The following is a 113,584-nucleotide window of genomic DNA, read 5'->3' on the forward strand; positions in this document are numbered from 1 at the left end:
GTGTTATGCTGGAGTGAGCTTATATACCTGGAGAGTACTCACTCTTGCATTAAAACATGCAAATACAATGCAGAAAGGCCCCATCTGGGATTCAGGCTCAGCACTTATTGGGCTTCAGTGCTAGTGACTGCACCACCATGAAGCCCTGCAACTCTAACTTTTGTTCTAAAACATTAGGAATAGATTATTGTTGGTACTAGACTATAGTACCATAGGACAAAAAAATATTTTTGAGATATAAATAAACTTCAACACCAATATTACTTAAATTATTAAGTCACGACAAATTCACTTTAAGATTATTTTAAGAATTAAATACCGAATGTCTAAGAAAAAGAAAAGGAAAAGCTGGTCAATAGTTTTATCTTCAGTCAACTTGATTACTCTAATAGTGGATTTAATGCTCTGCCTAAAAATCAATCAAAACCAGTTATAAAACCAGGAAAATAGATTGTATGTGCCTGGTTCTGTGGTAGCTGATTTCCTGTCCATCAGGTAACAATTCTGGAAACAATTCGGACTTTTAAAAATCTGATGACAGCTCAGAATTTCCAGAGTTCAAACAATCTAATTCCAAGAAGACATAAAACTAAATCCTTTGTTACAGACTGTTTCACTCGCACAGTGCCTTCTATGTTTTTACAATGTGTTGAGAGTCTTTTCTCCTTCATAAAGCAGCTGTAAAAAATTTTATTCAGATCTTTTTGAACATCATTTATTTACTTTTTTACTCATGGTTTTATTTTCAGACTGTTTTTGTGAAGCACTTTACCAGAGAAAACTTTGGTCAAAAGTAGATATTTACAGACACTGTATAAAAAGACATATATCCCTTTTTTTTTTTTTGTGTGTGTTTTTTTCCATTGTTGGAAAACATTTTATTGCCTTTTACGTTTAGCTTGATGGACTAGGAAATATTTCAGTTTACTAATTGCTGGAATAATGAGATCAAAGATTTTGGGGGAAATATTTTAAATTGCATTCTTCAAATACAGAAGCTTACTATGCCTATGCCCTTAACACAATTTGGGAAAGCTCAGATGATGATGTCAGAGCCTTTTTTGTTGTGGCTTAGTGTGCAACATTTGAGATAAATAGAGACACACCTGTGGACGTATTTTAAAATACCTGCTTCTTTGTGTGACCTTATGGAAAAATCATAAAGAATCATTGACGATGTCAGGAAGTGAACTGTGAACCTCCACAAATCTACTTCATTGTTAAATATTATTTCCAGATGCGTGAAGATGCCACATTCATCTGTTCAAGCTATTATAAGCAAATATAAGCAACTCGGGAATGTCCAGGCTTCATAATGCTCAAAAAGAAGAGGTAAACATGTCCAAGAGGTAAACATGTTTTGGTGTGAAATATCAACCCTTCTACAAACACTGATAAGAAAGATTCATTATTCAGTTGTGTACAGAAATGTAAGCAAAATGCCACTCAGCGAAGGAGACATTAGCCCATGGATCTACAAACTGTGGCTATGGAGCCGCAGTGACTCTTTGGACCTTTGACAATGGGCCTTCATAGCCTCTGCTAAAATGTTAAAGGAACCAGCTGATGTTTTAAATATCAAATCGAATCTATTTTTATTTGTTTAACACCTTTCAGACCCAAGGCATTTCAAAGTGCTTTACATCATAAAAACACAAAGTCATAGAATGCACAGTCAACAACTTTTTGCACAAATATAGATATAATAACAAATGCAGATTTTTAAGAAATTTTCTTGTTGTCCTGCAATATTTGTGTTGAATTTCAACTAAGAATGACACTAAAAGTGCCAGCAATAGACTTTTGCCTCTGATTTTCTTGTCATGAGGTTAGCAGAACTGAAAGGTCTGTGAGATTAAAGAGATCTATAAACTTGATCCAGTTACTACACCAGTTCTGTAAGAAAGCACGAGGAAAAAAGATAAAAGAATAGAAAAGCAAAACGAATCGACAATTTTCACCAAACGCGAAGGGAATTAAAGATGTGAATCTCCCCTCAAAAAAATTTAAAATTATTTTGCTCATTATTTTGGCATTTTGCAAATAGAAATACTGGTGGTTATCCTAAAGAAATAAACTAAAACAAAAAGAGTTTATTTCAATTTCATACCAGATAGAAATGAATAAAGGTTCTCATTTCACTTGATGTAAATATATGGTTTCAACTCAATATTTACAAAATATAACTTAATGCAGAAAATCTTTCATATCAGTTGTGTAGAGTGTCACTGATGTGGACGGAAATTTTTAAATTACCAACATCAACTGCACTACAATTTACCCTTTCATTGTTATTTAATGCATTTTGCATTACTTAAAGTAAATCTATACATTTTTTCTAGATGTGTATTTTAGTAAAACAGAACATCAACACATTTACAGGAGTTTGACAGGAATGAGTGGCATATTTTTTGCATCAAGGTGAAATAGAATTAAAACAGACTATTTCTTACACAAATATGCTTCACTCAACTTCCAGAACACAGTATTGCATAAAAACTGTATTTTAAATTCCAGTGTGCCACTGAGGTTCAGCTGCTGCATTTAAACCTGGGCTGAAATAAAGCAACATGTGTTTTATTTTAGCCAGGCAGATGTACGAGAAGTTATAAAATGTCTCCATCTAGTGGTTGAACACATTCAAAACATTTGTATTCTCATTTTTAATAAGGCTCGTTTTCACCTCTCATTAAGGTGCAGGAGTCATGCATAAGAATGGTCACATCTCAGTGTGACAGTCATCTATTTTTTCAAAGATTTCCCACCATTTGTGTCCGAAAAGTGTGGTGGAAATTTGCATCTATCGTCAGAGAGAAATCACTGAACTCCCTTCTGTCTCTCCATCTGCATACAATTACACGCTATAAAATATTCCACAGAATGCAGAGATATTTCCCAGAGGAAACATTACTCTAGACCATACTGAGCTACATGTTGATCATATAACTTTAGAAGTTAATAAGTATGGTTTATTCTCTATTGTGAAACACCCTAGCTGTGTCTATAAACATAAAAGCTTTGAAAACATTTATTTTCCCTGTGAGGAAAATAACCAAATGTCACAGACAAATTTAATCTCTGACTTTGAGTGAAGTGCTGTTAAATGCCAAAATGGTTTCTTGGAAAACTCTCTCAGCACCTAATTTAGCAGAACTCTCACCCCATCGCTCCTTGGGTAGCTCTCCCATTTTCACCACCTGAGGGAAGCAGTAAGGACAAGGATCGGTTCAATGGCAGGTCACCTTCTAATTGCTCAGCAAAAGATGTTTCACTCGTTGTTCCCATCTAGATGGAACAGACACACAATGCGATGAGAACATATTTACAGATTTCTCTTTCTTTGTTGCTTTATTACACTTAGACATTTCAGATTGTCATAAAAAGTAAATATGAAGAAATGTAATGTGTGATTGCTAAATATATCATTTTTAAGGGAAAAATGAAGATATCCAACCTCACCCCTGAGAAAAAAGCATTGTAAACCAATAATCAATCAGGTTTTTAAAAGTAATATATCTCTTAGTCTAGAAAAGAGTAACAAAGTAGTTTCTCAGATTTGAGACTCCAGCAAACAATGGAAATATTACCTACATACAGAGGAAATGTGAAACAGTGGTGGACCTTTCTAGGAGTGGCCCAAGGAGTATCAGAACAACTCAAACAGGAGGTCAGGAGAAAAAACATTGAAAGCGTGATAGGATTCATGTATCTCAATTGAGGTGAATTCCTGTTTATGACTCAATAAACAGGAGTCAATAATAAAAGACTGGATCAAAATAGCATCTTTAGTAAAGTTTCAAGGCCAAAACAAGTTATTACCAAGAAGAACACAAAGTCTCATCTCACATTTGCCAAAAAATAAATTGACAACCCCAATTTGTTCCTCCAAAAGGTGATGTTCATCCACCTTTTGGAGGTGTTCATCCCATTATGTCAGCCATAAGCTAGCAGTATTTCAGGAAAAAGAACATTGGTCAGACATGGTGAAGGTCTGGGACTTTGTTTCTGGATGACTTGCAATAGTTCATGTAACCATGAATTTAGCTCTCTATCAGTTTGCTATAGAGGAGATTCATGAAATTACATAGGAGTAAAGAAGAATGTCTGTATTAGTTTGTGATTTTAAATTGAGCAAACACAGCATTTTTTTCTCAATTTTACTGAAGGAAACAATTCACATTCTTGGGATATTGTGAAGACCTGATTGCATACACAATGCTATGAGAATAAATAAGTGTTGTTTTATAAGAGCAGTAATGTGAATATAAGCTAATCACTTCAAACCTTTTAATCTTGTTTGCTTAGGGTGAACATTGTGTATTTAGATGGCATGAACTGAAACATTTAAATTAACACAGTGCTTAATTTTGAACAAAAAATATTTTTTAAGTGTACAGGTGGTGAGAGGAGTGCAGCGTTGACGCCTGGGTTTAGGTTCATAGTTTTAATTACAAATCTGTGCAGAATGATGAAAGACTTGTGGGACTTTTCTCATTTCAAGCCCTCAGTTTGAAATATGAGCTTGTCTCACGGATGCAGCGAGTATATTTGCAAACACAGCGCTATTCCAAAGACCGCTTAAACCGAGGTTTAAAGTCGAAATGTAATTTACAGCAAACAGCAAAACTAATTAAACCACAATGTCATTTTTAGTTGAATTTAACAAAATTCCTAGAAGAATGAATTCAATAGGAAGGAGATTTATGAGTATTTGACTACAAATCAGCTAAAGCTGTAATGAAAAGTCCACAATCAATAGAAATCAGTAATGCATGAAGAACTTCTTTGAATTCTCGTTATTTCAAATCACCAGGGCATTGATAATTTCTTATACAGCAGAAAAGAAGGAGTGATCTGTTTTATTGAGACCTCAGACCTGGTTTGCACTTTTTGCCTCTTTGACAACTCTTGTATTCTCAGTTTTACTTCACCCTAGACTCCATTCACTAACTCTTCACTTGCCCTGTTTCCAACTATTACTGTCACTGTCATTGCTCACCTCATTGTCTCTGCTGTGCACATATCACATTGTACATTAAGCTCCCTGACAGAATGTCTTAGTGCATCAACTATTGGAGTTTTGACTCTATATCTCGCCGTCATAAACTCTCCTTGCCAAGATCCTTTAGATTATGTGAGATTTTCATTTGAAGTCTCTAAAGGTGTTGTAGTTCAGAAGAATAATAGCTTTTATCACTCTTAAAAATACAGAATCACCTGTTGCTATACAATATATGATTATTTGTTTTTATTTTTTATTACTCTAAGGAAGTGGATTCCATGTATTTGTTTGGGCTAACAACTCCCTACAGTTATAGAAATGCTTATAACTGCCTATATTAGGTATTTTATGCATTTACCTAATGCATAAAATACCTTAATATTCATTAGGTTCTAAAATTCTAGTGTAGTGATAAAGTTGTTTAAAAAAGAGTCTAAAGAATTAGAAACTATATTTTATTTACAACATCCAATAACACAGGCATTTTTTATGCAATGATCCAGGTTTTTTCAAAAAAAAAAAAAAAAGCTCTAATCTTGGTTGTGTTTTCGCATTTGCGTTTTAAAAGATGTCTTAAATTCTATTGCGTGGTGGGAAGGAAAAAAACATCAAGTAAAATAAAAATGTAGAGGAAACATAAAGCATGGTTTTCGGTTAGGCTAAATATTACAAGCAGAGAATGTAAAAATAAATAAATAAATAAAAAATACAGTTAGATTTACAAACCAGTATTTTTAGCATGAATTGTGGTTCATAGAGTAAAGTGTTATAATACTGCTTTGCTTCAGTTTAATCTTAACATTTACGACGGTACCTGAACGCATCACTTTCTCCAGCACGGCTGTCATGGCGCTGACGAGGCCGAGGACTTCTGCGGCGTCAAACTTTAATTTCGGCTCGATTTGGAATATCAGCTCTTATATTTGCTCTCTAAAATCTTCTTTCCTCGACGAGTGCACGCTTTGGTGAGTTACCTAACAACATGACTGCCCCGTTTAGTTATTTGGCCGACTGTTTGATTTTAGCTTGAACGTTGTGCCTAACCGAAAGGTCTGCTTAATTTAGCTAAAATACTTTTATGCTGCCTGTTGGTGTCGGACTGGTGAAGTGCGGGGTTTTACTTTGTTGATAAACAGCTTTATATGGATGCGTATTAATAACAAAACTATGATGAAATAAGAATCAACAGATTAAAGCAGAGTGCCACATGTTTAGCTTTCGTGTAACTTATTTTGTTTGTTATCTTTTCTTGACACATCTGCAGATAGTTCCTAACTCGGAGCTGTACACAGTGCAGTTTAATCGGATGTTTCACATTTAAATATTAGACTATATGTGGGTTATTGCTCTGTCCATTGTTCACATGCTGAATATTGGAAGAGTTATTTGGTTCCTTCTGATTTCTCCTCTTCTTATTGGAGTAAACTGCTATTTTTTAGTATTCGTTCAGTGCCTGTGGTTGGTAAAAATCAGCTTAACTAAAAAAATTCACAAACAGAAATCACACATTGTCACAAGTCACATCTTCTAAGTAAGAGTTAGTGTGGACGGTGATGCTGTAGACAGTAAGAATCTCCAGTAGCAGTCAGTCTTGCAACAAATCTAAAACGGCCTCTGACTACAAACACTGTTTCTCTATGAACGTTTCAAGACTGACATATGCTTAGAGATCAATACCCGGGCAATAAAGATGATATTCCTCAGAAACATGTTTTAGATAAAACTGCCAGCTAATCCACATCATTTGCTTTTGCCACTCCTGTCATTCCGGTTGTTATTGTGATTTGATATGTTGTGGAATTCCATTTAAGTGGATCCTACTGAAAGATGTATAGCATTTCTGCAGAGCACAATGAAGCATCAGGCAATGTGATTTGATATGTCAGTACAAATGTGGACATTATTGTTATAAGTAGCATACTTGTAATGCATCCTTATAGCTTTTTTCTTTTTGTAACTATTAAGGAGAGAGAAACAGTGTTTGTCTGTAAAACTCTTCAAAGCAATTGAAAAGCCCCAGAATTAAATAACTAGAAGAACCATATTATCAAGGGATCGATTACATGACTGCGTAATATAATGGGTTAAAATAAAACCACGCTTTTTAGATCGATAATCACGACTCCGACAAAATATCAAGATCACATCTGGTCTGTTGTTGTCTCACTGTTATGTCTGTTAGGTTTGTGTTGGCCTTCCACAGATGAGAGATGGGAATGAGGTGCGTGTGTTAGGTTGCCTTTTTAAGGGCAGGAGAGGCTCAGCTGGGGAGGACTGTGGGTTCATGTGTCTCCACTTGGATGGTTACATTGGGCTCAGCAGCTGTCTTCACTCTCACAATCCTTAATCAAAAAGCACTGATGCAGAATGAGTTGATTGCCATAGAGCTCCTTTTTCCCAGACAGGAGGAAGGTGGGGGGATAGGGTTGTAGTGAAATCAGTTCACTTCCTAAGGAAGATGTTTGCACTAGTTTCTGTTCAGATCAGGAGTGTCCAAGCTCAAAATAAAAGAATTGGTGAAAACAATGTACTCTTTTACTTCGAGTTCAAAATAGTAGTTATGAAAATCTCATTAGAATGTTAGGGCTGGACCTGAACAGGAAACTTGTTATTGTGACACCATTTCTGAATATTCTGATGATTACATCAATGATCCTACATTGTTCTGATTCTTCTTCTTTTTTTCCTTCTTCTAAATGATCCTAATTGCAATTGGATCTTTGGAATTTCACAATTTTCTGTCAGCTTCAGCATCTCAGCCACTAAAATTCGACATATAGTGAGCAGCTTGTCCATACATTTAGCCAAATAAATTGGCTTACAGAATGTGTTGCATCCATGTAATTTTATGCAGTTGCGATATTACAGATATCAAGGCTAGCTTAGCAATATGGGTGACATCTACTAACTCACTCACTCTTTGGTTTTCTAACAACAAATTGTTGTGTAACAGGTGCATCAATAGTTTCAGGTTTCACTATTGTCCCTCTTATCTGCTTAAAAGTAATAATAATAATAAAAAAAACAATTTTGTGGAGTGAAGGGAGAAAATAAGTATAACAGCTGATGGGGAAACTGGATAAAAGAATGGTCACATCACTTGTTTGTCAGTATTTCAGATAACAAGAACAACAACAAAAAAAATGTTACCTCCATTGGGGAAAAATGGTCTCATCCAAATATTTATGTAGAATATATTTGTTTGTCATTACAAAGTTATGCCAGCAGGGGGAAGACACGGTACTTAAATCTTCACATACATTGAGTCTGTTTTTGACATTGAGTCTGTTTTTGATTTACTATGTGCACATCCACACAGCAGCTTCCATATAAACATTCCCCACATCCTCCCACCTCTCTGATGAATCAGACTCCTGAAGGACACAAAGTTCCAGGAAGCATTGTGCTTATTTAAATTTTCTAGAAAAGGTGATGCGGCACGTTTTGTGTCCAAGTTTCAGAGCTGATTCAGATGTGTTCTGTACTTAATGTTGTACAACATCAGACCATAACAGACTGAAGTAAAATAATAATTTAACACATTCAGATTATAGTTGGTGATGTTTTCAAGTTGTTCCTGGAGAAATTGTCAGGCAAGTTTATTTGTATGGCACATTTCAGCTACAAGGCAATTCAAATTTTTTTACATTATGAAAATATAATTTATTAACTAAGTATGAAACAGCAAAAAACATTACATTTTGTCAGATGGCATCAACAAAATTATCAAGCAAATATGTATCAAATATATAGATCGATGTTCCAGTTATTGCTGGATTTCAGATGACGTAGCACTGATACCCAATGCAGATGGAGGGCAGGAAGTAAATGGAGCCTATTTATTTTTGTTGATCCAAAACCAAAATGCCTAAAGTCTGTGTCCTGTACAGATGTTCCAACCATTCTAATAGAGAGAAAGATAAACATTATTTTTGTGTTTCGAAGTTAGTCGGTCACAAGGGAGTTAATTTAAAAAAAAAAACTTGCTGAAAAAAGAGGAGAAAAGTGGATCAACAATCTACAGCTTAAAACAGGAGGTGCGGAAACTAACAATGCCAGAGTTTGCAGCGCTCATTTTCTAACATGTAACGATGGCAATGTTTAAATTGTATTTTCAGATGTTTCATTGGACAGTTTCTTAGAAAGCTGGCTCAGTGCCGAGTCCTGGACAGAAAATATGTTAATCAATGGGATTTTCATGCTAAAAAAAAGCTAAATAAATATAACCCACACACAGTCATTGTGAGCAGTGACTTTCCCATGTCTTTTATCTTCCTAGTTTTTGGTAGAAGCTTTCATAACATTGTCCTCTGAGTAGATATTACCTTTTATCCTTTTGAAGAATATTAATATTTGGGTTTTCCATTTATTTGTATCTCCTCTTTGGGTTATTGGGCTCTGTTTACCTTCAGGAGAGAAGATTGATCCCCTGCACAGATCTTTGGACTGCTGCATTGTTGAACCCTGGTGTGGAATGTGCGCTGTCGTTCAGCCAGAGGACGGTGGGCTTTACAACAACCTTCATACAAATCTCTGTAAACAGACACTTGTGTATTTTAAGAAGTTATCTTCTCCTAAGATGACTCAGAGAAGGTTGTCATCAGTAGTTTTGTTGAAGTGATTTGACTTAGCTGAAATGTGAATGTCAGAATAAAATGTGTTTCTCATAAGGCTGACAGTTTGAATTTCATGGTTGTCAAATGAAGTCTGGAGTGACTCTATTGTTCCTAGAAGAACCTGGTTTTTGTTTTCATATAAAACCAAAGCTGGTGATCGTGTTGCCTTACTTGTAAGTTCAGAGCAAATGTATGTTTTGCTAAGAGATTGCTGAAAATTCAAACAGGAAGCAAACCCACAGGTGGTGAGGAGGCCAAGGCTCTACTGGCAATTCCCATAGAAACTCCTTACTCACTCTGAGTGACCACAGAGACATACCAGAGGTTGTGGTGGGGGGTGTCTGACTGTGAGGTGTTCTTCCTAAAATCCAACCCCCACTCCCGTCTGGAAATGGATACTGTGGGCGTATTTATAGCTGCAGACCACAAGCGAGCTCTTTCTTAAACACGTCGAAGGAGCTGGTCGCATTCGTCAGAGACGGACTGAGCTTCGCTGTTGTGTTCTCTTGACGGTTTTACTTTTTCACTTGTGTAACCAGCCTGAAAGGGCTTATCAGGTAGGAAAACAAACTGAAAAAGTTTTTAACTATTGTTACTATGGCTTTCATAGTTTTGTCTGTTTTGCCATTACATCAAGACAATTAAAAATGCTTTACCGAAGTAATTTTTTCTTCATGTAAAAATTCATACGTTCTTAATGAATAATTTTAAATGTAATAGCATTTGATGAAAAATGTTTGACACAGCCTATGAAAAAATGCTACTTTGACTCTGCAATAATGATCCTTTCAGGGTTCATACTTCAACCACCACTCATCTTTGATTTGTAACTACAGTTAGAAACTTTTTGTTTTAATTTGAAAGCAACTGTTAAAATCCTTTTTGGTTTAGTAATCTTGTTTGGCAAGTTTTTATGGTTTAATTATTACATAAGGAAACATTTTGGAACTTGACTGATGAGGTAGGAATTTGTAGCAGAATTACTGTTCAGCTCACCTGATGCTTAGCAAGTACTTTTGATGTCTATTCCAGATGAAATCCTCATTCTGAACTTGACCACCAGTGAGACACAGTGAGAGGAAAGATGGAGAAACCAGTTCTCCAGACGCAGCCGTCCACCCTACCTTTTTTTGACTCTTCGCACGCCTTCAACCTCCTGAGAGGAATCCATGAGCTTCGAGCTGAGCGGAAGTTTTTCGATGTGACTTTATGTGCCGAGGGGCGGGAGTTCCACTGCCACCGCACTGTGTTGGCTGCTGCCAGCACCTACTTCCGTGCCATGTTCACCGGGACGTTGAGGGAAAGCGTAATGGACAGAGTGGTTCTACACGAGGTGTCAGCTGAGCTTCTCGGCTTACTGGTGGACTTTTGCTACACGGGTCGGGTCACGGTCACTCAGGACAACGTGGACCTTCTGCTGAAGACGGCCGATTTGTTCCAGTTCCCCTCGGTGAAAGAGGCCTGCTGTGCGTTTCTGGAGCAGCGTCTGGATGTCTCCAACTGCTTAGAAATACAAGACTTTGCAGAGGCTTACGCTTGCAGGGAGCTGGCGACTAGTGCACGCCGCTTTGTCCTAAAAAACATAATGGAGTTGGCGAAAGGAACAGACTTTGAGCGGTTGCCATGGAAGCGTCTATTAGAGTTTGTGTCTGACGACGAGCTTTGCGTGGATAAGGAGGAGACGGTCTACCAAATCGCAGTGCGTTGGGTAAAGGCTGATCTGCAGCGACGGCTGCATTACTGGCCCGAACTCCTCCAGCAGGTCCGCCTCCCATTCGTCAGGCGGTTCTTCCTCCTGGCCCACGTGGAAAGTGACCCGCTTGTCTACCTGTCACCCACCTGCCTCCGCATGGTGAACGAAGCCCGCAGCTTCCAGTCCTGTGAATACGACCGCCACGACAGGTCGTGCCACCGCATGCGGCCTCGCCCCTCTACGGGATTGGCGGAAATCCTGGTGGTGGTCGGAGGCTGTGACCAGGACTGCGATGAACTGGTCACTGTGGACTGTTACAATCCTCAGACTGGACAGTGGCGCTACCTGGCCGAATTCCCCGACCACCTTGGAGGAGGTTACAGCATAGCAGCCCTCGGAAATGATATGTATGTCACAGGTAAGAAACCCAAACGAACCTTCAGCAGAGAGCTCTGATCTAGTTCTGACTGTGTTATGTTAAGGGCTCATTTTTTTAAATCCCTGGGTAAATTAAGCAAATATTTCAGTTCTCAGTTAAATCCAATATCCCACATATTTGATATGTATTTTGGTGTGCATTCACACCAGCCATGGTTAGTCTGTTTCAGTCTCTCAAGTTTGTTTCCAGAGATTATTTAATGCAAAAACGCAAAACCTAAAAACCTAGGTCTCAGTTTGGTTGGAATGCAAATGTAAACGCAGTGCGAACCGGAGACTGCTCCAAAAGTAGGAAGTGGAATAGCGCAGGGCATTCTGGGTAAATACAACCAAAAGCATAAATGGAAGAAATAAATTGTGATCTTTTACCAAAGACAAAAAAGAATCCTACAACCACTGAAATCTGACCCTACTCCATTTTTGTTTATATTTGGTGAAGAAGGAAGTTGCGTTCCTGGTCTTCTTCAGAGGTTTTTGTGTCTTTTCCTTTAGTGATTTTTGGTACAGCGCCACCACAAAGGAAAAAGTGGGGGAACACGTTTTTCAAAGGTTTTGCTTCTTTTGAGACAGAAAATGTAACAATTGTTGCAATTTTTGTCCTCAGTTGATCTGAGTCTACTGGACTATCAGGTGATTTCCATTTCTGTTCCTTCATTTTTTCAAAAGGCCTCTAGAATATAAATTATCAACATCCTCCTTTACTATTCTGTGCCTGAGGAGGGCAAGTGAGGCAATGCAGATGCTATCAGGACAGCTGGGCTATCCTTGTCATCGTTATTAGCACTATAAAGGGTTCTCTATGCCGTATGTTTGATACGACACAGAGAAGTTAACTGTGTATATTAGAGATCTGGTGTCAGATATTCTACTCTGATCTCCTGGCTCCTGAAGAGGATTTATGATGATGCACTGATTAAGCAGCATTAGCTTATAACATCATTTATAGAAATAACAGCAACGCATGATTAGATAACATTGACGTGCCCAGTTTTATTACATTTGGTTCTTTCTTACAGATGTACACTGGTGCTCAAAATTTAACACTCTTCTGTTTTTATGAGGTAAAATGATTACAAATCATTTCCCAGATTTAATTTCATGCAGATTCTATAGAATCGGAGTGAAAAGCAAACCAATTTATTAAACAAAAATGTACCAGATCTTGGGTATACATCTACCATTTGCTGCAGGGAATCAGAAATAATAAGCTTTTTGATGATTGAGTATGATTTTTGATGATTATGATTATTCTGATTGCCATTACCATGTACTGATATTACTATTTAAAGCCATTACATTTTCAAATTATTTGATGACTTATTTTCAGTCAGATTCTATTTTTACAACATATTTTTGTCTGTTTTACAGACATAGAAGTGCACTTCATGAATCTATTCAACTGCCACATCAGTCACTTAAATACAGCTCATGAATTTAACTAACGCCTCTTTCATCTGAACTGGTTTAAATGGACAGTCAAACATACTCACTGACTTTTTCTGAATAAAACTGAAATTAAATAGCTGCTGAACTGGTTAAAAATGTTTTTAATGTCCAGAAAAGTATGGAAAAAAGAATAAGGCTATGTCTACGGAAGGACTTAATGTCTAATACACAACATGCAGTTACAGTGGCATATCAATATCCTTTTTCTGAATTTGAAGAAAATCCACCTTATTATTCTGGCATTAAGGAGGTAAAAATAATTTTAGTAAATCCTAATGGAAAAGAAGACACTTTGGAAAAAAAATGTCTTTTAGTAGAGAAAATTATTTCAACTGTACAGAGGTGGACTAGACAAGAGATTTACAAACTACTCATTTAAAATCTGCATCTGTGTAATATGTCTTCACATAACTCAATTAAAAACACATTTTGAAAGAAGGTTGACAAAGAATTTATTGCCTCTGTAGAGAAACACATTAAAGTCCATCTGTAGAGCTGTTTTAGTTGCAGCTGAGTATTGTGGCTTTTTAAGTTAGTGGAGTCTATGTTTAGACTTGTGAAATATGGAATAGGGGGGTGTTGAACAGATGTCTGTCGATCTCATTTGTTCAAGGAGAGATTATGAGTTTACATTTGGTTCATTTTTATTTGTGCTTTGCAATGTCTCTTAAGTTTATGGTGTTATTCTTGTTGAAGACACCAAACTTGTAGAGAATTGTCTGCAAACTGAAGATTCATGTCTGGGTGTGATTTACTCTCTGAGTTCCCAACACTATCAATACAACTTTTGTTGGGTTATCTATTTAGATAAATTATTATTCAGCTCAGGATGTTGGTGAAATTATGAGCTAAAAATGCTCATATTCTTGTCAAGTTTATTTGCATAGGATTATTCATTTCAAAAGTAATTTACAGTAAGCCTGCAATAACCAATTAATTAGTCGCATGATAAATTAAAATAAGGTAAATAATTTCCATTCTGATGATTAATATTTATTTATATGAAGAATTTTGTTTTCAGAGACATTATAATCCATTATATTTATTGTTTTTGGTAATTTCTCTGTAAAATACGTTGATTGATGTTCCATTTACTTACAAGTCGTTTTTTAGCTTTGATTTAAAGAATGTCAGTGTTTCAGCATTTCTGCAGTTATCTGGAAGTTTGTTCCAGATTGTTGGTGCGTGGAAGCTGAAAGCTGCTTCTCCATGTTTCTCCAGGAGGTTCTGACGGCTCCCGCCTGTACGACGGCGTGTGGCGCTACAAGTCCAGTGTAAACGAGTGGACGGAGGTGTCGCCCATGCTGAAGGCCCGCGAGTACCATAGCTCGTGCGTGCTGAAAGGCCAGCTGTACGTGGTGGCGTCAGACAGCACCGAGCGCTACGACCAGGCTCTGGACTGCTGGGAGGCCTTGCCGGGCATGCTGCACGCCATGGACAACTGCTCCACGACGGCGTGCAACGGCCGCCTGTACGCCATAGGTTCTCTGACCGGCGAGGAAACCATGGCCATCCAGAGCTACGACGCCGACACCAACCGCTGGACCATGGTCAACTGTGGACAGCTGCCTCCCTGGTCCTTCACTCCCAAAACAGTGACCCTCAATGGCCTCATTTACTTTGTTAGGTGAGGGATCTCTTACCGTATATTTTGTTACTATGGTAACAATTTAGACAGGCTAGCCTTTGGTTTATTTATTTCACTCAAAAGGTTTTTCTTTCATGTGCTTTTTAAGTGTAAATAAACAGCTCAAGCTATTTGTAAAGATTATTATGAGATGGCAACTTGTTCTTCTGTGACTTTAACTAATTTGCTTCTTGAACATCTATCTCATCACCAATATGGATAAAATCATTAATTTACTGAAAGAACAATGTAGTCAGAGCAATTTTAAGTCAAAACTGTACAAAAAATGTTTTTTGCATTTAAAATATATAAAAATAAACTTTACTTGTAAATCTGTTCACAAGTGGCAGTTTTAGCTTCACCTGTTTCAAATTCTGTAAAAATGTTTCTTATTAAGCACCTTCTGCTTTTTTAATCCCATAATTGTCAACAGATAATCCTTGCATTGTATTGATGTTAACATATTATGGTAGTGTATTTTAGGCAATAGAATATTTTTAAAAATGAAGAAAACTACCTTGATTTACTACTTTGTTAATACTAATGATTGTGATGATACACCATGGTCTAAGTTTAAAGAATGTGAAATCTTTTGTTCATTTTGGCTTGATCTAACAGAAAAAAATCTCAATTTCCTCTAATATTTCCACAGAATTTGGGTGGGGATGTGTTTATGTTTAAAATGGCTGAATATTAATCAATAGAAGATTTACCTTCATCAGAGCTTCTGATATATATGACGCATCGGGTATTTGGCCAGTAACAACCTGTCTCTATTTGCAGGGATGACTCGGCGGAGGTTGATGTTTACAATCCACAAAAGAACGAGTGGGACAAAATTAGCCCCATGAACCAGGTTTGTATTTCACATCAGATGCTTGTGTGCTGCCCTGCTTTAATAATAGTCTTCTGTGACCTCTAGTGTTGTACAGTAAACAGGTTGGACACACAGAACAGAACGAGATCAATAAAAACAAGCAGGAATTGATGCTCCCAGCGGTGCAGTTTGTCTGTAATGGGTTTATTGTCCAAACACAGCAGAAGTTCTATAAATACTGAAGAAAAGGAAACTTTGCAACACATTGGTACACAAAATAAAGACGCCAGCAAGCTGATTCGACTTTGTATTTGTCAGGTCCACGTCGGAGGCAGCGTGGCAGTCCTGGGCGGTAAGCTGTTCGTATCCGGCGGTTACGACAACACGTTCGAGCTGTCGGACGTCGTGGAGGCGTACGACCCGACAAACCGTGCCTGGACGGTGGCCGGACGGCTCCCCCAGCGGACCTTCTGGCACGGCAGCGTCAGCATTTTCCGCCAGTTCATGCCGCTGGTGGCCAGCTCGTTTGAACCCACCGACACACCCGAGTCCAACGCCATACACCTCCACCGACACCAGCGGCACCAAGCGCTCCACAACCTCAACAACAATCTGAACCAGAACCAGGATGTAAACCCAGCGCATTGATGCGGTCATGCATGCTCACCGTGTTCTCTCTTTGCAAAAGTATTAAATCTTAGAGTATTTTGAGTTTAGTTTTTAGTGCAAATATTTTATTACACGTGAAGTAAGACAAAACTAACTTACAAGTATAACCTTTCAGCAAGATATGACTTTTAAGTAAATTATTTCTTAATATTGATGATAGAAATAATCTGCTGGTGGAACTCGTATGTTTTCATCCATAGTAACGAATTGCTGACTAAGCTCTTATTCAAATTAAAGTACACTTTAATAATCCCAAAGGGAAATATTGTAACTCATATAAATTCAAAATTCTTTATAACAGGCTGAAAATTTACTTCCAAGTTAGTTTAGTCAGTGCAAATACCTTAGAATACGAAATCAAAAAGATGTTTCGGAAGTTTACCTCATTGCTGCAAGGATTGGTGGGAAATCTCGATTGGGAATGATGTAATTGCTTGGTATTGATTAGATATGATGTGTTGCTGCTCAATAACTATGAGATGGGTTATAGATTTTGAGCTCTTCTACCGGTACATCTTGCCTCTGACAGAGTGAAGGAACAGCAGAAGGATGATTGTGAAAACAGTTAAAAGCACTTTAACTTTTAACAATCATATTATTTTCTCAATAAGCTCCAAATAATTTTAAACATTTTTCTTGTGAAAGTGCTGAAATAATCTCTGTTATTTAGACCATGGTGTGTGTATCATCACACTCTAAGGTACCTGGAGTTTTTTTTTCTTTTTTCTTGACTCTAATGCATGAAAGAAGACTGCATATAATTTAAAAACATAATCCACATTATTTTCCTTACATGTTTTTTTATTTATCATCACAGTGTGCATCTGCTAGGGAAATAGGTCGAGATTTATAACATTAGCATCATTTGATGTGCAGAAAAGCTTTGAAATGATTGGGTAACATCCAACCTATATGTAGTTTTACCCATTGTTCAAAACTGCTTAATTTTTGTTGATGCATGGTTTCTGGTGATTTTCAGCCCTCTTGTGGATTTTTCTTGTCACTACCTGGGGTTAGAGACAATTAATTTGTGCTGTCTAATATTTTTTACTCTTTTTCTGTGTATTGATAGGCAACTTTGAGTTTTAGATAAGCTGTTTGTATGCCTTTATAAAAGGGTGAAACTCTACTAAAGATACAGATTGGACTTTTTTGTTTTCACTTTGACCTGCAGATATGTTTTCACTGCAGTTCCCAAGTATTCAAGATCACAACTGCATAGAATCACATAAAACTAATGACCTTCATGAAATATATTTGTTGTTTCTGGATATCTCATGTTCCAAAGCATCCATGTGCATTTTAGGATTCTTAGGTTTCTTTTGCATTCAGATGCATTTCCATTTACAGATCAAAAGCTTTAACTCATGTTGTTAAAAAGATCTGGGGACTTTAAGGGTCGGGGTATATTGTGGTTGACGCAGGATTTTGAGATTTGCTGCCGATTCAGTTTGTTTTAAACGCAGTTCTAAATTAGCAGCATTTTTCTACATGGAAATTACAATTAATCCGAAATTTGCTGTTAAATGTTTACATTCCCTAACTGCTCTTAAGTTTCACAACAGACTTGCATTTCTTCTGTTCAGTGTGAGAAATTAGTAATGGTCTGAAGGACTCCAGCTTGCAGTGTTGACTTTTATTTAGATGATCTGATTCTAGTTTCTTGGTTATACATCAATCTTCGAATGTTCAGGTGAATTGTGCATGAAAAACTTTCCTTAACCAAATATATATAAATATATATATTTATAATTCTCTGGTTTCTGTGCTTATTTATGCATCTAGTTGTATTGTGCTGGCTTGTAATGCATTTCCAACAATGTTGACTGGAAGTACAAATGAATCTCAGTTTGAAAAAAATGTTTTTGCTTTTAAGTATGCAGTTTTTGAAGTGTTTTGTGTTGTAAAAGTTTTTAGTTCTCATAGTTTTGTGAAGTTGAACCAGTGTTGTAAATACAGCATATTTTAAAGATATATTGTGTTTGTTTTTGTTACTCCTAAAATTCTAATTTACATTAGGATAAATATCTGTTCTGGTCCAGTTGGATCTATACAGAGAATTTCTCACATGTAGATTATTTACTCTTCAGGTGGCCTATTAAGGAAGCTCTTTGTGGTGGACTTTTAAGGGGTATCAGAACAAAGGTTGAACACAAATGCACACCACACTTCTCATTTTATTTTGAAAAAAAAAAAAAAAACAAATTATCTTCCTTCTGCAGCACAATTATGTTTTACTTTGCATTGAGCTATCACTCAAAAACATTGAAATTGAATCAATACAAAGAAAGGAGTTGTATGTATTTTTCTTTAGATGGATAAGGTGTTCATCAGCAAAAAACATTTTGAAGAATTCTATCAAACAGCTAATTACTAAAATAGTAAAAACCATCTGCCTTGCTGTTACAATAATCTTCAGGGTTTTATTAGAAAAGTTTTCACACAAGTCCATGACAAATTTAAACTAATTAAATTTCAATTTTGCTTTCATGTGGAATTTAATTGTTTCAATGATGTACAAATAACATGTAAAAAACATGTCTGCTCAGCGATACATCCATGATGATTTACATCATTTGTAACTGAAGTCATAATGCTTAAGCCTGAAAATATTGGCCAACAATCTGGTCATGCATGCAGTACTTTAATTTTACTGAACAGATTCTGGTTTGGCTCACATCCCCTTTCACTATATTTTTCATGGTATTTAAACCTTTGCAACACTCAGTCTGGCTGAGTGTGTGTTAACAGACCTATTCCTCCATGTCTATTCTCGACTCAAACGTCTCGCTAACTAGCTGAGTTTGGTGCAGCTCGGTGAAAGTCTCCCTCGTCTCACTGCGCTCCCTCTCCTCATTGGATGTCACCTCTTCCATCACGGTGTCCTGACAGGTCCCGACGCCTGGAGTTGAGTCGTTGGCGGCTTGCTGGCTGGCAGCCGGCTCTGAGCTGCACTCGGTGACATGAGCCTCGGTAGATTGAGTGGCTTTGCTCTCATCAGGATTTCCGTCGGTTTCCTGCACGATGAGGTTTCTGAGCTTCCTCTGTCTGGGATTGTAGTTCTCTGTGCGTTTGTGGATCTGAACGTGTCGTCGTAGATGTGCCTGCAGGATGGGAGATGTTGAACAATTGGTTCAGGAGAAAGAAGTAAGGTGTTTCTTTATCTGGATGCAAGGTAGTGTTTTCTGTATTCAGAGCCTGCCAGGCATTTCCAATTTTGATTTTTCTCTCTCAAATCTTTATTTAGACCCTCGTCAAGTATTTAAAATCCACATTCAGTGTGAAATCTTGCTTTTTACATTGCAGAGAAGAGGTCCTGATAAATCTTTTGCTAAAGTTAGACGTCTGATCAGGAAATAGTAATCTGAATGTTTACAAGTAGTTGCCTACAGGTTAATAATTAATTCTATTAAAGACTATCATTTAATTTTCAGGTTTGTTGTTTTGAGAAGAAATATATTTTTTGAGCATAGATCTCATTTTAATTCTTTTAACATTTTCTATGTTAAAATATCAAACTTTTCTGATATTTCATTGTAAGGAAAGAAAGAACCCAAGGAAGGAAAGAATGAAATAAAGAGAGAAACTACAAGAAAGAAAAAAAAAGAAGGAAAAATAAATCATTTGATATTTCTAAATGGAAGAATATCTGGAAATAAAACAATTTTTTTACATACATGCAGACAGTAGGAAATTTGTGTAAAATTATTGAATGCTACATTAGTTTTTATTCTCAACTAAACAACTAGAAAAACATGTCTTCAAAATATGTTCTGTTGATTAATTTCTCTAGTCCACAGTTCACCACTGTAGTTTTCTTTGTTACTTTTAAATGTAAATCTCCCATCTGTGTCATTATGTCTTTGAGTTAATTTATAAGCCGACCTGACGGGTGAACTTGTACCCGCAGTCAGCGCACTCAAACTTCCTCATGCCTCTGTGGCGCTGCAGGTGGACACGCAGTTGCTGCAGCGCTGAAATAGATGAAAGGAAACAAAACAGTTGCCACTTTTTTAATGAGATTCATTTTATGAACAGTAGCAGACTGATGAGGATGTGTCCTCTTGCCTTTGAATGTTTTGTTACACATGTAACAGCAGTGCGGCCGGCCCTCCTCGTGCTTGCTGGCCTTGTGTCGGAGCAAAGCACCCTTCTCGGTGAAGCGCCAATCGCAGACATCACAGCCGTAGGGTCGCTCACCGGTGTGTGTACGGTGGTGCTTATCCAGACTCGCTGGTATTAAAACACATATTATCAACTGCAGCAACTGGAAGCTCTTCTTGTCATCACTCTAATCTTTAACTCCCTCCAAAGATTGTATGAGAGATTCACAAGTAAAACTCTCTGTAGCTGTATCATGTCTCTGAGCTAATTTCTGACTTTCTGGTAGGAAGAACAATGACTGCTTAGTCATTCCTGTCAATTCTCACTGCATCTGTAGCTTTCAGTAAAGATGGCGTCTGTGTAGCCCTAACCTTGCGTCCTAAAAGTTTTCCCACAGAGGTGACACTGGTAAGGCCTTTCGCCACTGTGCACACGGAGATGCATGCTGAGGTTGTTCTTCTGGGAGAAGGCGTGGCCACATATGTTACACACAAAGGGACGCTCGTTCCTGCAGCAGAACAAGGACCACAGTGAGCTGTGAGTCTCTGTAAAAAATGGATGGCTGGTAAAAGTTGCAGCGTTTCTACCTGTGAATGGCTTTGATGTGCATCTGCAGGCCATTTCGACTGGAAGCTCGATGACCGCACTCCTCACACACAAATGGCTTTTCACCTCGATGCTTGGCTGCTTCGTGGACTCGCAGCTCGGTCCGAGTTAGGAAGGTTTTGGGGCACTGTGGACACTAAACACATCGTTTGTATGTTGTTAGTGTGCTGCTTCTACTCCCTGGACAATTTTGTAAACAACATGCATTTGATGGTATGATTAAGAAAAGAGTTTTTAGGAAAACTTGTAACTGTTGATATTTAGTTAATTATGTCACTTTTAAAGCAAAGTTGGGATCACAGAACTTTCATCTCTCCATTCCAAATACTCAGTTTTACTGTTTCAATTAAATACAAAGTTTACCAGTTTACTGGTTGAAGGTGACGCATCACAAGGTCTATACTCACTGCATGTGGTTTGGGATGCCCATGGACTTTCATCAGGTGCATCGTCAAGTTCTTCTTGTACATGAACTGTTCGTTACATGTCGAACACTTTAAAAAAAGAAAACCATCTTAATATAAATCCTGTTTATCATGTAACTTGTATACGTAAACAGCACCTTGTGTGGCATCTCTCCTGTGTGGGAGACGACATGCACTCGCAGCTCTTCCTTTGTGTTGAAGCTCAAGGAGCATGTGGAGCAGATGTACGTCTGAAATGACAGAATCACAAACAGTGACACAAATACGACCAGAACCACCCTGAAAAGGCTCTCTATGTTCACTCACTGACACTCTAGCGCAGCCTCTGCTCTCGTGCACAGACAAATTCTCCTTCCTGAAATACCTCTTTCCACACTTAGAACAAGCAAAGGGTTTCTCCCCTGTATGTCTCCTGCAGAAAACAAAAGTAAGAGGATATTCACTTGACAAGACTCCCTGGAAAATAACCATATTAACTTTGTACCTGTTGTGGACTTTGAGGTAATATTTGCTTTTAAAGGATTTCATGCAGACAGGGCACTGCGCTGAGCCTTTGTAGGAGCACTCCTCTACGCCATCATTATTCTTGCCGTTGTTTGTTTTACTCTGGAGTTTCCGTTTCTGTGCTGTAGATGCAGGCGGCGTTGCAGAGCCGGACTCAGCCGGAGGAAAATACTCCTCATCTGTGTCATCAACAATACCTTCAAGTTCACCCCCGTCATCATCTCCTGCCTCTCCCACCTCGGCTGCAGTTTCATCTGCTTCCTGGCAACCAGGATCTGTGTTGATCTTCAGTTCTACTACCTGCAATTAACACAATTCAGATACAGCTAAACATGCATGCATGTGATGGATATTTTTTTGGAGTTTGTGGCATGACAGCTGTATTCAATGTATTTAACTGGGATATTATGTGATACAGCAAGTGAAGTGAAAGGAAATGATGCATGGTTTTCAACTTTGTTTGAAAATAAAAAAGTGAATTGTGTGGCCTGGACCAGGTAAGATACTTAGGGAAAATGAGTGGTGTTTGACACCCTTGGTTTAGATCAAAGCATATTCTGGTATTGGAATGGCCAAGTCAAAGTCCAGACCTGTATCTAGTGGAGGTTTACAGATGCAAAGAAGTATGAGCAAATATTAAAGTTTCTAGATGCCCAAAATTGAGAGACACATTTGAGTGCTGCAACTGGTTCTGCTCCAAAATGGGTTCTGCAAAGTTTTGACTGAAGACGGAAAAATACAAACAGAAGACTCACTTTAAAAAAGGTTTTTGTGCAAAAAAAAAAAATTAAAAATTAACCCATGTATCCTTTTCTTCCCACTTCAGAATCATGTGTATGTGTATGCACTGTACCTCAGACTCAGCGGCTGGTTGATCTGATTTTACATTTTCAACACCACCTTCAGACGTCTCCTTCTCCACAGGAGTGAGAACAGCTTTGGGGTCCAATGTGGGGCTGGTATCAGCGGTGACCAGCCTCTTAGGGCCCTTCACTACTCGACCAGAGCGTGTGGTGGTGGTTGTGGGAGCAACAGTAGCATCCACTAATCTAAAACTGCCTGCAGAACTGGACTCTTCTGCCGGGTCCATCAGAGAGTTCTCCTCCTTGGCAGCATCTGTCTGACCTTTTTTGGGTCGACCTCTTTTCCGTTTCAAAGTGACAGAGTTTCCAGAGTTTACTTGGAACTGCTGACAGAGGGTGAGGGCTTCAGGCACACATAGGCTGGTTGCTGCTTGCTGCACTTTCTGCAGGTTGTCTACGTCCAGCTTCAGTTCTCCACTGTAGACGAAGGTCAGAAGCAGCTCTAGGCCATCGCTGGGGCAACCCTGCAGTTCAAACTCTGTGTGTTGAGTGGGATTTGAGACGGACACTTTAAATAGATCACTGAAGCAGGCTAGGACGTTGCAGTGAGCCTGGTAAAGCACCCCATCTCCCAAGTTAAGCACAGCATCACAGAATCTCCCTGCTGCCCTCTGCTGGTTCAGGGAGGAAAGAACGCGATGAGCATGACTGGTTTCTGCACCAGGCATCCTTTCTGCTTCCCTGCAACCACAAGAGGATAAACGTTTAACATATGGTATCATCAGTAAAACATTTGCAATAACTTGTTTGTTTCTTCACTTTTCAATTCACAATGTACACAAATGGCAGTAAAATTTAATTTTTGAGAATATCAGACATACAATCCCTTGTACAAATATTCATAAGCAATGAATTTAGCTTTACAAATCTAATTTTATTGTACATGTAGGTCAAAAGGTTCCAATATTGGTCTGACCAGAGAGCTTTCTTTCACATGATTGCGTTACTGCATGACTTGTGGAAAAAGAGTCATGGTGCTTGTTATGGCTAGATTTGTGGAGTGTACTACTACTATGAATTGTAATGTGGATAGATTCTCCGCAAACGGCACATAAAATGTTTCCATGTCTCCCTTGCATTTATTTAAATGTACCGATATAAATAAAACTGAATACAAAACACTTCTTATACTTTTAATTGTATAAATAATATAAACCATGTTTATTTTTTCTTCTGTGTTGACGTATCACATAAAATCCCAATAAAACACGTTAAAATTTGTGGTAATAATGTGAGAAAATGTGGAAAAGTTCAGGAGCCATGAACATTTTTGGGCTCTGTGCTTTCTGTATTGCTAATACATTTTTCAACCCACTGCATACATTTCCAAATTAATAGATTTGTAAAAATGCACAATGAAAATTATTGTTGTGATTTAACACAAATTTGAATTAGTGATAACTGAACAGTGTCCTACACGTCAAAGCACTCATATAGTCTTTCAATTGGCTCGTATTCAGCAGTTGAGTTGCTTCGGAATAAATAGACACCATTCCCAAACTGCGCACCTCCACGTTTATTTCTAGCACATACCTTTAAAGACGCTCCCTTAGCGCGTAACGCCTCAAACTGCAAGAACCGGACGCCTGCATCTACAGGACGATATTTTTAGCCAGTTTTAGCCTGAAGCCTCTGTTTTGCGGCATATATAATGGGGACAGCTAAGCGAAACAGAAAAACGCAGCTACATTAACCTTCTTTTCTATACTCGCAGGCCCACAAATGAAAAAGGAAGAGGATGTGACGCCGTTTAACTCCGGGAAAGTTTTTTGTTGCTTAGATTACATATTATGAAAAGAAACCTCATCCAAAGGAGTTAATTGCGATTTATGCTTCTATAAAAATGCTCATTTTAGCTCGGGAAAATACGCAATAAATCTATTTTCCAGTTTATCACTTGTTATTTTCAAATGAAAACTCTCCGAGAAATTTTTTAACGGCCATATTCCGACGTTAAATGTTTCGTTGCCTGACAACCAATCGCAACAGCGCGTTGATGCAGTGTGGGATATTCACACATGCAAGTTAGCCAACTAGCGGCGGCTAAATAGCAGAGCTCCTGTCCCTTAGTTTATTTACATTTTTGTTTTATAAACTTTGTCTATTTAGCAGGCGTGAGAGGTGTTTTTGACTTAGCTTGGCATCGTTTTCACCGTAGTTGGTGGTGAGTTAATCTTTTTTTATTTATTTGGAAAGCTTTAGCTTCAAGCTAATGCTTCTGTACACAGGTTGTGCTCCGTCAATGTTAGTAACTATTAATTCACAACAAATTGAAAATATAGGATGTTTAGTGATTGCATAGTTATTTTATTTGAGTTTTTTTATGCTAAAAACTAGCTCAATTACGGTTAAGTGTGTTCATCTTGCCTCCTTAAATGTTTTGCCACTTGAAGCTAGCTGAGGCTAACTTGCTCTGATAGTAAGATTTGTAACAAGGTTGACATCTTTAACATTTCCAGTAACTTCAGGCTCCTTCTGGGATCATTAAAAAAAGGGAGATAAATAAATGCAAGTCAGAATAGGAGCACTCTGAAAATAATAAATGGCACAAAAGTTGTCTCATTTATGGAGATTCACAAACTCAACAGAAATTCGGACGCTCATAAAAACCGGTTTTAGCCGCCCGTAATATATATATATATATATATATATATATATATATATATATATATATATATATATATATATATATATATATATATAAACAACTTTAGAAAGGCTGTATGATAAAACATTCACTTAAAACTGACGAAGTGGTACGAAAACTTAAATTTTGGAGTAACTTGTTTCTCTCCACTTACTGTAAAGTTGTGACAGAAAATAACAAAAATGGCTTAGTTTAAAATATTCTTATTTAATACGTTTCTATTTTTATTACCAAATAACAACTTAAATAATTATTTTATATTCTAAATAAGCTTGTGCTCAATCTGTTTATGTTTGATATTATAAATATATTAAACGTATAAAAAGCCACCTTGGCCAACAGGAGTATGCAAAATATTTTTTTCTTGAATGCCTTATAAAGACTTAGATTTATATAAACAGAATTAGTAATGTTGGGGAAAAATTGTGACTCACTCCAGAAGAATTAGTGCAACAACTGTTTTTTAAAATATTTTTCACTAAATATCTTCTCTATCTCTTTACTTTCAGGTTCCCTGCTTTAATTTCCCTGTGTAAAACATTACTGCATGTTTAGTACAAGATCATGAAGGTGAACAAAAACATCCAGGTAAAAGGTAAACCTCAAAAATGGAAAGATGTGAGGAGCAAACGGTGCAGATCCTCTATCAAGTCTTCAGATCTCAATTCTAGTCCTGTCATGGTTAAGATGGTAAAGGAGCACCAGGAATCTATGAAGAAAAAGCCCTCTGTGAAGAGGCTAAAAAATAAACCAAAAACTGTCTCTGAAAAGAAGAAAAACTCTCCATCTGGATTTAAGAAACCTGAGTCTCAAGCTAATGGGTGCTCAACATTCACCTTGGAAGACGAGATAAAAGACCTTCCAGACTTTACGGCGGGTTCTGAGTTGGTTCATATAAATGGTATGGAAACTTCAGAAGAGTCAGAGGAAGTCCCAGGGAGCAGACTGGAAGGGGAGGCTCTTCATCACTGTGCGCAAAGAGGCCACCGGCAAAACCGTGCAGTATTGGTCATGCAGAAAAATCAGGTATGCTTCACCAAAAATAATCCCAGATTAATTAACAGATACATCTTAACAACTTCTGTATTTAAGCATCCTGTTGACCTTCTTGCAGACACTGTGCTTCCGTGGGAAATGCATTGTGACCTGTTTGTACGGTCGTGTTGAAGTGATGGGATTTACTATTGATGAGGGTCAGAAGTCGTACCCCCTGTTCTCCCCAGCTTCACACTGCCCGCTCACTCTCAGAGCACTGGGACACACTGATTATGTCAGAGACGACAGAACAGAGGCTTCCAACATCCTTGAAGATTATCTTTCAGCAGGTAAAGTGCAGGTCTGTAAGAAGTAGCTAGTGTAATTCTAAGGTTTCAGAAAAACAAAAGATGAACCCGTCAGAATTTCCAATCTCTGGTTTGACCTCAATAAAGAGTTTAAACCAAATTTGACTTCTTCTTTGGAATTACAAAAGAAGATATAACAGGATTGTTTTTTTTTTTGTTTTAAATCTATTAAAGTTACAGCTTTAATAAATAATGTAAAAATAGCTAACTTAGAGTCTTTTTTATCTCACTAGCAAGCATCCAGATTAAACAGTATTATTTTCAGCTCATAGTAGAACTTGTGTATGGTGCATTTGTTGACAGAAACAGTTGGATTTTTGAGCTTCTGGCTTGTCAGACTCAAAATCTGCTGATTCTGGTCAAAAGTAAATTTTCTGAGGCATCTGAAAGTGTGGATTTTCATCATGAGATTCAGCACTGTGTTGATTTTCCTGAAACGGTTGGGCCGTTTAAAGCTGTTTCTCTCTAGGGGAGGCAGGTTTGATTATATAGCAAATTTTCAGCAAGAGGAAAATCAAAAGTACCTTACATGATTATGCCCTAAGCCATTTGAACAGTTTTTTTTTCTTTTTTGCAGCATCACGGAAAAAATTGGTAAAAAAGGTAACACCAACATCATCCATCATCCTCCTGGATCCTTTAGAGACTCCTTTGACACGCTTTCTGTCGAGCTTTACACACCTTACTGAACTGTTCAGTCCCCCTGTGGTAAGCTGGTGGATATTCTTCTTTCTTAATTCATGAGATTGTGTAGACTTTTGGCCACATTAGAAAAATTTTGATATTACTAATTATTTTCTTTGCTGTGGGTTTGTAGAGTGAAATAATGTCGTCTGTTCTTGACACTCCACTGAACGGTCTGGGTGTGATTCCACTTGCCAACAACATCGAGGGACTGAAAATATCCAGGAGCTGCAGAGATGCTCTTGGTACAGTTATCAATGCTTGCAAAGGTGAGCATCTACATGTCTTGTCTCTATTTCTGACCTGGTCCTTTTGGACTTTCAGACACAGAACACAAATGCTCTCTAAGAAATCTGTTAAATTTTGTTGCAGCTGAAAGTTAACATTGTTTGAAAAACTCTTCACACTCATTTTAAAAAGTGATTTTTCTCACCTTAGAGATGCATTTTGTTCAGATTCCTTTGTTGAGCTTTTGCTTAGTTTTTCACTGTATTCTCTTTGTGTTGTCTTGTTTATGCATTTTGCCTCTAACTATATCTCTTTAGATGCAAGAACTTCACAGGTGATGAGTTATAAACACATTGAAATTTTGACAAAAGTTATAATTTTAATGTTATGTGTATTTATCTGATAAATAATGAATGAAGAGCTTCATTATGATAATGTCTTCTTTTTATTTTGGTCTGTTGTTAAGGAGACATAGACGGTTGTGCTGTTATTCTTGTGTGTGGGGTCAAGAATGTGGGTAAATCAACATTTATACGGATCCTCATCAATACGTTACTGAATCAGTGAGTTTACACAACTCGTACTCGACTTTTTACGTGTGATAATTTCTATTTATAGGTTTATTATGTTGATAACATTAAAATTAAAAGATAACTGTTTCATATTATTGTTAACTATAGTACTTCCAATGTGGACTATTTGGAAGGAGATCTTGGTCAAACAGAGTTCACCCCTCCTGGTTGTCTGTCTTTGTCCACTGTCAAAGAGCCACTTCTGGGTAAGATGTTCTTTTCTCCATAATCTCTTTTTGCTTTATTTCATTTTTGGTTATTCTTTGTGTTCCTCTTTACTGATTTTCAACGTTAAACAATTTAATTTAGTGCTAAAAATCTCCTAACCAAAGGACCTAGCAACAAAGCTATTTCAAATGGAGTAAATCAGAGCACTCTGCCTGTGATGCATTTGGCGTCTTAAATTCTGCTGAAGTCCAAAGCAACAGCTTGAGTGAACAGCCAACTTGTCTCCACAAAAAGTGCAGAAAATTTAAGAGATGTATATCTGGATATTTTCTAGTATAAATGGAAGATTCAGGCTCTTTCCCTGTATCAGAACATTTCCAGGGTCCAGTCTCGATGCAGCCATGTTGCAGCATCTTCCTCAGTCTTTCAGATGTGTATTTTGGATCCCATTTTAGGCATTCATGACAAGTCAGGACCTGGGAAATGTTGCTCCGGTTCTAGAATAGAACCCGGTTCTACCACTTAAACTTTGGAAAACATCTAGCTGCTTATCTTCTAAATTTACCACTTACACCTTAGAGGACTTCTGTCACTTTTTGTGATGAATGTTTCACTTTATTATCAGAATTTATTTATTTTTATTTATACATTTTTAAAATATATTTATTTATTTATTGTAAAATGGCTGATCTTACAATTTCAGGAATCATTTTTCAATAAATATGGTAAATTTGCCCATTCTTCATAGAAGTGTTGACTTTTTCCCATTAGAAAATATCCAAGTTATATCTTGTAAATAGGAGAAAAAAAAATAAAAAGAATTTGGTGTTATTGTACTCTTCTGTGACCAGATAATCGTTTATTTACCTTCTTTATTGACTCAGATGAATTTTAAGTTTTTTTTTAAAATATTAATTAATTTATTAAATGTTTTGAAACTTGCCACACACTTGCTGCTCCTGCTGTGAAGTTTCTTGTGATCGCATCCTGAACAATCAGCTGTTGCGTCTGTGTGATTTTTGTCCAGGCAGCTTGATGCACTTTCAAAACCCTAAAATCAAAAGTGAATCAAACCCAATGAACATTTAATCTAGTTCATTAGGACCCAGACTACCAAGGGTTTAAAGATTTGTTTTTTTTTGTCTCATTTGTACTTACAAGTCTGAAAGAAAAGCCACCAATGCAGTCTGGAGCCAACTGAGAAATAAAAACCAGCACATGTGTGAATGAAACTGTTTCCAATTTGGATTAAAAATGTCTGTCCAGTACTAATAATCAAGGAGCGATTTGTGAACTCACCTCCTGCTGCTTTCCAGGTCCTCCATTCACACACCAAGTCACCCCGGACCACATGATCTACTACGGTCAGTCTTCATGCGAGGCAGACTTAGACGGATACCTCGAGTCTCTGAAGTCCTTATGGCGCAGGCGTCCACAGAGCAGAGAAATACCCGTCATCATTAACACCATGGGCTGGGTCAAAGGTCAGTTCAGGTTCTTCACCATAATGAAAACAAAATGCTGTTAAGATCTTTGTCCACATTAAAACCATGTGTTTTTGCAGGATTTGGTTTCCAGCTGCTGGTGGACCTGATCCGCTTCCTGCCCGTCACTCACGTCGTCCAGCTCAGCCATGGAGTCTCCACCCAGTGTTCCTCCCTCACGCCGGATTTTCTGAGGACGGCACAGGGTTATCAAACGCACCCGCCCACTCAGACTGCCCTGGATGAGTTCACGGAGAGCCACTGTCCCCCCAAAACGTACACACACCTCAACGTACTGTCAGAGTTTCAAGGCGTAGCACGCCAAGGGACGGCGTAAGTACAATATAAATTCTATGTGAGGAGACTGGAGGACGTGTCGAGGCAGTTCAGTTACCTCTAGATGTATTTTACAGAACACACCAGAGGTCTAATGAGCAAAGAGAGTTGTTGTTGCTGGGTTACCTGAGTCGGCTGCAATCTGATGACCCTGGACCAGTTAGACCACTACACACCCTCACCCCATACCAGGTAAGTTATTAGAGATGCACCAATCCTTTAATAGCAGTATTGATCTGTTTGATTTTGAACATGAGTTAAGTTTACAATATTTCACAATGTCATAAAGATCAGATCAATTTGTCTTGAGCATTACAATAACAATGAAAGATTCTATTTCCTTTTCACCATTTTTTTGTTTAGATGTTCAACACAGTTGTTGACTCTCCTGCAGGTACCTAACACAGCAGTGGCTTTGGGTGTTATCCACTGTGAGGTGGCACCCTCTCACATGTTTTACGCCGTCAACGCCAGTCTGGTGGGACTCTGCTGCTTGACAGAGAAAGTAACAAGCAAAGGAGGCCCCGTCATCCTGTCCCAGGGGACGCTTTGCCCATGTGTGGGGTTCGGTATGTTTTCTATCTTGACTTTTTACATTCAATGTCATTTGGCCCTTCTGTTTTTGACAAATCGATTGAAGTTGAAGGCTTAGGTTGTGCATTAAATGTCTGTGTCATATCTTCCAGGTGTTCTTCGAGGTATCGACACAGCACGAGGTCTGTACTTCTTGCTGACTCCTGTAGATCCCTCCGTCCTCAGAAAGGTCAACTGCCTCCTCTTGGGGGCGATTTCTTTGCCTTCGTGCATCCTAACTGAACAGGTCTGCGGCGGGTTTAATCAGCATACTTATCAAAGTAATGCATGCGTGTCTGTATTTGTTTTAACTGATACGTGCTTTGCTGTTTCAGCCTGGCTTTGAGGGTGAGATGCCGTATGTCACTGCAGACTACAGCTTCGATCTGACAGGTGCAGGGAAAATACGAGTCTTCAAGGGCCTGATGAGGCCCAGTCTGATGGGAGTGAAGTGACCTGGCAGAATCAGTTTATTAGCCTTTATGTTTCTTGACTTGTCTTGAATCAGACTGGTCGTCGATGAGCTGTGAATGTGCAGAACTGAAGTTAAGTTGCTCTTCAGGAGGCGTTTGCTGCAATCTTTTATAGTGAACGTTATTTCCGGCAAATTCAGGTGCTTGGATGACAACAGACTTACAGTTGTCTACTGTACCTCTGGAAAGGAGATATAAGCTGCTGCGTATCACATGGACACTGATGTATGACATGATACCTTCTTTGAGTTTTTGTTTGTCACATTCCTGATCTAAAAACCTGCCACATAATAAACAACAACAAAAAAATTCTGCTGAGACTTCATCCTTGTTTTTGGATCAGTCATCCAACTTATTAGAAGTGATCAGATTTTATAGTTAAAACCAGATATTTCTGTACAGTGTATAAAAACACACATTTTCTCTGTCCCATAACAAACACAAAATATTTCCTATTTTAAGTCACAGGATTAACAAACAAGTTTGATACCAGAATAATCAGGTTCTTTCCTATTGATGCCATCTATTTTCCAAAGTGTAGCACATCTGCCCCACAACATGATGTTGCCACCTCCATATTTCACAGCTGGAAGTTTTCAGTCTTGCAAGATTTACAAATCACTGAATTTCGCCACGAAAAATGTGCAGGAACTCCCAAGCAAGATGCAGTTATTCTCACTTCTTCCCAAAGGGGGCAGCAGATATTTGGATATGCTGCTTTTAAACTGCAGCATATGTTAACTGACTCAAACTAAGCCTGAAGGGCAGGAAAGCCACAAGAAAAGCAGTTGAGACACCACTGTGAAATATTAATGTAGAATAGTCCTGCATTATCCTTTCAGAGGCAAGCTGAGACTTTTATTTTTTTGTCTTGAGAATAACTCGGATGAAAAAGCACTCACTGCGCAGAATTGCTAATATAAGTGGACTGTTTGAACAGCCCCATCTGCCCACTCGCTTCTCTTTGTTTACTATTCACCGCTCTCATTGAGGATGGGAGAGCACAAATACATTTTGAAGGAGCCTTTGTTTTGGCTTTGCCAGTATCATTTTCCACAAAGATTTTATGCAAACCAGATTGAAAATCCAGCTGCAGGAGTGTCATCAAAAATAAATGAATGCTTATGACAACTACTCATGTGGTCAATTTCCAGGCACAGACTGATTATTGTTTTGAGTACTCAATATTGAAACCAAGGATGTTTTTAAATTCTAGTAACTATTATGTCGGGAATTACAAATTGTTATTGTGAGTCAACTGCAGGTGTTATGATGGAATTAAAATGAACAAGAAAATCATTGAAATTCTACTAACAGAGTTCCATACATTCAGTCATATTTACTCTTTTAATGATGCATTTAAAGCTTTTGTTTTTCCAGGTGAATTTTATTTAAATTTAACAGAAAAAAGACAGTTTAAATACTACTTGTATTTAAACTGTTCATCTTTAATTTTATTTTTATTTTGGAAATCAGTCAAATATTTACAGTGGAATACTTGTTGGGCGATGGGATCTCTAGCCTACCTTTTATTTATGTCTCTTAAATTGGACACGGGTTCCAATCTGATTTAACTAGGACTTCCAGCCAACCAGAGAGGATCGTCATCACCTGTTCCCAATCTGTAGGTCATCAGGCTGCTCCAATTTTCCATCCTCATGAGGCCCAAAGGGGTTTCAATTGATTTCAAATGTGTGAAACGTTGATTTTCACATGACAGTGAACTTCAAAGGTTCACCACTTCCCCATTTCATATTTCATAAGTAATAGTGGGTGCACTTAATCAAATATAACAATGTTCAGAGGGTAAAAGTGTGTAACTTGAATGAACCTCCGCTCTTGGCCACTAGAGCGACAAAGTACAGCGAGTTAATTTGAGAGCCCAGTCAGTGTGAATGAATGGAGGAGAGCCGGATGGTCGATCGGAGACTCCACAGAGCAAACCGGGCTTCATTCTCAGCTGTGCGCGTCGCGTAAAGTTGCGAAAAGGAAATCTTTCCTCTGAGCTGCGGACAAGATTTTCGTCCTCACAATCCCATCATTCCCATACAAACCGAGCTTCACCAGTCGAGCTTTATTGTTTCCCCCAACTACCGACGTCGAGGAGCTCTTTCTGCTCGTCTTTCTGCTCGTCTTTCTGCAACAGGTTATTTGCCGCTGTGCGTCCCGTCCAGCCTGCAGCCCTGATCTCCAGCGCTGGTTAGTTCAGGTAACTTTCTGCTGCTGCGAGCGGGGAGCGATGCTTTTCTTTGCGATCTGAGCTGCATGCAGCATTGTGCTCCACACCGAGCCGATCTGATCCGAACCGCGCAACCCGAGCCCACCCGATCCGTCTAGTGTGGTAGCAGGAGCGAAATGAAAATGGCCCCAACAATGAGACAGCCGAACAAACAGTAGAGTCCGATCCGCGTGGAGCTTCGAAGCGCCGACAAAGACCCGAGAAGTACCTGGTGTTCGGCGGCGGAGGAGGAGGAGAAGGGTTCTGCAAGGAGGGATTGATGGTTCCGAACAAGTGGAGCATGAATTCGGTTCTGCACAAATCGCCTCCAAAGAGCTGGCTTGGGCTCCGGTTAAGACTGAGTGAGTATCCTACGTGTTTGTTGGATGTGTTAGTGTACCAGTGGGTCAGTGGACAGGTCAGCGTGTAAAGGCAAGCTTAAGTTACTTGGAACAGAGCAATTCTCCAGGCTGGGATCCACCAGTTCTGTGTGCCCGGGGTTCCTCTGGGCATCAGGGTTCTTACGAGTTTTCCTGACCAAGAGTTTACCAGACTCTGACAACAAAGTTTTCAATCCAGTTTTAGACATTTTTCCTATAAATGTAGGAGTTGACAGTCTACTGCAGGCATTCTGTCAAGGTCATGCTGTGAATACAAACCTTGCTGTACAGTTTGTAAGATGAATGGATGAGCAAGGAAATGACTGGATAGATGATGAAGAAGATGATGGATAGATGGATGGATGGATGAGCATGGAGATGTGTGGACACTGAAATTGGTGGATGGAACAAGGTGATGGATGTTGGAACGGTGGACAGATTTTGGGATGATAGATGGACAGCTGACAAACAAATGGATGATCAACAAACTTCAAGGTGGATCTCACATTGATTTCCTGACAATGTGATGGGATATTAAGTCTGGAAATAGCTTTTTTTTTTCCTCTTTTTTTCTGTACTTGTCCAAATCTAGAAAATGTTATAGTTATTCCAAACTTTTCTATGCACTTTGCTCAGGAATTCTGAAGCATCAAAGCTAATGGCTGGATTTGGCAACTTTAAGCAGTCATCCAGACTTGTGTAAAGTCAGAAGATGTAGTCCAGGCTGATCCGAAGTCCTGCCGTGGGACAACATTCATATGATGGATCCCCACTCTCTGCAGCCCAATCCCATTGACTGCACCGTTTTTCTACTCCTCTCTTCTTTCACACCTATAGTTTAGATGTATACAGACTTCCCCTTACTGCTTCTGTTTAACATATTGAGGTAGTTAGCAAAATACATGGCACAGGTAGCCAAAGTAGAGTAGCTTTGTACAACGAAGCACAAAAACCTCATAACTCAAAGTTTAGAATCTACAAAAGGACAAGAGACAAAGATTTTCTTTATCTCTTCTTCTTCAAAGTGCTTTGTTCCATCAGCCTGATGGTGTTCATGCGTGATGCACGCAGTTCTGGCAGTTCATGGGTTCACGCAGTAAGTAAAGTAAGCGCAGAGTTTAAAGTTTAGCGGTCTTAATTGGTTGAGTCTGGAACCCCTCAGTGTTCCAGGCCACCGGAGTCTTAAGCTTGTCTTAAACACACAGGTCTAATCTGGGACCAGATGTCTTGTCTGGTCTCTGTTCTCTTCTGAAAAACAAGGAGCCCAGGCCAGAAATGATTCGCTCTGAGGACAATTAAACCTTTTTGCTTTACGAATGATGCTCTGGCAGTTCAAACTGTGTGAACTTGAGTCTGGGAATGATAAATTTACAAGGGTTTAAGTTACTGCATATCTTTAAAGAAGTATGCCAACAAATTTTCTGTTTGTAGTGTAACCTTCATCTCAAAACATTTATTTATATACCTCTGGTAGAGGACCTGAGCTCAGAGGATAAGAACCACCTCCGGTGGGTGAGAAAGAAAATTTTTTATATCTGTATGTGTGGGGGTGGGGAGGAAATGCCTCTTTTCAATATGTTAAAATGCAGTTTTCTATGTCCAATGTATTTTTTTAGAAGTTATTTCAGCCAAACCTCCTTACCTTTAGTTCTTATAACAATTTCCTTGTTTTGCATCGTCTTATTCATTGGAGCCCTGCCAAAGTATTCACATTCCTTAAACATTTTCACATTGCTAACTTAGCTGTATTTTATTTGGATTTTACATGATGGATCAACCCAAACTGTGAAGAGTGTTTGTTTTCAACCCCCGCCCTTTTTATTCCGACGCACCTGAAGAAAATCAAGTGTAGCCGTCTTCATGAAATTTAATCTCAGGATAAAAGAAGCTACTTCTTTGAAGACACCAGAGGTTTGTTGAAATTATTAGTGAACAAACATCACTGAAGAGTAAAGAACATAGCTGTCAAGTCAGGGATAAAGTTGTGAGGAAGTTTAAAGCAGGGTTGGATTAAAACAAAACAACATAGAAATAGGAATATCCTTTAATATCTCTCCATGGGGACAATCAGGTGTAACAGCAGTAGAGTTGAGATTCACACAAAGGTAAACACATTTATACAAATAAGAATAAGACTGCAGAGTAAGGGCAAATTTACAACACAAGATAAATAATAGTGTACAGTTTCTAAACATAGCTACTTGGATTATGTGGATTTTTTTTAAAAAGAGAAAGTATTCATTGTGCATGTATGTTTGTATAGCACATTTCTGCAAAAATGTAATTCAAAGTGCTTTACATGATAAGTGTATGAAACAATGAGCAATAAACATTACATTTTTCAAATGCCATGATCAAGAAACTATACATCAAACGATACACCAAGTATATTTGATGTATACATTGATATGTTTCTCCTAGAACCAGAAGAGTGGATTGTAATCTTACATTTAGGCCTTCTATGGAGTTGAATTAATGCTTTGTGTTGGTTTGTCACAAAAATCATAATGTAAAACTTTGAATCGCATAAAATGCATAGAAACTTACAGCTATAATGTGACAAACTGAAAAAGGTTAAGAACTATAAACGTTTTTGCAAAGCATTGCAGGTTCACCCGGTCATCAGGAAGTCAATTTCCCGAAAGTCTTCTCTCTGTGCTGTATAAAGATGACCTTACTGAGTTAACTCTAAAGATGAGGTCAGTTCTATACTCGGAAACAGTCATTGGCAGAGCGTTTATTGCATTTCATATCCCAATCTTGATCTGGCTTGTGAAGGACCTAAATAGAAGTAGAGATTGGGCCAGCTACAATGATGACAGTAAGGTGGAGAACTGCTGTGAGATGGACACTGAGATTATTCTCTAAGTGGAGTTGCGTGGGACTTAATCTTCACAGGCTCCTCAGTACTGAGGGAACATATGGAGAAGGGTTCAGTCTCTCTGCTGGAGTCTGGCATAACGTGGGCGTGTGTGCCATCATGTGTGTGTTGTATACATGTTAGATTTTTAGCCTGGCACAAGGCCTCTTGGCATTCTAAACTTCTGTGTTTGGACTGTCTCTTCATTGTTTCATTGTAATTTCCTTTCTCTTTCTCCTCTTTGCATTTCTCCTCCTGATGCCATACCAGGTCACAGTTTTTTTGTTTTTTTTTCCCTCCAGCTTTTATAAGTAAAATTCTCAGTCTCATGCTATGCTGCAGCATGTTCTAATATGTATTTTGCACGAACACAATTGTTCTGTGAAAGCCTTGATCTGCCCTCAGTCTCATTAACACCAGTGACCCTGGAGACATTTCTTTTTTAATGTTTTTGTTTGAAATCATCCAGCAGAGTACTTTGCATTTCTCCACAGTTAGAACTGGTCAAAACTGACTCAGTAGTTTTGGTCTCCACCTCTTGGCTAAGTGTAAAGTGTGGTACAGTCTGTAATTAAGTTTATTCATGCACTTACACAGTAATCCTCTCTATTGTGTCCAACAGAAAACATGCTTATTTTGATGGATTTCAGTATTATGGTACTGCTGCATGTGAATTTTACTCTGACAGAGCTTTATGCTGTATTTAGATGTTTATCAAGGAAAAAAAAATTCCCTTTTGGCAAAATTAGGGAGTGTAAACTTGTTTTGATTTTTGAAAATCTTCTAGGGCCTATTGCTTTCACAATAGGAATTCCCCTTTTAATCTTTTCTGTCTTGTCATTTTGATTCCTCTGTCTTATTTTTGATAGTTGTCATGTTAAAGTAGTTAATAACTCCATCTCCTCAACTTAAAACTTTGAAAGGAAATTGAGTTTAGATATTTGCATCAAATTTAGGTCGTCGTTGGTTAACATTGGCAACTAGAATGTTACCAACGTTCCATTTGGAATATTCACTCGTATGAACTGAAGGAAGTCAGTTTATATTAATAGTGTTGAATATAGCAATTTCCCAAATATCACCAAATATCACCAAAATTTCCATTGGTGATATTGTTTTTCCATAACTGCCGTAAGACCAGCACTTTCCCTGAGCTCTGGCGTTTTGGTCACAAAGATCCATTTTAGTTTGGCACTTAAACAACAAATGTGTGCAGAACTTTGTCAATATTCCGCTAATGTTTAGAAAACACAAAATTTGCAATTGTTGTGTTTCCATCAAGTAAGAAACATAACTAAATCTTAGGTGAATAAGTTTGTTCACGTGACAAGTTATTAAAAACATGCTGTGTTATGATCATCCAAGTACTTCCTGTTGTCCTCTTCTTTGTGGCTTGCGCCAGTGCCAACATCCGGCTGTTTTGTGAAATAAATCTATCGTGATATGGCCAAAAATCCACCATATTATAGTACCAACACTTTTTGTCAAAAAATGTTTTCTTTTTTCGAAATTGAAAAAAAAAGTTTCCATGAATTTATTTTTTAATTCTCAAAATGTGCAGTTATTTAGTTAATGAAAATGCAGCAAGTGACAGTTTGTCTCCTGGACAAGTTGTAAAAATATATTGGTAAATAAAGGTTTTGAACTACTACACTGTTCCAAAAGTAACTGAGCAGTTTATTGCACATGCTCTAGTTTTGAATAATATTGATCAAACCAGAAGGATTTTCTGCTAGACAACACTGAGATGTCTTTCTTTGAGTAGATCATGCATAGTCAGGATTCAACCAAATTCTCCATTAGCAATTTCTGTTTGGCTAAAGCTCAAAAGCCTTTGTTTTGCAGACTGAGACCGATTGGTAGTTCAGATACCTGAGATAAGAAGTTTTGCAGACTATAACCAAATTGAACTTGCTATTACAGGAAGTACTTTTTATATCTTTAACTGGTAAGCCCTGATCAACAGGTGAGCTTTTTAATGCAAGATCAATAGTATGTGTTTTTCATAGCTTTTATTTAGAAGGAAATAATTTCTTTGTTTATAAAAGCACAAAAATGAGAAAATTCTTTCAGAGATCTTAAGGCACAGCAGACAAAACAAAGGTCGATATACTGTTTACAAAAAATATGCAAATCTAGAGGTTCGGCTTTTGACGTGGCTCTCCCTGCTCAGCAAAGGTGAATATCATATTACACAGAAACAGGTGTTGCGGGATTTCCACACGTGACTGCAGTTTCAGCCAGTTTGCAGTCAGGGATGAAGTCATTCGCATAAACGTCCCACAGCTGGAGGCTTATTTTTCTTCAGTCTTTCCTCACGCATGTTTTCCTACCATCCGTCTCTCTTACGCCCTCCCAGAACACTTGGCTATTGGAGAACAGAAGCCCAAACTGTTCCTGGTGCCTTAACTTCAACTCCGCTTACCCTTATTGAAAAAAACTGTCATTTGAAGGAACTCTTGGCTATATTTGATTGTGCTGAAGAAGGATTTGTTTGACTGAGCTGTTTTTAATGCACAACTTTAGTCTATTTTTGCTTTTTAAAATCAAGTCAGGCAGTGAACCTGAAACGACTTCAGTTGATCAAAGAGCCTTCCAGCATCTCATTGTGTTAAAAGGCCAATGGTGAGCTGCTTTTCTTTAAAGTAAGCAGTAGATAATTAAAGGGACTATGTTAAGGTCAGACACACACACACTTACACACACCTTCTCTGAGGAGAAAACAGAACTGCAACCATTTATCTCTGAATGTGTCCTTCCACACTTCTAACCTTCACCATGGCTAAATGACTGTTTATGAACATTGCAGCCTTCCACCTGACAATAACTGTACTTTCAGCGAATAAGTGTTTTTGATTCCCATTGACTCTGTTATTGGTCTCTCAAAGGTATAACCTCCACTGCAATTTCAGCCAGATTTTTTCAATTATGGGATTATTTCTGTCAACAAGTTGAAGAGTGATTGTTGGTTCCTCTGAGCTACTGGTTCAGGGATGGACTGTTAAATTATACAGTGCTCTAGGGTGATTCTGTCAGAGAGGATAGTCCCTTTTACTCAGATGGTTCATGTGTTGTCTCTTTGCATTGCAAACTAAACAAAATGTACCTTTTGGGAGTACATTGCAATACTTTCCATGCACTTTTAAAACGGTCTCACTTGGGGGTTTGATTTTTTTTTTGGGCAACGTCTTCAAAAACTTTTCAGTTTTGTTTTTTGGACTAGCCACAGTAGCTATATATCCATCCATAGATTTGTAATTTCTAGACTGTTGAAATTGGGTCAAATTCTTTCACAAGCTTCACACAATAGTTTACTGGAATTTTGGCCCATTCCTCCTTTAGAGAACTGAACTGCGTCAGTTTTTACTGGGAATTCAAATATGTTTTTAATCATATTTTGAAATGTAAACATTAAAAAAAGATAGCAAAGCATGTAAGATTCAAAACAATGTGTTTGCATGTGTGTCTTGGACAAGGCAAATTGTCTTTGTCATCTAGGAAAAATGTGTTTATTTTTTTAATGTCCAGTTTTTTGCACTTTTGAAATGTCAACATGACATTTAGTGGTCTTTTGAGGGAAAAAAAGGCTGCAAAAAGTTTAATAAGTACAAGTAATAGTCTAGCAACAATTTTTTTTGACAATGCATGTTTAATTCAAAGGAATTTGATTTTTCTTTTTCTTGAAGTCCAGTTTTTTTTGCTATTAAAAAAGAAGCATAATAAAGTTGACAATCTGAAATATTTTAGATAAAACTAAGTGTGATTAGGGTGGGGAGTCATTTGGAAAGTTTGGACAGCACTGTTTGGTTGATATTGCTCTCTGTTCCTTGGAACTTCTTAATCAAAGTGAACTTTCTTCACTGTGTTTGTGCGTGTCACTTGATGGGACTCTGCAGGTCACTAAGTTCAGCCTTATCAGATTACCTCTGGAAAACTTATTGGACAAAAAAAGACAAGAAGGGGATTTTAGACTGACGCTAATGCATTTAGCTGAGACAAAAATAACAGAAAACTGAACATTTAAATTTGCTGCTCCACCTTTTGTGGCATAATTGCATAATTAGAACATTGAGATGACGTGAATCAGGTATATATTTTGTTAGTCTCAGGATCTGAATCCTAATTTTCTGGTAAAGGGTTAACTTCAGCCTCTGTGATGTGCTGCTTTTGCTAAATATAACCTTCAACCTTCACTCACATGGCCACGCTGAAGCCTTTAACTACACCATGTATGATGACACTCAGCTTCACACGACTTCTCTTCTTGCCGCAAACACACTCCAAAAGGCCTTGTTTACAGCCCTGTCATATTGCAGCCACTTTCACACGCACTTCTCCTCAGTGCACCATTGATATCTCACTGAGTGGGAATCGACTGGGGATCCAATTCATTGATGATTGACATACAGAAACAGTTTTCTCTTCCTGTTTTTTGTCTAACTGCAATAATTTAGCGGTAGCTTAGTTGCCTATTTTCAAAGAAATTTGTTTGGCTTACAAAAAAATGTCAATGCTTTATTTGGAAAATCAATACCTCCCTCTTCTATGTAGAGGGAAAAAAAAAACAATTCAGTTTCAGTTTATTTTCATTTTAAAAATCTAACAGAGCTGAAAATTGCAGTTCTTTGAGTCTTACTGTCACAGAGATGTCTTCAGGCAGCCAGTAGATGAAATAAAACCGCAACTTGTTTGTTTTACAATCGCTATAAAAAGGCTCCACAGTCTTGTTAAAGTTGTACATTGTTTTGATGTGGAAAAGAAGGCAACAGTTGTCTTGAGAAGTGGAACCAGAATAATTAAAAAAAAATATATATATTTGTTTTTAGTTTTTAAGATTTAGCCTTTGCTCCAGTTGTGATATTCATGAACCACCAGAAACATCAGACAAGTTGGCTTTCTATTTAGCTAATCAGAGGAGAGTTACGAGAAATTAATGACATGTTTTGTACACCAGTCCAACTGTAATCCAGGATAGTGTACAAAGGCAATGAGGTACTACTGGGCGTCACTCCAGAAGTCATAAGGCTGGTCCAGGAAGCTGCCAGGAGGCCTTGGGCAACACTAAAGAAGCTGCAGGAATTTGTTGGCCACATGCGAAAACTGTCTACTGTATTCTTCCTACGTCTGGGCCTCAGGATGGCCTAGACAAATTGACGTTTTTCTCAGAAACTTCACATCCAGACTTGGCTAAATTTTGCCTTTCTATTTACTAAGCGTGTACAAACTCATTGAGGTCAGGAGATGTTGCAGGATTTCAGAAAATATAAAATCACTGATGATCCATGTTGGTTAAATCTCCCCCCAAAATTATCAAACCAAAAAAATATTTGAAGCAGGGTTGGATTTTATTTAGAGAGCAAGCGGTTGCAATACTTTTGCTAAATATTTAAATGACTAAACAAATTGTTATTCACTCACGTTTTCCTGTTTATATCAATTTCTAAATGATGCACCCAACCAATTTTAGGTGTTAAAGTTGCCAGCTTTAACACCTAAACTATGAATGTTAAGGATGGCTAAAGTCGATCCAACAGCCAACATTTTCTGACCTGCAGAATTGGAATTTGTGACAATTACAATATTCTATCCTACAAAATACCACTTTACTTACTCGACAAACTTTACATTTCAGCCTTATTATCAGTCAGTGTAATTTTTCTGTAATACTTTTCTGTGTAAGGCTGACACGACACAAATGGCATAAGAAAAGACTTCATCAGAATTTTAGTTTTTAGTAAAATACACTGGAGGCCTCATTAGGAGGAATACAATAGAGAGGCTGTGGCAGAGGCAAAACATCAGCTGAAATTTTTGACTGAAGGCATATATTTTTTTCTGTTGAGAAGGTTCAGTATGACTTTAAGGTTTTGAATACAAACCTAATCGGCCATAAGAAATGAAGTTTTGTGTAGGGGTGATGGGAACAGATGGTCCTGGTGTTTGTTGAGCAAAAAGTTTACATATCAAGTCATGAAGACTTTGGTATTAAAACAATCCTTACACTTTGGTGAGGCAGGAATAAAACACAGGTATTTTTTTATAATTCAATTCAAATTCTTTGTGGGCCGCAAGAAATCAAAGTGTAATCATTCAATGCTATACAACAGCAATTTCAATCCAAGTAGTAGTAGTTAGACATTGGACAATGTTCCTGCTCAGTCTAACCTTCTGCTAAGAATATGTTTTTCCTCATATGAAGTCTTTATTCAACTGATGTAAGTATGATGCTTTTTATAGTGGTCTACATATTGTTTAAGGAAGAACTGATTAAAATGTTTGTCAGTGTAGGTACTACTGACACAACATACTTGGTATTTTCTGCTCTTCAGATTGCTTACAAAAGGGCCTCTTTATTAAAAACTGATCTTAAGAAGGAAGATAAAAGGCAGGCCGTCCGATTCTTCTGCCCCCTTTCACTCCCCTTCGTCTTCCCGCTTTGTTTCTGTAGTAGGTGGAAATTGGCCCTTGTGTTTGCAGCCGCATTCTCATCCTGCACGACTGCTCTCTTCATTAAAAGGGAAGCAGTGCGCTCAAAGCTGCTTCAGATTATTACCATATGTCTGCAAGGCCCGGAGCTGAGCAGCAAACCAGCTCTCATCCTACCCTCTAATTTCTTATCCCAAAATTGGACATGTGGGTCGCTATGTGTGACAACGTCCCTCCCTTCCCCCGGCCGGTGCAGTACGTTCTCACAGTATTTCTTTTCCAGTTTTAGACTCATAATAGCAGTGCTTGAACATTTCAGCAACACTGGCGGAAAATATTATACTTGACTGGAAACGTCTCTTCATGTTGCTTCAACCCCTTCAGCTGCCCTTCAAAGATATTGAGTTAGTGGAGTGCATTGTCTCAGCTGAGGGTTTTGTAACTAGGCTTTCTGTGGCCCATTCTCATATCCAACAGGACCAATGTGTTCATTGTACCTCCACAGAAATGACTGAGCTCCCTCTGCACAGAGCTGGTGCTTTCATGGAAGGAAATAAATCTTTCAAGACCCATAAAGGGCGAGGGCACTAATCAATGCAGAAAAATGTCAGCCGTTTACAGTCTGAGCAAAACATAAAGAAAATCCCCTCTGGATGTAGGAGGGTGCTCAAAAAGAGATCTTTGTGTCACCCGGTCCAAAAGCCATTGGCCTAGATTGCCCATCCCAGCATGCAACTCACCTCAGCATGAATACAACACTTGTCCGATGGAGTGGGCAGAAAGTCCCCCCCCTTCATCGCCAGGAGATCCTACACATGAGCTGCTTGGCTCTCACAAGAGTTCTGTGCAGTTTGAGGAAACCTTACCATGGATGAAATCAAGGCTCAAAGGCAGCAGCAGGAAAGGAACTGTTACTTACTCCCGGAGATAAGATTGCGACACCTTTTAGCAGCTGGACATCTGTAATTTTAGTCAGAAATAGCCTGCTTAAATGGATTAAAAGAGGACAGCAGTTGGTGCTTGACAGCGCCCAGTGGGTGGCTTTTCAGTGACTGATTAGTGGAAAACCTAAAAAGGTCCATAGGATCAACAGGAAGAGGATCTGAAACAGAACCATAGATGGATATTGGTAATTGCTTTGTTGGTGGCACTGGAGAAGGTGATTTCAGGCTCAGAACCTTGGAGATGTAATCGATTGAATTAGTTTGCTCACTTAATTACACATTTATGACAGGTCAGATTCAGAAAGTTTAAAGCAAGTTTAAGCAAGTGCATATCAGATGAGATAAAGATGCAGGAAATGCAGGCGGTGGTTAAACCGGTTGCCAGGTTTGATTTTCTAATACATTGTATGGATTTAATGTAAAACATTTGGTTTTCCTTGTGTTTTAAGTGAAGATGGTGGTTTATAATTATTGTTTAGTGCAGGTGAAGCTCAGTTTTGAGGTAATGTTTTAAACACACACCTGATATTCATTACTGTATAAAGGAGCCACTCCTTGAAGATGTTTCTGTACTGGAAGAAGCGAGGTGAATATGAGCTGGAGGCGTTGATGCCTCCCATCACACCAATGACAATGGAGCGCTACTCATGGTCGTCATCACTGGATGTCATATATGATCTGTCTGGTAAGCTCATCTCTAAATGGGAAGATCAACTCCTCAGACTTTGTGTATCTGGAAACAGGAAGCTCTATAATGGACACAGCATGAGTATGTGGATTCAGTCAGACGGTACATATGTAGTTACTGAAAGAATTTATTTGTTTTTTGGTGACGCGGCTAATGTTAAATTTCAGAATAAAATATTAGGACTAACATGAAGTTAAAATTGTTTTGAGATTTTCCAGTGTTGTACGCTTCTTGCTTTTCTGCGACGTAATTAAGTCAAAAAATAATTTAACCAAGAAGTCTTTTCCGATTTAAAATATTTTTAAAAAATGGGTCCCTGACCTCTTAAAAGGTAAAAGGAGAATCCATTTTGGAAAAAAACAAACCAAAAATTGTAATGCAAAAAAAAAAAAGTATCCATCCATTTTCTGTACACACTTGTCCCTAGCGGGGTTTGGAATGGTGCTGGTGCCTACCGCCAGCAAACGTTTCAGGCGAGAGGCGAGGTTCACCCTGGACAGGTCGCTAGTCTGTCGCAGGGCAACACGACAATTAAATAATAATTTAATCAGCAAAAATCATCAAATACTTGAGACTCCCAATCAAAAAACTTATGGCTGCCTATTTTAATAGCCAAAAATATGTTCATGCACATTAATATGCTCTGTGGAAACTGTTTTCACTACTGCAGAAACTATCTGCTCATGTCAGTTATTAGCCAATCAGCATGGAGGAACATAAATGCAATTCCTGGATTGGCTGCTCTGCAAATGCCAGAGCAGCAAATCCAAGCTTCCCAAGCTACATTTCTTTCCAATATTTTAGATATGTTCTATGTAAAATTCTGCAACTAGGAGAATTTTCCATGACTAACTTGGTGTTATATTCCTAAAAAAAATCCAAAAATAGATAGGGCTCCATGGTACATCACACGCCAAGTCTGATATCACCTTGTATAAAGTACCGGTAGTTTTTTTTCCTCATTGCTTTATTCTTTAGTAGAGTGAACTCACTAAAGTGGCAGGAAAATAAGGTCATAGCAATATGAAGAAAATTTGGAGTGAGATTAGACACATGAAATATTTACCGGTGAAGAAGTGCATGGCTGAAGCTAAAAGGCTTCCTCGTCTCGTCTCAGACGTTTTTGATGTGGTACAGGGGCACTCACTTCCCGCTATGCTGCCCAGTTCATGCCATTAGGAAAAGGGAAATTACTTTAAAAAAAAAAAAGTTAGACAGGAATGTCCTTCATCCTGTTCTTTTCTGCCAGCTAGTCTTTGTGTTCTAGCTACTGTTTAGAGGAATTCAACAAGAGGAATGGCACATATTAAACTGCAAGCTATCAAACCTCATCCTTTACTTTTTTTTGTCAACTTAATAAAAACATCTCCTAATGCGCCTTTAAGCAACAACAACAACTTCTGTATTAAATATATTTTTGTGATCATTTGGAGCCAAATTCAAAAGTGGATTTATTTGATGGGTTCTGAAATGCTCTTCTTTCCTGTATGCCAGGTCTTATTTGAGAATAAGCCAATTTTCCAACACCTGCCTGTGGAGTTGCTCAAGGTTCCATACTTGGTCCTGTCCTATTCTCATTATGTCTTTATGATTGTTTTGTTTTTTTGGGGTTGTTGGGGGTTGGTTATGTTTAAATAGTTTTTCTCCCACTGCTTTGCAAAACATATCCAAATGTCTACCCACACATAGAAAAACAAACAACTCCTTATATATAGATGAATTAAAATTATAGGTATTTGACAGTGATGAAGCAGAAGCTATTGTATTTGAAATATTAGACTCTCCTCATAGCCTTTTGAAGTTTTTACTTCCTAAGGATGCCCTTTAGCTAAAATCTTGGTATATTTTTTTATATCTCCCTTAAATTGTCTTAGGGAATCTGTTCAGTTGTGAAAACTGAACACATTTTAGTTTTGTTTTTTCTTAAGCACTATGAAAGGCTTATTTATTCTTTTATATTTCCTTTAGATTGGTCAGCTGGATTGTTCCGGGTGGTGCAATATACTTTTTCTTTTTTATTGCTCTTATGAATGTGTTTTCACTGTTATGAGACTGTTTTATTTTAGAGTAGAAGTATCAACAACTCTAGCTTATGACAAAATCCACATTTTTAGGATATCATTTGGAATTTGATGAGACATTTCTTTTTTTTTTTTTTACATGAACAATTTTGCTTGTCTTCCTTCCTGCACCTTGCTATGTTAACTCAAGTGCTTTTAACACTAATTAAAAGCACATTATAACCACGGTGAAGGCACATGCTTGCATATCTTAAGTTGTATTCTCACAAGAAAGAGCAGAACATGGTTATTTTCCTTGAGGTTTGTTACTCATGATGCCTATAAAAAGACTAATCTGTCTCCAAAGGCCATTCTATCAAATAATGTATTATATAAGACCAGCCACTGTACCTTCTAACATAAATACCTCAGAAATTTAAGCAATGCATGAAGCTCTTCATGACTCCTCTTAAATATGAAGAGGGGTTGTTAAGGTCTTGGCTAATACCTGACCTTAGTGTAGGAGTCACTGTCCTTGGATATTTATAGATGTGGAAGAATCTTGCGTTTTCACATCGTCATTAAACAAATTTTAAATGAGTCAGTACTTATCCAGAAATTTGTTTTGCAGTCTGTCTTGTAAACTGTAAATTGTTGAGTGCGCCTCCACCCTTCTTTGGAAGCATCTGCACTTGTTCTGTGGTTTTCAGTCTTAAACGTGGCGACCCCAGGTTTGCTCAGATGTGGTGGACGAGGGAGAAGGATGGATGGAATGAGTAGGAGAGTGGGTGATGCACATATGTGTTTTCACCAACAACATTTTGCTAAATGGGAGGGTGCTGCCCCCCGCTGCCACTGAATACTCAGCATTAAAAAGAGCTGTGTTCAGCTTGATTCCTCCACCTGTGCTGTAGCGGAAAATGTTCCAGGGTCCTGTCTTCACACTAAATGACTTCATCATCCTAAAAAAGGTGCAAAAAGTCAAGTTGTCTGTACAAGATATTCCACAATATTTCCAAGGTTTCCCCCAGTGTATTATTAGCCTGACGGACCACCAGGCTTTTCTTGCACCCCCACCAGGCTAAGTGTTATTGTTATATAGGAGTTTTTGTATACACCAGTAAGAGTGATGGCAAAGACAGGCTAGAGTCTCATTGACACGATTGAAAGTGCAATGGAAACACAGTATGGTCAGTATGTGAACACACAGGGAGGCTGAGGTTAGTTTTTTTTTATTCACCTGAACTTTGTCAGTATTGCCTGTCTTTATTTGTCAACTTCAGCAAATTAAGTGACAAGTCACAGGGGTTTAGCAAGATTTCTGGGGAAAATCATTGGTCGTATTATATTGAAATCAAAATGTAGGAAACATAAAATCACAATGCACAGAAGTCACCAACATTGAAACATCACCTGGTCTTTAGATTAACTCAAGAATTTAATGCAGAATTGTTGAATTTTGAACATGATCAGCTTCAAGAATATTTTGAATTACTTGAAACAACTTGATTTGGAGAAGAAAAGTGTATGGAGAACACTTTTGAAACAAAGTATATGAAGCATTTTTTATGCATTTATCTTCATCTTTGCCATCTTGTTTTCTTACTTCACAGCTTTTCTTGCCACTTTGTGCTGATGTGTTTGTTTCTATGCCAGCACTCTTGACTGCATGCCATCCACCTGCCTCCCATCTGCACCAGCCTTTTCTCTACTATCCCATCGCAGGAAGGTGTATGTTACTTTTTGTTGAGGATTGGGGGTAGGGGAACTGTGTTCAACTAATAGAAACGCTGTGTGAAAATGAGAAGAGTTAAACCCTAACAAAGGCACTCATAAGCTCTGCTCTTCTCCATGTGCCATGACGAGACCTCACTTAACTAAAGTCTGTGCCTCACATTCTTAACATTCCTAGGAAAAAAAGGCTTAAATCTAAATGTGTTCTGTTCAGCCTCCTCTCATTAACATGGAGTTATGAAGTTAAGAGTTCAGGGAATGAGGGAGACGTTTTGCTTTGGCAAAATTCAGACAATGTCTTCATCCAAAAGTGTGCAATTTATTAACCTATGTTTAACTTACCATACTGTGACCACCTTGCTGATGAAGACGAACAGGAATGATGTTCAGCGCCAGCGAACCTTGGGGGGTAGCTTAAAATCCCAAATAAAAGCCAATCTGATTGGATTACGCAGTCTGTTCCTCTACCCTAAAGTAATCCGCTATTGATAAGTAGCTTATTGCCTTTAGTAGTCATCCCCCTTTATACCATAAAGTATAACACTTGGTGAAATTCTTATTCTTTGCAGCTTGTTTGAGTTATTTGTTTTCGTTGTTTAATTTAACATATTTTTGAAAGGGTATTCAAATGTATTAATCATAAGGGAAAAAAATTGTTGATGCAACTCACACAACTTTCTTCTACATCTACCAGTATGTCACTTGATCACATTTTCTCAGATATGGAATGTTACTCAATGGTGGGAGCATTTATTTCTTTGCTGCTAATTTTTTGTTTCCCATAATCTTATCTTCTTTAGTTGCCAGATTCATAAATTTCTCATCTTCCAAGTTTTATGTCCCACAAAATTTGCATACAAATTTAAACGCAGTGTAAGCAGAGCAGTTGGAAAAAGATCTCGAGATGAAATGTAAAACTTCAGTGTTTCATCTCATATTCTCATCACAGGAGCTAACAGGCTCCACAGTGCAGCACAGGAACTGCTGTGGGCTCAGTTTTCCTGAGTGAGTCACAGTAATAACAGATTTTAGGCAGTGCACAGTTGGCAAATGTGATGTTTAAAACGCAATGAAGCTGCAAACCCTGGACTCCAGACATACTTCATGTAGGATATCACAGTAAAATCAGAATGTACATGTTTTATGGATGACTTTAATTACTTTTCTTGACTTTTTGTCTTGTTGCTTAGTGTTTTCCCTAATTAATAAGCTTTTATTATTTAGAATTTGCTGTAAATGTAATTTCCTGGAGCCCCAGGATATTTGGTTCAATGTATCTTTTTACATATAAAAGGGTTTTTCTTAAAGCTGTAGAACATTTGTCACTAAAATTTCAACTTATTATAACTTATGTTTTCCCTTTGTAGGATGCAATCTAATCCCTAATTTGAAGGAAGGATTTCAGATTAAGAGAATGCAAAATAAGGAAATGGAAACGGATAGTGGAATGCTCGACGTGGTTGATTTACCCTGGCCTTGACTGCTGTGGCTTACTTATGGGCACCTAAAGGATCTTTCCCCTGGGCAGTGTCTCTTCGAGCTGATGCAGGCCAGCGCAGGGGCTGTGTGGACGCGACACACAACCGTCTCTTTAGTGTGCAGACTCATTGTCCGCCGTCACGTGTGTTCGTGCGCTGTGTGTGCTTGTGTTTGCTTTTTGGCTTAATCAGCACTGCTGAGTTCAGGGATTCCAGTTCATCAGAGAGAGAAAGTAGGAGAGTCAGCAAGATATGAACAAGTAAGAGAGAAGATGGAGGTTCAGCAGATGGAGCTGTGTTTTACAATGAAACAAGTAATCAGGAGAGGGTTGAGGGAAAGTTGGCACTTAGGGTGGGAAGCTTATTTAGGGATACAATTTACCAATCTGGTTATTATAAAATAAACTGGATTGGACTCTGTCTTCTATTAATTTAGACAAACCTAAAGTTAAATGATCAAGAAATGGAAATGTCTTTTTTTGTCAAAAACAGAGCTTGGTTATGGGGATTTTCTTACAACAGTATTCAATAGTACTTTCACTAACATGCTTATTAAAATGTATTCAGAGGTGATATTTAAATGTTTACCCATATTGCTGTCTTTAAATAAATCAATATTTCATAAATGTAGATATTTTCAACAACTCATGTTGCAAAAACATTTAGTCTAAAATATATATTTTTTAAATTCAGGCTTCTAAACGAGGTTTGAAGAGGTTGACTATCTGTTTGTAGATGTTGTATATTATTTTTTTCTTTTTTGACAAAGCTCCTGTTTCTACGTGGATCTTCATAATAGCTCAACTTCAGTAAAACATGTATAAACAATGTCTTGAAGTCTTGGATGCTAACTTTTTTAAAAGTGGGATTGCACAGAGATTTAGTTAGTGGCTTCCCTGCATTAAATAATTCTCAAAGTCATTTTTTTTCTGAAATGGTTTTGGATAAGATTTGTCTTTAGTTGAGGCTGATACTTAAGAGCAATGCAATGGTGGAGCTCCACTACAACTGCATGGAATTATAAAACCTTGAATTTATTTAGGCTATTATGGAAAACAATGAGGGTTAAATTTTTTAAAATTATATTTTCATTAGTTTCATCAGTTTCAAACTAAATTTTTAATTAGCAAGGTAAATATTCATTCTATCAACCAAATATTTATACCTAAAATAAATATTTAGTAAATGAACAGGATGGAAATGTGAACCCTCCATTTTTTTCTTATTACAGACTAAACACAAATTGCTGTGGATGTTTGACTATGTAGATTTACAAATGGCACCTGTGGGTCACTAGTAACTGGTGTAAAACATAAGCCACAAGTAACCAAAATTTCAGCAATGACACCTGAAATATTAAAAGCATGCCTAATATGGCATCCAAGCATCATTTTGAGTGATTTTGCACATATCATTTGTAGTTCTAAATCTTATGCAGCTCTTATTTCTACAATGTTAACCTACCATAAAATTGGAAAACTAAAAAGCTTTGAGTTGGTAAATTCTTAGAATTTTTGAGTTAAGAACATCACTCCAGCTGTTTTATTTTATTGCACTTATGGTTGAGAAATTTCTGATTAGAGGAAAAACTTCTGCGTCTAGCCATGGTTAGGTTTTGAGTTGATCTGAAACATAGCATGGCCCCTGAACATTTATACTTCACTGTCAGGGTGATAACTTTTCCAGATCGCTGTGATCTGATATGTCACCAGTGAGGCCAAATAGCATTTGTTTCGTGCATAGCTGTGAAGTTTAGCTGTGAAGTTTGGCTGTGAAACTGAAGGGTCTAGATCTTTGGGAAACACTTCATAAAAGCTGGAGGCTCCTTCTACAGCCAGCTGCTTTTGTAAACCCACAGAGAACCATTATCCCTGAAGCCTTCTGGCAGTGACCATAGTCATGACTGAGAGTGCATTTCGGCCTTCTTCCAGCAGAGTGGAGACACTGGAGAGACATTTGCACCCCCCTTACCTCTTCCCAGAAGGTGGTTGAAGTCAGACAAAATAGACTCTGCTTCAGCTGGATTACTGAAAGGTGTTCAAAGAAAGCTTTTAGCTCATATACTGGCAGGGATCTGAGACTAGATCTGCTGCTTGGCCAACTTTCTGTTTAGGTCTCAGCTGCATGATTGCAGTGATTGTCTAAAGGGCTGATGTTCAGGCTCTAATGTCAAACGAGGATGAATCATCTTGTGTACATGACGGTTATTGGGCACAGTTTCCCTGCCACTATTCATCTTCTTTAAGGGTGTTTTAATTCAATTTACTGAATAGTGTCTGAACATTACCATATTAGTATAACAGTGCAAGTAAAAGTATCTGTCCAACGGTCAGGACACATGCCTCATTACTAAAGCATTCATTGTTTCACTCTAGTCTGTTTGAAAAAAAAAGTGTCTATTATTCTTCGTCTGTCTTTTTTTTTTTCTTAAAGTCAGAATGGAGAAAATATTCCAAACGCAAAACTCTCGAACTATCATTGCTGAGAGTCTTGAAATGCATAAAACTAATGTTTTCAGATATATCCCATCTAATTTCACTGCTGTACTCGACAAAACTTGTCAAAATAAAATAAAAATAAAAAACACGTCACACTCTAGCCACTGCATAAAATCTAAATAAATTACACTGACTTTTGTGGTAACAAAATAAAGTTTTTGTTTGTGAAAGTGAGTGATGAGAATGGAACAATAGTTGTAATTGTTGGTGTACAAAAAGTTTCAGTGGATTTGTATTAGAAGGTAACTCATATGCTGTATTTTCACATCAATCATTATTACATAGTCTTGTTTTTACTGTTAGTTAGCATGTTAACATGGAGGCTGGCTGACCCGTTCCTGTGGGGAGGCCAAGGATTGAAAGGTATGCACCAATTACAGGGTTTTTCCATTTTCCCCTGACCGACAAGGGCTGTTAAATCCGACTGCATGACTAAAGGTGACATTTTCCGTTTGCAGCAGCACAGATTTTTGACCATTCACTTCTTGCTGATGCATTATTGTTCTTCTTGGCCTTAAAGATCAGCCACAAAGGGACTTCATTTTCTCGAAGCGCTCCAACTCCATTACAGAAGATCTACTGCTGTTCCATCACTCATATTTCAATGGCCAGCCAGCTTGGCACTCCGGAACGGTTTTTGTCGTAATTTTGGGAAATTTGAGAAGTTTTGCAATTGGCACCTTTACTGCCAGTCCCATGCCAATCTCTACTTCACTTTCCTGCTCTTACTTTCTCCTTTTCCCCTGTTATGTTTTGCTCATTTGGTGGACCAATAAATACCGGTGCACTCAGGGTCTCTATTATGACATTATCTTTTGTGTACGTGCAGAAGACTCAGATGTAAACACTGCCTTTTATCATGGCCTCAATGCAGCCAGTCAAATCGATGTTAGGGGTTTATTTGACAATGGTGATTTGTTGTCCTGCAGTTGAAAGCAGAAAGCTCCCCCATGATGAGGGCACTTTCCTACAACAAGCAGACCGGCCTTCCTCTCATTTTCTCTTTTTGCTTCCTGTCCTTTAGTCATTATTTCTCTTTGATGTTCTTCCAAAAAACATCCTGTCCTTTTTCCTTCTGTTTACCTTTCCATCAAGAAATCTCTTTAGCCAATTTCTTCTACTTTTATACACTCGGCCTCTCCGACTAACTGATGACTTTCTTGTGCTTACAACTGCTCTCAATTTTTCACTAGTCACTTCACCGTCGTATAAACACACACATTTCTACTCTTAAGCTTAGCAATGTATTCTTATATCCCTACCAAGAAAGGTGTGTTGGTGGAAGTTAAGGCTGTTCAGTGACTGATTTTTAGTGTGTTAATATTCATAAAGAAATGTCAGAGTGACCCATGTGTTCTCTTTCAGATGATAAACCAGTCCAGGAGGAAGACTGGGTGGTTTGTCAGCACCCCGAGTGTCCGGACCACCGAAGGGCCTCTAAGGTAAGATTCTAAAATTTCTAGGACATAAATCTACCAAACGTATTTGCATGGCAGTGAGACGTTTGCCATAAACCTTTCACTTGGATGTTGTGGCATTTTTGACTTCAAGATTTTAGATGGAGTGGGAAATTGTTGACTTTGTATGTAATATAGACTGTATCTTTGGTCCGTCTCTCTTCAAACACAGACAAACTGCAGCAGTTTGTCAATGTGAGAGAATGTCTTAATGATTCAAGAAGTCCCTTATCTGGAGCCAATGACTGTCTTCAGGGGTTTTAATCAGGTTGCAGTTTGGACAGTTTAAAAGCAGCTTTTATCAGCTTTTAGTTTTCATGCTAATCTAACACTATGGCCTCAGATTTAACTGAGGCAACACACCTGTTTGTGTTGATGCTGGGCAGATTCTGGGTCCAATGTCTAGAAAGGCAGCAGAAGTAAGTTTAGAGATTTAATTCGATGACTAATAGTGTGTTGTATTCTGTAATTACTGAGTAACTGGTTTGCAATTTAGCTGCGGTTTGAACTTGTGACACTTGCAAATGAACCAAATCTGTTGACTAGCTCTTAAACACATTGGAGACTGAATTGTATTTAGATGTTCCTTTCAATTTTCAACTTTTTTGTGTACATTTGCCTTCACTCGAAAAACCTTGGGAGGAAAATCCTTACCCATGTTAAAGTTGGGCTGCACCGAACACCACAAAATAAATGTTTTTTGAAAAAAGGTAAGCAGTGCCGCTAACGGCAGATAAGACGTGTATTTTTTTAGGTTTAAGAAATGAACAGTTAAATTCTTTATGTATTAATCAGTCCATGACATCCCAGGTTTTCAGTCCTTGATCAAAAACTAATTTTTGGTCAATTTTTTGTCTTCATCTCAAAGTGGTAACACTTTTTGCTGCCATCCATAATACCATTACTGGCCATTGTAATGCAGGTAAACATCAACATGGCTACTAGTAGTAGTACAAATGATCCTTCAAAATAATCTGATGATGCTTGCTTTTACTATTTGAAATCTGTTTTTTATGTCAGTAATTATTTAATATTGATGAAAAAGTACTTTTTCCATTGGCATATTATCTCACTTATAACAACATATTTTTCCCATGAGTGCAATGATCTGCCAATGGAACAAATACTTTTTTCATAAATATCAAGGAATTATTGGCTTAAAACAAGCTCCTCCATATTCCTAAAAGGTTCTTTGTAAAATTTGTTTTTGCCTTACCTCAAACAGACCAATCTTGGTAAGATTTTGTGTTTTTGGCAGTATTTGAGATGTTTAAGTGTTCCAAAAAAATGTGGAATAAATCTTCGAAGGGGTGGGTGGCAGATATTTGAGGATATATTCACTGCCAGAAATACAATACAAAGACGAATCTGAAGGAGTTGTCTGACAAAAATAACTTACAATAGCTACATGACAAATGAGAGGGGGGGAAAGTTGCAGTAAATTTCAATCTTTTATTAAGACTAACTACACATCTTCCTTCATTGTTGTTGAGTAAAGCTTTTGGCTGCAGAAACAGCTTGTGCACACATTTAGTTAGTATAACTTCACATCCGTCTACTGATAAGTTCTGTCTACTCTGGGCAGTTGATGAATGTAAGTTTAGATGATAACAATCTTCCACTTTACCACTAGATGTCGGTAATTGTTGCATATTTTCTGTAATTGTTGCACACTGTTGTTGTAATTAGTGGTTTCCTTGATTAAAAATGGACAAAGTAATGACCAGCTTTTTAAAATCATACCATAACTTTTCCATGACTCCGTTCAAGTCTGCACTGAACCAGACTTTAATGGTAAAACTTGTTTTGGTTTGGATCGAACACTGATTCGGGGTTCGGATAAGAAAAGATGGATGGAGGCAGATGTGATTTGGCCTCTTCGCAGTGTGTTCTATCAGCAGTGAAAAAGGTGAAACAGAGTCCCAACACTGCTTTTGTTCTTTCAGGTGTTTGAAGGGGTGAAAGTCTTGGGGCTCTGTGTCTGGTCACCAGACTGTGAAATGAATTATTCCTTTGAAGCCACTGGTTTCTGAAAACGGGAGACGGGCCAGAAGACCAGGGGAAACCGCCGTAGTGTCTGGTTTGTCCGTCAGTCTGGGTTGTTTTGGTCTGTCTGCTCCGCCTGGACGTCCCCCTCCTGCCATTACGACCGGCGTTGGGAGGATTTTCTCATCGAATCGAGATGTTGTCTCCTGCTGTCTTCTTTACGGGAACAATGGGAAGAGAAGATGACAGAGAAAACATTTTTGAATTGAGACAGCCTGTTGGGAGAGAGAGCTGGCTATATATAGTTTCTCTCCATGGCAACTAAGAATAATAAAAAAGAAAGGGGAGGAAAAAGAAACAAAGTGCTCAGTCTGAACCGCCTGTTTTTCTGCTCTCCACATTAATGACACACTAAAGTCTAGTTTTCCTGAAAGATGAAATCACTTCAGACTCTCCAGCCTCCCCTCTTGACAGATTCCCTGCTTTTTAAAAATTTTTTGTGGAGAGTCGTGAATGAGATGCAGGACATTCGCCTTGGTCTGGGTCAGGGTGGATGTTATTATGTAAGGAGATTAAGGAAAGACATTTTCCTGTGTTGACTGCAGACAGAGGGAAGGGGACGATCGGTGAATGCTGGATCTCATCAGTCGGTATGATGGCGGTTAGACTCCCCTGCTTTTCCTCCCTCCAGGACTCCTGGCGTCTGATCCATCTGCTCTATTTATCTAATTTTTCTTTTCTTATCTGGGCATAAACTATTTAATGAGACACTTGATTTAAAAAAAAAAAAAAAGAACCTCATTTGCAGTGGTACTATTCCTATCCACTGGTAGATGGTAGCAATTTCTTGTTGGCAATTATCACCCAATTTTCATTACATTTGGGTACTCAAAACAATAATTTTCAATAGCTTTCCAGTCTACTATATGCTTGGAAAAGATTTGTTTTCTTGTTCAGATCATGGCCAGTAAAAAACTATTAAAATAAGTTTTACTGGCCGAGTTTGTGCAAACAAGCAAGGAATTTTAATTTGCTTTCATAAGCTTACAGCACATACAGACTTTAGAGATTTAAGAAAAGAACAAGAAATATGTTAAAGGAATAAACAAAGTGCACCAGCACAGAGGGACAGAAATGCAGATTTTCATTTAAGATTAGCCACTGACTACTCTGGCCTTCTGTCCCACACAGTATGTAACTTTTAGTGATTTAGTGATGTAGTGGTAGTATAGCATGAGACAATCAAGTGCTAAACAACCAATCGGAGCCAAGCGGAAGACCTTAGTGCTGTCAATCATGCCTGTCTGCGTGGTGCTCACCACCTTGCTTTTGCTTTGCTAAGATAAATCTTCTTGCTGCAGAATCCGTCATAAATTCTGAGCCTGTTTAGCCTAGTCACCGATGACTGCGGATAAATTGTTTTCCTGTAATGGTGAGTTATTTCTCCGCCATTAGCACATTTAACATCACATCTACAAAGTTGACTGAGACCGCTAAGACCCTCCAACATTGTTAGGTGTTGCAGGAAGCACAGCAATAGTGCCTGACAAGATTGGTAAAAAAACATTGGCCACTGGTTGCCATGGGAGATTCAAAGATTTCAAGACCATTATTCACAAATGAGTCCAGGTTACAGTCCAAAGTATGTTTTTGATGACATTATAACATGATATAACCTCAGATTTGATTTTCTATACTTTCTCTTTAATAAATGGTGAACAAAGCACAAAAAGTAACATATTATTCTCAAATTAAAGCCTGTTTAAGATGGTCTCTAAAGTAAATAAAGACGGAGCAAATGGTTAGAAGATGAGCTGCAGTCATCTTCAAAAACTTAGAAAATATGTTCTGGTGCAGCTCATTTGTCAGGTAGTGAAACTGTTTTTCATTAAAACCATATTTCTGTATTAGAAATGTCATTTTTAGTCAAATTCTGATCATAAATGTTTTATTTAGATGCAAGACTTAAAACAATATAAAATAAGTTTATGTAATGTTTTTCCCTTAGTAAATAAATAAACTTTTCAATTATAATTTACTGAATATGACAATACCTTATCAGTATTATTCTTGTCAGGTTACCATCAACATCAGTAAGATAAAACTTCTACAGATAAGTTTTTTTGTTTTTGCATAATGTGATAGATATCCCTAAAAACATGTATAAAAATATCTACTCGCAATGTTTAAAGTATTAGATATTTTCTATATATTTGATGATTATTGACAAGATGGAGTGTTTGTTAAAAAATTTAAGACAGACTTTCTATGTTGTAAGCTATAAGAGCAGAAGGGAAAACCTAAGTAAAACAGCACTTTAACTTCATCAAAGGGATATTACATTATGTTGCAACTTCATAAAATGTTTGAAATTTTGTTACTTTGATAATAATGAGTTGTAAAAGTTGAGTCAGATTAGTTTTGTTTCCAGTTGATGAAAAATCATTTCCGTTGTGCAATGGCACAAGTTTGTAGATACCAGCTTTCACGTGTACTGTCCGTATCAAGCTTTAAACAGCAGGGGGCGATGTCATGACAAGCCTGACCTACAGGACTCTGCTGTTTACTCTTTCCCTGAACTCCTTTAGTCAACCTTGGCTTGACTCAAGTAAAGGACATAAATATCCCTCGACTTTCACTCACTCCACCCGCTGAACAGATTTAAACACATGGAAGAATTTTAACTCAAAAAATGAAAGGAGAAAAAAAAAACTTTTATATTCTTCTTTTTGGTTCCTTAAGTTTTCCAAAATTTCCCTTTGAAATGTCGGTGCCTTGGCAGCTGCACACAGGCAGACTCTCAGGCCAGTCCTGCACTCCATTTAAACCCTTTTGTTTCCAGTCAGGCCTGCCTGGAGTCTCCTCATACCATATATTAGCTCCCAACAGCACTCTGTGTCTTCCAGTCACAGCATGACTGGCTGTAACCTTGATGAGTTCACCCGCATCATAATTTTGTGAAATCTTCCCAGGTGTCTTCCTCCATATCGCAACCCAGCTTTTAGAAGTGACTAATACGTTTTCAGAAGGTCCAGTGGTGACTTCCTTCAATTCAGGTGTCAGAAAAATGAAGCTTGGTTCTGATTTGCGTTGGGAATGATTTCAGATTACACTGGTTGTCATTCAGGGCAGGTTTGGGCTTGTTTTCTGATTCAAGACTCACACATAGTGGAGCTCATTACCTCCAAGCTTTACACATTGGATCTGAAAGCCACAGCTTTAACAGGACCAGACAGGATAACCAAAAAAAAAGGTGTGGGTCGCTATGGCAATGGACCCCTCCTTATTCCAAACAGCTGGAGGCAAAGGAATGTGGTGAAGAAAGGAAGGATGAGGAAATGTGTCAGTCAGCTGTTTAGCTCTCTCAATGCCATCAGTGCATCTCAATGTAGTTTCTGCCAAAAGACAAAACAGTGGGAGATTCAAAGAAAGATTTCTATTTATCTCAGGTGAAAAGGTTCTTGTGTGTCACAGAAACACTGAGAATGTTATGGAAATGCATCCAAACCAGAATAACTGAATTACTTAGAAAATATATTACTTTATTTAATGTCTTATAATTATTTTCTTCTTCCATTTTTTCTTTACATCCCTATGCAGAGTTGAAGTCTGGAAAAGTGTGGCAATTCTTTTATTATTCAAGGACAAATAAAAATACATTTTACCAAGATAATATTAGCTTTTTAGTCAAGTTTTCTGCTTGGACAGAAAGCCCAGCTTGTAGTCAATTGTTTAACATAAACTACTGACTTGCAACTTAGAGTTGTAAAGCAGGGTTTTGCTAATTGGATGCTTTTGGTGCTTCAGTTTGAGATTTCTTAGGTTATCATCTGGGATTTTATTTTCAACAAAATTATTAATAATGCTTGAAATATATTTTCATTTTGTCTTTTAACATTGTGCTGGTTCAGAGCTAGTTGACTTTCCATTTTATTAGACAACCTCTACACACTATGCAACTATGTTTGCCCTAAGGTTCTTCCAGCATCTGTTCCAGATCTTTTCATTTGACAAGTCTGCCTTGTGAAAACTCACAGGGACATGCTGAAGCTGCGATGTAAACATGATATCCCTCTTTCTGCATTTGTCAAAGGCTCAGGAATTTAGTGTGTTGGTTGCTGTATCTTGGCAGAGACGGATTGTTTTATGTGCCAAACAGTTTACTGAGATGCAGTTGCTCCTGACCTCCTTAAAGAGATTACCTGCCCATGTACTTACTGTCTGAAAAGTAACCAATGTGGACTTTAAGTGGGAGTACAACAACTAATCCCCAAGAATAACTACATTGGGAGATAGATTTTGGTTCTTCACATCTTGTTTTTTTTTTCTGATTGCCCGCATGTTCTATTCTTCTCATTCAGCAATATTCTGAATGCAGAGGAGTCTCATCAGTCCTGCTGATAAACAAAATCCACTCCAGAACATTTTTTTTGAGATTACAAAATCATTATCATTGCTTGATGTGTTTTGCTCTCTCAAGTCTCTAACCACCTTGTGAAAACCCCTTTTTTTATTATTATTATTTTACTTGGCAGCTTCTAGCAATAAACATGCATCTTTTCACTTTTGTAACTTCTACTGGGTCTGTTAATGGATTTTGCAGCAAAATCCATTAACAGATTTTTACCAATCCATTCATAGACTATTGTGAACTTGAAATTCTGCACCTTTTTATAGTAATGGAGACTGTGTGGTGAACATTGTAATCTGGAAACTTTGCATTTATTTGGAGATTACATATGTCACTTTATTGCACTGATCTTCACTGTCAAAATAACTCCTTAGAGTTAACTTGTCTGAATGTGAAATCACTGCATATTTAAGTAGATGGTTTATGGTGTGACTCCCTGCAGGGAATCTAAGGTAATAGTTGTAATATTTCTGAATGTATACACATTCATGGTTATTTTTTCACAATTATGGAATTAGGAAATGAGAGCAAGTGACATTTGAAAGAAAAATCACTGCTCAGTTAGCCCCTCAATGGGAGAATCTGGTGGCTATTAAACTTTTCCGAAGGTTATGATAGAAATAACCTTTTTGTTAATCCTGATGTGGCACCTGTGGGGTTGCAAAGGTCAATGAGCATAAAAATAGTTAAAATCTTTTGGTAATCACAGTCTGCTGATCTCAGTAACAGCTGTGCCCCAAATTATTCATAATATTGCCAAGTTTAAAGTAATCATTTAATTTTACTAACAGGTTTCTGCTGACACAAAGCAATAATGATGGTTTGAAATGGTCCAGCCAGAATGCTGATTTGAATCTGATGGGGAATCTGTGGAAAAGCTAAAGATAAATTGGATTGATGGCAATTAGACCTTCCAACCTCAAGGACTTGGTGGTCCTCATCAAAATAATAGAAACAAGTTAAAAGTAGTTTTTTTTCTCAGAAAAACGGTTCAGTTGCTTTAAGATCAATACATTTTAGCTTTACTGTAAGTGTAGCACTGTTGGTTGGTTGAGAAATTTCAGACCAACTTTTTTTTGGCTGCTCTCTTTCAACCATCATAAAAAGATCAATGCATGTATTAAACCAGAATGGCAGCTTTGGCGTATTTAATGTGTTCTTGTGTTCCACTTGTTACTCACTTGTATATAAACTCTTCTAAGTCAGATTTATTCCTACAACAGCTAAACATTCTTTGTTAGGTTTTACTTATGCTAAAAATGTTTATCTGAACATTTTTCTCCAGTGGAGGAGGAAGTTATGATGTGGATTCCTGCCACTGCTACAGGCTTCAGCAGCTCATTCTTGTGTAGACACACACAAGGATCTGATCCGGTGTGGTGAAACTGGGAGGTCTTCTTCCTGGATCTCTAGGTTTTTTTCACTGCTAACATGACATACCAAAAAGAGAAACTGATTACTTTCACCCAGTGACTCATTTTATATCAGGCTACTGTCACGAAACTGTGAAGGGAGCCAAGCCAGTGAGGATACTGGATTCCAAATGAAAGGGTGAGCCATGATCTGTTATGTAATTTGGGAAAATCTCCTTCATCATTTAGTGCTTCAACTGTAGGAGTACTGTAAGCTAGCTGAACAACACCTGAAAACCACTTTTGGAGTTATGTGTCTTGGTCAGATCTGAGCAATAGTTGGAAATACAGCTATATTTCATGTCCGGAGTCTTTTTCCAGAAGGCAGGTGTATATGTCAGAATGTCCTTTAATCACTTTTCTACAATGCAACAATACTGTCTTGGTGTGTTCTGTCTTGGATGACCAAATTGTGCCATTTTCTGAGTTTCCCATTAGTTTTCGCTCATTTATCCATAAAAAGTTTTCTTCTTTCGCATGAACCTTTTGGGCAGGTGTAATTATACTCATCCTTTTCAGAAGATTTTACTAAGATGAATCTTTATAGCAAAATCAAAGTCAGTTTAATTTTTAAGTCATTGAGAAAGTAGAAACTCTTTTTTTATATATATAGTTCTTAAACTTGTATCAGCAGATCATCTTGGGCTGGTTTGCTTTTTATTTCAAATTATATTTCACTCTTACAACATTTACAAAATATTTCAGGATTTCTTGAATCCAAATCTCATTAAAATTACCTTTCACAGACAAAAAAACAAAGCTTTAAAACCATAAAATGAACCCAGTACTCAGTAAATAAGGCTGAAATGTGGACCGGCTGCATCTGTCCGTCAAATACAGTGGAAAGAAAATTGTTTCAGGTCATTCAGAAATAACAAACAAGCTTGTCACAGCTTCTTTTTTTTTAAATTCTCACCAGGAAATGTAAACATTGAAAGGGGATGAGCTGGTGATGGCAGGCGAACCCCCAGGAGCGTTTCAGTCAGGAAGCGGCAGACAGCAGAATAACAGGAAGAGGGTACCTCACTGACACTGCAGTGGGAACGGCTATATTTCAGCTGCTCTGAGTGAATTTCAATGAGTGAAGAAGAGACCTCCACTCTGCTCACTTTCACTCGTATTTTACTTCTCTACATCCAGAGTTCTGTCATGGGAAATCCCAACATCTAGCTGTATAATCTCTTGGAGAAGCTTTCGCGGCTTATCCTAATTGTTTTGATTGTTCGGAACTGAAAAAGGTTCAGAATGTACAGGACTTCAAATTACATCACTAGTGCATTCTAGTTGTAACTCTTTACTTTTGTCACACTTCTGAGCCTTCAGTTTTTATTTGATCTTAAGTCCTATTGTTTCCTCTTGGTCTCACCTTTATTTAAAACACTCCCTTCACGAATTGGAGCTTATCATTCTCAAGGAGTTAATGCTAAGTTCAGGCAGGGAGAGTCACTCAGTTTATTCGTCTTTTACTTCCTTACTCCCCCTTATCTTTGATTTAACAATGGCAGCTCCATTTTCATTGAATCTTGCAGGGTGAAAGCGCCACTGATGTCCACCCTTTTGATATATGGCCTCCCCTAATTAATTCTGGCAGTGGGGGGTTGTGGGGCAGACAGGGATTCAACAGGTTGCCTTGGTGGTTTTTGAGCATCAAATGCCCCCCGTTCTTCAGTCCTTTGCCTCGGGGGTCTGAATAGTTTTTTTTCTTTATCTAGCTAATTGCGGAGGATTTAAAGATGGCTCATCTTGGATTAACCGGAATGACTAAAGAAGTCTGAGGGTTGATATCCAACCCACAAACCATAACATCATTTGACTATTTTTAGACTCTGAATGCGCCTGAAAAATCCCAGCAGAGTCCAAAGTAGTGACTCTACAAAAACTGTCAGTACAACATGTAAACTGTTTATGGATGACGACATCACTTGATGGGTTCTTGTGGGTCTCTTATAATCAGATTAATACTATAATCAAAAAAAGATCAAGCCGAACATGTGTAATCAGAGTGATCTGGTTTGGCACTTATATCAGACTTGTAAATCAGAGGTGTATTCTAGTCATTTTCAAAATTTACAATAAAGCAGTTACAAGTCAGCAATGTCTAGAGGTCACTGCTGACTTCGAAGTAGGAAATCGAGTTTCTTTGTTGAGAACCCCAGACAGTAAGGTGAGCCCAAAACATCTGTGTAACTCATTAGTAATGATGCTTATCCACAAGTCCATGTTCAGTCTCCATGGTACTCTGCTCTTCTTCATCGTTTCTCCACAGGATGATGTTATTTTGCAGTGGACAAAAATGATATTTTCTCTGTGTAAAATACAATTATAATTCCTTCTCGCCTGTCTTGACTTTGAAATTAAAATTCACAAACATCTGATGTGGATCAAGATTTTATCAGAATAATCCCCTTTATTTTATGGAAGATTCAGGAGTCAGGATTTAGTGTAAACAAATGAAAGTTGATTTTCTGTAAATTAAGCATCTCTGTTCAATAAAACTTACTGTTTCAGTGGTTCATCTTGCTCGGCTATATTGAAAGCAGTCTTGGTTTTCACATTAAATCTAGCTTTCACAACTTTTAAGTGGTCTGCTTTGTAGCTAAATACTGTGGTTTTGTGATGTTTGTTAAAATTAGAACTTTAACTGGGCTCTTTAGATGTAATTTTATTGTGAGCCATCAGCTAAGAAGCAATCTGTTTGGATGAGCTCTCAGTTTACCACATATTGCTCTAAGCAAGTAGTCAGCTCAGTTAAGCTGAGGGCGTTGCTTGGGTTGGAGCTTAAAAAGTCTGCAGTTATAACTGTGACCTTCTTGTGTCTGGACAAAACGAGGCGAGGGGGAAATGTGATCATCTATTGTCTGGGTAGAAAAAGAACTTGATGTTGCACAAAATCCTTTCAGTTTCCTCACTGCTAGACGGGTCTAACTTGCACTTTTCAGTACACTACCATAAATGGGAAGATGAAAAATGGTGAGACCAAGATGAATAAACAAACTTGCAATTTACAAATGGGAAGTAAAAGCAGGAAGGAAATAAAAGGTAATGTGCTTGTTCTCATTAGCTGAATTGACCCAAAGCCACCGTGTTTTTTATTTTAATCTATAGGTGTTAGTTAATTTTTTTTTTAAATTTAGTGCTACTTTCTTACCCTCACCCCCTCAACATAGTATTGAATATGCTCAGTATATAATTGAGGGGATGCATTTTTGAGTTGAGAGATCTGATATTTTTTTGTGTTTTTGCATTAAAATCTTAATAATCATAGTGAAAGAATCAAATAGATTCCCATCTAACCAATCCTCAATTCTATTAATGACGTTTTTGGATGATTTCTTTGAAAACTACCACATAAAAAAAAGACAATTTTAGTTTTGCAGTGTAAGACACTATTTAAGATCTGGTTCAGACTGAACAGAAGGTGCTATAAATGTAGTTTCATTATTCTGTGAAAGGCAATGTTGACAGATTTATTTCATCACTGTTTCCCCAGTCAGTAATGGTTCATCCGACCTTAGCTCCCAGCAGGGTTAAAGTTCAAATGAAGCACTGAATCAGCCAAAGGCTGAAATCAGACTTGTAGAGGAAGCCATTTCTCGTTTGCCCAGTGAAACAGAGTTGCAGCTTGATTAAGCTGTTTTGAAGTTGGTGGACAACCTCAAACATTCTTCAGGAGGAGGGAAGGAAAAAAAAAAAAAGGATCCGTTTCTGTTGCGCGTTGCATGAGTCAGCCGCGCTGTGTGAGCCTGTGAGGCTTGAGCATGGAGGCGGGGTCCTTTATTTCTGTTCGCTTCTGAGTCTACCTCATCAGTAGATCGCTGTGGTAAACACGGTGAACGTCTTTCTATATGACAGTCTGCCTCGTTGACTGCCTCTGGTGTTCTCACACAGAAGCTCAGGATTACTTAAAGCTGAGATTCAGAAATTAAAGAGAAAGTTTGATTCAGCCTGGGACCAGGAAACCTTCACCACCTGCTGCCAGTTTGACCCTGGAAACATTGATTGGTTCTTTCCCCTGAAAGTCAGAGACGTCTCCAATCCTGGGACGCTATTTTCTATGGCAAGTAATTGAACTAAATTACTATATCTTGATGTTTTATCTTTATCTGAGGATCTATATTATGCTACCAATTGAACTTAATCAGTTATTTTTGTAACATATTCAATTTGCCCAAAACTCATTGTGGTGAAACAATGAACATTTTGGGAGTCTGTAAATGTCCAGCTTTTTTTTCTTCTTAGAAATAAATGACAACTCTGATTTATTTAGGTGAATAATTCATTATCATAATACACAACCTCTCACAGATTGTTATGGTTTCCAGTCTGGCTGTCTGAGACTCTAAAGGGAACACACATCTACAACTGAGCAGACCGGCACTTTTACACTTTTTTTTCCCCTTCCCTCTTTTCTGCGTCTGGATATTTCACATCTGCTTCTTATATCAACAGACCAGTGTGGCACCCGCCACTGCTTCCTTTCTCTCTCTTTCTCCTTTTCCATATTCTTTGGAGCAAATTGGAAGTAGGTTTCCAAATCAATTTTCAACTAACAATGGGAACAACTTAAGTAAAAATCGACTTCAGTTGTAAGGTCTAATTTGACCTGGAATATACACTTATGTTCCTTTCACTTCCTCCTTTTTTGGCCTTTTTCCTGTCTATCCCTCCTTCTTCTGCCCTAAAGCTATGGATAGGAAAGCGGGTTGTGTCACAGTCCAGCCAGACAGTGTTGCCTCAAACAGCCATCGATACACTTGACATTGTAGAAGTAGAGGGAGTGAAAGAAAAAAGCAGATATGGGTGAGTGCTTGCTTGCATAGTTGTTAATTAATCTTAAACAAACCAGATTTTCATTCATGTTTGTTGGAATTTGTTGCTTTCTTGGAGATATTGTGACTGTGTCCTAGGTAGGCATCATATAAGTATTAGACATTCAAGACATTCAGAGACTTTCTTTCAAACTTGTTCAATCTGTGATGACACAAAGTTTTCTTTTTGGCTTAGAGTTCACTGGAAAAGGAGGTGGGGTTCCTTTTTTTTTTTTTTGCATTGTAAAATGAATTGTGAAAGATGCTAGGGAGGCAATGTTTTTCTTTGGCAAACTTTACTGCATGTTGAAACATACATTTCTTATTGGAATACATAGTTTCAGTACATTAAAGGTTAACTCTACTCTTCCCTGCAGGTTGAGTGCACTTTTCTGTGATAAGAGAAAAAGTATGAAAGGTTAATGGGGATGGAGACAAAGCTCGACACTTTGCTACACACTGGGGAAAATGGGAAATAGAGATTTGCAATGCTTTGCTGCCTCTGGTGTACCTTGGAAACTGGTAAGGCCACATGCCAAAATGTGTCTTTAAAGTTTGCTTCAGGGGAGCTGTCATCTTCATCTTATCAGATTTTGAAGTAGGTAAAGTTTATTATTTAACATTAGGCGAAACTGTTGGTGTTTTGCAGCATCTTTTAGTTTTTCCCCGTGTTTAAGTTCTATGGATCAACCTTAATCAGCTTCTGTCCCCTGCATTCAGTTCTCAATCATTAGTAAAAACAAAGCTTTCAATTAATATTAAATATTTAATTTACTAAAAAAGAAGCCAAGTCTGCTTGTAAATGTACTTTTTCTTTGCTTCAGGCTGATTGTTCTGTCCTGTGAAAAAGACTGATGTGGCAAAACTGATTGTTGAAACACGATTGGAAAATCTAAATTTGCAAATACTCCTAAAAGGATTAGAATGCAAATTCACAATAGATTTCAAATTACTAGATGATGTAACTAGATTGTGAATGTTTTTAGCATTCTCTTCAGCGATGTGAAAATCTGTTGTTTATTCTAATCATATAGCTACTCTCAAAGTTTTCTTAATTTGTTTGTATCATTCCAGTAATTTATACTGAAAAAAATAAAAAGCCAAAATAGTTACCAAGAAGACAAATTTTCAAAATTTGTGTTCAGAAAAGTCATTGCGACATAAATGACAAACATTTATTTTTAGTATCATTCAACATAAATACTTACAGAAAGTTATAGGTAACATTTGTGGGCTATTGGTTGCACTTGATTTTGTTTTAGTGTATCATAAATAGAAGAATAGAATAGAATAGCATTTATTGTCATTGAACAGGATTCAACGAAATTTCTATTGGAAAATTTAGATGTATTTCTAAAGCTGTGTAACATAAATGCATACAACACTTTTCAGATTTTATTTGGAAATGTTAAAAGGAATTTTTATCATTATTATTTTGTACCTTGTATGTATTGAATTTTCAATAAATACATGGTTGTTTGTAGCAGTAATGTGAAAACAGTGCAAAAGGTGAATGAAATGGTGAAACCTTTGCTTCCTCAATAACTTTAAGAATTACAAGTAAATTGACCCACTTCTTTAGAATGCCTGTATGTAATCTGGGAAATAACTTCCCTCTTCAAATGTGTGTCACTGAGCGGAGGATGATGTTCTGAAATATTGTTTACAGTTACTGTAGTCTGTCTGGTGTCCAAATCCTATAAAACAACGAGTGAGTCAGGCAGTCTGATCTGGACACTGAGTGAGTCAGAAACATTGGCCTGGGTCTGTCAGTTATGGAGTTTATTTGGCTCTGTGAACAGTTTATTTGTTGCCTGTTGTATCCAGAAAGGCGTTCTAAAAATCCCCAAAAGGTCAGCTAGTTGCGCAAATTTTGCCGAAGGGAGAACTCAAACCATAATCGACCTTAGCTGTAAACATCCAGCAGAGTTTACATACAGACTTCCTGCCGTAACCTGGATCTGTTGTAGCTTCCTTATCTGTGGACGCAGTCAGTTTTTCTCCAGCAGATTGTTGCCATTGTGACTTTTGGTTTTATCTCAAGTGGCTTTGATAAACTGGTTAAACTGCTGATTGACCGTTCCATAAACCTCATACCTGAACAGCAATTGTCTAACATCAACTTGGCAACTGTTTCTAGGATCAACAATATCTTTATGAAGATGTGATAAAAGGAATTCTTTATGCCAAAGGCTGATAAGATCTGTTTTAGTGAAAGCTGCAAATGTCAGCGTGTGCAGTTAGAAATAATGCACATTGTGGAGACGTATCAGGTTTTGGATTTAAAACTGATTGAACATAAATTAGTCTTCATTTTCATTTCAGTGTAGTAACCTTTTATTTTTTTATTTTTTTTTATATTTCTTATGATTTCAGGAAAATTATCTCCACCACCTCTGCTTACTTGTTTCTGCTTTAAGAAAAAGTGGAAGAGGCCTTACATATTGCAATTTGAATAACATTGTTTGTTTGAAAACCAACACAGCACTTCCACTTAATCTTATTCGAAGAAAAAAATTGTGTACAACATAAATATATATATATATATATATTTTTTTTTTATTGTAGTTATCTCACGTTAAACAAATAATAAATATTCAGCGTTTTATGCACTCAGTTCCAGATTTTCCGTGGAATGGAACTCAAACTCAGTTTTGGAAAAGTTGCCTATTCGCGGATTTCTTTGTAAAGCTTATGCCAAATAATTGGAAAATAGCTGAGGAGCTGAAATACCTAGGCGCAGTGATACTCTTAATGGCTGGCCTTTGAAAACCAACCAATCCAGGTGCACCATTTATTTTACTCTCCTCTGACTGGCTGGACCCCGAAAAGCGAGATTAAGGCCTGTTTCCATTTAGCTTAATAACTGACATTAAGGTATATTGTGTGTTTGAACTATTCAAATACATTTATAGACATTTTTGAAGGGGACTCAAGTATTTATGGTTGTGGTCCTTAACTTCCATAAATATTGAGAGTCCACTGTAAAATGCAAGTGAAACAGTTTTATGATATTTGAATGTACATTTGCTTAGGGTGAGTGTTTGATTCATTTTGATTGTAATGGGACTCGGAGACCTATTTCCCTTGAAACAACATTTTTAAGCGAATGAATCATTCAGATATGGAAGATTGCTGTTTTTACAAGCCTGGAAATGGCTTCATAACAATTTCTGCCCATCTGTGATTAAAACGGTTAAAACGGCTGCAGCTGTGACAGTCAAGGTTGAGCAAAGATCTAATTCATCGTATCAGCTCATTAGATTGTGATGGGAAGAAACCTAAAGCAATTTCTACTTTAGAACTGCATCAGGTGTTTCAGTGTGAGACTATCCTATTGCATTAAAGATGAATTTAACATGTGAATTTATTTTCATGTTACCTAGAAAGAACTGATTTTTTTCTCATCAAACACAGTTGAATCAACCTAAGCATGAGAAAAACAGATATTTTGCATATGAATAAGCATCCTTGAGGCAGTATAATGCCATAAAATAAATGTAATGAAGTACTTCTCTAATATTACCCTTCAATTCCGAGCCGGTGGCAAATGCGGATGCACACTCAGTCCACACCTGCCTTCTTCACACTTAAGCTTTAACCCAGTCTGGTGCAGTTCTTATTTATATTGATAATAAATCTATTCCTACTCTACTTCATGCTACGAAGCTCAGGCGGTCACATTCACAGCTGTTAATTTCCTTGAGGCTTCAATAAAACTATTGCACAATCCAGCCTTGTTCAATTGACTCACCGAATGCTCAGATTTTACCAGATATAAAAAGTCATTACTTGGCTTTGCTCCACACGAACAGAGCAAGCTTATCATATTCCAGATCTTTAAATCCAGGCACTTCAGAGTTTACGGGTCACCTGGAATAACTTCCTCAAATAGTCGATGACTCAGCCAAGCTGCACTGCAAGCTTTGTTGAATTAACACTTGAAAATAAGAGTCATCCTCCATTTGGGACCAGTGCTGGTCATTTTATCTCTTGGCCGTTTTACACTTTTGTAGTTTTGGTCCTAATTTCCCAAATCTATAAAAAATAGCTCCAAATTATTCACACATGAATCACCTAGTTGAAGAAGTTTCTATTGGGTGTATGTAAGATTGGATGACAGAGGAAAGAATTTGCGGCTTGGGAAGCTAAACTACTTGGACTCGATGCTTCTTGACATACTACTGGGTAGTACTAACCAATCATGGCTCGACATTCATTTCCTTCGTTCTTATTGGGTGTTCCCCCGAGTTGGAGATGAGGACGACTGTGGATGTCAGCCTCTGCTAAGACTGTCTCTTCTGTGTGTATTAATGTATATTAAGGTATATTTGGTCGTCAAATGATTAAAATAGGCATTTATAGTCGTTTCAGAGGGGTCTAAAGTATTTGCGGATTTACTCTCTTTGTTGAAGCTGTGGTCTCTAACCTTAACAAATTCTGGGGGTCCACTGCAGATTAATTGTGTAAATTATATATCTACCTAAAGGAGGTCATAAATGGTTATTTTTGCCTTATTACAGGCCATAATCGATCTTAGGAGGCAGAAAGCCCAAACATGAATTGGATCCAAAATAAGTGGAAGTATCGTGTTAAATAAATTCACAGGAAAATTATATTTAAATCGATAAAATCACAAGTGAAAGCCATTTATCTCCAGAATTTGTGAATGTTTGAATTAAAGAAAAAAATAGACTTGAATACATTTTACAATGTGCACAGATTGACCCAGTGTTGATGTATTGAGGAAATTTTGAGCACTTTCTCTTTACAATTGTGCCTAACGTATGTCTCAGAAGTGCTCACTCTCCTCATACACTCTTTTCCAGGAGGTATGAACCACAACAAGTGCCTCTGTTTGAGTGAAGCCATATGTACTGTACTGTAGAGCAGTGGGGGCAAGTCTGTTAATCTAGAACAGACCTACAGACGGGAAGGCAGTGCAGTTGCATAAGGTCCGCAGTAAAACCCAGGGCCTGGCTCTCTTCCTCCTGCCTCCCTGCTCAGCCAGAGGACACATGGCAGGAGAAGAAAGCAGGCGAGTGGGCTCTTCAACAGATGCATTGTTTATTTATTGAAAAAATAAATCAGACATGGGCAAGGCGTGTCCCCTCACTTTAATCTCCTGCAGTCTTCCTCTGCACTGTTTTCAATCCCACCTACCAGGCAACAGCTAATGGCAGCTCTTTGTAAAGTTTGGGAAAGTGGGCTCCTTCCAGCATTCATGGGGGGGGTGATGTGCTCTTCTCCAAGAGGACAATGAAAAGTAGTTTGTTGGAAAAAGGCAGCATACGAGTCCTTCTCCATGACTTGAAGCAAGCATTTCCCTTTACAAGCATTCCCCTCTCTTCTTTTTTTTCCTCTGGCAATCCATCACATTTAATACAGAAGCTGATGTTGTATATTTAGTTAGCAATTAAGAGCCTGAAGAAAAAGCTGCATTTTGGACGGTGGATTTAAAAGACAGACAGCGTGCCTCTCCTGGGAAAAGTGTGGACTCATTCAGCAATATTACCTCTTTAGAGATTCTGTTTTCTAAAGTCATTTGACTGATCTCTGGCAGGTGAATCAGGAATTTGATTAGTTGCTGGAATCTTCTTTACAGAAACCATCTGGAAAGAGGCAAACACCTTCAAAGAAATGCCAAATAGGTCTTTGGATGAAGCATCTATCAAAAGACTTATGATCTGCTTCTTCACCTTAAACCTTAGCGACTATATGGTCAATAAAGCTTTTACTCCAGATGGTCACACAATCAATTTAATTATTAGAAAAATAATAATAATAATTCTATCTTTTAATTGAGGGATTTCTGAAAAACAAACTTCTTCTTTTCTTTTTAGATTTTATCAAGTATGACGTAATGGAAATTTTGGAAAACATTTTTTGTAATCTTCTAAAACACACCTTGAACTCAGCACAACTCTTTGACTTAGTGCCGCAGTGTAGAATTGTAAAGCAAAACACTTTGTGAAAACAAAGCCTGTATGGGAGGATGAGATAATGATTGAGCTGATTGCTGTTTATTTTTTCAGTTCTAACACCTGCAAATCTTCATTGGTTGGTGTTTGACCCAAAAAACCCCCATCCAGACCACAGAAGAGTTTCTAGGTGCCAGATGCATCTGCTGGGCAAAAACTGAAATCTCAAATGAGTCAGACTTTACTAAAATAAAACACAGATAAATACATTTAGGTTACCTTAGAACTTGACTTAGACATGGTCTGGCTATTTTCAAAGATATACATTTTCTGTCTTTTTGAAGTTTACTAGTAACAGAGTGAAAAAGTGAGCCAGACACAGAAAAAATATTAAAGTGTCTCCAGTGGTGTCATATTTTCTTCTTTAAAAACACCACAGTGCAATGCATAAAGTGGACAACTGTGTTTTCAAAACTTTTCTTTTTTCTTCTTCTTCACTAAATCTGCTTGCATATGGGGAGGAGGTACAACAAAGGTTCTCAGTTTTGTTTATTAAAATCTCTTTGTTGCATGCATCCTGGTCTTCATTTCATGCTACTGGCTAGTAAGTGGGGCGTAAAGGTATCATAGTAGCAGTAAGTACGTGAGGTACCAGCATAATGTGTGTCTTGCCACACTGTGTTGTAATGAGCCAAGCATCTGTGCTTGGATGGTATTGTGGTTCTATAATCCTTAGTGCAACGCGCACAAATTCACTGACACATTAGTTTAAAATTCAGATGCATGCCATCTTTTTATTTATCCGTTTTATTTGAAAAAGAATAATTTTTCTTCCAGTTGAACTTACTCTTCGTTGATATATCACATACAATATGTGGTTTTAATGTGGTAAAATGTTGAACCTTTAAATTGGTTATAATTTTTGCATCCAGACTCTGGACACCGCACCCTTAACAGTACGACATTTCATTGTAAGTATGGGTTTCACATCAAAATGACCTACTTAACTGAAAGCGCACCGTGTGAAACAATGAAGTTTAAGCAACATTTGTTAACTTATTGCATGATACATCTGATTATTTTTTGCAAGGCTTTAAACAGGCAAGTGCTAAGACTTATTTTTTCATTCATATTTTGCTTTTTGACATTGGATAATTGAAATATCGGCTTTGGAAGACTTAAAAGAATGCACGAGGTATGGTGATTAACGATGTACATGCATCTGGAGGATTCTCAGCTCTTAATGAGAATTCAAAATGCTTAAAGTGTTATTCATGTGCTCTGAATTGTATTTGAGTGATCTAGGTTTAGACAAAGGTCACTGCGTCAGTGTGTTCGACTGTGAAAGGAGACAGCAGTTGTCTCCTGTAGACTATGAACCATTGATGAGGTGGCGGTGCGTCTGAGTTTAGGCTTTTCTGATTAGTTTGACTTTCAGACTGCGCGAGTTGGTCTGACCAAAGTCTGTCTGGATGTTGCACCGACTTACCCGCAAGTCACTGTTTAAACAAGTCCGTGCATGACTCTTGCTGCTCTAACGCTAACCAATCATTTGCGGGTGTGTGGGTGGGTGTTTTATTGGAATTCATTGGAGTGTTTTCTAACCTTGTTTGCATGAACTGAGTAGGGGGGTAAAAAGAGCGGGAGCTTGTAATAAGGGATAAATCATAGAGGCGCTCATTCCATCAGCTCTTCATGTCTGATGAGCCGAGAAGTTCACGCTGTAATAACTAGCAACGACCGCCAAATAGGTGTCGACTTGCATGTTGAGACAGGGACTGAAATCATCTATTTTTTTCTTTTTTTTTTTTTTGCTCAATGTGTTGATGAGCAACATTAATGTTGGCCAATGTAATTAAACACACTGCCTGGATTTTGTCTCCAGCAAGAGCTTTCAGAGATTAGGCTCTATGCGGACGTGAGGTTGGAGATGGTTGCTTAAAACAATGACTGAGATATGACTTTGCTCTATGGGTGTGGGCAGCATGTGTGTGTTTTGATGCAGAGGTGTAAAGCATGACAGGTCATGTTTCCACAGATAAGATTTTTTTTTTTTTTTTTTACCTTTTGCTCCATGTTTTTCTGCCTGGTTCCGTTAAACACTCACCTCCAGCCTGAATCAGCAATGCTGACAATCACCTCTCCTCTTTTGGAGGAAAGGTGATTGTCAGAGGTGATAGCCATTGTATTTTTTTAATAAACAATGACTAAACATTGTTTATTTTAAAAAAGAGCATAACAGAAATATTGACTAAATACTTTAAGCTTTCCGTACTAAATATAATTTCCAACAGTCATGCTATGTGGGATGTTGTTAAACACATGTTTATGCTTAAGCATTTTTTCCTACTTAAAGTAAAGCCTATTTTTAAGAACATATGAATATACAGCTTTAATTCACTTTTTTATAAAAATATCAGTCTAATGGAGCTTAGTCATAGTGACAATTTAAATATTCAAATTTTATCACATTTAAAATAGCTATATAACTATTTCACAGTTTTGTTTTATTAAAGTCTACAAACTTTTTTTCTGATCTGCCTTTGAATTTAGTTAGATTGCTGCATGATGTATTGGCTTCTGGGATCTTTAACTTACCAAAAGTTAAAGGTTTGCTGTCAGATAGGTTCTGTGTCGGTGTGCAGATCTGACCGGGGTGCACAATCAAGATACTATAGTTAATCACACTTTATTCATGATTTAGCAAGTAGGAGATTTATATTTTTACATCAGGCCAGAGTGGTTCAAAAAGCTTTTATCATTCATAAGTAAGTATTTTGCAAATATTTTAACAGCAATTTATGGACAACTATCTAAGGATCGATTACTTTAAAAGTTTATAATTTTTGTTACTGACACTTACCTTAAAAAGTAATACAGACAAAGTACAGACAAAAATGTTCTAAGTTTGAATAAACCTGAATATTATTATTTTTTTCCCCCATTAGATCTGGACAGTGTTATCGCTTTCCCACAGAATTTACTAAAAAAAAAAGAAGGGGAAGAAAAACAAAACAGCTGAGGAAATCAATTTCACAATAAGCTCGTCAAGCTAATTTCAGAAATAGAACCTCATGTCCTGGTATGTTCCTGGAAACAAATTGTAGATTTCTAAAAATAGCTATTACTAATAAACATAGCTTTTATCAAGTTATGGTTTTGTTGCACTTTAGAACCCCCCTTAAGAATAAGTGACAGCTTGAAGTGCACTAAGGCAGTAATAGAGGTGAAAGATTTGTGGCCATCAAGGAGGCTTCTTAGTCCTTAAATGCAATTAAGGACTAATTGACATGTAGTAGTTGTTAAATTTTTTATTTAAATGGCAAAACGGTCATTGTTTTTGCTTTTGCACAGATTTGCAGATGATGCATGAATAAATGATTGAAGTGCACATGGGTAGTGTTTTCCCTTACAGTGCTGTAAATAGTCTAGTACAGGTGTCTGGGTCGCAGGTGTGATATGAGTGATGCGACTTTGTCGAGGGTGGCATCTCACAAGCCATAGCAATAAACCCTCTCAGAAATATATGCATGTGATTTGTATCCCAAACACATTTCCTAATGCTTACTTGCATGTTTATATGTCCAAGATAGAAAAATTTATGTATCTGTATAGTATTGGTAAATATTGATCATCAATAACAGAATATTGTTATAAACTAAAATGTTCACTTTGGCGCATCTGGTGTTTAATTCTCTATTGTGCAGAAATGTATTTATGCAGTGAACCTACTGGGTCTAGGGACAGCCGTGATGCAAATACTGAGACCAACTCTAAAAGTCCCCATAACTACATATTTAAATTGTTGAAACATCAAATACACCTTAATGCATTTTCTTTGGAATATTTGAAATCTACTCTATGAAAACATCTGGGTAGGCAGATTTTCTGACTTTCTTCATCATTGGTGTGGCCTGATTTGACTGACTTGACCCCTCATGACATGTACATGTGAAAGGATAAAATTCACCCAACTTCATGTTAACCACAGTGTGACGCCCCCTTTATAACTCTACCTAAAGTCTGCAATGTTTTCTAAAGTATTCATTTGACATTCTCTCTGATGATGAATTGAGGATTTTGTTTTATATCAGCAAACTCTCCAGTTTTGAGGGAAGTGGGTCTTTTAAATCAGCCATAAAAGATGCCAGTGCACCTCAGATTTATGGACTTTTTCCAGGGAAAGAAATCGGAAGAAAGGAGTTAGTTATTTTTTCTTATCTCCGAGAAGATGCATTCCTTAAGAAATCAACCCCAACGGTCTCATACCTTTTTTTTGTCATGATGCACACTCATTCTCTTGTGTGTGATATTACATAAGTGCTAGGTGAACTCTGGCAGGACGTGCTGTTCCAGAGCCCGAGTGAGCTCAGAGGAAGTTCAGTCAAACCACAAACAGAAAACTGGATTGCTTTTTCTGGAAGAAAAAGATTTGTAAGAGCATGACTGAGCACATTCTCTTCAAATCTCATCATCTCTGACATTATATCGGTGAAAGTTTAAATTTATAAGTAGCCCTTCTGTAGATCTGAAGACTTCCTGGCAACCGACTTAAAAGCTTGTGAGGATGTGACACCCTGCACAAACTCACCTCGAATTGTCCTCTTCAGCCAAAGGTTTGATGGCTGTGAGGAAACTGCTGCCAAATTCCTCTGCTTGTTGGATTTTTAAACCATCAATAGTCATGAATTGATGGCCTTCGACGGCCGGCATCCTTCATGTTTTAGTTCTCTTCTTGGTGGTAGTGACAACCTTTTCAGAATGTCAATGTTCTTCTTAGGCCTCTAACGAGCCATCATTTGATCAAGGTGCGTCAAATCAGGGAGAGAACTGAAACATGCAGGATGCCGGCCCTCGAGGACCGACTTTGGGGACCCCTGATCCAAGTGATTCTTTGAATCTCAACTTGATGTAACTGCTGGTGTAAACGTCCATTAGTTTGGACAATAAAGGGACCAAACTCTGCAGGATGACTGAATTGTCTCTCTCCTTGGTGTGCTTATGGAAAGATTAGTTTTATTTAAATAATAATTTTGATTCACCACAATACCCATTTCCTTTCAAACAGGACAAGTTTTATCACATCCACTGCTTCAGGATGATACAGCCATTCTGTCTGTCCTCCTTTGCGTGTGTCTGTGTGTTAAATGGGCATGCCTGAAGAATGTGTTGAAACAGGGGTTGATAAGTCAGGTGCCACGTGGCGTTGGACGTGCTAAGCCAAGATGAGAGCTATAGTGGCACCACTTGTGTGTGTGATTATGTGTTCTGAGAGAGGATGTATGTGTGTGCCCACTAATCCAGGGAGATCCAAGAGCTGGCACGCAAAGGGATACACAGACTACACAATCACATGACGTGTGTTTGTTTCATGCACATTCAGCCCTTCACAGTGCCAGCTTTCCTGCATAAGGCTCTCACCGTAACTCTGTAAAACCGCAACATCTTACCCAGTATTTCTGATTGAATTTCTTGTGCAGCTATAGCAATACACTTGAAATGAGACAAAACTAACTCACAGGCAACTTTTCAACAAGATATAGGAGCTTGTTTTAAGTCAAGAACTAATTAATATAGATTTTTTTTTTAAAGTACACGTTTCACTGGCAGATTTAACTTGTAAGAAGACATTTTTTTCACGTTGTAAAAACAAATTTTCCAGTGGAAGTAGTTCCTTTTTTCAGGATTAAAGAATTATTGACTAAAAACTCATATCTTGTAAAAAGTTACTTGTAAGGTAATTTTGACCTATTTCTAAACCGTTTCTATTTCTAAAAGTCATGTTCCATGTAATTGTCTATCATCTCCTGCACCATCCTGACATTACATGAACTTACCTGAACTTTTCTACTTGAAACAGAGACTCGCTCTCTGGAGTAGTTGACCTTTTTCTGGAAGAAAATCATGACCTCGGCCTTGAAGGAGTTGACTGTCAGTCCTGCCATGTCAATACAAGACTGTGAACCAATCTAGTTCATGATGAAGGTCAAGACTTGGTCAGCAGAACGCATAATCTGTCAAATGCAAACATGTAGATCTTGAGGTTCAACAACCCAGAGATGAGATTATGTCCATGAATACTTTCGTAGTGATTGCAGTGAGCGGCAGGTTTAGTGTAGGAAAAACTACACTGGCCACAAGCACAACTTGCTTTGGTAATACCAAGAACCAGACCACTCTTAAAAATAAGCCAGCTGCCCCATACTCCTACAACACCCCACCCACAAAATGCCTCTAGAGACGTGGACATAAGACTCCTCCTGATCTAGAAAACACATGTAGACCACAAAATAAAGTTCTCATAACCCCCATCAGTAGACCAGGCTCACTATTAGGACAAAAGTCACTCTGCTCTTGACTTTTTTTCCCAACTTACAATTTTTCTAACCCTGTTTGCATAAAAGGTTTTTATACATGACCTGCATCCAATCATCAAGCTCGACTGTGTCTGAGCTCTATAACAATCCTGGCTTAATGTACCTTACCAGTGGTTTAATTCTCGGGAACTCTTGATTCCCTCCTTTTTTTAGAATTCCCAAAATAACATAACCCTTTCCAGGGATTTAAACCACAGATCTGCATATGCACAGTTTTAAAAGGATAGGAATGTTCAGTATTTGAAACACTAAAATCCAGCCCTGACAGCAGAATCTTTCAGAGTTTTAGTAAGTCTTTTTCCTGCTTTGAACTCTTGATTTTGGCTAAAATCTTTTTTTTCCTCAGCTGTTTGAGTCATGGCAAGAATGTGAACCCTTCAGTGCGGTGCTATGGAGAGTTCACCTATCTGTGTACGCTATTTTAGATTGCTGTTTGATTTGCTCACTTTTCTCTGCCCTTCTACCTCTGTCTGATGGGAAATTCACTAAAAGAATTGCGGTTTTGATGAAACGTAAGGAGATGCAACATATGTCAGCTTTTTGATTCTTGGGAGATGATCTGACATCAGTGATGCAAAAAAGGAGAGATGCAAAAATCATTTTTTTTACCTGCAGTTTGCTGCAATGAGCCGGACATAATTAGTACTTAACATGTAGCATTTTCAGATGGAAATGATGGAGATGACAAACAAAAATCTGGGAATGAATGAGTGAGTGAGTACAAACAGAAATCCTGCATGGTTTTATGTTGACCTTTCCTCAGTTTTAGTCTGAGTCAGGGTTTCTTCTGAGAGTGTGATCTATTCTTGCTTTAAAGCTTGACAGTGGCTCGACCTGGGTCCAGCGACCTTGGGTGTAGAGGAGGAAGTGAGGAGTCTGTGCTGCAGGAAAGACTCTGGCTCGTGCAACTTGGAGCGGGGCTTTAATCTCTGCTGGACCGTCAGAAGGCTTTGACAGTCTGCAGGCCCCAATTAGGTTGCACGATTGAGCTAGGGGATTTGTACTTCCTCTGGTCTTTTTTTTTGAGGATGGATTCATACTAACCCCATTTAGTCTTGTTTATAACATCGGCTCATTTGACTAGAAAGTCAAGTTTGTTTGGCAAGTGTGAATATTTAATCAAAAATTGATGTGGAGCAAAACAAAATGAACTCTGGTCCATCTAAAAACCCAGGTCTCTGTTCAGTTGAAGTAGACTGGTGTGGTTCAAATTGGATGCAAGTGGACCAGAGACTGCTCCAAAGCAGGAAGTAGACTATAGAGCAGGGAATTCTGGGTAAATATAACCAGAACAAACCTGCTAGTTTCCACCCCAATTGACCTGATGATGCATTAAAAGCAGCCAATAACCTGATGTGATGCACACAGTCTTTCTTTGACTGTATATTTCTCTTGAAACAAGCGAGTAATGCTTGTATGATTAGCCTCTACCTCTTTTTGCTTTCATGAGGGTTACACTCCCTGTGTAATGCTCTAATCTTTGCTGTTCACACACACACACACACGCACACACATGCAGTTTGCACAGACACACACTACTCCTCCCGAGCACAAGGAAACAATGTCGGGAAGTACATTAGCAGGACCTCCATTGTATCTCCCCTTGCTTCCTGAGCCGGCTGTGGGTGCTGCCTTGCTGCGACACACTGAAGGCTCTACTGGTCTTGAAGGTGGTGTAAAAGCTGGAGGTGTGGTTTGATATGTCTGGAACAGATACTTAATCCTGAAAGCTTCCTAATTTGGAACCATGGCATCTCCCAGTTGCTGACCTGCACTCAGATTTGTGGATTGAGTGTAGGTGGTACAGTTTTGGATTATGTCAGGGTAAGCAGATGCCAGACCAGCACATGAGGTGACTTTAGAGGGGCACAGATGGTGGGAGTCGCCAAACCTCAGGGCTGCCTGTGGCGGCCTCTGCGGTCATTTAATTGTAGCAGAAACAATAGTGGAGCAGGGAGCTGTTTATTCTAAAAGTGTGTGACCATGATGGTATTTTCATTCCGGCTCAGCCCTTCTATTTTTTTTTTTATTTTAATTTTGAACGTGTCTCCGTTTTGATGTAAAGACTTTGTGCATTGCTCTGTGTGCAGGTTTGCCACCACCCAGACTGCCAGGACCTGAACAGCAAAAGCCCCCTTCAACTGTGTGATTCATGTGACTCACGATGCCATCCAGAGAGCGCAGACAACATGCACTTTGACCGACACCCCCGATTCGACCTGCAACCTCAAGGTAGATGATTTCTTTATTTGGTACTCCGTTCCCCTCCCCCTCTGCCTGGTAGGGGGATGAAGTCATCCCCCATTACCTCATGACAGGACCTTCACTGTGTAAATATCACGCATGCCAGGTCTTTATTGTTGTCTATATAAGGCAGGTGATGTCAATCATTTTCCCTTTTTGTGCCTAAGCACTCTGATCACTCACTTTGAAGACATTCTGATTGGCAAGAAGCAGCAAATGCAGTAAACTTTCAGGTGAAACCACAGAAACCTGACGCATGGCGCTATTGGCTCACTCACACAAAGCTCTGACTGGTTGGTGACTTTCAAACCCTGACTAAATCTTCCAACAGAGACAATCCCAGTTTCCCATCTAAACCTCTGAGCAACGGGGGGTGGGTTGTAATCTGAGGATCTGGGGCTTGTGCAAACTAGCCACGGAGGGTGTTTTGCAGTTTTTGCTCCAGATAAAAACATATTTATTTCCCATTTTTTAAATCTTTCATCTTTCCCAAAATATTTTCCTAAAGATTTTCGGGATGTCCCGCCCAGGGATCATCTCGATGAGACGTTCAAACCACCTCAACTTACTCTTTTCATTGCGGAGAAGCAGTAGCTTTACTTTGAACTCTCCCCAAATAATTGTTATAATAATCCTTACTCTGTCTTTAAAACTGAGTCCAGGATGTAAGCTGTCAATTAGCTAAGATGTCTAGTCCCGGGAAGATTATAAACAATAATATATTCTTTCTTGTGAACAATGTTTTCTTTTCTCTACACGTCCAAAAATGACCTTTTAACCTTTCTCAGATAGATTAGCAGCAACTATTGTTTCTCTGAGAACATTGCTGTTGTCTTTCCCTTTTGGCATTGTATTAACACCCACCTGTGTGCCCTGGAGCATCAAACAGACAGAACTCCTCCTTTTATAGGGATGATCACATTTCCTGACGAGTTAATAAAAAATTATTACCACGAGCTGCACATTGTTGTAACTTTCTCACTTAAATCCTGTGCTATCTGATAAGTTTACGACTTATTTGTTGAATGAAAGATATTACAAAATGTTGACTGTTTTGAACTCACAAAGTAAGATGTAGTATGTTTAACTAATACACATAACTAGGGCTGAAACACCTCAATGGATTAATCGGGATGAATCGATTGATATTGTCTTCAACTATGGATATTTGCTCAAAGAACACACTCGGCAGTAATTAAGCCACTCTTCAAATGATGTAGTACAGAATGTGCCAATTTCTTTCATTTGTCATAATTGATTACAAAAATAATTGTTGCAGCCTCCACATAAAATATATCATTATGTGAGGCTGAATTGTCTGTATTATGATCCACACTCAAATTTTAAGTCACAGCAGGTTGTCTTTAGAACCACAGAGTGCTAATCTAAAGGGTTAACATGGTTTGTTTTTGTGTGTGTTTTAGTAATTTGTGTCAGCTCTGTGGAGTGCAGCGTTTGAGGTAAAATGAGTTGTGATCCAACAGAGGGAGTGACTTCTGTGTTTTCTTAACCTCCAGCTTCCATCCTGGCTCGGAACGTGTCCACGCGCTCCTGCCCCCCACGCACCAGCCCCCCCTCCGATCTGGAGGAAGAGGATGAAGGGAGCAACGACCGCGGGTCGGTAACCTTCCTCTCGTGTCCTGCTAGTGTTTGTGTACGCCTCCTGCCTCTCAGGCTCCAGTAAGAGCAACGCTCTTACTGGAGGCACTTCTTCACAATTCTTAAAGGCATGAGAAGTGTGCCTTGTGTTTTAACTGTTGTGCTTGATTTATATAATGATTCGTCTTTGCAACTGCTTTGCAGTGAGCGTAAAACGGTGGGGATGAAGTTGGGAAAGAAGAAGCCAAGGAGACGACACACTGATGTAAGTAACTCTCCTGGTCTTTTTTTAATGGAACAGCAGTTTTCTTTTAACAGGAGTTTATGAAATATTCATTCTGGTTCCACACGACTGTCCTTCACCTGAGCGAGTCAGACCACTCAAAAAGAAGGAGCCCCCCTGTGGATGAACCGGGAACAAACACCGCTGTGGCCTAATAGTCCATCTGCTCTCTGCAGGACCCCAGCAAAGAGTGTTTCAGCCTCAAGTTTGACCTCAACGTCGACATCAACACGGAGATTGTACCGGCTATGAAAAAGAAAACGCTGAGGTTAGATGAGTCAGATGATGGTAGGAGCAAAATGAATTGCATTAAGTGTTTTTTCAAAACGCCTTTATGTCTTGTGTTGTCAGAGAGGTTTTAGGTCCAGTTTTTGAGAGGAATGGCATCGAGCTGTCGCGGGTCGACCTGTTCCTTGATCAGTCCAACACGCCGCTGTCCCTCCACTTCGAGGCCTATCGCTTAGGAGGACACTACCTCAAAGTTAAAGGTAAAAGCTGTCAACCATGCCTTTCGTTAACAACCAATCTTTTGTCCATCACTGGACTTCTGTCCATTCACAGGTCATAAGCAATAACTGGCTAAACAAGGAAAGAAGACAGTTCAACTTATGACTGCCATTTCTAAGAAAAAAAAAAAATCTGTGAAGGACTTTTTACATTGATAAACATTCGTTTGTGTTTGAAATTTGGTCTTGGTTCCAGCTCGTGGTCAGAAGGAGAAAATGTTGCCATTGTGCAATGTAGAATTTTCTGTTGCAGAAAACTATGGAAGATAGAGCTTCTTTTCAAAACGAAGAATATATTTAAAATTTGCACAAATTGAGACAGCTATTTCTCATTTTCATCTGTGTAGCACGTCCTGGTGACGAAGTGAAGGTGGCACAGGGTGTAAAGGACTTTCGATCACACAGCCTGCCCATCATGAAGCCCCCCGATGGCCAGAGCCCCTACATCCTCACCCCGAGAGAGAAGGTGGCACACGACTCTCTGGGACGCCGTGAAAGCATTGATCTGCTGGTCAGTTCATGTTTTATTTTCTGCTGTGCTGCCGCTCATCACACCTCCTCTGGCTCCTTATTTTTAACTTTTCCAGCTTTCAAAAACACACTGTGAACACAAACGCAGACACTCCCACAGACTGTTTGGTTCTACCACACCTTTTTCCCGACTTTCCATAGCTTCCCTTTTGTTCCTTCTGACCCATAAAACCTCTTCCTTCTCCACCTTCATAGATGAGCATGCTGGACGTTTTTTATTTTTATTTTTTTCATCATCGCCTGCTGTTGTGATTAGTGCACCCTGAAACACTCACTGGTACTTCTACGCTTCCTGCAGCCAGAGGAAGCGGCTGTTTTGTAACTGAGAGATTGTAAGAGGCTAACTGAGGCCTCTTGATCTACTTGGCTGCAGAACATTAAGGTTGGAAATGAGGCCGGCTGCCAGCAGGTTCAGGCTGTGGCAAGTAGGGACACCAGGACCTGAATTGTGATTCCTAAATCTCTGACCCATTTTAAGCCACAAAAAGAATCTTCTGTTTCAAAGAGGTTTGTTTAAATTAACCCTGTTGAGGAAAAAAAATGCACTTTACATCAATCGCATAACTTTTTTCCACCTGTTGTTGAAGAAATCTCAACCCTCTCAGTGCGATCCATCACCGTGGCAAACTTCTCACTTCCCTCATGTTTGGCACAGGTTAATGCTAATCAGGCTTGTCATCTGACCTTTTAAGTGCTTAAAACAAAGTTGTTAATCACCTTTCTCAAAAGTCAAGAGCCACCTATCCACAGGTGAGCTGGATTTTGCATTCACGTGTGCAAGCTGTAAACCAGATGTCTGTTGCTCTGGGCGAGCTGGTGGGGGCTCGGTAAAAGCACTTTCCTGCCATCTGTGGAGCAAAATAGTCAAGGTTAGTCATAAAGGCTGAGACATAAACACTGAAGGTTGCCAAGGAAAGTTTAGTTTTAGTCATCATGTGTCTCATTTGTTAATTTGGCCAAAATCACTACATGTTCCTTGATGAGACAAAGAATGTCAATGTGCCTACCTGATGTTCATGTAAGGACCCGTCGGCTTTACTGACGATGAATGTGGAGTTTAAACTGGAGATAATCCCAGTTTGTTCCTCAGGATGGCAGTGGTGCTCTTCTTACGGTAGGTTGGCTATGATCTAACAGAAAACTGTTACCTGTGTTCAATTGTTGGTGGCATTAAAATACTTTAAGAGATTTGAAGAGACAAATCAAGTGGTGATGACAAGAATTTAATGGATAAAATTATAAATCCATTTCTATTAAAGGTGTGTAAATGTGCTATTATTTTGCAACTAAAACAACAAAAATAAAACCATGGCAAATATTTCTCCTTTCTAATTTCAAATAAGTACAACTCAAAAATAGAAAATTGATTTCAAGAATGTAGATTTTATGCATTTCTACTTTCCACAATAAAAATCTGACATAACTTGAACTACTAAAATATTGAGCAAGGCTATAATGTAAAAGCTTTCAGAGAAAAAATGTCTAGTTCTAGTTTGTGGTGCATGATATTACAAAAACACACATTAATGGATTTTTTTTTCCATTCTGTTCTTTTTCTCAGACTTTGGTCCATATTGGTAGCACTATGTCACAAAGTTGCTGCATTTTTTTTGGATGGAGATCCATGACAGAAATCTTCTAAAAGTGCTCTGTTGGCTTGAGATCTGGTCACTGTGGTGATTACTGGAGTACAGCAAACTAATTTTCATTGTTCAACTCTACAAAAGCACAAAACTTTTAGAATTTTCATCTAGCTTCTATCACAAATATTTTAGTACACTTGAACACAGCTACCTAGATGACATTTTAGCAAGATAAATAAACTTGATTACTGACTGAATTAAATCAGTAATCATGAAAAGTACTAATTCCACTGGCAGGTTTTTTTCACTTACAGGAAAAATATCTTATTCAAAGTGTAAAAATCTGCCTTTGCAGGGCTGTCTGAAGTTCTCAGACCAGTTGGTCTGACACCATTTCATGTTTAAAATCAGTTAAATTTTTATTTTCTTTCCAGTTTGATGCTTTCAACTTCACCAAATTGTTTCTAACATATGAACAGTTGTACCTAATAAAGTAGCAGGTTAGTGTGTGAATTTATTTGCATATGTAAAAACTGTACTATGGACCATCCATGTGATGTTGGATCTTTTATCTTATTTCATTTTGACTTTTAATCAAGATTAAACTAATATTTTTTCTTCAAAAATATTAATGGGACATTAGACCTTTTTAATTTTCGCATTCCTAACATTTTCCAGCACTTTACATAATTTGCTGTCAGGTTTTAATAAAATAGAATTAAATAATCTTTAAGAAAAGCACTAAAATGTCAGCCAGACATGACTGTAAACAAATGGCTCCATTGGGAATCAATGGAGCAGGAAAAGCTCAACCTCTAAGATGCTTTTACTTCTTTGGCCAACAGGAGACGCTGTTTGTTCAAATTATTCCCTGGTTATTTTGATTAGTTCATAAAATCAAAACAGAAAAAATCTAGTACTAAGTTTGCATTTTTGTGCAGATTTTCCTCACCACTCCTTAAGGAATTTTCTTCAACAGGAAATCAACATGTGCTGACTTTGAGGTATTCTTTTGTTTGGAATTGGAATTTGAAGGAGTTTTTTTTTTATGGCAATAATATTAGTTTACAGTCTCTGGCAGTTTTGTGATTGGCTTCTGAGAGCTCTGTTGATTCAGATTATTTTATAACAGACACTGAGCCAAGTCCTCTGATTGGTCAAAGATGCATTCCTCTCCTGCTGATTGACCTCATAAAGTGCTGCTGACCCTTTGTCCCTCCATTGTTAAATATTCCATCCTTCTACAATATTTATACTTTAGCAGATCATTTTTAATCCACACATAAAATAAATTCAGATCTGAACTTTTACAGCTTCACTCTGCGGAATCTGAGGTCACAGTGAAGACTTAACAGGAATTTCAACTAATGTCCCCCGCATTCATTAGGGAAAGGGGTTAATGCGACTGGCTATGGTCGCATAGTTTTGCCAAACGGAGAAGTAGAGTCCCAGCTCTGCAGACACAGAGCAGGAGATGCAACACATCTGGTAAAACACTTTTCTTTACACTGTTTGATCAAAATGAACAGTTTATCCACATATCTGGAAGGTATTGTGAATCTATAATTTGTGAATCTACATTCTGAATTGCAGATAATCTCACACAGACATATTTTGAAAACTCCACTGTTTAATATGAGTATATTTATTCTGTCACAACTGGCACTCCTGCTGTTAATGTTGTATAAAATTATGCTTTGCACAAGTTTGGAAGGGATTATTGATCATTCCTCTTTGCACAATCTCTACCGATATATGTAGGAGAGAGGACTTCTTTGTATTTCATAATGTTGGATCACTATCATGCAGAAAAAAAGCTATGATATGAGACTTTGCAGGCATTTGAAAGGAAAGCAGGTCCACAGTATCGCACCATACTTAAAATGTGTGAACAAACGTTTTCACTCAAATTCAGCTATTTTAAGCTAAATGTATGGACGGTTTGTTGGTAAAAAGCCTAACCTTCATCTCAGGTGATCAATTTTGTGCTAAGAATCAAATTAAATAAGAATAAGATAAATTCAAGTTAGACACTCTGACCAACTTAAGGAGTAATTGACTTCTCAAACTAAGATGTCACTCAAAAACTGGATTTCTCAGGTCTTCAAGTCCTAAAGCTGAAGTTTGTTATTGATACATAACACAAAACTAATAAATTTAGGTACTAGTTAAAATTTCATTTTCTATATGCCATAATCAAGATAAGCCTTCAGATTGGTACTCAAGCATATTAATAGAAAATCAGTTGTAAGGAAAAAGTATCACAGGAAAAGCTACAAAGCAGGAAGAGATAACCGCAACCCACATTTATAAATTTTATAGGAATTGTTGATATCTAAGAAGGGTGCCACTAATTATTTCTCATTGCTCCATGTCGGATTAAAATTACAGCATTTTTACTTATATTACTTATACCAGTAAATGTGCAGGAGGCTGCTGCTTTATCGTCCTTGTTTCAACAAACTGAAACTGAGATCAGTTTATAGTCATCATAAAGATAGCTCTGTCGTCTGGAGCCCAGGGATGGTGTATAAGCGTGTGCAGTACATTGATCCTTGCTTCCTGTCAGTTGGCCGGGTCATAAAACCTCCCATCTATCTGTTTCCATGGAGCAGTTAGCAAAAACATGATTGGCTTATGCGAATCAGGCATCTTGCAGGCTGGTGTCTGTAAACTTACAGCGACATTATTTGATCCAGAGATACAAATCGCTGTGATTAGGCTCGCATTATGGGTTCAGTTGGAGGCTGTTGGCTTTCCCAGGAGTGGATTTGTCATTTAATGGATCCTCCATGTGTGTGTCAAGGTTCAGACCTACAATAAATCACCAGTCTCCCAAACACACACACACACCACAAGATGAATTGCAGGCTCGTCGTTACAGCTTTAATACATTTTGGTGCCAGTTCAATCTCTGTGTAGTTTTGTTCAGTAACATCTAAACTCCTATCTAGACAGTTAATGGAGTCTTTGGGGAAAAACGGAAACATCATGATTCATGATGAGCTCTTTTCCTGCATGTCTCCATCAGTTTTACTTCCCGTGACGGGATTTTTTTTCCCATATTCCTCAAGTCATTTAGGATAATAGGCTTTTGTTTATGCCCAGCTGTATTGAAGACCTGGTACATCATTTCAGGAAAGTGGAGATCTGGACTTTGATTGGGCCATTGCAGTAGTTTGATTCTTTGTTTTTTTTTTTTTTACTATCCAATATTAGGCATTCAATGCTTTGGTTGAGATGTTAATTACCCAGTTCTTGATTAACTTTTCCCTAATTTCTTTCTAGGATATTTTGACGTACAGAAATGTTAATGGGCAACTCAATGGCTACGAGGTGCAAAACAGATCTAAGGCCTCTAAGGCCATTTCTGATATATACGTTTTTTTTTCCCACTTTATGCTAAATCACTTCTGGGGCCAAAGTAGCAAACAATCAGATCATTTTCCGTTTTGTCTCTTAAATCACGCGAAGCCATCCATTGCTTACTCAAAATGACTACACTAAGGGTCAAAAGCTCTCTTTCTTCCCTGACTAACTTCTCAAAATAAACAATGTTTGTATTAAGTTAGTGAAACATCTGAGAAAGTGAGAAAGGTACTAAAATATTTGTTGTTCCTATAAAACAGTTTTAATTGATCTCATTTTTTTTTTAATTGGACACATTATAAAAAATCAACAGCAGATGGTGATTCATAAAGAGTTACCTCCTCATACTAAAAGAAACTGATACTCCTCGATCTGCCTCAGGGTTGGCTGGGTTTGCTATGTGACAGACCGGTAAGATGGATACTGTTTCTTTAAATGACTCAGTTCTGGGGAAGTCTGTCAGTTGTCACAGAAGCACCTAAAAGCCTTCAAGGATGTAAATCTACAATGCGTGATAAAGCCCAAAAGCCTTCAGCAGATGTCAGACTATGGTTGTATTGTTTTAATGACTTACTGTACTCAGTAAGTCATTACTGAGTATAGTAATGACTCACTCGGCCACATTTCCTAGAAATAATTTGAAATCACATAAAACTACTTCATTTTTGTGATTTTATTTGACCTCCAAGTCAATATTGAATTTGTCACGTTTACTCTTTGCCTGGCATTTGTCATTTATTGTTTGCTGTTACTTGATAATGCAGAATCTTTTCACTCTATATATTACACCATGTGGGTCAGCAATGTGACTCACTCTGTGACCTGAAATTATTAGGATGGATGTCTTATTGACATTATTGATTCAAATTACATTTGCTTAATCAGCATCAGTCAGACTGGCAAAGTTGCAGATAAGATTCACACTAAGACACAACTGTATAAACACTTTATGGAGTGAAAATATAACATGTTGTTTCATCACAATATTTTAGAATATAATTGAAAAGTGAGATATTGTTCTGTCTACTTTTGCGCCTTTTTCTACCACACTTTTTTCTTCCACTCAATTTTCTATTAATATGCTTGAATACCACAATCCATAGGCTAATTGTAATAATTGTGTCTTGCAGCTAATCATTAAACACCTAAATTCATAATTTCTTATAAATAAACATTATAGTTTTACTTAGCGATCTGAAATGCATCCACTTTTTATTTTTTTGAGCTGCATCTACAAAGATGTAGTGTGAAACTGAAGAATGTAATCCTTTTACATATTAAGATTTTTGTCACACTGAAATGTTTTAGATCATCAAATTCATTCAGTGTCAGACAAATATAATCAGGGTGAATACAAAAGCAGTTAAATTAGTGCAAAAACAAAACAAAACAAAACTTTCCAAACTAAATTTGGTGTTAATAAGGTGATGGTTTTGAATTCTTTGGTTCTGCAAGATTAAAGTGATATAGCCATGCTGCTGTCTATCAAAGTCCTGAAGAAGAAAAAAAAAACTATCAGACTGTGTTTTGGTTAGTGCAGCAGCAGCATGATCCAAAGTACACACCAAGTCTTCTCTTAAATGGCTAAAATAATAAGTTTGGTCTGGACAAAAGTCCAGTCAACAGGCTTTTAATGCTCAAACACTATCCAATGTGGCTGAATTTAAATAATTTTGCCAAGAAAAGTGGGTAAAAAAATCCCCCACAGTGATGTGAAAACCTGAATGGGAGTTATCCAAAATGCATGATGGCAGTTCTTGCTCTCAAGAATGGCATAACCAGTTATTAAGGAATAACTACTTTTTCACTCAAAGGCCAGGTTGGCTTGGAAAGCCATTTTCCCCTCAAAAACTAATCATTTGAAAACTGATATTTGAAATAACTTTAACCATCTTCATCTGGTGAAAATCTGTCAAATATTTATGTGACCCAAAAAACACAGAAGCTGAACAGAAATCTGTCATGGGTAGACGCTGTTTAACATGGTAAACGTCAGTTAAAGACGTATAATTGTTAACCATGGCGTCAGCTCTACTTTGTGTAAAACCATCCACTGCATTTTTTTTAAGTAGCATTAAACTCAGCATGTTTTGGCATTAAGCTGTTCTTTGTCAGTTCGAGACATGGATTACCATTTGTAATCTTTGCTTTCTTGTGAATAATAGATTATGATTTGCTTGCATTCCAAAATCACCCATCGTCATCTTCTCTGTTTGCATCTAAAATTGGATTACCTTCACTATAGTTTCTGCTTTCAATATCCAGTTTGTCCAGTCACTGTTTGCGTGGGAACAGTTTAATGACTCATGTTTGGTAACTTGCTCTTTCATTACGCTAATAATGAGAGAAGCATGAAACTACCTCAGAATGCTAGCACCTAATAATTATATTGGTGTTTAGCAGAAAACTGAATTTACCCCATATGGTATAGGTGGAGATAAATATTGTGTGTGCTGATGGGAAAGAGCCTGGAAGACAAAGACTTTCCCTCTATGCCTGAAGGTGGCGATTACTGCAAGGCTCAAACACACCTTTATAATTGTTGTTTGTGTGACCGTTGGCCTGCAGCACACCTTATCTGCTGGCTCAGTTCGGCCAGAAGCCACACAAAGGAAGAAACGGCAACGCTTCACAGAGCTCTCCCATCTACCCACTTGGACACATGGGTCTGTCCTGACTTGTGGAGGTTGATCTACTACTGATCCCTCAGAAGATAGTACTAAATTTAAACCTTTTCATTGGTGGGATTTCCCATATTTTCTGTGGAAAATGGTTCGTTTTAATCGTCTGACATCCTGGCACAGCTGGGACCTGCTGCACCTAGACCCAGAGATCCCAGAGTCGCCGCCTCCCGACACAAAACAACCGACAAATTACACTCAGGTGAGAAACTTGCAGAGATGTGGGTTATTTCACCTCTTGGCAATTTCATTTCATTGCAGTTTTGGTCAATTCATTCCTTTGTTTTTTTTATTTGGAAAGTAGCTGTTTGCCACCGAATATTTTATCCCAAGTGTTTTTTTCGTTGTTGCCCACTTTCACGTTCACCGCAGATGACTTAAAACAATTTTCTGTAATGTCAACTTTTCTTTAATGATTTTTATTTTGATTAGGGGGTCATGATTTGAGTGTCAACTGATGCAAATGTTGATCAGAATCAATGACAATAAAGTTTCAACAAAGGTATCGATAAATGTACTATTAGCATCTGCTTAAAATTTTGAAACCTTTGAGCTTCTTATAATTCATGGAACCCAATCCTTACAAAGAAATGAAACTGACAAACTTAGGACATGGGTCCTAAGTTCAATGAGCAATTTAAGTAGTAAAGTTCAATTGTCCCACAGCCAATTTGTAAATGCCTCTATACTCATGACAGACAAATATAAAAAAGGTTTCTTCTGTCCTTGGTATTTTTTTGTTTTTCATATGTGACGTTTGTTTGGTTGAGATTATGTTTTGCTTTTTGCTTTATTTAAATGTGCTGCTCTGCTTGTTTTGTGCACATGCAGAGCTCTGAGGCCTTTTATGGCTCTTGTTTCCTGGTTATCCTCTCTTGATGCACGTGTTTTATCTTTATTTGATTGGATCGAAGTGGGTTCAGATTCTCAGGAAAGTCGGTGTCGCACCGTTTTCTGATCCAATCACCACTCACATGATCAAAGCTTTTATCAGTTGACTCCCATGGGGGTGGGAGACATCATAGCAGGAGAGTAGAAAAAGGTTGAAAGAGGGGGTTGAGGTGATTTCATTTTCACTACTTATTTTTATGCAATCAGTTGTTTTTTTTTTGTTTTTGTTTTTTTTAAAGATTGTTTTTTCCAGAGGTTAATGCTTCAAGCCATAGCAGATAAGATAAAACTCTAAGCTCAGTTTGATATCATTAACCGACAGGCTAGAACCATGCATCCCAAAAAGTTATAGTGATACTAGGACGTCTTTTGTGGTATCAAACTGAAAACCACAATTATTTGCTAGATAACGTAGTTTACCAGGAATAACTTAAAGAATTCCAGTCAAACTCAGCATTTTGCTAATTTCATGGTTCCCTGTGGTTTCCTTTGGAGGTGTTCAAAAGTTTTGGTATTGGCAATTGACACTGTAAACAAATAGATACCAATTGTAAAATAAGCAAATTAGCACATGCAAGACAAAAAAATTGTTGTTCACACATATCTACTTTAAACAAAAGCTAATCAAGAAATCACGTAAACAATTCTCGAGATGCAATTTGTAAATCTGAGATCAAGACATTGTTGTACTCAAGCATGCTAACAACTATTAGCTAAGAATGCATGCTAACAAGCTAAGAGCATGCTTCCAATGTTTTATTTATTTATTTAATATTAAAACACAATATGAATGTGACTAATGTGGTTATACAGTATGCTTGTGAAAAAATTTTATTTTGGTTGAATAAGAAATTTTGAATTAAGCATCAATGGATTTAATTAAGATTTAAGATGGAAGTCTCTTCATGTAGTGTCTTCAAACATTACATCAAACACATTCACTGACTATTGCATAATGCTGTTAAATATATAATATGATAAATCTTAAAAAGAAGGAAATGACTTGTCTGCAATCATCACCGAGTTTTATTTGCATGGGGACCATATTGAATTTTGAAGTCAATGTTGGTAAGAAACCACCTGCATTTTCACTCAGAATTACGACTTCAGAGAACATTTCTGTTGTTAGTAAAAAATTAGTCCAGAATTAAATCTCACCTTTCATGCAATCTTCCATGCTCATGGATAGAAAGGTATTGTTTTCTTTTTCACCATTTGTTTTTATGACATAAGATAGCAATAAAGTCCATATCGTGTTGAACTATTGTGTAAAAATGTCAGTCAGCTTGGTGTTATAAACTTTTAAGAGCCACTGGACTTAAATGGAGAAAGCCTCAGTGTTTTGCTTCCCTCTACATGGACAAGTTTAGATAGTAGACTCAACAAAGACCCTGTAAATACAGTCATTCAGGCAGACATGAATACAGCTGCTTAACGTTAGTTCAAGAGGGGCTCATGGGCTACTTGGCAGCATGCTGACCTGAAGTAATATCTTCAATAAATTACAGAACATCTCTGTTTATATTTGAGGTATACTTCTCAGCTCTGGAAGGCTTTCAAACTTTTTTATTTTGCTGCTTATGAAAAGGCAGGGAACTCAATGTGCTTATCTATTGTGCTACAGTAGTCGATTAAATGTCCTGAAACAAGTAAACAAAGGGAATTTCCTGTCTGGCTATTTCTTTGGAAATTTCTTTCCTTGTTTTTGCCATCTAGCCTGGCATTGTTCAAAGGTCTCTAAGAAAAACAGGCGCTTCTGAGAACAAAGACTGTGCCTCGGGGTTGGACGTGTCATGAAAATGACATGTTCGCCCCAGTAAAAGCCTCAGGTTTTTTAGTAAGCCTCTTCCTTGTCAAGAAGTACTCATCTTGAAAAAATGGAAACGGGTGTGTTTTGCAAGACACGAGCGGCGTGGTTGCTTGAAGAAAGTGCCAAACAAAGCATTTGTCATTGTCAGAAGCACCGGGACGGCTGTTTCGATAGAGAAGCTCCCTCCCTGCAAGCTGTCACACTCTGACTCCACCTCCAGATATTCAGATCAGCCTCCTTAAGAGCCAGCACAATGAAGCAGGATCCTCCTGGTTGCTATGACTTCAGACTAGTGTTCGGGTGAAATGTAAGCAGGCTGGACGCGTCAGAAGAAGGTCCGCTATCTGACCAGTTGGATAACTTGACAGGACTCAGATTAAACCAGGGGGGCACTGGATCTTGTAAGCCGGAGCTTTTCTGAAGTGCTTTTAGGGAAACATTAGTGGTTTGTCATCTTCATAAGAACCGTCAGGGTGAAGGAGTGGATGTACAAGAGTCTCACCAGTGGAAGTGGAAAAGGAGGAGGCGAGAAGTTGAGTGAGGGCAGCAGCTGGCATGAGGATGGGCTGCGGTCCATGAACCCCTCTGAAGGATTAGAATGGTTTTTGTTACTTTTGACATGCCTCTGGCTTCAATGGTAAGCTCCATTGCTATGGTGGGAAACTGTTGATAGCTTTTATCCTCTGTTTAATTGCAACTTCCAGACTTTGGTTTAGTCTATGGAAACATTTTGTTTTGCTAAAAGTGTTCGGTAAGAACATTTCTTTATGTTTGGAGCAGATTAGCTCAAAACTTTCTCATGTCTACTTTCTGTATTGAGTGAGGATTTAAGTGCTGTGCTCTAACTGGGAAATGGTCCAGATTTTTTGTTTCTCACCATAAGGACTTCCTGACACCTGCATCCTCTTCCACTTCTTAAAAGAAACCCAAAGTGGCTCAATTTTGGTTTCCTTTTCATTGAAACTTTCCCGTTTTCACTACTTTCTGAAAGACGGTAGTGAAAACTTGAAATTATATTTCTAGTTTACATTCCTAATCTACTTTGGAAATTTTTTTTTCTCTCAGATAAAACATGAGATTGTTTTGTAGAACCATTGATTTAAGTGTGTTTGAGATGCACCATTCAGATTATTGTGTTGATCACTAATTTCTGTAAATTTTGCTCTGGCTGGCCATCTTTTTGCATGTTCTATTTTTTTTATGACTAATATGAGAAGAAAGCAGCATTCAAAGTACCTTCTCTGGTATCTCTGCCATTACTGGTGGTGTATATTTACATCTGGAGCAGACTGAGCTTCACAATGTATGACCGAGTGTTTATCTTAGAACAAAGTCAGAAGGATTACCCACTAGTTTTCCCATCTTATTGTAGCGATTAGAGTAGCTATCACTACCATAATTTTGCATTTCCAGAAGAATGTTGGCCTTTACATTAATGCTAGAATTTAAAAAGATGCCTGACATTTCCAACTCCAGCATTATCCAGGACACACAGAGGCCAATAGTTCAGATGGACTAAACAAAGCCCTTTTCTCATACTTTGATTAGGCCTCCTGTTATCTGCTGCATGTCTTGATCTCTCTCACTATCTTCAAGCATTAATGATCCTCAGACAAGCCTGAACATGTCATAAAAAACAGTTATTGTTTTAATAGCTTCTTGTTGATTGGTTGATTGATTGATTGTATGTCTCTTCTATACTGACTACATTTTAAAAACGTTTATTGATTCTGGAATCAGCTTCAAGTCTGTCTCTCATTAACGACATCCACAGCAAGGATGAAGCAATTACTGCAACTTGATTGATTCGTTCACTGAACATAAAATCAGATTTTAGGATTTCTTAATTGTTGGTTAATAATCAGAAAATAAAAATGAATGCTGAAAATAAACAAATTCACTCTGCATCCCTAAGCATCTCTGACCAGTGACTGACAGATAAAACACGGACTAAAAGTCAAATTTTATGTATCTGACTCATAAAATGCATCAAAACGAATAACTAGGGAAGGTGTTGTAGCTTTGGTTATTAATGAGAAAGAAAAAAAAGAGTTGCTTCATTCAAAGATTGCTAAATATGAAAAGATGTTTGTATTGTGTTCTGTACAGTAATGCAGAACATGATAGCCATTCTTTAGTTGTTGTTTTTTTTGTGTTGGAGTTCTGGCTGTATATGGTAAAAAATGTATCAAACATATAATTTAAATTTTCTTCACCAATTCTTGCTGAAAACACCTTCTTCCCTCACTTAGTAAAAGCATCAACAATCTGCAAGCTCACTTCTCCACTTTGTATGGAGCTCAGTGAAAGTTGAGTGCATGCTTTGAGGCTGAAATTGGGATAATCGTGTAATTTTATATCAGTCGATACCGATGCCTCTATCAAGGAGCTTGCAGTAATTTTTTTTAAATACTGGTTGCAGTAAAATGTCAAATTTTTTAAAGAAAATTTGGATTGGTTGGTTAAAAAAAAAAAACAAATCAGCGCACTTTCAGCTTCATCCAAGTTATCTGTAACTCCATATGTGCATCTCAATCATAATTAAAACAACAAAAAACATTCTTTATTGTGAGTCTGGCCAAGATGCTAAAAGCAAAGGTATTTGTGTGTGGAGTGGAGGTGGTGGAGGGGTGTTTCCAATGTTTTGACTGCAGAGTGTTTTGTTTCTGCTTAGTTAAGGGGGGTTTGATCAGTTAAAGAATTTTGTCGGAATGGCCGGCCGTTTTCAGCAACGGTGTCAGTGTCCTGGAATGTAAAGTTTCCTCATCGTTTGTTTGATGAGGTGAAGGTCATCAACTCCCCCTGTCATGCACACACACACACCGCCACCAACAGCAGATTCCTCGGCACCGACACTCCAACGACAAAAACAACTGCTTCCTCCGATACCGAGGTGACCCCTGTTTATTTGCTTTGCTGCTGCTCATAAAGTGGACAGAGTTTGTTGGAGCGCGCCGCGGGGCGGGGCCTGCTGACAGAGCAACAATGGACGGGGGAACAATGGCCAAACTCTGATCATCTGTTCCTATGGAACAACCTCCCTCCTGCTCCTTGTGATGTCATGAGCGTTGGCTGGGAGGAAATGGCAGTTCTTCCCTCTCCTGTTTGTGTCCCAACATGAGGATGGCTTTAACGAGTCAGTTGATGTCATCCTTCGCCATGAAAATCCCCTCCGATTTCCTGCTTATCCTGTCTTTGTATATTTCTCTCATTCCATTCTTTCCAACTCCCTGACTGGAATCTTTTTTTCCCTTGAAATGACACAATTACTGATAAGTGGTCTGTTTGTTTCATTTTCTGTTTTGTTACTGTACATCATGTAAGTTTTATCGGTTTGTGTCTCCTGTCAGGGTCAGGCTCGACGGAGGAAGAACATGACGGAGTTCCTGGGGGAGACCAACATTCCGACCCAGGATGCACTGGGACAGCTGGGCGGCTCGCTGCCCGCTGTCGGGGCAGGGCCGGACAGGTGGAAGAACCGTGCCGCCAGCCGCTTCAGTGGCCTGTTCGGCTCAAACGCTGGAGTGGGGCCCTTTGGCAAGGTAAGGCTCAGGCGAGAGTGTGAAACCCAAGAAGGTGCGCCTGCTGGTTCGATCAAAGCAGTGCGCTTTCTCTTACCCCAGAACTGAGTTGTTAAAAGCTGTGGGGAACATGCCTGTTGCCCAGACGTGCCTCACATTAGGAAAGCGTTCAGAAGCAAACAAAGCAGTAGCTGGCTGGAGTGGGAGGAGGTCAGAAGGCCACATCCCGCCAGCCCTGGTGAAATCATTTCCCTTCGGAGCCTCTTGACTTGTTGGCTTACTTACTTTCCTCGCAGCTGCTATGGAAATGCGTAGGTGGAAGGGGAAGCCTTTACTCACTAAGTTTCATCCAAAGGTTTCTTAGATTTTGAAAGAAAACTAACTATACCTGCAACTGATTATTTCAGTAACAGATATTTCTCACTATTAATCAGATAAAAAATTGTGCTTGTTGTAGATTTTTCATTTAAGCACTAAAGATTATTTTCTGCAATATTAGAAGTACATTAAAAATACAAATATTTCAAATTCTTTTTCACTAATGAAAATAAACATTTTATTGACCAAAATGCAATAAAAGTGTTTCTTTAGTGAAATCTTTATCATTTGTAGCAAAGGATACATCTACAGTAAATTTTTTCTGTTGTAAAAGGTTAACTCTGTCTGCTGTGCTTAACACCAGTACACTTAATAACTTTTGATTAATGGATTGATCATTAGAAAGCAAAAGGCGCTCAATAGATTATTTTACAGAATTTGAACCGAGTGAAGCTAAAACTATGCCAAATGTAAATATTTTATACACTTTTGACTTGATTTCTGCTCTGAGTGTGTTCTTTCAGCAAATGGCCTTTTTTATCTGTACACTTGAGATTAATTGGTTATTGATTCAATCAATTAAGTTTATTTGCATAGCACATTTCAGCAACAAAACAGTTCAAAGTGCTTTCTGCAGAAAAAACCCACAAAAATACAAAGTCATAGAACACAGTCAATAGGTGATTGACAATTATTTCAATAGTTGATTCACCAGTTAATCTAATTAATCGTTTCAGCCCTAAATCAAATTTAAAATTATTTTCAGTTATCCAGATTATACTTATACATTTTATTGTTTTCTATACAAAACAGTTGAGCAGAAATTCTGGTTTAAAGCTCCCTGGTTGCTCAAACTTCTGTTTCATTTTATCTACATTTCTAATCCACTTTGACTCAAATGAAGAGCATTGTGCTAACATCTAAAAATGCCCAACCCAACCCTGCGGTTACATCCGGCACATCTGCAGACGTCGTTCAGAGACACAATCAGTCATTTGTCAGTTCCAGACTCATATCTATTTTAGCTGATTTGGCCCCTTTTGCTCTTTCAGGACCAGAACCTGGACCTCTGTCATCCTTTTTAATGCAGGGTTCAGCAGCTGTCAGTTATTCTGTCTGAAAACCAGACAAATAAGCTCAGATCTGATCATGTTCTCTCTAAATTCACTGCAGACTCTTTTATAATTAGCTTCTTTACCCAACTGTAGCCTTCACCCCCACCCCCTGTCGTCTATTGTTAAAGTGGTCTCAATGCACAGAGCTCATTTTCATAACTGTGTAAAGGCTGCCAGCTTGAACAAAGAGCTGAATTTTGATTTAAATGTCAAGGTGCCATTAGAAGAATTAAAACAGTGAGTTCAGCGTGTAATCTTGGCCCTAATCTGGACCTTTTTCTGCTGCAGGAGTTGGACCGTCTCGAGCAGCTCCAGAGCAAACTCCACTCCTACTCGTTATTTGGGCTCCCCAAGGTGCCGCGGCAGCTCTCCTTCCACCACGACTCCTGGGAGGGAGAGGAGGAGGCCAACCTGGGCCTGGAGGACAGCTGGAAGACGCTGCTGGACGATCCGGAGGTACGAACACTTTGTTCACATCTAAAATAACTGTAAGCAAAATATTTTCTCGTTATTTGTTCCCATTATTTCTCTGTGTGGAGGTGGTTCAATATGGATTTAGAATTTTATCTGAATATTTTATGGTGCTATTGTAAGACTAAGTATTAGGGCCATACCAATAAAAAATGGTCATAAAATTACAGAAACTTGAAATAACACGAGAATAAACTTTATATATTGTGACTTCTATTCTCATACAATCTCATAATTGTATTTGTTTTATGCTCAATTGTACTATTGTGGTAACAATAAAACTATTATTTAAAAATGTAAATGTATGTCTGACAGCATTCATAATGCCACAAACCTAAATACTGTTCCTGAAAACAATCCCATTTAAAACAGGCTTCTTGAGACGTTTTTTACTTTAAAAAGTGTGATTTATATCACTAGGTTGCACACAATAGCTAGATTTAATCACACGTTTGAATTTTCTGATATTTTTCTGCTTTTGATCATTCTGTCAGTTTCTTTTATTTACCATCACTAGTTGAAATTTACAATATATCAAAATTCCTATGACAAAGCTTTCTCGAATGAATTATAAAGGATGCGGTAAATCTCAACCTCTACCTCTGAGCAACATTTTCCATTATGTGATTCGACCAAACAATGTTGCTGATCAAATTCCTCGTATCCTCCTTATCATCCATCCTTGTCTCCTCCTCTCTTACCTGTATTCCAGCAATAAAGCTTACAAAGCATATTGCAGTTAGAGCTGTAAATTCCTTTGGAAACGATAACATCCTTCTTACTCTGTCATTTGCTTTCACCTGTTAATGTGTATATGGCTAATCAGATTGTTGCCCGGTTGCTGTATTTTCCCTCTTATAGGAGATTTACTGCTGAAGGCTGGTTATATAAGCTGCATAGCTCAGTCATAGTGCTGCTCAGTGAAAACACTGGAAAATAGAATATTATTTGCAAATTCCAGATTTTTTGTTTTCATTTTTTATGGTTTGTGGGATTGAGTAATCCACTTTTACTTTTAACTCTACTCTTTTGGTTGTGCCCTTTTTAGCCTCCCTGTCACGTTGCAGATAGGATTTACCCTTTTTAATGTTTTAGATAAAAAAATAAAATCAGCTCCAAATCGCAACAGGACATCACTTTTAGATTAATTCAGAAGGAAAAATAATAATTTGCGGGGTTAGGCAGTGGAAGAAGCATTTAAGACTTGCATATTTCAGAAGGGGACAATAAATAAAACTTTCTGTTCATGAAGATTTAATTTTTGGAATGGAAGTTTTTTTTTTTTTCACCAATTTGCTCTTTGGGTTTCCGTAGTGTAGAGTGATGTCAGCCCACCCAGCGTCTGCCATCATGTTCCACAGCTTGCATTTATTTGAACTTTGAATTCAGCCCAACTCCCATATGGGATGATGGAAAGATTTTGAATTTTTTTTTATTTTTTTAGAAAAAAATTCATCAGAAATCTGATGTGGTGTGAAAAAAATTGAGATTTTATTTTAAAGCCATATTGCCCAACCCTTGTAGACAGTGGGATGCAGATAAATGAAATCTCATGTCTTGTGCAACAATGTGTGGAGACTATAACCCACACTCTGTTGTCTTTGATAACAGCCAATGTGATCTAAAAACGTTGTAACATGATACACAAACACAAACTTTTTATTAAACAGATTCACTATGAAAACTGATGTTTGACATTTAATTTGTAGCTCTTTCAAGGGTGCATCAGAAAAGCTGATTTTATTTATTTTATTTTTGCTTTAGCTTGGTACAGAGAATCATATTAGCATTCATTTACTTCACTTGAATATGCTGCATATATAACCACTGAGTAATATGTGGCTTTTCACCTGCAAGTTGGAGATTAAGGGTAGTATTGACGTCCTACCTCCAGGCAGCATGATTTTAAATTAAAGCTGGAAGGAAACGAAAATAAAGTTTCTTGATAATTTACGTGTGGAAAAATTTCACATAGTTTCCATGCATATCTAATATGGTAACTGAGCTTTTCTCAGTCCTAAATGGCAGGATTCTTTATTTTTCTGTTCTATATGCTTAAAATCAAGAGAAGTTGGTCTTTACGAGCAAGTCAAATATTATGTAAAGCTATTAAATTAGAATTTCATCCTTTATTCTAATATTTAGTTAATTTTTATATGGAGAAGTTGCTGACAAATTTTAATACAGACCTAGGAAACATCTAAATGCTCAAACATTTGCTCATCTCTTTATAAGAAAGAAAATCAAAATGACTCTTTGCTTAATATCGAACAGGTTTATTCTACTTTTTTATTTTCTTTTTTCTTTCACCGTGAAATTCATTGGAACTTAGCTGAAACTCATTTATGGTGGCTGTCGGTAAACTAGTCAGTTGTGTGGGCCAATGTGTCATACTCAAGAAAACCTTTGTGTTTTCATGTAGGCGCTGACGAAGCGACAATTCCACCAGCAGGAGGCGATATGGGAGCTGCTGAATACAGAGGCCACCTACATAAAGAAACTCAGAGTCATCACTGATGTAAGTACAAAGAAAGCTTTTGAAATCTGCCGCCATAGATAATTTACACAATGACTTCCTTGTTGGGATTTTGAAGCAATAAAATGTATTTCCGTCTCTGCAGTAAACCTTAAACTTGAATGCTATTTCCTCCAGCTGTTCCAGTGTGGGCTGCTGAACCTGCAGGAGAGCGGCCTGCTGATGGATGTGGAACCCACCAAACTGTTCAGCAACATCCAGGAGATAGTCCGGCTCCATATCTCACTGTGGAACCAGGTCATGCTGCCCGTTCTGAAGAAAGCCAGGGAGGCCCGGGCCCTGCTCGACCCAACTCGCCTCCATGATGGCTTCAGGACGGTCAGTAGTGGTTAAACTATACTGGAAAAGTGTGTATTCTATCGGCAACAAATGACCAAAAGACAGAGAAAGTAAAGAAGAAAATAAAATGCAGAACACAAATAAGTTCAGTTTTTAAAATTTACCAAGTTTATCACATACAGTTATGGAAAAACATGACAGCAGCGTGATTTCAGGTGCTTCATGTACCTGAAACTAACCCAGCATTAAGCATTTGGCAAGGATTCAAAACATACTGAACAGAGAAAACTAAGAAGGCGGCTTTGTGTTAATCTAAGTATAATCTAAATAGGAAGTAAGTACCGTAGTTTATCTTGCTGAGGAAATAAACAAAGTAAGGTGCATAAGTTTAGCCTGTAACTAGTACAGTGTCCTGCACAGCTAAATGTGTGGCCTTCTCTGCCTTGCTCTGCTCCTGTCAATCACACAACCCAGATGATTTGCACCTGACTCATCCTGTGGCTACAACAAATGACAAAATGGAGCTGGATGTGCTCTAAAGAAGCAATTAGGAGTTTCCCCTTGCCGGTGTAGTAATATCTGTTTTATGCCTTTATGTTTTCAGTTTGGGTCCAGGTTCCAGCCATACATTCATTACTGCATGGAAGAAGAGACCTGCATGGAGTACATGCGCACGCTTCTCAGGGACAATGAACCCTTCAGGACGTATGTTACGGTTAGTACGCCTCTGTCACCCATAAAGCTAATTTTACATCCCTTCAACATGCCCTGATCGGACACACTCATCCTTCTCCTGTGTTTTTGACGCTTGACTTCCTGCCTTTGTCTTTAGTGGGCAGAGACCCATAAGCAGTGTAACCGTCTGAAGCTGGCCGACATGTTGGCAAAGCCTCATCAGAGACTGACCAAGTATCCCCTTCTGCTGAAGAGCATACTGAAGAAAACTGACGAGCCGTCAGCCCGCGACATCGTTAACAGCATGGTGAGGATCCCAGTAACCATTACTGTTCCTATTGGGATTTATTCACCCTGCATCAGGTTTGAACATGAGCATTTTTTGTGTGTTTCAGTTGGTCACTGTTGAGAGCTTCATCAACAGCGTGGACTCGCAGATGCGACAGCGTCAGGAGCAGCAGAAGCTGGCCACCATCTCCGCTCGCATAGAGTCCTACGAGGCTGTGGAAGGCAGCAGTGAAGAAGTGGAGAAGGCAAGAAGCTAATTTATCACACCACAGAGCTGTCAGTTATAAGGCTTTATGTAAGCTCTTGTTTCACACTTTCTTTTCTTCTTGGGTCTTCTCCTCTTCAGATCCTCAAAGAGTACAACCACTTCGATCTAATGTCTCCCATGAGGGAAACGTCACCAGAGGAGACTCGACAGCTGCACCTTGAGGGAGCTCTGAGGATGAAAGAGGGCAAAGACAGCAGGGTAAGACTGAGTCACACGACCGCTTGTAAATGCATTGATGCGCTCTGCTCTTTGAAGTCACACCTGGTTTCTGACTTTTGCCCCGCAGATGGATGTCTACTGTTTCCTGTTCACCGACCTGCTGCTAATTACCAAACCGGTGAAACGAGTTGAAAAGGTTAAAATTATCAGACAGCCTCTCCTCATTCACAACGTCGTCTGTAAGGAGCTCAAGGATCCTGGTAAGTGCAAGATATTTTTTTGGTTTTTTTGGACAGATTTTAGTATTTAGGTTGCACGTGATTTGTTTTGTCTGGAAATGTGAAGTGGAGAAAAGCAGGAAATCCACAACATGGAGGAACTGTAACAATGTTCTGCATAAAATGCCAAAATATGAGCAGTAACATAAAAATATTATTTATCTTTTTCTGTCTGTGGCACTGACATTATGAATTTCTTTGCAATCTTAGGTTCTTTTATTCTTATCTACCTCAACGAGTTCAAGAGTGCAGTAGCAGCTTACACTTTTCAAGCCAACAGCGCCTCCCAGGGGCGAAGCTGGATTGAGGCAATTTGCAATGTACAGGTTGGTGAAATGGTTCTCCCATTTTCAGCTGAGATGTGCAGTCCTTATATGATGGTGTGATTATTTTTTGATGTCTTTTTTAAAAAATTTTTAAACTTTGTGATTTCTTGTAGAACCAGCTGCAGAAGCTCCGTAGTCAGGAAGTCCTCCGGCAGCAGGACATTAAGAAGAAATGCACAGCCGAGGAGGAAGAGGAAGATGAGAGCAGCAACTCCGCTACCAGCTCCCCGATTCTTCGGCACAAGGAAGAGCAGAACTCCAGGTACTGTGGTGTCCCACTGACTTTCTCCTCTTGTTGGCTTCATTCTTCAGCCAATTCTGTTCAGTACAATTTAATTGGTGCCAGTTCAAAACAATTTTGCACTTAAATACAGAGTCAGTTCAATGTAATAAAGCTTGCAGATTCAAAGTCAATTGCATTCTTTCAATCAGAGATTGGCAACTTTTACAACCATAAAAGCTTTTTTGCCTTCAGTTCAGCTAAGCGCTTTTTTTTTTAAACCGGAACATGACTCTTCAAAATAAAATTTTGTTTTTTTAATACCTACTACAGGAAATTAGTTTAGTTTTTTTTGGGGGGGGGTTATTTTAAAAAATGAATACTTTATGTCGTAAGACAATTATATTTGTAATAATTTTACCCTGAGTAAAGAAAATATTTATCTGTATCAACGACATGTGCTGGATGGGACAGATTTATGTAATTCTTGAAATCCACTTGGTGGGCTGCACAGAATTATTCCATGTTTGCTTTCGTCACCCCTGATTTTACTCTTGTTTTTAGCACTTTTATTAAAGCTCAAAATCCTGTCTTTTCAGCCAGTCAGACGGTTCAACCGAGACCTTGTCTGTGATGGATGTGGATGAGCTGACTGAGCACCAACAATCCCCTGCCTCCAGCACAAACTTCGAGGAATGCTCCAGCAGAGACTCAGAGCCCGACCTAGTTCTCCTGTCAGACAGGTCAGAGCTCCAGGAGCCCACCTACCGAGCGCATCCCATCGTTTACATCGGACAGATTCAGGAGGAGAACGAGGAGCTGGACCCGCAGCGCCGGTCGCTCTCTATGGACAGTGCGTATGGTACCCTCTCTCCTGAGTCGTTTCAGCGGGAGCTGCAGCCGCAGCCCATCCAAACTGAGGGTGAGGAGGTGGAGGAAATGCAAGACCAGGTGGTGGAGTTTGGCAAAAATGGAAAAGTGGAAGAACAGAAGGAAGAGGAAGAGGAGGAAGAAGTAGAGGAAGAAGAAGAGGAGGAGGAAGAGAATGGATCTGTAGGGTCCCAGCTGTCTGTGGTGCAGTCAACTAAACCTCGCCGGCGGCCTCCTGTGCAGACCAAGGTTCAATGCATGCAGAGGCTGACCTCTCTGACCTTCTCCCGCTCAGAGGACAACCTCCTGCAGCGGGTCCATGGCGAGGAAAACCCTGTGTCTCTCACACACTCTTTCAACTCCGAGTCCCAGGAACTGGACTGTACGGACGTAGACCCGTCCTCTCTGGCTCACAGCAAGAGCCTGTCGGAGTTGCGGCGGAACGGCTTCAACCGCTCCGAAGACTGCCTGAGCTCCAGCATGCCCTCCGACAAACTGCAGGCCAGCCTCAGCCGGGCCGAGGCCATGCTCAACCATAAGACACAAGAAGAGGCGGATGGGGAGATGGCGCCATCTAGCAAAGCTGATAGAAAATGCGAGACGACGACGACAACAGTGGACACGAATTCACCCAAAAACAAAAAAAGGAAATCTCCAGCCCAACAGCACAAGAAGCTAACATTAGCTCAGCTTTACAAGATACGCACAACTCTTGTTCTAAACTCCACACTGACGGCATCGTAAGTCGCTGCTTTTGAAATTTCAAACTGTAGATTTTAGATCGTTTTGCATTTACAACAACATGCCTATTGATGTTTATTTCTCTCTTTCCAGGGAGGTCTAACTTTTCCAAACGGCAGAGGGGCATCAACATCACAAGGGTTAGCGCTTGTTTTGTTTGGAGGAACTGATTTTCTATAGACACAGATGCGATCTTTGTCACACTGCCCTCTCCCTTGCAGTTGCTATTCTGGACATTTTTATTTGTACATCAACAATCACTTAGTTTTTTAAAAAATGTTTCATTTGGTCTTGAATTCCTCAAACAAAAAGGGAGGGGACATTAACTGCCTGCACTTTGCAAGAGAAGTAGCACTGGAGGGTTGGAACCTGCATCGAGGAGACGTCCAGGCGGAGGTCCGACAACCTCGTCCCTGCACTCCACACAGGAGACGCTGAACTCTTCTCTTCCTCTCACTCATGAGTTGAAGAAAGAGACACCAAATCTTGAATATGCTTGTGTGTCAGCAAGAAAAAACAAAAAAAGAAAAAAAAAACTCCTGGACACTTGTATTGCTCCTGATTTGCTTCAACAAAGAAAAATTTTGCAGTTTTCTTTAAGAACAAAACTAAGGAGTGAAATTTTCAGCCATGTAATGAATCGCTTGCGTATGATGCGTTTCCGATTCTTGACTGAACCGAAACTGGTCACCATCTCCTTTGATTATGCAAACCCGCCCAAAGATGGGAGGTCTGTGTAACCCTGCGAGAGCAAAAACTAAAACAAAAACAACCACAAGAAAGCAGTCCAAATAAGCCAGTTGCATTTCAGCTTGATTTCAACTTTGTGTTTACTGTACGCGTTTTTTGCTGAACTAATGACTAAAAATGGGTGACTGAAGCCATTTTGTTTTGGTTTTTTTTCTGCACTATACATGTTCTGGCTTTGAGGAGCGCACACACAAAAAAAGAAAATGGATTCACAAGAAGAAAGGAAAGTCTCACTAGCATGTGCTTCTTTCTTAGTAACGTTAGCAGGTTGAAGAAAGAGGTTTGTGGTAATTCTTCTGCAGAGCTTTAGCTGAATAATGTTCTCCAGGAGATTAAAAGAAGCTTTTCCGATCAGTAACTTTTTTTTTTTTTTGCCCAAACCAAATAGGTAAATGAAATTGTTTACTTCTGTTTTTTGTTTGTGTGTAATATTTATTACCCCTGCTATGTTTTATATATAAGATTTTGTTTATGTTTGCTTTCAAGATTTGTAAATGTTTTTTGTTAATATTTTGGTTATTTTTGTCATGTCAGGCATTAACATGCTAAGAACCAAAATCATGTCTTTTCTTTCAGGAATGACTACAAAGTGTCTTATGAAATAATAAAAAAACTTACAAAATACCTTAATTTTTTTGTTTTTAATACAGTCATTGTGTTTATATTGAAATAGAGACTGAATTTTATCAAACCACCCGTCCAGAAGACCTGAGAGGTCTGGAAGGTTGATACAACAACAGCAGATCTTTGAGGTATTGTGGTGCTAAACCGTTCAGTGATTTGTAAACTAACAACAGCATTTTAAAATATATTCTTTGAGCTACAGGGAGCCAGTGGAGGGACTTTAAAACTGGTGTTATGTCTCTATCTTCCTGGTTTTAGTGAGAACACGAGCAGCAGCATTCTGGATCAGCTGCAGCTGTTTGATTGATTTGTTGGACAGACCTGTGAAGATGCTGTTGCAATAATCAATGTGACTAAAGATAAACGCATGGATGAGTTTTTCTAGATCTGGCTGAGACATTAGTCCTCTAATCCTGGAGATGTTCTTCAGGTGATAGAAGGCTGACTTTGTAATCGTCTTTATGTGGCTCGCAAGGTTCAAGTCCGAGTCCATCAGCACTCCCAGGTTTTGGGCCTGATTGTTAGTTTTTAGTTGTAATAACTGAAGCTGTGCATCGACTTTAGATCGTTCCTCTTTAGGTCCAAAAATAATGACTTCAGTTTTGTTTCTGTTCAGCTGGAAAAAGTTTTGGCACATCCACACATTTATCTGTTCTAAACATTTATTCAGTGATTGGATGGGTTCAGTCACCTGGTGACATTGTAATGTAGAGCTGTGTGTCATCCGCATAGTTGTGGTAGCTAATATTATTTCCTGTTATAACCTGAGCTAGTGGGAGAGTATGTAAACTTCTGAATCCAAAGACATTAACAATTACATCTGACTTATTTTTACTGATACCAGCACACTGCAAAAACATACAATCTTACCAAGTACTGGTCTAGTTTTTAGTTCAAATATCAGCACACTAGAAATAAAACAGAACTAATTTGCTAAGCTTGTTTTGAGTCAATAATTTCTTAATTTCAATGAAAAAGTATTAATTCCACTCTCGGATTATTTCACTTATAGGAAAAATGCTTTGTATAAATTAATCTGGCAGTGGCACAAATACTTTTTTAGCCCTTTTTTGACTAAACAAGTTCCTATTTTTTTGCTGACAAGTTATTTGCAAGTTCTTATTTCATGCATATTGGGATATAACTAGAAATAAATGTGAAAATGTTCAAAGGGTCTAGTTAATCTTGCTAAGCACAGCAAATGTATTAGTTGTGTCCACACATCTGCTAAATCAACAATGTAATGTGTTCTAAATCTTTATTTAAAGCTGATCCGTGGGAGAAGAGGTGAAACATTACTTTAGCTCTGTCAAAGCACTTGGTCAATTCATTTGGAGTATTTAGAGCTAGAGATAATTCATCCGAGTTTCTGGGAAATCAGGGATCACATATCGAGTACAGCTGTCTGTCTGGGACAGCCGTCTGCTTCACACAAAGTTCATCCGACTCATCTCTGCTTTCAGCATGCCTGCAGGTCGTCGGAGCCGAGCTTGCTGGCCACGGGTAACGTCAACGCCAAGGTGTATTTACAGGTGATTATATCAGCTAATCGGTGGATTACAGCATGTTGAGTCGACACAAGCCTCTAAGCTGGGGTGGAAAAAAGACAGAGCGCTGCTGTGGGATTTTTGCCTTAATCTGGCCTCAGAAAGCATGTGGCCCCTCCTGCTCTCACATCTGGCCTGCTTGGATTTACGGTTGTAATCCATGGGTTTGAAACTATTTTATCATGCTTCACTGCTGATATGCTGGACTTTAATTATTAAAATGCAGATTTTCATTTTAGTTTTGATGTAATTACACATTCTTGTTCGATTAGCTTCTGCTAAGTAAGTAATGAGGTTGTCCCCCCAATATGGCCCTGGGCCAGCTGCCTCTATAGATTAGTTGCAGATAAATAAGGACATGCTGTCAGATGTAATGACAGTCTGGTGTGTTGCATGCAGGAAACAAAAAAATATATATACATTTCTTGGAGAGGTTGGTCTTTAGACCTTGGAATTATATGTTAAACACCCCTAACTGTTAAAAGTGATGGCTTTCATTCCTTTATTGCTTAAAAACATATCTTGGATTGATGCTTAAAATATGAGCTGCAAAATAACAGGACAACACATGAAAGTATGTTTCACTATATTTTGACTATTTTCTTTATTTTTTTTTCAAAGTGTCCACACCACTCTGTTCTTAAGGATCTTGTCCACTGAAAATTAATTTTTCATTTGGTTTTGAATGACATTGTGACACCTACCTAAAGTGCACTTTTATGCAGATGACATAAAAGTGCATCACATTAACTCTAAAACAGGCTGTTGATGCAACATTTATGTTTTCCAATAAGAACTCCTATATTTCAGATGATGCTGATGATTCAACCCAAGCAGAGATATTGTTGTGAGCTACAAGGGTTTGTACTCAATGTTTCTTCCCTGTTATGGCTGCTGAGGTATGGTGGAAATGTTTGCTCAGTGCAGCCAGGGCGACGGAGGGTTAACACCACTCACTGCGGCAGATGTCAAAAACCATGCTGTAAAAAATGTCTGATTAACACAAAGGGGCACTTTGTCAAATCCTGATTAAAGGAGCACTTTCATTTATTAAACTCTGTCAATCCCCTGGACTGTTTTAGAGCAAGGGATTAAAACCAGGTAGACACTATTGTCTTCTAAACAATCCCTCTTTAAGCTGTAGCTGTTTCCTGGTGCCCCGACGAGGCCAGGCTGACTGGCTGCCTGTAATCTCAGCAGAGGCTTATGGGTCACTACTACCGCTACACATTCCCATTCATCAACCTCATCCCCTTTAAAGGGACTATGTGATTGGATTTAGGACATGTTCTACAGGGGCAAAAAAAAAAAGGGAAGAGCTCAGTGAATCGTGTTTACAAGGGCTGTACTGTGAAAAGGCCTGTGGATGAGTGGAAGCCATATGGTGTGGCTAACTCTGGGAACATCTGCCGTCGATCACAACCACAGTCAGCCATCAGACTGGTGACCTTCACATAGACCATGGGAACATCTGGGTCCTTTCCTTCTCATCCACCACATTGAGCAGCCAAATGGCAACAATGATGTCAGGATGAAGTCTTTAAACATGTTGCAAGGAAGCAGTGGGATAATACTGATTGATGTAATCAATCAATCAATTAATCAAATTTTATTTGGTTAATAAAAATTTCAGTAGCAAGACATTTCAAAGTGCTTTGCATCATAACAAACTCAAAAACACAAAAGTCATCAAGTTGGGGGCTCTTGCCTTTCCATCCACAAAAGGTTTACTGGTTACACTCCTACTGTGTTAATCAAAAATAGAATCAAGTCTGATTATTTCTGGAACTCATTTATCACCAGAAGCACAGAACTTTTATGGTTGTGTTTAATTTCCGCATACAGTTTTCACGCTACATCACAATCTTCAATTTTTATGTTCTTCACACAAACAAAAACCTTTTGTGCATATGTAATAAGACTTCATGGAACCATATTTTGCTGTAATTACAACTTCTAATCTTTTGGGATACAACAGCTTTGCGCATCTAGAAAATTATATTTGTACTGGATTTTCTTTGGAACATAACTTACAGGTTTGACTGGGCTGTTCTGACATGTGAATATGCAATGAACTGCTTATTTAAGATCATTGTCCTGCCAGAAAATTAAACTGAGTTTTTTGCAGTTAAGATCAGGTTCCCGTTGTACTTGGAGAAAACGAATTCCCACAGCATGTTGCTACCATCACCATGTTTCAGTGTAGGGAAAATCTACTTAAGGTAATGCACACTTTTTTCCTGTCTCTGATAGCATTTTGTGTTGACTAAAAGGTTTAAATATGGATATTTTTTTCCAATAAATGCCCTTTTTTTGCTCTGTACTTTAAAGACAAGATTTTCAGATCGTGACTAACAGTCGCCCTGTCAATGGATTATCCTGCCTAAATTAGCAGGTGTTGTGGTAATTGAGTTTTACTCTTGAGACCATATTTCAAAGTTTTATTCCAGGCCAGGGACATGCAACCTGAAGTACAAGTTGCTCCTTGGACTATCTACAACTTAAAAAAAAATAATAAAGATTCCCCAAATTAGAATAATATAAAACTGAAAATGACCTATAAGCTTTTACTTGCTCTCATTCTGTTGTAGAAACTCTTTGAAAAAACTGAAAGTCTTCTGGAACCTGGATTTGTTTTGCATGTCTTACATTTTACCATTATTATTTTTTTTCATTGAATTTCTACATCATAATGACATTAAAAGTACCAGTAGCAGTGATAGTCATTATTATTAGTTATTACTTATTTATTTTAAAGCCTAAACATGGAAATAAAATTGTGGTTCTTTAAACATTCCGACAAACATCCTGTATTAAAATAATAAACAGCCTTGTTTCAGAAAATTATGTAACATTTATAGTTTTAGGTTTTATTTAGTTGGATTGAGTGCAAAAAATGGCTCTTTAGATAATAAAGTTTGACTTAGGATTTTGGTAATGACCAAGTCTGATAAGACTACTGAAACATCCTTTTTAATGCAATTCTGACGGCAGCTCCTGGTTGCAATGAGGTGCAACCAAAGCTTCTTCCTTAGTACCATGTCTGCATGAAGCTGGAGAAGATGAGAAAACAAGACATTTTGAACAGATGGATGTTTTTCTGTCTGTACAAGTTGCAGAAGTAAAGAACGCTAAGTGAGGTCAATTCTCCACCATCACCTGTTTTATATCCGTCAGCTTAGAATATTATTGAATTGTTCATTTAATGGTAACTTTATTCACTCAGTAAAAAGATAAGTGGCATACGAACTGAAGCCTTCATTTCTCTTAATTATAATGATTTTCTGCTTTCCTCTCACAAAAATGTGACTTTTAAGATTAGAATATTACATCAGACCAATGAAAAAACATATGTAAGTGCAGGCTTGATGACAGAATATTGAATGCCTTAAAGGTTATTATCCTCAAAAGAGTGACATAAAAAATGTAGAAAAACGTAGAAAAAAAATATTCAAATTTATTTAATGAGGATGCTTTATGAGTTCTACTAAATGTTGTGGCAGTTCATCTAACTGAATAAATAAGGGGGACCCAGTTTGTCTGCAGCCCTGTTAAAGGGACGCTTGTTATTGTGAAGCTTTGTTTTTTTTTTTTTACTGTTGTACATTAAACACTGAACATCAAAGCTGAACATCAAGCCCATTTGGGTCCACAATTGAATTTCAATCTACCGAGATGCTTTAATTATGTTGTTTTTGTAAATAGTGTGGTCATTTAAAAAACGACTCCTTTTTTGGTTCTTTGGGTGTAGTTTAACAGTGCAAGAGTTTTACCTTTGCTCAATATTTTACATTAGGGTATTGTTAAAATAAATGATTTCCAGTGCTTCAGTGTTGATCCCACAATTCCCCAACATCACCAAGCTGATGAATGTATTACCAGCTGCTGCTGGAAACATAAATTCATCCCTCAAAGATGCGACATATGCTTGAGGATCAATTGTCTTTATCCCTAGAAAACTTGTGTTTCTGAAAATCAAAAGAGCATAAGGCCTTACCTTCACACAACAGTGTAAACTCCTCACCTCAGTAATTGTATTAGTGTATAAGAAGCTTACTGTAATTACAATATTGTATTTTTAGGGCAGCAGTCTGGAACATGAAACATAAATCTGTCTTTTCTAAATTAAATGGAGCCTCATTGGAAGACGAGTAATACAAGAGCAGGACAGAGGGATTAACGTGT

General features: G+C 38.2%; 4 protein-coding genes across 10 annotated transcripts; 3 read left to right on the forward strand and 1 right to left on the reverse strand.

Moving 5' to 3' along the window:
• Positions 1-5,824: 5,824 nt before the first annotated feature.
• klhl21 (kelch-like family member 21) lies at positions 5,825-18,282 on the forward strand. Of its 2 annotated transcripts, none has more exons than XM_055056952.1 (5): positions 5,825-5,967; positions 10,651-11,729; positions 14,417-14,822; positions 15,606-15,678; positions 15,958-18,282. In XM_055056952.1, the coding sequence occupies exons 2-5, from the start codon at positions 10,703-10,705 to the stop codon at positions 16,285-16,287; spliced, it is 1,836 nt and encodes a 611-aa protein (XP_054912927.1). In that variant the 5' UTR covers positions 5,825-5,967; positions 10,651-10,702; the 3' UTR covers positions 16,288-18,282. The 2 variants fall into 2 exon arrangements, with proteins under 2 accessions (XP_054912927.1, XP_054912928.1); XM_055056953.1 differs by lacking the exon at positions 5,825-5,967 and adding an exon at positions 10,048-10,175.
• Positions 18,283-18,493: 211 nt separating this feature from the next.
• Positions 18,494-24,520, reverse strand: zbtb48 (zinc finger and BTB domain containing 48). 2 transcript variants are annotated; one of them, XM_055056942.1, is made up of 11 exons: positions 24,344-24,520; positions 22,801-23,491; positions 21,928-22,247; positions 21,750-21,855; positions 21,581-21,673; positions 21,426-21,512; positions 21,000-21,154; positions 20,784-20,920; positions 20,377-20,541; positions 20,194-20,282; positions 18,494-19,412 (listed from the first exon to the last, which is right to left on the reverse strand). In XM_055056942.1, exons 2-11 carry the CDS (start codon positions 23,476-23,478, stop codon positions 19,062-19,064), a joined length of 2,181 nt encoding a protein of 726 aa, XP_054912917.1. In that variant the 5' UTR covers positions 23,479-23,491; positions 24,344-24,520; the 3' UTR covers positions 18,494-19,061. The 2 variants fall into 2 exon arrangements, with proteins under 2 accessions (XP_054912917.1, XP_054912916.1); XM_055056941.1 differs by having other exon boundaries at positions 21,750-22,247.
• Positions 24,518-31,621, forward strand: nol9 (nucleolar protein 9). Its single transcript, XM_055056943.1, has 13 exons — positions 24,518-24,974; positions 25,967-26,483; positions 26,572-26,782; positions 27,378-27,508; positions 27,618-27,753; positions 28,179-28,275; positions 28,393-28,490; positions 29,769-29,936; positions 30,017-30,269; positions 30,350-30,464; positions 30,667-30,841; positions 30,959-31,092; positions 31,181-31,621. Exons 2-13 carry the CDS (start codon positions 26,022-26,024, stop codon positions 31,298-31,300), a joined length of 2,100 nt encoding a protein of 699 aa, XP_054912918.1. The 5' UTR covers positions 24,518-24,974; positions 25,967-26,021; the 3' UTR covers positions 31,301-31,621.
• A 1,612-nt stretch (positions 31,622-33,233) lies between these two features.
• On the forward strand, positions 33,234-107,858 carry plekhg5b (pleckstrin homology domain containing, family G (with RhoGef domain) member 5b). Of its 5 annotated transcripts, none has more exons than XM_055056890.1 (21): positions 33,234-33,898; positions 53,910-53,986; positions 81,007-81,148; positions 82,678-82,777; positions 82,964-83,024; positions 83,219-83,310; positions 83,394-83,530; positions 83,896-84,059; positions 97,764-97,955; positions 99,656-99,823; positions 102,261-102,356; positions 102,492-102,692; positions 103,258-103,368; positions 103,486-103,635; positions 103,724-103,861; positions 103,963-104,082; positions 104,171-104,303; positions 104,532-104,647; positions 104,761-104,909; positions 105,467-106,477; positions 106,572-107,858. In XM_055056890.1, the coding sequence occupies exons 1-21, from the start codon at positions 33,817-33,819 to the stop codon at positions 106,579-106,581; spliced, it is 3,450 nt and encodes a 1,149-aa protein (XP_054912865.1). In that variant the 5' UTR covers positions 33,234-33,816; the 3' UTR covers positions 106,582-107,858. The 5 variants fall into 5 exon arrangements, with proteins under 5 accessions (XP_054912865.1, XP_054912869.1, XP_054912864.1 ...); XM_055056889.1 differs by lacking the exon at positions 33,234-33,898 and adding an exon at positions 44,089-44,831; XM_055056894.1 differs by lacking the exon at positions 106,572-107,858 and having other exon boundaries at positions 105,467-106,481.
• Positions 107,859-113,584: the final 5,726 nt, after the last annotated feature.

This window comes from Poeciliopsis prolifica, unplaced genomic scaffold (genome assembly GCF_027474105.1).
Source record: "Poeciliopsis prolifica strain line A6 unplaced genomic scaffold, Auburn_PproV2 SCAFFOLD046, whole genome shotgun sequence".
NCBI classification, from domain to species: domain Eukaryota; kingdom Metazoa; phylum Chordata; class Actinopteri; order Cyprinodontiformes; family Poeciliidae; genus Poeciliopsis; species Poeciliopsis prolifica.

What these genes read in the sequence shown, in the direction of transcription:
- klhl21 (XM_055056952.1), top strand. Translation starts at nt 10,703, where the DNA reads ATGGAGAAACCAGTTCTCCAGACGCAGCCGTCCACCCTACCTTTTTTT. An exon ending in AAATGATATGTATGTCACAG is followed by an intron (nt 11,730 to 14,416) that starts GTAAGAAACCCA and finishes ATGTTTCTCCAG; the next exon opens with GAGGTTCTGACGGCTCCCGC. An exon ending in GGCCTCATTTACTTTGTTAG is followed by an intron (nt 14,823 to 15,605) that starts GTGAGGGATCTC and finishes CTCTATTTGCAG; the next exon opens with GGATGACTCGGCGGAGGTTG.
- zbtb48 (XM_055056941.1), bottom strand. Translation starts at nt 23,478, where the DNA reads ATGCCTGGTGCAGAAACCAGTCATGCTCATCGCGTTCTTTCCTCCCTG. An exon ending in GGCATCCCAAACCACATGCA is followed by an intron (nt 21,155 to 21,425) that starts GTGAGTATAGAC and finishes CGATGTGTTTAG; the next exon opens with TGTCCACAGTGCCCCAAAAC. An exon ending in GGTACAAGTTCACCCGTCAG is followed by an intron (nt 19,413 to 20,193) that starts GTCGGCTTATAA and finishes CCCATCCTGCAG; the next exon opens with GCACATCTACGACGACACGT.
- nol9 (XM_055056943.1), top strand. Translation starts at nt 26,022, where the DNA reads ATGAAGGTGAACAAAAACATCCAGGTAAAAGGTAAACCTCAAAAATGG. An exon ending in AACTGTTCAGTCCCCCTGTG is followed by an intron (nt 27,509 to 27,617) that starts GTAAGCTGGTGG and finishes GTGGGTTTGTAG; the next exon opens with AGTGAAATAATGTCGTCTGT. An exon ending in ACACCCTCACCCCATACCAG is followed by an intron (nt 30,465 to 30,666) that starts GTAAGTTATTAG and finishes ACTCTCCTGCAG; the next exon opens with GTACCTAACACAGCAGTGGC.
- plekhg5b (XM_055056889.1), top strand. Translation starts at nt 44,708, where the DNA reads ATGTTTCTGTACTGGAAGAAGCGAGGTGAATATGAGCTGGAGGCGTTG. An exon ending in TCCATGATGGCTTCAGGACG is followed by an intron (nt 102,693 to 103,257) that starts GTCAGTAGTGGT and finishes TTATGTTTTCAG; the next exon opens with TTTGGGTCCAGGTTCCAGCC. An exon ending in GCGACATCGTTAACAGCATG is followed by an intron (nt 103,636 to 103,723) that starts GTGAGGATCCCA and finishes TGTGTGTTTCAG; the next exon opens with TTGGTCACTGTTGAGAGCTT.